Source organism: Megalops cyprinoides, chromosome 15, assembly GCF_013368585.1.
Source record: "Megalops cyprinoides isolate fMegCyp1 chromosome 15, fMegCyp1.pri, whole genome shotgun sequence".
In the NCBI taxonomy this organism is placed as follows: domain Eukaryota; kingdom Metazoa; phylum Chordata; class Actinopteri; order Elopiformes; family Megalopidae; genus Megalops; species Megalops cyprinoides.
The window spans coordinates 5780031-5922500 of record NC_050597.1 but is presented as its reverse complement, the minus strand read 5'-3'; the positions used below and the strand labels follow the sequence as shown (position 1 = coordinate 5922500).

The 142470-nt window shown below is 44.0% G+C and overlaps 3 protein-coding genes across 3 annotated transcripts in view; 1 reads left to right on the top strand and 2 right to left on the bottom strand.

The window, feature by feature from the left end:
* Window positions 1-3971, top strand: part of LOC118790425 (VIP peptides-like) — a 4246-nt gene extending 275 nt beyond the window's left edge. The window contains exons 2-7 of the mRNA XM_036547332.1: window positions 392-496; window positions 884-997; window positions 1255-1359; window positions 2397-2528; window positions 2873-2981; window positions 3900-3971. Coding sequence (XP_036403225.1) covers window positions 402-496; window positions 884-997; window positions 1255-1359; window positions 2397-2528; window positions 2873-2981; window positions 3900-3908 — 564 coding nt within the window. The 5' untranslated portion in view covers window positions 392-401 and the 3' untranslated portion in view covers window positions 3909-3971. The remainder of the gene's footprint in view (window positions 1-391; window positions 497-883; window positions 998-1254; window positions 1360-2396; window positions 2529-2872; window positions 2982-3899) is intronic.
* Window positions 3972-24445: 20474 nt separating this feature from the next.
* Window positions 24446-89965, bottom strand: LOC118790281 (disintegrin and metalloproteinase domain-containing protein 12-like). Its single transcript, XM_036547185.1, has 23 exons — window positions 89796-89965; window positions 88911-88965; window positions 88787-88860; window positions 61710-61788; window positions 58010-58086; window positions 56664-56850; window positions 52993-53058; window positions 51792-51863; window positions 51003-51172; window positions 50552-50636; window positions 48099-48247; window positions 38956-39133; window positions 36845-36934; window positions 35863-36058; window positions 35119-35227; window positions 34089-34287; window positions 32675-32752; window positions 30518-30626; window positions 30197-30335; window positions 29472-29580; window positions 27925-28143; window positions 25277-25449; window positions 24446-24520 (listed from the first exon to the last, which is right to left on the bottom strand). The coding sequence occupies exons 1-23, from the start codon at window positions 89963-89965 to the stop codon at window positions 24460-24462; spliced, it is 2844 nt and encodes a 947-aa protein (XP_036403078.1). The 3' UTR covers window positions 24446-24459.
* Window positions 89966-112260: 22295 nt separating this feature from the next.
* LOC118790280 ((E2-independent) E3 ubiquitin-conjugating enzyme FATS-like) lies at window positions 112261-122876 on the bottom strand. Its single transcript, XM_036547184.1, has 8 exons — window positions 122859-122876; window positions 121267-122383; window positions 119770-119922; window positions 119198-119373; window positions 118335-118503; window positions 116886-116949; window positions 116341-116440; window positions 112261-112984 (listed from the first exon to the last, which is right to left on the bottom strand). The coding sequence occupies exons 1-8, from the start codon at window positions 122874-122876 to the stop codon at window positions 112946-112948; spliced, it is 1836 nt and encodes a 611-aa protein (XP_036403077.1). The 3' UTR covers window positions 112261-112945.
* Between the last annotated feature and the right edge of the window lie 19594 nt (window positions 122877-142470).

The following is a 142470-nucleotide window of genomic DNA, read 5'->3' as shown; positions in this document are numbered from 1 at the left end:
ACAGTAGATTTGTGTTCCAGTTTTGATATGATGAAAAAAGTACATCTGGAGACATTGTTTAGGGATAGACACAACTGTCCGACACGCAGCTCATTACAGTGTAAAGGTAGACTTCTTTGTGGAGCGTTTTAAAAGTCAAGTGTGTATATTATTTAGAATTAATATACGCAATTTGTCTTAATAGTGTTGCGACTATCGTTATTTCATATACGTTCTTACAAATGATTACGTTAAAGTGCGTGAATAAGAGCTTGCTTTTGCAATGCCATGCTTTGGAAGCAATGCTAAAATACTGTGTGTGTGTGATATTTCTTCAAAATTCGAAAGGGTAGTGTTTAGTATTGACAGGAATACGTACACAAACGGATGAGCACTTTCCGTCCATGTACAGATTGCGAGCGATGTTACCAAGGAACGGCTCCCAGCTCCTTCTCCTCGTGGCCATGTGTAGTGTGTTATGCTCCAGGACGCTGAGCCTACCGTATCCACCAATGAGGTAGGAGTTCACCGAAACTAACACGTACATTTAAACTTGAATACCAAGATGTCCTAAATATGTATGGAAGCTACAAACGTACAATTCTTGTACGTTAAGTGTCCACACAAGTGTGCTTTATCTTGTACAATCAGCTGTAAATCAGAAAAATACACAATATTATTTAATGTTTAATTTCTTATGAATTCTTACTGTCAATTTCATAACTGTATTTATCATAAATTAAATGATCACGCCTGTAAATTCTCAAGACAAGCTGGAGATGGTCAACCTTAAAATAATAAATCAAAAGTTTCTTCAATGTTTATTTGACTGTTACTAAAGTTTTTGTTCGCCAATGTTAACTAATCGATTGATTAATTAATTAAAATAACCGTTCATCTGCAGGTTGGGTAAACTTGAAGGCGACAGCGAGAATGACTGGACAAAGAGCCCCTCCGCACAAGATTCACTTCCAGAAAGCTATAAACTTTACTACGACCTACCAAATGCAGCTGCACGGTACGACTCTACACACTCCTGTTTTAAAATGTTTTTCTTTCGTTGCGTTTCTGCAGCTTCTATGCGTTAACGGACTGACAGTTTAAAGAAGAGAATAACACCTTCTCGCAGTAGTAGCAGTTATATTTAGCTTTTATTTTACTTCAAACTGGTTACGTTCATTATAAGCAACGCTTTACTTTATTTGTTTATTATAAACAATATTCAGATGTATTTTCAAACAATTCTTTGACTTTTATTATTAATATTTTCCTCAGACCTACGAGGCACGCAGATGGTCTTTTCACAAGCGGATACAGCAAACTTCTTGGGCAACTGTCTGCCAGACGATACCTGGAATCTTTGATTGGAAAAAGAGTGAGGTAAGCTTGCGTTTAACTTAATTTTTAAATCATTGACTTACTTTTTTTTCTTTCTTTTGAAATAATTACATACTCCACTTTATAAATTTGGACATGTGCACGTTATTCTACAAGTTCATCGGAGGTACGATAAATAGATGACGAGTTGCTGCTTCCCGGTGCATTTCTTTATTCTCTGTCATTCATTCGGTATTTAGCGAAGTTCAGCTGAAGGGAGTCACGGGTTCGTCAGCAAACTGATTTAGACGCTTTTCCCATGGCCGTGAATTTCTGCGCATTTCCACGCGGTTCCGCGCATAATTGTTGTAACGCTTTCAGAAGTTGAACGCAACGATATGTAATCCGTAAAATGTCTACGTAAAATTATGTGTTTCCGCAAATAGCAATCCTACTGCTTCAGAAATGTCCAAGGTCAACGACGCAATTATTCACAGTGGTGTGTGGATGATGCAATTTGTATGTTATTCATTATGCTTTGTGGTCTCAATATATCATTATTAGGCTATTTAAACTGAGGTTATACAGGAACAGAGAGGTCAGACTGCTTCAAATATTTTAAATTAGTTGTAGTTTTACCCTAAAAGATATAAATAGAAGGAATTAGGGACATGCTTGAATATCACAATAAATCAACGGATTCTGTCTTAGGGTACTCCACCTACTGACTGCTGCAGCTTAGTGTGTATGTAAAATGTCAGGTTCTTTGTCTAAGCCTAAGCATTCAGCACAAAGGCAGAAGTCGGTTAACTTTATTTGGTGGACATTGGTTGATGTGATCTAGTAATGCTGTTCAGCAACCTTGGGTCACACCAAGTCAGACTTACTTACATTTGTCATAAGAGTCTCATTTGCCCAACATACATCAGTGATTCCATTATACCCAAGGTACAGCGGTGTCATAAATTAAATTAGCCTTCAGCGGACTGACTTTGGGGTCTTTCCTATGTTCTCATGTATGGTAATTTGACACCATTTTCTAAAATAACTCTGCTGTGATTATGATTGATTATGACTTATTTTGACTTTATCTGTTGAAGCAATGACTTGCTGGAGGAGCCGATGCCAGTCAAGCGCCATTCAGATGCCATTTTCACAGACAACTACAGCCGTTTCCGGAAACAGATGGCGGTGAAGAAGTACCTGAACTCCGTTCTGACAGGCAAGAGGAGGTATGATATCTGGAAATGAAGGAGAACTGTGCTGTACCCAGAGGAAGCATTTATCCTGGAGAACTAGCAAATAGTGATGAGGACTCAGAGAACAACTGCCTGCATGTGAATCTTAAAGATTCAGTTATGAGCTATTGAGATTGAGTTATGATCAGTACTACTTGACATTCTGTTGTGCTGCTTCAAAAAGGTGCCAACTGGGCATCGAGGGTTATATGCTTTGATACTCAGTGAACATCATGCTTAACAATTCCATTGAATCCTGGTGCCCATTTTCTCTTTATCATTGTTTGTAACCCATTCCTCATTTGTGATGCGATATTTTCATTGGTTTTCCCTGACAGCCAAGAAGACCCCCCAAATGTGAAGGAAGAGTCTCCCAGAAATGACGCTCCCTTCTCAGAGAACTACGATGACGTCAGTGTAGATGACTTACTCAACCACCTCCCGCTGGTAGGTCCATCAAACATGGTTTTTGCTTACGGTCATCCCTACTGACATATTTCAGGGAATAGGGCAAATTACAGCTCAACAGATATGAACAGGCTGGACATGGAAACAGTTCAATGCACATGCCTATCATTGGTCAAAGGGTCCCATTGGGACAGGCCTAAACTGGCTGAGGGCTGCTTGGGTTGACTCTGAGACAGTTGCCGGGTGAAATGTCTGATTGATCACTGACAGGTGTCCCCAGATAATCGGCACAGGTACCCGCTGGTCATGACTGTCAGTGACTCCTTCAGCAACTCAGACGCTGAGTGTCAGGGCCTGTGGGCAAGCTGGGCTGGCGGTGTGAAAGGCAGCAGATGGTTTCAATAAAGACTGTGACAGGGTGAAGCAGGGGGATCAAATCAGCCTGAATAGTGAGCCTTTTTTACTCTGGGCAGGTCGGGAGAATGATGTGTGCGCTTTTCTCATTCTCTCTGCTGTCAGTGGTCAAGCAGACATTTCTCATGTTTATGACCCAACCAATCAGTGGGAGTTTGGTTGCACTGAATGTGACAATTGGACATGGCCTAAGAAAGGAGCGGTTCACCTTACCTCAGTGTTTCTCAATCCTACTCCTGGAGCCCCCCTGTCCTGCATATCTTCTATCTATCTTTGCTCCAAACACACCTGATTGAAATGACTAACATGCTCTTGATTAAATCAGGTGTGCTCAGCTAATCAAAAGTGCCACTGATGAGTTCAGTCGGGTAGGTGGAGCAGGGAAAGATGGAAAACGTGCAGAGCAGGGGGGCCCCAGGACCAGGATTGAGAATCAGTGCCTTAGCCTGATGTTGTGGACAGTATTTTGTGAATGTAGTAATAGCACTCACTGCCCTGATCAATAATCTCACATGTTCTCTTTGTCACATTTCTGTTTTGCAGACTCTCTGAGGAACACCCCTAGGAACAAACGGCCTCCATCACCCATCCTTATTGATTTGCCGTTAAAACACCATTTAGCTAACGACATCAGTATTAAAAACCAAAACAGAAACATTTCAAAGTAAAAAAAAATGTGTGAAAAAAGTTGGCTCTTATATATAAAAAGTAAATGTTTACATTGTACATAATATACTTTAGTCTGAAACTGTACATACTGTGTATTGGCCTTGGACCAGAATCACTGCTTGGAGTAGTCTGCTGTAAATGGTAGTTCAATAAATGCATTGAAACGAGCACTGTACTGGGCATAGTACAATCATATTGTATCATAAAGAGGAGGACCACATATAGATCTGCAATGTTGCACATAATTGCTTTGTATTCATATAGAATTATAACAATACATATCCTCATCTTAAGAATTTAGCGATGCAGGACTGGCCCACCATATAATAGATGTCAATTTATTTTGTAAATCAGAATAATTTTGTATGAGAATTTATCTATCTTTTTTGTTTATAGGTCATGTCAAACCAACAGAGTTTAGGGGAAAAATGATGTAATATCCATTCTAGAAATCATAAACAGTTGTAAGCCATACAAGTTGTTCTTCTTTTAAACCACTTCCTTCCAAACATCAAATATTTGATGATTGAATATTTCCAATTTGAGCTACAGTCAGATTTAGGTGGTTGGAACTTGAATATAACAAGTCTACTTCACCATCTTTTCTAGGAAAGGCTGGCAGTGGGTAAGAAGAAGAAAAAAAGGTTTCCTTTGATTCACCACCCTATAAAGTACAACAAAACTCTTCTTATGAAGCACAGAACCTGTTGACAGCAGATCCTCTAGCAAAAACTCTTAGATTAGGCCTACATTTTAAATGTGATAGCTCTTTTAACTTCACGCTTATGTTCTATCATGTTTTGACAGCACACATATCATGTAATGGGACTGATTACAAAAGAAACATATCAATAATTTCACAAAAAAAAACAGTCTTACTTGAGACTTGCTATTGGCTGTAGGTTTTCAATCAGAACATTTGGGAGAACACTCAATACTTTTGACAGGGCAAATTTGGGTCAGAGGGTCAGATTAAATGAATGGAAGAATAAACATACTTTTGGAGAATATGCCATTTACTGAGAAATGTTGTTGAGGCATTTCTACAAAGTACATTTCTTGGTTTCTTTTTTCAAATGAATGTAACTTCTAATATATGCAGTTAATAAAAGATGATTTATTAGTGCAAAGCTATATTTATGTGTGTGATTCTTTGTGCAGTTAAACAGTAATTAGTGTTTTGTCTTCAAAAGTAATAACGTTCAGCGATCGCAATAATACACACATCACTTGGCCAAATTCACACTGATGAAGACAATATTATTGGGAACACGCTGCTGATGACTTATAGGCCAGACTTTCAGTTCTAAAGTCCCATGATCACAACCAGCACATGCTGTAATTTCCGAGTATATTGCTGTTTTAAGCACAATTAAAATTATGCTGTCTTGCATGTATTTACACATGAAATGACCATCATTGGTCTCCTGCCCATCTCTGTTGCTTACTTACTTACACTCCCAATGATGTGCTTCATTGAAATATGGCAAATAACACGTAACTCGTTAAAACAGTGAGATGCATTTTTAATCTTCTCAGGTTGACTAAAGAACAGCCAATGGTGCTTTTTCTAGTTAGAAAACAGACCCTCGTCTCATATGCTCTTGCCCAAGCCAAACCTTAGCAAATCGAATTAATCCATTTAGTGACTATGACTCTTCCCAGCAGTGAATTCATAGGTGATTGAAGGTGACACCAGCGGCACTGACGTCTCCATCGCAGAACTGCAGTACTCGTGGGGAAACCAGCCGGACTCCCTTGCCATCACCCCGGCTCCAATAAAACCACCTGCAAAGAGAGTGCAACAGAAGGTGCGAATGGCTCTTTGCCTAAAATGATCTGTCCGCAGGTTTTGAAAAAAAAAAAAGCACACACACAGACACACACACACACACACACACACACATTTTTCAAAGTGATCTGAATCGTGGTTCAAAAATGTTGGAGTTTTAGCATGGGGCGTTGATAAAGCATGGATGGTTGGCCTTTATAAGCCCTACAATTGCACAAGTTGCATGACAACGTGCAATTCACATACTTATACCCTACATGCAAGGCGGCTGAAGGCAGTTCACAATGCACTGGAAAAAAAGGACCAAAATGCCAGTCCTGGCCTCTACACACCTACGTTGCAGCGCTTTCCCATAAAATATATGCAACCTTTCATGCTCGTCTGTTTAAGAGACATTTGAAGAGGCATTCTCCATTCAAGCAATTACACAACTAGTCTCACCCGCTCCCATTGTGGCTGATTAGACAAACGCGTTGTTTTTGAATGGTACAAATGAGTCAGTGTGTTTACAAGTGTCAAAACCGAGCAAGATGCACAAACACAGATTAGTCACAAATGTCAAACGCAAAGTTTCTGCCTTGGACGAGACTCTAAACGAAATGATATAAATGGTGTGGGCTAAAGTGGTCTCTGAAATTAGAAACCTCAAACCAAGTCACTGTCAAGTCCCATTAACATTGATTCCTTCATTGACCGGACAATGTCTTCTGAAGTCTTGTGAGAATTATTCGTAATCAAATTACTTCTTTTATGAAAGGATTCATGAAAAAAATATATTTGTGTGGGAAGTGTTGGAACTTTCTCACGAAAATTCCTGGGAAGCATCCAACATAAATCCACCAGTGGATTTACTTTAGCTACTCGGCTGTAATACAATATGCTCCAGTGCCAAACCACATCATTCATTTGCTTCACAGACACCTTTATCCAGAATAAATCATAGAGCTTGCATTACCTGTGGCTGGACATTTCCTAAAGCAAGACCGTATTGCTCTACATTGAATTTGAACCCATGACCTTCCGGTAAGAAGCCAGGTTCCTTTAAGTTCCTTGAATTCTACACCAACCCCTCTGAAAGGGTAGACACTGGGTCAGTAATACACAGTACAAAGTCCTTAAAGTCCCAACGAGTGTTGGTGATAGGCCATGCTCTGTTTTGTGTCACTCCCTCATGATCTGGCCCATCAACTCTTCAGTGCCAATTGTATTCATTGTTTGGGGATGAAAAAAAAATAAAAAACATAATCTGAAGAGACAGGAGGCCGAGAAAAGTTTGTTTTGTGCCACTTGCATCTTAATTTGTCACATCAGATTCTCATCTCCCCACAGCTGGGAGCGAGAAGGAGCAGAGAGAAAAGCCACATGTTGGTGACTAATGGCAAAAAAAAAACAACCCCACAAAAACAGGAAACGCCGGATTTTGCCCAAGCTGGTTCATCTGAGAATCTAAACTGAATTATGCAGCTCCCACTGAACTCCATACGAAACCCAAGGACCCAGTGCTATTTTATAAAAAAGCTGAAAGCTAAATAAGAGTGCGGTGGAGGTTACAGAGCATGTAACTCGGTCTTCTTGCAGAGACACAAAATGCTACACATTGAGTGGCGTATATGCCAGGCTCTTCCTGATGATAATTTTAGAACCCCTAAGTCAGGTGTTAATAACCTCGGACGGCAGTTTCAGGCAGGTGGATAACGGTAGTGCATTTGCCAGCTCACGTTCAGAGCCTCGTCAATGCCACACTCAGATCACAGCCAAAGAAAGAGGGGTGTATAACACTGAGAGTGCAGGGGACCCGGTTTCACATTCTCACATCACTGAGGCCATCATCTCCTGCTGTCAAAATCCCCCATGTGCTAATACCCTGTGCCAATCATTATCTACCCAGAGAATAAGGGCAACACTACAGAATCTGTCAATTACCTCTAGGTGTGAAAATGCAGGATAGACCCAGCAGTTCTGAAAGGCCTGCACAGAAGGAGTCATGCAGCCAGCCACACCCTCTGATGTGTAGGCTTTAAATATTATGGCAGTGTATGTGTGTATGTTTCTGGTTGGTTTTGGTGGATTTTTGCTTTTTCCATTAGTTTGTTTTTTTTCAGGAAGAGTAATTCAGATTTATTTTTAAAATACCAATTTATATTTTTTATTTATTTCTACACATTTTATGTTCCTTTCAGCAACTGCAAAAATCGTGATGTGTCGCTGAGTGACATTTGCCGAAAGTCACTACTCAAAGTTACAAAAGTGCTTTACAGTTCTTTTATTTACCCCTGGCTCAGCACCACACACACACACACGCACACACACACACACACACACACACACACACACACAAATGTACACAGCAATATACAGGAGACTGCATAAGGAAAACTTAATGCTAAGCGGTGCATATTCGTAAGGACAGTATCCGTACCTTGAGTGGTAGGACTCGGTGAGGAGAAGCAGGCTACGAAAAGAGGCTGAAAATAAAAACTTAGTTCCGTGATCTACGAGTACAGACTGCCTACCCACTGTACAATTGTGAATATTCTACTCAGTGTGAAGAACAGGATGGTGCGATCTCTGCTTGAATGGGACTTTTTGTGTACTTGTCTGTCACAGTTGTGTCTGCTGTATCAGAGGTGTTACAGAGGAATAATGAGAGTTGATTTTCTAGTGGAAACAGGATGTGACCATATAAACAGTGTAACACCTTATTTTTTCTTTGGTGCATTTTTAAGTATTTTAAGTGGTGCATTTTAACTGCTGATCTGTTGTTAGTAAGTGTTGGAGGGAGAAGGGTGGGAGGCAGCAGGCACAAATACTACTGGTAGTACTTTTGCCTGTCTGTAATTGCTTTTGTCTTGCCTTACATGCATTTTTGATCTCAGCCTTCTTCAGTCATTGACCAGACAGGACAGACTGCTGATCCTGAACACCCAGTATGAATATTGAGGAGGATACACAATCACAATTATTGGGGTACATGTTTATGTGGCAACTAGATGTGGATCCCCAAGATTGAGAGAACATGGCCTTCGCCAAACTAATCAGCATGTCTGACTTCTGTAGGTTGCCAGAAAGGCTTTAAAATCCTCCAGCCACCATTTGTCAGCTTGTACTACAGTGCCTTGGAAACCAGACAAAGGAATACATGCCCATGCACATCTATGAAAATAGTATAATTGTATACTTAGCTGATCATGACCCTTGTGGTTTCCAGTGGGATGGATAAATAAATCTGAAGGAGTAAAATCAAACAAGGGTTAATTTAAACTGCTAGAATGGGAAGCACCACAATAAATTCTAATAAATGACAGATTTATGGCATCATACCTTCTTGCAAACAGAAAACAATGCACTAATTTCTGTAAAACCGTGATAATGCTGCCATACAGTTTAATTGATTTTCAGCTTCCCATGTGATTGTCTGATGTGGCGCTGTCCCCTCAGTGGAGATTCTAGAATAGGTGAACCATGTAGACACCTATTCATCTTAACTTTAGAACAAATTCAGAAGGCTGCTTTGACACTGTGCCACTGCATCAATGTTTGACTAAGGGGTTCATATGTAGGCAACACTGCACAGCACAAGAGATGCTTCAACAGCGGTCATGGTTTGCGCCGCATATCCTGCTCCTATTGGTCATTGTGTGCAGTAATGCATCCTCAGGCATCCTCGGCAGTTTAGTAATGCCCTTCATCATGAAAACCCATTGATGTGACGTCTGGGGTACCCAGTGTACTAAGGGGTGTCACATCTGCTCTCCGCAGGCACCGGGCTCATTAACTCCGATTACTGTTTGTCTTAATTGGTGGCCAGGACTCAATGTGTAAAAATAGAGAAAAGCTCAAGCACTGTGATGCCAGAGCATTTTAGAGGGCCCGGCTGCTCTCAGTGTCATTTCAGTAATAATTGTGCCCCACCACTTAAAGCAGCTCACCCATACAGAAATGGAATGGTCAAGGAAATTGTATGTGTGCATGTATATGTGTGTCTGTACATATACTGTATGTGTGTGCATCTGCGTGTATGTTTGAGTATGTCTGTGAGTCTCAGCATATCTGTATTTGTGTCTTTGTGTCTGTGCACATCTGTATAGGTGTCTGTATGTGTGTGTGTGTGTGTGTGTGTGTGTGTGTGTGTGCGCGTGTGCACGCCTGTGTGAGTTCTCTGCTGCAGGGAAAAAAAATAATTGTTTGCGACACATTTATGCTGAAACAAAAGCAAAGGCACTCCTCCCAGCTTGTGCTCTGCCTATCCAACTCAGACTCATCTCAGGAAGTGAGGTTATGCATCTAGCATTTAAATGCTGGTGCTCAGAACTTCAGGGTGTATGACTGAGACCAAAATACCAGCAGTGGGCTCCTGCAGGTCTGTGATTGACGTGACATCGCTTATGTGAACTCAGGGGTGCCCTGGTAGTGACAGAACTCTACAGAGGAATGAATCACTTCATTCTCAATGGCCCTCATACTTGCAATGGCCATGTGCTGCAGGTGTTGCCCTCCACACTTTACTCTGAATTAAAAGCTGTGAAAGTCCTAAGCACTTGATGGCTTAAAGCCCTGTGTGTGAAAACGCTCCAAATTGCATTTCTCACACCCTCATCAATGAGATAATCTTTAGTGTGTGAGCCACTCCATACCAGCTCAACCAAAATGGAAGCAAACTGTTTGCCATCTTTTTGGTAGATAAATTCACTCTAATATATTGAATCCAAGAGAAGCTATAGGAAGACCTCCCTAAACAGAGTTATAGGATACTCCTATTTACATTACATTCATTTAGCAGACGCTCTTATCCAGAGTGACATCCAGCACAAAAGAACAGAAGTGTATCTATTCAAGATATAAACAGAGTATTGTACTCAAAGACTATAGCAGCTTTTGATACTTGACAGTATAGGCAATGTTAGATGGGTAGGCCTAATACCTTACCTTTTAAACTTAATTTTGATAATGCACCTTTGCAAAAACTCTGTGGTTTTGTGTTTCCTTGAAAGCAATTAGAAGAGGTCAGATGAGCATCTTTGATCTCATACTTGTATACCCTCTTAAAGAGCTCCTCAAGTTACTCTTTGTTTGCTAAGAGAGGAGTAGATTTCCTGTCCTCCAAGTCATCTTTAGCATATTTGAAGAGGTTCATGAGGATTTGATTCTCAGAATCGTTTTATTTTCTGAAACTTTATATTCTCCTGAACTTTTTTCAGAAGAGTTTTGAGGTCTCCAAGAACTAGCTATAGATATAGATATTTTTAGGAGACTATGTAACATATTTCATTTTGGGAGACTATTGGTACACCATGTTGCTGATGCAACATTTACCTACTCCATGCCCCTTCCAGCCTGAAGAGGATGTGAATATGAGTTAATATAAGAGCACAGAAAGGTGTACAATATTTTTGGAAGAAACAAAGAGGCAGAGTCATGGCATTAAGAGGGCCGATACGTAATGACTCTTGTATGACAAAATATGGCTGAGTACTTTATAAAATGTATTTGAGAAAAACATGAACATATAAAACTGTACTCGACCGTACTTGTGTGCTATCGGTCTGCATCCTGCTCTTCAAATCTGCTTGACTTGTTTTTCTGGCTCTCATAGACCTATTTTGTGCTCTCTTAACTTTTTTTTATTTCTACTCTGGTACAAACAACAGCCCTAAAAAGTCTGTTTTGTGTGCTTGGCAGAGCTGTTTGTACCAGACAGCAGCACACCACCGAGTACGGGTGAGTGACACCTCAGTAGAAGTGAGTGGCTCTCTCAGAGGGGACCCCGAGTCGGGCTTCTTTTGGGAGGGGGACGCACTGCGCTGGTCGATGGGCACACTTCCTGGCCCGCTGGCGGGGCTGCCGCGTGAGAGCTGTCATTTCCTCCGCCCGGTGACAGCTCGACGAGAATGTGACCTTTGGCTCTCTCACATGTGGCTCGGGAACCGGGCGCAGTCACTCGTGGTTAGCGTCACCACGGCGGAGGCTCAGTCATTCCCCCTCCAGGTAGATTCTTGGGCGTTTGTGCTTTCCCGTATTCCACATCCTTCCCTTAGCATTCCGAACATCCTAATGAGAGGCGGTTGGTAGTAAGGTTGCCACCTGGGCAGTATTTTAGCAGCCCGGTAAAAAGTAAAGGATTTACTTCCTATATACATTCCTGTTCTTTTGTGCTGGAAGTCACTCTGGATAAGAGCATCTGCTAAATGAATGTAACTTAATGTAATGTGTCCAATGTCCCAGTATATTTGGAAGCATCTTGGCATTGTTAAAATATAAGAATTTTTATTAGTCTATATTTACATTTATTCATTTAGCAGACGCTTTTATCCAAAGCGACTTACATAGGTTACAGTTCTTTACAATGTTATCCATTTATACAGCTGGATATTTTTACTGAGGCAATTGAGGGTTAAGTACCTTGCCCAAGGGTACAGCAGCAGTGTCCCAGTGGGGATCGAACCGGCAACCTTTCGGTTACGAGTCCTGCTCCTTAACCACTATGCTACACTGCCGCCCTATATGGATTAGGTATCATTTTAAAACTGTGATGACAGGAAATTGCATGTTTTTAAGGGCGTGTTCAAATACCACAAGACTCACAGTGTTACGTCATTACCTTCCCCAGACAAACTTGGCAACCTTGGTTTCATACTAAACAACTGAATGGTTGTGGGGATATATATCTAACACAGGGTGCTGTGCTAAATTGGCTAAATATCTGTTACAGCAATAACAGCTGCTGTTCAGCCAGGGTTCAGCCACCAAGCTCACTGAATCTGCTGGCAAAAGAATAAACTGGGATTATGTTTTTGTAAAATTTCAAATTCACATTTGGGACAGACTGAACATCCCTGTAAACATTGGCCATAAAATGGTTCTGGCAGTTCTATCAAGTCCATTCAAACTAAACTTCCACATCACAAGGTACAACCAATGTAAATATAATAAGATGAGCTTCCTTACAGATTCCTTTTAGGGACCACAGCTCTTCATTGAATTTTATCCAGATGTCCATTACCTGTACAGGACAACTAATTGTTTATTGAAGACAATATACAAGTATTTTAGAAATAGTATTTTCTTTTGCCCAAACTGAATGACTCAGTAATGCAGGAGTTTGTGTTTATCTCCAGGTTTGCTGGTGGTTTACATAAACATACCAGCATGACACCTGTATGTGTGACGACAGATCTTAATGACTTTCTTCATTATGAGCTCTCATTAGGAGAGCTGGGTCCCAATGATGCTGTAATTTGATAAATTATATGAAGATGTAATAACCCCCAGGCTCTGTAATTTAATCCTGTAGCACTTACGTCTGAGAAAGGGCATCACACGGATTCATTACTCTCTATGCAGACAGCAGAAAGGACTTTGAACTTTGACTTTGGGCTTTCAGTGAATGTCTCTACTGCTGGTATGCACTTTATGTGTCTTTGAGGATTTTCCTGGAAAAAATACCTCTTTGACAGTTCATGTGTATTATTATATATTATATACACATACCTACTGTGTGTTCTTATACACAGATTTTCTCTCCATATTTCAAACTGTTTTCACGTGCAGTGTTATTATATATTTCTCAAATCATTTGGAATCAAACTACTGGTAATGTTACATTTTGTCAGACATCACCCATATTATTGTTCAAATTGCTGGTAACAATTTCTTTCAGTCAGAGAAACAAAATCAAAGAAATCAGTGACAAAAACTGATTTGATTAATTTAATTAACATGAAATTTCATTTAATACTGCTGTACGGTTGTATTCATTTCAGATAAAAGGTGTGATTAGAGGCAAGGAATGAGCAGGTAGGCCTTAAACCTTAATACCAGACACCTGATACTACTTTAACACTTTTTATGCTGCTCGTCTGAAATAAAAAAATTGTCATGGCAAAAAACTATGTGGTGTTAAATTTGTTATGGAAGGCAGCGGTCATGAAAAGTATGAAGCGCTAAATTTGTCATGGAAGGTCACATTCAAAACTGCTTCACACATCAAGACATCCCTCCCCATTGACGTCATCAAAGTGACAAGAGAGGCTATTTTTAATTTCATTTTTAATACATCCATCTCAAATGCTAAATGGTGAGTGACCTATTAGCTTTGCTAGAGGCTAACTTGTTTACAGGTCAAGCAGCAAATGCAACCACCAGATATTTTATTTGTTTCTAATTATAACTGCATAAAAATGATTTACATGGATGCAGTTGTATGATGAATGTCCAAAAGTGGCATAACAATACTTGACATAGCAGAAATGCAAAACGCCTCCAATGGACACAAAACTTGGTCAAGCCAAAGAAGAACTACAGTTTACTCCTTTACTGTTCTCTGTTTAAAAACTATTGACAGAAAACGACCTGTACACCAAACCATAATGAACTGGGGTATATGTCTAGAGAGAGCAAACATTTCCACCATTTACAGACTCATGGGACAATGAATCAATACAAAGTACTTCCACGGTGGTAATTTCTAATTGATTATTGTATCATGGTTTGCTTGTTTTGATTATGCTTGAAATAGCAGTGCCTATGCCCTGTGTTTTACATGACTGTAGCATTACTACTGACATAATGTCGTCTATGGTGATGGGTAATAAAATTTATCCATAGCAAAATTAATACAGAGAAGAGAAGGCAGCTAAGAGCCAGACACACTGGAAAATGAGCCCAAAACATAACGTCTTGCTTTGCCGCACAGTGTTATGTATAGTGGGTAATTCAGCGTTAGGGTGTAATGCGTGTCTGCTGGTGTTGGGGCGATTTCGTTCATATCTGTCAGGAATCTGCTTTGACTGAAACCATAGCGTGAGCCCTCTATTGGTACATTCACACGCGTGGTTGATGGTGGGGGGGCAGGGGCCTCTGACATGAGCTCCACAATTAGCACATGCTCGGCGGCGGTGCTGCGGGCGCTGAGTAGACCCACGGAAACGGACCGCATGTCACAGCGCAGCCACGGGACTCTTCCCCAACGCGGTGACAGAACGGTTAACTGCGCGTTGACATTTATGCTGTGACCAGCTTAACAGCCGGAGCCCCGGGTCTGAGGAGCGCAGAGGAAACTGACAAAACCGCGCAGGGCTGGACTCTGATGGAGTGGGCTGCGTGCCTCCGAATCAGAGCGACAGCAATAGAAATATGATGGCTCTATTGTTTTTGCAAGGAAAAAAAAAATGCATTTCTAGAATAAATTGCTTGGCTCCATTTACTTCATCCGTTACAGACCAGTAAAACTAGCATGGTGCTTTTTTTCTTTTTCTTTTTTATCCACTTCGTTATCAAAGTACACATGGAGATGGACATTTTTCATTATATGTGCAACACGAGAAATGTGTTAAGTAGCTGTTAGCCAGAGGGAGGCAACATTTAACAAATGTGAGCCCATTTCCTGTGTGGTGATGAAAGGGACATTATCTGCTTTGTGTAATAACTGTTGCTCACCTCACAGAGAGCCAGAGAGTGTCTACATCTTGTTTCACAAGTATCTTGACAAGTAAGCAATTGTGTAACATATTTCATTTTTTTTATTATCCTGGGTATTCCATGGATGCAGTTTTACAAGACTAAAATGGTCATGACCTTTGAGTACAGTCTACTCAAAGGGCATGACAGCAGCCAAACCAGGACGTGAACCAAGATGTAATGTCTAGTACCCTATTGCTCCCCATGACAGAGTTCTTATACATAGATGTTTGCTTTGCAATTGGTTAGTGCTGTTTATTCTGTGCTTTTAAAGACAGGTGATTCTAAAGACAGGTCGAAGTGAGGCTGGAGACCTTTATCAATTGCGTGGTTTTCACCTTCAGACCAAACTCTTGGAAATGCACAACACAGAGCTATTTGGACATCTGAGATTTCTCTCTGACATCCAAATAGCCCGCAGTATGTTTCCTGTAAAACTGAATTGCCCTTCCAATAAAATTTTGAATGGGTCAATAGCTCCCGTTGCGGCCCTGGGACTACTCAAATGTCCTGAAGGCATATGCCTCAGAAGTATATCTCAGGACAACAACTAAACAACATCTATGACATCATGTGCTGAAAATGGTACAATGACTTTACAATTTCTGTTAAATCAATTTTACATTCAAATAAAGTGAAAATGGCATTTGCGTTATAGAATGACAATTTTCAATTAAGCTAGTTATTAAAATTAGAAATAGTTTCAGCAAGTGTAAAACATAATTGTAGAAAAGTCTGAGAGGGAATAAAAAATAGGCATGACTCATTATCAGTTTTGGACGATGTATGGGGTAAATATACATGGCTTACAACTCTGAGCTGAGCCTCATGAACTCACATGAATTTACAATATGATAGCTGCTATTACAATGGAATTCATCAAAAACGAGAATTCATCTAAAAGCATCTAAAAGACAGCTGTTGTCTAAAAAATAAGTCATTGTTGTACCATAAAATAATTCTTTACTGTATACACCTAAGCTTGAAATCCACTTCAGTTTTGTCAGTAAGTATTTTAAAGTCAAATCCAAGTAAAATCATCAGCCGATCACACAACAGCCAAACACTTTCCCTTGGACTTACAGTCTTACAGGCCTACTCTTGGTGCCTTTCACATCACATATCAGAAGTAAGAAAGTGTTTCAATTGATATTTTTCAATTGTTTTGTTAAGCAGGAAACTTCAGCAGTTAGCTTCTATTCCTCCATTTACATGCGCAGACTTGTAATGGAAAGAAGAAAATTAAATGAATAAAAACAGAAAACTTCAGAAACAGTTGAGAAGCTGGACTGCTTTCACCTGAGGTGTTGAATTATGAACCCCCCTGTGTTCCAACTGCCTTAGGAGTGAAACAGCCATGATATCAAGGTGCGCAGTGCTTTATTAAGAAAGGGAATTAATAAAAATGATTTAACAGAGATATTATCAGCTCAGATGATAATGTGTTGACAGTCACCAGGGTGTATCATTACACAAACTGACTTGGGGAGAAACCTAACTACCTCCGCTGTAGATTGGAACTTGATTAACTTCTGCAGGCAGATGCAAATTGAAAATGCCATGCTATAGAAGGAGAAAATTGGATGGATATTACCATTTTCCCATCTGAATAAAAACAAAGGAGGAGCGAGTTTTGACTAAGAGAGAAGTGAGAGAGGGCAGCTTGAGAGATGATTTGACAATTATCTATGGCAGCTGTTAGGAGACAGCCATTCTATCTCTGAGACACAACATACCACTGCTTCAGGAAACTATCATTTGGCCCCTGAAACAATCGATGTAAATCTGTGAGTGGTGCTTATTTTTCGCTCTGCAGTTGCCAGTCTATTTCCTTTCAACAACACCCCAATCTTTAGAATCCTTTTCAAAACCAGATGAGGACCACAGCACAGCTAAAATGAATCTCCAAGCTTTCAGATGATAAACTAGTGAACAACAAGTCTAAAACCTGAAGGAGATCCACCAGGAACACCCCTGGAATGCAGCCACAGTAATGCAAATAAATAAATAAATTACTGAAATTTTTTCGTCAATATTTCGTCGAATTTTAGAGCTGTTGGCATGTATTTGGTCACCTGAGGTCGGCTGTCAATCAGCCATAGGGTCTCTTCATGCTGACATTTTCAAGGTCGTGGTCATAATGAGTGACCTAAAAACTGCAATGCAAACTAGACATGGGAAATATGGTGCTGGTTCAGCTGCAATTATTAACTTATGTTTCCACCTGAAAAACATGGGTGATGAAACAGCAGTACCTAACTAGATATGTTACCCTGGCAACTGTTGTGATATTGTCAAACATTTGACAGATGCACCCAGATACTAAAATATGGATCTGCCCAACTATCAAATCCTAACAACAGGTAACATATCTACAGTACTGCATGATAAGACATTTTGACTGATTTACCTTGAACAACATAGTTATCTTTAAAAATCTATGTATGAGCACCATGGAATGAGCAGGATATTGTGAAACACCCTATAAAATAAAACATCTTGCGGTTGCAATTTGTTGACTGTGAAATCTAAATAAATTATCAATCCTATTCTATCCGATTCCAATTTCAATCCAATTTTAATTCAGTCTTAGGACGTCTCTTGCTAATATATGTTCCTCTGCCCCCAATAATAAATCAGCTATATAAAACTATATTTTAAATTTTCACTTGCACACAAGGGTCCACAGTTCAATACTACTTACAGCACGGATATTCTGTAAAGCATTTATATTACCCAACTGTGCTTCATAGATCATCACCTCCTGTCATTTAATAGCACTAAATCTGTGCTTCAGACATCCTAATCCACTTTCATTTAATACATTTAACACAACACTGATAGTTTGCCTCTTTGCCACCATTTTTTCCAGTTTATTTTATTTCATGCCTTATTTTACATAATACCCCATGACATATCACGACAACCCAAACATGCAGTTGACCTGGGATTTAAGGTTCAAAGTGGATGAATCATTGATTTTATTATTATTTAAATCAAATATTGTGCCTGTTTTCATTGCTTTGCCTTTTGGTTTGATGGGTTTGATTTAAATAATTTTGGAGCACAGCTAGATATGGACTGATTCTCATAACCTTTTTTTGGGGAAATATTGGAAGTTTTTGGCTCCCTACCCACAGTGAACAAAAGAGATAAATGGTCTGACTCTTAGGGAATGGCACATAGATGAGTTTCAGATGACTTAATTGCTATATCTAATCTTTTAAAGATTGAGCTATAATGTGCTAATTGAGCAGAATAGGCTGAATTTGTATTAAAATCTAATTGAGCCGATTTATTCTCAACACGCAGCACTGTGATGGAGGAAACATCTGTAATGACCCATTAAACCGTAATTACACCACACTGAAATTTGACACAAGCAAGGTTTTTACACCCAATTCTAGGCAGAGATTATGTTCTTTATGATGTCTGATTCTCGCTGTGCCGGATTCCTTTCCAGTATTTATCTACAGAAATTCAGTTTATATTTAACTAATCAAGATTAGCTGCTTCGACTATTAACCATTTATCACTCTGTCTGTGGCTCACCTGCAAGAACGTTTTCATTATTCCAGGCTAACAGGGTTTGCGCTGTCCGTGCAGGGAGCTTTAAATTGCAGTACAGCGCCATCTAGGGAAGAAAATGAATCCTGCAGAATTCAGACCGAATTACCCGTGTGCCGTTTGGGAATTATCCTCATTAACTTCATTTCCTAATTATTTATTTTGGGTTATTTGTTGCAGCGAGCATATTTATCTTGATAATTTGTGTGAAAAATTGTCTGTCAAGGCTAAACATTAATTAGTACTGATGCTCACCCTCTGTTGTGACTAATAGAAATTTACAGAAGACAAATATCCGGCATCCAACCAATTTTTAATCTGCTAAATAAATCACAATACCCCATTAAGCAGCAGACCACCCCAGATTTGCTGAAGCCACAGCTGCTGTCAGATGTCGTAGCAACATCGTCAGAATTAAACACATGGAATTTCATGATTGTGAGGCAGACTGAAAAACAAACCAACAAGGGTTTATGACATCAGCATATCAGTATCAGAAGAAATGAAATTCATTTGGGGATCCCTCGGGGGGGGGGGGGGGGGGGGGGGGGGTTAGCTGAGCCTTGAGATACTGCATTCTGGTGAGTTCTTAACTATGAGTGTACCACAAACCAATAACATTTCTATATTAATCAGTTGATTCCTTTGTACCCAGATGCTTAGCTCTCCAGTGTCATCAGCTCTGAGGCCATGCACAGAGCTTGGTGAACACCATGCGCTTTGACCTTTTAAGTAATGTTGAAGATGAACTTCTGCCAGAATAAACTTTGCAAATGCAGTAAGTGTCTGGCTGAGGTTTCTATCAATGGGCATGTTTGGAACTGTAGATAATGACCTGACTTGGCAACCATTTTTCTTTTCTAGGCTTACAGTAAGTTTGTATGAAAACTAAAGCTAAATGTTTGGTTCTAGGAACTGGATTTCAGCATCACTTGCAAATTCAGACTACATATCACACGGCCACCAACAGACACAAATTCCAGCCTTAAGGAGTCTGTCTCCACCACATGCAAACATGCAAGTATGGCTTGGCCTACACTGAAAACTTCCAAAATCTTCACTGTAAAAACCCTTTAAAACTGCAGAACAGTAGCAAATTAATCTTTTTCTAAGTGAACACCAGTGGCAAGAGTGGAATATAGAAAAATTCTGAAGATGATGATCACAGCCCTGAATCTCAGAATAAAACCAATCCTCTCCATTTATTGTTGCCTGTGCTTTCAAACATGCACACTATCGGTTAATACAATCACCAGGCTGTCAGGTTTATCAGGAACCCACACCTGTTGAACTCACCTGCTTAAGATTAGTAATGTTACCTTAGCTCTTAATCAACTCACCAGTAATGGCTGGTGCTCCAGTGTCACTCCACTCTCTGTACTCATTCACATCGAATTGTGATGTCATAATTGTCAGACAGCTGTGAGGGATTATAGACTACCAATGAAAGATGGATACAACAGCTGTGATGATGACCACTTAAATGATTGGCTGAAGAACTCAACAAAACCAACAACAAGCTGTGTCCTCCTGGCTGTCACAATGAAATTAGACATAACTCCTCCCACCGCATAGCACTTTGCCTCTGTCATTTAATTCTCAGTAAACTAAATTACAGCTTAGGTTGAAATTCTTGCTGAATATGTTGAGTAAATGTTTCCTTTGTTGTGTTGGTCCCACTGTATCTATAAAGAATAAATTTGATTTCATTGACTGTTTTCTGAAATTGATTTAACATGCAAATACTGATGTTTTGGAGACTGTTATGTTAAGCTGTCAACAAACAGCACATGTAAACACATGAAAATGAGACAGGAGGCTTTCAAACAACAGCGTTTATTTTTCTGAGTGTTCAAGTCCTTGTACTGCTCAAGATTATCACCAACTCCAATATCCAACAGGAGCAATGCACCAATACCTAAAGATGATTTTTTTTATTATCATTTTAAAATTTTTCATTGAATATTTATTGTTGAAATAACTGTTTCCTCATTGCTGTGCTCACCTGTAACAACAGCTCATGAGGGAAGTAAAGAACAGAACGAATATATGTGTAGCAAAACGGAGTGATACTGATAATGTATTTACACAAGCAGTAATAAATGATATTTAAAATGAAATAAAGTACAGAGAAAAAAAAAGAATGAATTGAACTGGTTATGAAAAAAATCACATACATATATCAATGCACTTGTGAATGATTTTTGTTTGTTTCACCCATAAGACAATCAATAAAGTAAGAAAGACAAAAAAGAAACAGGATGTAATGTCTTGAGTATTCCACCAGAGGTCACTATATCTACATATCAGTAAACCTTGGGTGTAAAAACAGGTGAGCATTCGAGATGTACATTGTTAAAATGTAAATACACTTCAGAAGTCACAATAAATGTAAATTAACTCCCATTTCACAACAACGTGTCTGGGATATCACATAAGACAGTACAGTACAACTGTGAGGACGTACAACCTTGGAAAAGGATGAATTCTGAACGAAACAATACTCACTGCATAAATCAAGGGGAAAACATCTGGGTACAAGACGTGAGAGAATTGTTTTTGATGACACAGCAAACCAAGGACTCCCTGTGGTCAAAAGATAATTTTCAACTTCCCACACCAGTTACACAGAAGTGTTTCAGTAATGCAGCAACAATTTTAAATGTTCTAATCACGCTACATATAAAAATTGTTACTTTGAATTCACGACCAATTTGACCAACCAGGAAAAACAAGAGGACTCTTAAGTGAGACTATCAGTACATCAAGGATGTGAATGTTGCTCTAATATACAGAGGCTCACACTTACAGGGCTTGTGCCAGAGGACCAATCAGTGTGTTGGACATGTCTACACAACATCTATGAGGCTACTGTGTATAAAAATGCAGAAAAGATGAAGGGTCATATTTCAAAATGATGCATTTTTAAACTATGAATATTTTTTTTGCAGTTCACGCAGTTAGTGCTGCAGCATTTAAAATAATCACTTCAACAATAACGCTGAAATTCTTTAAAGGGTAAAAGTACATCAGTTGAAAACTGGCAAATGAAATCAGCTGAATAAGGTAATATCATTTTCTATACAAATTATGCTGCAGCATTGGCCATTTTGAAGAACCAAGGTTGTATTTCAGGTAAATGGAGCCATTCACATAAAATGGCTTGTATTTTTGTGAACAGTAATTATATAAAGATGGAGTTTAGCAGATGTCAAAATGGCAAGGGTGCTGGTGGCACTAATTTCCATCACCATATAATCTGTATGTATTATATTATTAAATATCCCTCCTCTTAACCTCCATTCAGCACCGAAAAGACCTTTCATATTGTCCCATAGCATACCATATTATGCAACTGTTTTCAAAAGGAAATGCTGCTTTTCACTTTGTGCACATAATCTGCTCCCTGCTTATTGGTTGAAACTCTGTCACATGTTTGAACCAATCATGGATGTAATCACAGGTCGAGAAAAACAATATTCCCAAACAGTTTTGTCTGTGTGATGGACAGATTCACTGATCTTTATATCAGCAGGGTATCCCATCCCATTTACTGAGTCCACCATGTTGGACTATCCACATACTATAGTTCTCATGCAACGTTTCGAAAAAAAAAAACATGACATCACTGTGTGTGTGCATGTACAGTCAGTGCAGAGAGCAGCTGTGCGATTACAGTGAGGTCAATCTAAACTCAGCCTGATCACCTCAGCAAGCACTTACACAGAAGGTACCAGCTGCTCAGATAAACTTTGTGGAAAACTCTTTAACTCCTTCAGTTACATTCTGTGGCCCTGCAATTGTCGGTAAGCCCTCTGCTACAAGAAGACAGACGGTATGAAAAATGCATATATGTATTTGATATCAATAGATGACCAAAGGATCCACACACTGCAAAGATCAGTGAATTTGTGCAGAATTTGAACAGGCTTAATCAGGATTTGTTTAATGTGGATGTTATCAGTCTATTACCAAAGCAGGGCTCGCAAGTGTAATGTAATGAGGTTTTTCATATAACACGGAGGAGGGGCTGATAGAACACGATTTTCAGCATGACCTTGTTAGTGTTTTCCTAATGGAAAAACAAATGCAGATGGGGGTTATGTTTATTACATGATGGATTTACTTCCAGCCCTCAGTTCGCTTATCAAGAGCAAGATGCATTTATTCAGGTGTTACTCAGGATTAGCAAGGATTACCTGCCCTCTGTGTAGTCCTGGAGTATTAACACCCTGAGAGGAAAGATGCTTTTCTTGCTGTCACTCACGATAGTATTCTTTCTTGGATGGTACAGTGAAAAACGAAGAGGGGTTTGTACGAAGAAACTGTTAATGTGCTACCCAAAAAGCATCCTGCAATAAAAAGATAATAATTAACAAAAGATCGTCTATGAAACTATTTTGTTGACAAGATACAGAATATTTTTCCCAAATTTTGGTAAATATTCACGTCACCAAAATTTGGGAAAAATATTCAATATCTTTTCAACAAAGTCAGCAAAATAGTTTCATAGCTGATCTTGGGTTAAACATTATCATGGCAACTGCTCTGCAAATACGATTTTAGCTGATGAAGAGTCCTGCTGATTTTGGTCTTTCTTGCCACAATCATTTAAAGCCAAACTGCTGGCCTAGACGCCAGGTCTTTGGGCAGTTCTGCAGGTTGCTGAGCTGGCAGCATGGGTCAAAGGCATGTACCCAAGGATGGCTTTTGTCTACACCCATCAAGAGCATGGTTCTTAAATGAACTGCAATCATTTTCAAAGCCCAGCACTTCTGCCGGGTCAGGAAAGGATGCACGGTGTGGTAGAGACATTATTTAACAGAGGCAGGACCATAACCAGTGTCATGTTACAGTACAAGTGTTACCAGTTCTGTGTCCACTTTAACTCTCAGCACTAGAAAACTGAGAGGGATTTTAAACTTCCTGACTAATGTGTCTTTATCACACACCAACACACTGGCAGGTGGCTATCAGTGCTCTGTTCAGTGGACATTTGGGAGTCCAGGCTGGAATCTGAAAGCATACACAGACTGTTTATAACAGACCAGATCCTCTGACCCCAGGGCTGTGTTCAAACCCTGTGAACCACAGCGGGACTCCTCTCATTGAAGTTAGGAAGAAATGCAAACGCCCACAACGTTTCCCTCAAAGTCAGTGCCTATGGTTCAGTTTTTCACAGCACCTCCTCACTGTTCACTTATGACTGCGGTTTAAGATCTTCACAGATTACAAAAAAAAGACATCATTGGTTGCTCCCTCTCCAGACGTTATAAAAACACCAAGGAAAAGAAAACATTCCCTCGGTTATGGTGCGAAAATCGCAGTGCTCTCTTTTCTGCCTTTAAAAATTAAAATTCACAAAAAAGAAACAATCACAAACGCTACCGCGAAAGGTGTTCGCCACGGCATTCCGTGGCATAATAAATACCGAACATAAATAATTCACTAGTACCTGAGTGAGGACTCATAGCACCTCTCTGAGCCTGGCCGCCAGGCCGCCAGCTCGGTCCCTTTCTCCCTCTGAAACTCAGAAACAACACACGTCCAAAGGGTACAAGTTTCATAGTGCAAATTAGCCTCTTCGTGTGTGTACAGGCAAGTGGTCCGTTCCCCCCTCTACTTTGGGTCAGCGATGGCATGAGGCTTTGGAAGGACCAGGGGTTGTCTGGGTGCAGGTCTAAGAGAAGGGGAGAGAAGAGTTGAATTGTTAGCACATTCTCGCACATGCAAAATGACAGACAGAAAAGAATCCTCAGTGAACGAAGCTACAGAAACATCTGACAGACGTGTCCACTCTTTTGCCCTCATTTTGATAATGCCCCAGATATGAAGCAGAGATCGTAAGAAGGCAAGTTGCTTTTGCTCCATCAAAAGGAGATGAGTGCAAGATACTCAGAGGCACCTTGCGATTTTCTGTGTTTTTTTATGCTTTCATAACAACAATGAGCTACCAATACACTGGTGAAGAGAATATTGAGAAACTGTGTTTTCCGACTCTGACATCTCCACCAATTAGCAGCAGCAGAAATGCAAGAAATAAACCATGTTACCGGCAGCTGCACTTCAAGCTAAAACATTACTTCAAGAGACCATGTTGTCACGCTTCAATGCTTCATTTGCGTTTGAATGTATATGTGTTTTCTTCCAAACAGCCGAACCAAAATGACAACCTCTAAGAGTCCAGTTTTGGTCTGAAACCACCCCTCTCCTGTTGTGATTATGTCAGTGTCAAAGCTCTGCATAAAGACCAGCTCCAAACAAACTAAATTGCACTGAATCAGACAGTCACACAAATGTGTGAATGTGCCATTATACACTGCACTGCTCACATTCAAACAAAGTTCCTCAGAGAACTTAACCATTCTAGATTAGCTTACACTTCTCGGCTGGTTAGCTTACAGTGTGAAGGGTCCTGTCCTGGCCTTATGCTTACCTGGATGGCTGTGGGACAGGAGGCACAGGCCTGGGGACAGTGGGGACACTGGGGATGGGTATGGGCACGGGGATTCGGGCGCCCACGGCAGAGTGACTGCGGCCCAGGCGGGACCCCCGCCCCAGGGGGTCCGCAGGCAGGGGTTTCTGGGGTGGGCTGGGCTTTTCGGGGTCCTGTGAGAAAAGCGCCCGCAGAACAGCTGTTACACACGGATCCAACACCTCCCTCCCAAAGAGCCTCACACTTTGGGCTCCCACAGTCCCAGTCATTACATTATTATATTACATTATTGTCACTTTAGCAGACGCTCTTATCCAGAGCGGCTTACACAGAGTTACACCTTTTACGTTATACATTTATACAGATGGATGTTTAGTGAGGTAATTGCGGGTTAAGTACCTTGCCCAATGGTGCAACAATGTGACTCAGTGGGGAATCAAACCAGCAACCTTTTGGTTATGCCTCTTACCACTATGCTACACTGCAGCCCACTGTGAGCATATACACACAGAAGCACAAACAGGCGGATGCAGAGCCATTCCCTGGGCTGGAAGTCTGCAGGCGTACCACCAGGGGGCGCTGACAGTCTGTCGCATCGCCCTTTACAAGCCAGGGGTTTGTTCACTGTGCTCACTGTGCCACTGCTGGCGGACGATGGCTCACTTTGGAGACACATGTGACCAAAAGTTGTCATCTGTAACTAATCCAATCCATGTGTCTGTGTGTGTGTATGTGTGTGTGTGTGTGTGTGTGTGTGTGTGTGGGGGGGGGGGGGGGGTGATGAGGTAATGACCAGGGCCCGTTGTGTTTACCCCGGCTGTTTTGCATCGAATCACTGAGAATTGAGAAAATCCTTTGGCTTTAGCCACGGAGAAGTGCCAATCTTCAGAAAGCCCCCCTGCACCGCATTTATAATGAAACAGCCAAGCATTAAATTTGATCCGTTTTCGCGTCTGTGATTCAGCTGAAGAGGCTGTCTGCCATTTTTTTCTTGCGAAATGCATAATTACTCAAGCCAGACTGCTGCACCCAAAGCCTCTTGACGCTCGGCGTTTATCACCCCCGGAGAACGAAGGAGAAGAAGGAATGATCTACACTCCGCTGCTCCGGCGAAACGATCCTCTCTCCTCCACGAGCGATGTCATCGCACTGTTGTGGAAGAAGCGTGTCACGAGTGCTGGTGCATTATGGGTGCTTTGGGCTGCACCACAGGACATGAACCTGTTTCACGGCAGACAGGGTAAAAGCTAAAGGGGCATTTCTGTGACGCTATTGGCCGGCTCTGACGGCAGACATTCTGAGGCAGTGTGCGGCACTCTCCGCGCCGGGCATTGTGACATCACCTCTGAGGCTGTGCTGGATTCCGTCCTGCTCTCCTGCCAGACGAGCAGCTGCAGCATAATGTCTGGAATCCCTTTGACTCAAACCGCTCCCATTTAGTTGAAGCGGCAGGGGAGCTGTTTATTCTGGCTTGTTAAATGACACAGTTGTGTGACACATCCTCGGCATTAACCGGTTTGTACTTAATGACTCCTGCTTGCCTTAAAGTAACGTCTTTGGAGACTTTGCTGCACAAATGCTCCCTGCTCCAAATCCAGGTAAATGAGAGAAGGCTCAACATTGTTTATATGAAGTCGTAATTAGCTGCGTATGAGATACACGACGGCTTTTCCAGCCTCGGTTCCGGCATTTTGCCCAGATCCCCGTTACCGGCAGGGTCGTTCGTAAAGCTGACCCCACAGGCAGGCCTGCGGTCCTGATCCAATTAGCGCTGAGAAAATTTTCAGGAGCATGGGTTCGGGACTGTGGGGACTGTAACATGCCCCGCGTCTACCTGCTGAACGATCCCTACCTCTCACCTCGGCTGCAGGCTTGATTAGGCCGTAATCAGAGCCGTGCTGTGGTGCATTAGAGAGAGGCCAGGGACAGCTAATGGCCTTGCTTTTTTTTTTTTTTGCAGACATGACACTTCCATCTTTAGTTCAGGGTTTGTTTACCTCTGAGCCTGAGAGATGAGAACTCTGTTTGGCTGGCCTGGTACCCTGCTGTAACAGCATTCATTTTAGCATAACACATGTTCATGAAAGGATGCCTTTCTCACATCTCCAGGAATACCTCCTGTTTCCACTGTCTGCTTCATTATTTTCCTTGCGGCCGCATTTTGGAAATGCAACTATGCATTCACACAGTACCCCCTTTGATTTAGACTTTTTCAAATGTACTTGAACACACACCCATAAAACACGTCCCATGAAATGTGGCCATTTTATGATTTTTTTTTTTACAATCATTTACACCTACAATATACAACCATGTGAATGTGAACATAGAGATGTTACTGCATGCTTCATGAACAAGCTGAGAGAGACAATGCAATGAAATACAGTGTCATAAAAACATAGTTTCAATGTCACGAAAGCCTCAATAGTTTTTCATCAGTGGGTCATTTAAACAGCACACAGAGAAAAGCATGTGTGTGTGGGTGTGTTTTTGTGTGTGTCTGTGTGTCTGCGTATGTGTGTGTGTCTGTCTGTCTGGGTGTGTCAGTGTGTGCATGTGTGTGTGTGTGTGTGTGTGTGTGTGTGTGCGTGCATGTGTGTGTGTGTGTGTATATGTGTGTGTGTGTGTGCATTCTGCACGTGCAGTACCTCTTCCCTCCTGTAGGTGTGCTGCCGAGGCAAGGTGCAGAAGGGCACTTCTCTAGACGGGGAGTGGCCGCACGGGGCCCTGTGTGGGGGCGGAGCAGGGGGTGGGGCCAGGGGGATGGGGTGGCTGATGTGGACAGGCTGGTACTGGGGGAGCCGGCGTAGGCTGTGGGAGGGGAAGCCCGGAGACGGGAGCAGAGGCTCCACACTCAGGTGAGCTGGCTGTGGAGAGAGACAACACAGAGCCATCAGCTTCCCATCAGAGACAGAGATACCCCCCCCCCTCCTCCCCTCCCCTCCCACCCCGGCCCGGCCCACCCCTCCCGGTTTCCTGCACCCGTCTCCTGAGATAAATCAGTTTGCCCTAGCGTGTGTGTTTCCTCAAAATCCCCCCTGATGTGCGCGGAGGAGCTGGCTAACCGGGCCAAGCAGATGCTGCCTCTTATGAGTGTGCCTCACTTCACCTGAGCTGGCTGGCCTGGATGGGCTCTGACACGGCCGCAGACCGGCTCAATCCGGCCGTGCGGGAGCGTGAGAGCGTGAGCCACGGGGACGGGCGCAAATCCGCTGACCCACTCCGCAGCATGGAGAGGAAAAGAGGGGGGCGCTGAAGGATCTGTGCCCGATAACGCGAAGGATCACCTGCCCTGGTGCACCCCCGCCCCCCGCCCCCATACCCCCAGCTCTGCTCTGACTGGAGCGGTGTATTCACCCTGTTGCCCTGCCTCGGCCTCTCAGCCTCATTGCACATGCTTGTCAGCTCACACAACTCTTTCCCACTCCACCACCCTCCCCTTGAATAAATCAATTTCGCGCTTCTTCAACTGATACATTTCTTCCCCCCGCACGCAAAACCATTATGCCCTGTGTATAATTATATTGAGCCATGGTTTCAATTTCATTTCAATGGCAGCTCTCAATTAAGGTTCCAGTAGGTTTTATTAAGAATGAGTCTTTAATGTTACTCGGGGTGGGGGGAGGGGGGGGGGCTCTGGTGCAGAGTCATCTTGTTTGGGCGATATTTCCTGGATAATCAGGTTTTGGGATGGAAGAAGGCCCCCCTCCCACTGCCTCTTCCAGCCACAGTAACATTACACATGATGGCTCCTGTCAGTTGTAGCTCTGGCAGTTTGGGGGGGGGGGCATGAATATCGCAAGCTGGTCATGTGTGAGGTCGCTGGCCGTAATGTGACCCTACTGGATCTCTCTGAGGTACCATTACATTATTATTGGCATTTTAGCAGACACTCTTATCCAGAACAACTTCCATCAATTATAGTTTTTTTTTTTTACAATCCATTTTTTTTTATCCATTTATACAGCTGGATACTTACTGAGGCAATTGTGGGTTAAGTACCTTGCCCAAAGGTATAGCAGCAGTACCCCCATGGGGAACTGAAACGGGAAGCTTTCGGTCACGAGTCCTGTTCCTTAACCACTATACCACACTGCCGCCCCAGTACTGTGCAGATACCATGCAGAGCTGTCTGTGGTGCAGTAAAACAGCTAGTGAGCAGAGAGTTCATGGTAGGCTGAAGAGAGCTACTCACCTTGTATATGCTGGAGCTCAGGGGCTTGGGTGGACACTGTCTTAGTGGTGATGCTCTGTAGGCTGTGTGCGGTTGGTTTGGGCTGGATGGCCTATTCGGACCCACAGACCTGGAGGAAAACAGCCAGGCAACATTAATAACTCATGCTCCAAGTGCTGCATTTATCTTGTTCCTCTACCAGCAAGTACATCCCTACACAAGCCTCCTGCCATTCCGAGAGACACGTTTTAGAGATCCCTGTGATTCTGCAAATTCTGCATTGTACCAGCAATAAAGATTTTATGTGCAAAGGGGATTTCTTCCAGACACTAAGCAACCGCAGCTTCGGTATTAAAACATTTAATAATGCAAAATATGAGTGATTAGTTTGTTTGTTCCACCAGTGAAGCCATAAATGTGTGCAGGGCAAAATAAATGTAAGAAGGTTTGGCACAGCGCTCTATGGCTAGGAAACAGAGAGCGAGACCAGGAACAGCGAACAGCGAATGGCGCCTCGTGCAAAACCGAAGCTGCGAATCACAAAACTGTGAACGGTAAGGGCCTCCTGTATGAGGATTTGATGCATATTACTAACAAGAGCACCATTCTTTACACCACACCTATTTGACAATGAAAAACGGCTGTATGGTTGTGCTTCTTTGATTGTTTCAAGCAGCTAAAACTGAACAGTAAGTCTGGACGAAGGAAGAGCGTGAGGAATGTCTTCAGGCGAAGGCAAACTGTACCGTAACTTCTCGATAGTGCTCTTCTTGTTGGTGAACAGGAGGCGGACGAGAGTCTTCCTCTTGAAGCATACAATGAGGCCGGCAGCCAAAAGCACCGTTATCGTCACCAGGATTGCCACTGTCACACTCCTGCTGTCTGCTGGTGTCACACACACACACACACACACACACACACACACACACACATACACAAAATGAGTGTCTGATGAACCATTCCAGTATTTTGATAGCGGATTTCTAGCAGTTTAGCTGCCCTCTCAGCTCTGGCTGTCTCTCATCTCTCCGGAACCTTCTACAGCAGCATAAGGAGCAGGTGCGTACCTGCCAGCCTCATCGGCCCGCTGTCTACGCTGCCCCCGAAGCCGGAGGCGTCGCAGAAGGGTGGAGCCCAGTGTGCATCGCAGTGGCAGTTCTTCTTGTTGTTACAGACCTGAGGACAGACACCAGGACGCGGCTCAGCAGGGAACGGTTAACGTCTGCCACACATGTGCCGTGTGAACATGCTGTACTGTGCAGTCACACGTGGGTTTGAGTCTGCTCCCACTTCCCGCACTGTGCTGCATATGAACCACCTCTTTGTCAAAGACCACAAGTTTCCATATGGCAAGGCTATGCAGTGTAAAACTGCAAACACACACACACACACACACACACACACACACACGCGCACACACACAGACATACACACACACACACACAAACACACACGCACACACACGCACACATGCACGCACACACACAGACATACACACACGCACACACGCACACACACATACACACACGCGCACACACACACACAGACACACACGCACACACACACACGCACACACACAGACATACGCGCACACACACACACACACACACACACGCAGGCATGCACACACGCACACACACACACGCACACACACACACGCACGCACGCACGCACGCACGCACGCGCGCGCGCACACACACACACACACACACACACACGCACGCACACACACAGACATACACACGCACACGCACACGCACACACACACACACGCACGCACGCACGCACGCACGCACACACACACACACACGCACGCACACACACACACGCACGCACACACACACACACGCACGCACACACACACACACGCACGCACACACACACAGACATACACACACGCGCACACACACACACACAGACATACACACGCACACGCACACACACACACACACGCACGCACGCACACACACACAAATCCATGTTTGGAACAGACAATCCCAGCATGTTGTGTTTTGGATCAGAGGTGGGATCCAGCAGGATTCGCTGAGAGCTAATGAAGCCCATGTGCGGCTTTCCACTGCGTCTCCGAGAGGAAAAACACGTTCTCATCTGGAGCAGTGCACTTTGTGTGAGAGCAGCATCAGAGCTGTGTCACAGGGGGCTACGAGTTTGAACCCCCTGGGACCCGCCCACACAGCGCTGCATAGAGTTAGGGGCGGGTCACATATCTGACTCCATCTGGGCCTGGAAGTTGCCAACTGTCACTGTAACTATCACAAAATGAATAAAATGCACTAATCTTCCAAAATGGGACATGGGACACCTATTTACTGAGTGCAGGAAAATGGGTGTGACTTTGGGTGTGACTATGTGTGGTTTGAAGAGACTAACATTGGAACATTGCAGTGGCCAGCACAGAGCCCCCACCTCATCCCAGCAGAACATCTTGGGGATAAACTGGAATGCAGAATTAGGGCTAGGCCAAGACGGACCTCTTTAGTAGTGGAGTTTACAAATGTCTAAAAGGACTACAGCACAATACTGCTGCCTTTCGATCAGAAATGATTACACACTGCTTTAAAGCAGTCATTAAGGCCAAAGGTGGGCCAACATGCAATTAATTTCTTGGAACAGAATAATGAATAGAGTTTAATTCAGACCTACCCCTGTCCCAAGACTTTCGGTAGGGTAGTGTAATACACAGTGATGAGTTGACAAGTATTATTTACAATCTTATTTACATACCCGGCATGAAATGCAAATTCATAAGGAGGGCAAATCATTTTCAATGGTTTTTGCCTCTCTAATTTTTTATTCATGGCTCAAAACAACTGAAATAAATAAAACATTAAAAGCGCCGTGCTATGAAATTTCAAAGTAAGAGAGCGCAAGGCTTGATGTGGATCTTGGCAAAGTCAGCTCTGCTTTTGGATCGTGGCACGGTACTAACAGGGTAGGCCTGTCCCGTGCCAGGAGATTATGACTGGCAATTTAAGTGTAAGCACATTACGCTTGATTGATTTGACCTTTCATTTGGATTGAAGATTTTCTGCAAAGGCCTCGCAGCAGTTCCCGTAATGCAAGGGCGGTATCTTCTCATGAGTTTCAGGAGCTGTTGAGCGATGAGCGTGCAGTGACTGTACTGGGATCAGTTTCAGATGAACCCTGTACCCCTGATGGGACTGAGGTTCGGGGTGCAGTGTGTGAGGGAGAGGGGGACTTACCCCTCGTCCGCTGCACTTCCCCGAACACTCGTGCACCCCGAACACGCTGATATTCTGGCACTGCCGGTTCAAGCACATCTGGAACAAAAGAATCGACATGTACCAATGTATATGCAGACATTCTATTATTAATCAATCAATCAATCAATCTTTTCTTGATGTGCCACACCTTATGACAGACTTGCAAAGAAAATGTAAGAAAACAAAGCAAAACAGGAAAATGATTAATGGAGAACAAAACCTGCAAAGATGACAGCAAAAACAGCAGGAAAGAAGCAGGGTGAATGTTTAAGCACAGAACTGCCATATCAACTTGAGCAATAAAACAGTTCTGAAGATGTTTTGACAAGGCATTAAACTTATGGAGAATTAATTACAGAGGAAAGTCTTTAACAAAGATGAGCTGTGACAGTAAAGTGCTCTGGAGGCAACATTTATGACATTACATTACATTATTGGCATTTAGCAGACACTCTTATCCAGAGCAACTTATATTGGTTGCAGTTTTTTTTACAACATTATCCATTTATACAGCTGGATATTTTACTGAGGCAAATCTGGGTTAAGTACCTTGTTCAAGGGTGCAGCAGTGCCCCAGCGGGAGAACAAAACTGGCAACCTTTCGGTTACGAGTCTTGCTTCTTAACCACTATGCTACGCTGCCACTGTCTGTGCTGTTTTGAGGGTTGTGCACACAATCTATAATAACTCTTTGGCAAAACTCAATCAAGGCTCAGTTTATGCAGCACATGGTTGCTGTCTTTATTTTATCCCATCCTTCTACAGGATTTGTGCAATGTTTTCATTTTGGGTTTTCAAAGCAGAGCTTTTTATGCTCAAAGCAAACAGTGGATTAAAGGGGACAGTCAATGTTTGCAAGCGCAGTGGAGAGGGGTCCGGTTTCCAAATATGTCAGCTTTATATAAGAAACACATACTGACAGCAACCTGGGGACTGTAAGCAACTCCGCAGGTCACGTGTCCTATGCTGTGAGTGCAGCCAATTACCCATAGATCTCTGCTCAAGCCATGAGGTATCCAGCTTTCAAACACAAGCTTATTTAACAGAAATGGATACTTCATGGTATGGATGCTTTTGGAGCTCAAGCAGAGATCTCTGGTTAATTTGGTGCATTCACAGTGCAGATGTTTCTTTGAGCTCTTAAACCATCCATACCATGAAAGACCCAGTTTTTAAACAAACTTTGATCCAAGAGAAATACATTCTTGTGTGTTGTACTCACATTTTTTCCTATAAGTTTCTATATGATGCAGAATGATTACATTGAGTGGTGCATTTCCAAACAAGTTGAACTGGCAATTCAGGGGCATAGGGGTACCATTCCAAGAGACTCTGGGCTCAGTTAATATGAGGTTGTGGAAGCAGTCTGTGTGATTATGAGGGAAATTCTCACCATGTTCTGTCCACACTTGGTCCCGGTCAGAACCAGGCCCGGGTCAGGCATGTCGTCCCCCAGGTAGACGTGGGTCCCCCGACAAAGAATCCGACCGCCTTCCTGCAGTGGGATGTTCGTTTCTATGGAGACGGCATTTGTTCCGATGACCGGCCTGTTGGCCCCTCCTTGACACTGAATTTTACCGCACTTCGCATCTCTGCCAAAGGAAAACAACAACAGCCCTCAGCCAGTCAGCTGATGGTGCCTTCACTGAAGGGAAGCCACTTAATAAATCCATCACAGATCGCTGTTGTTCAGTCATTGCCGCACCCTGCAATTTCCAAGTTCCACAGTTTCAAGGTCAGTTTTAAACAATTTGTTAATTCAGAATGTGCGATTCATTAACAAAGAAAGATAACGAGACTGTCCTGTCACAGACTAATTATAACGTTCAGGAGGGAGTTTCTTGCAATGTTGCTTGTATGGATTCTTTCCAAAGATGGATAATTATTGTGAAGGCCTAAATCAGGAGGTTTTAGCTGTTTCAAATTTAAATTTATGAGCACTAATTAAAATGCCACAGTGTCTTTAGTCATTAAAACAATTAAATCACTTAGGAGACGTTTGGGACATTTGAGGCATGAGAGATGTGTCTCTCTCACTCAATGTGGTCACTGTTGCTTCCAGTGTCCATTATTGCTGTTGTTTTCTCTTGATTGAACTTATCTTGTGCCCATTGGTGAGGGAGCTGACTGTTTGTGTTGGACAATAAACTCACAGTCCTTCACAGTGTGATTGACCTCACCATCTTTCACACTGTGATTGACCTCACCATCTTTCACACTGTGAATGACCTCACCATCTGTCACACTGTGATTGACCTCACCATCTTTCACACTGTGAATGACTTCACCATCTTTCACACTGTGATTGACCTCACCATCTTTCACACTGTGAATGACCTCACCGTGCCTCACACTGTGATTGACCTCACAATCTTTCACACTGTGAATGACCTCACCGTGCTTCACACTGTGAATGACCTCACCGTGCTTCACACTTGGCGAAGGATCCTCTGGTGTCCTTCCCACAGTTCCCGTATGGATCCCCGGCAGAATTTACCCTCTCAAAGCAAATCCCAGGGGCTGGTTTTGCTCCTGCAGGAGAAAGCAAAACCCAGGTGAGACCTGTCCCATCCAGGTGGGACCTGCCCATCAATTAAGAGTGCAAACACCATCCAGCCTGATTTGCCTGTCAGAACATCTGTTTCTCCTGGACAATATAATTTTTCAGCATTACCTGACCACTTACCAAGGTGGTCAGAAACATATGTGCTCAGTAAGACATGATTTTGTATCTTTAGGTTCCCATTTTCATTAAGTGGCCTAAGTGTATTTAAAATGTACCAAAATAGATACTACTGCATACTAACACAGTAAACAGTGAGTGTGGGTTTCATTATACTGTAAGTAAACATTGAGTATGGGTTTCATTATACTGTACATTTCGATTGTTATAAATGTGTAATTACATAAGCCATGAACAGATTTAACAACCATATGCACTACAGCATGTAACTATGTGTGTACATAATAGTTACATGATACCAAAGTGGACACAGTGTAAATGTACAGGTAAAATGTCCATGCAACATTAAGTGGGGCAATTTATTTATTTCGCAGTGGTTTCAGGTTTCAAATTTTTAATTAACATGCTGTGAGAGTCCAGAAGTCAAGACACAAAAACTGGACTTACAGTACATATCCCGTCCAAAAGAGGGCGCTGTACTCACCCTGGCCCCACAGTGTAATACACTGTTGCTCGTGGGTCTGGCAGATGCCGTTGTAGCAGTAGCCATCCACATTGTGGCAGGCGTGCCCATCGTGCAGGTAGACGTTGGCGGGGCAGTGAGGGTTGGAGCCAGTGCAGAATTCGGGCAGGTCACAGGAGTTACTGGACTCTCTGCAGGGTGTGCCCGCAGGCTTTAGCTGGAGGCGCAAAGACAGTACGATTCACAAAGGTGCTCACTGGAGATCGCTCATGGATAACTAACCAAAAACACTAATGACTGAATACCACTTCCCTTCAGTACCACTGAACAATGTTATTCAATGTGTTTGCCTGTTGAACTGACCCCTGGGCTGACATGAGGCCTTGATTTATTATTTATTTTTTATGCCTTTTCCCCTTCATGCAGCCCTGTTTTGGAACTACTAATTGGATATGTTACGCTCGTCTCACTGTGACATCCACTGTACCCCGCAGGAGTGCAGTTCTCTGGACTCACTGTAATCCTCCATTACAGTAACACCCCAACCGTGACCACTTTTCACATTACAGTGAGCTAAGTGCCAACTGGAGGATGGGCACAGTTTCACTGACATCATCTTGTAGGCGTCTGATAAGTCACAGGTTGTCTGAAAGCTGCAAGACGAGCCACTGCTGTTGACATACTCATTCTTATTTCCAGCAGAACAAAGAGGTTCCCCTGCTCGGGGGTACCTGTCAACTACAGCCGTTTATTTACCATTAGCATTTCCCAAGTTCCCACATTTCCAGGGCGAGTAAATGCCAGACCACTCACATTGAAGAAGAGCAGCACTCTCCTCAGTAGATTTAAATAAATGCTTGATTTACTGTTCAGTAAGTCAGAGGAAACTCTCTTTCTCCTACAGCTGTGAGTGTGAGAATGTATCAGGAAACCCTTTTCTATGAGGGAGTGGAGGTGCCATCTCTCTGCTTTTCTGTGCAGGGCAGCGTCTGCGGCAGGTTACCTTGCAGTCTTCGCAGCACTGTCCATGTGCGCAGACGGCATCGCCCTTCAGAGTGCAGGTGGTGGCGTTGCAGCAGGGGTTCATGCACTCCTGAAGGACACAGAACACATGGAGATCACCACAGCTGAGACCACAGGCCTTCAGCAGTAATGGTGGCAGCTGGATTGCACAGGATCTCCCATCCAGCAATACTGGGTCATGGGCAATAGGCAATGTTTCCTGTAGGGAATTCCCCTTGTCAACTACACCATACCCCCTTCACCTTTCTGCTCAACCTTGGAAACAACAGCCAGTGTTTGACAAGCGTCTACTCTCTGCCCTGTCATGCATCCTCAGGAACACTGCGGGCTCATGTGCTTTGTGTTAGAGAATACTAGCCCTCTGTGTAGTTCCCATCAGTGATCTGCTTCCTGAGTGACTCTGTTGTTGTTTGAGGGTTGGGCAGGGTCAGGCCCGGCTCTTCTGCGGTGGGGGGGGGTGGCTGTGATGTCATAAAGGAACTGGCAGGAAACAGCGGGTTCCTACAGCTGCATCACAATGGGAGGAAAAAAGAACAGCGTTGGAAAGAGGGCAGCAGCACTGAGGGCTTTCGGAAGTCATTACACCTTTCCCAAAGCCATGAGGGGCAAGTAGGGGGGGAGCCACACCACAGAGAGGACCGTAAATGAGAGAGAGGACCCTCTTTTTTTAAAGAGGCCCCTCTGCCCAGGCCCTCAGGGACGGTGAGGTGTTGATCGGCCGGAGGGGGCCCCGTTGGCCACCTCTGTTGTTTTGTGGACAGTTTATGGGGTTGGCTCCGGTCTCCTGGGCTGACGTAAGCTTATTGTTTGCGAGGAGAGGGCTGCTTTCATCCCCTCTCAAGCTGGGCGCCTGTCCTTCCCCTCACCCTCAGTGAAATCACTGGGGCGCAGAGGGATAGAGAGCCATACCGACCACACTACAGATGTGCCTTGCATTAACACCTATTTCATAACTCTCTGGACACTACCCAGCATGCCTCTGTCATAGCCTGCTTTAAGGGCACATGAGTTTGCTTTTATGGGCTTAAGCGCACTGTTAGAGGTGCCAAACATATAATAAATAAGAAATCTTGTAACAGCCATCTACTTTATGCATGCCAGATATATCCAACCAATTTCCCCTGGTTTAATTAAAATATTTAACTTTGTTCAGCTCCGATTATATACATACGCTTAAAGGCACCACTAAAGAAAACAAGAAGCCCCCCATCTGTGAAAAACACTCATTTGTGTTGCCAAGAAAATGCCCTCCAGTCATTGGTGTAATCCCTCTCCTCTGAACATCTGTTTGCATTCTTGAGAATCGATGGTCCGATACTATCTGATCAAATTAATTTTTAATCATTTGCCTCTTGGCATCTGCACGCTCATGCCACATAAGCATTTTTCATAAAGGAAACAAACAATACTATGGCTTTCTTTGATTTTTTTCTTGGCCATCTCCAAGGCACCAAGGTTCTTCAGCCTGCCCATAAACAGTTGCTGAAATAAATGCAAGCAGACTTTTCAGGCACTGACCCTGGAACAAGGTCGATGTGTGAATATCTTAATCCAATTCATGCAATGCAATGTACCTCTGTGCATTTATTTCGCTGCGTAACTGCTGGAGAGAAAGCTTAACAAGACAAGGGCCAATCAAAGCGCCAAAGTGGCCACCTGTAGCAGCTGTATGTACAGTGTCCGCTTACATAAACTGTCTCATTTCAGTGCATCTTGCCCCCAACCTGTTTTTCTGTAACAGAGAAAACCCCTTTTGTAATACACCAGATGTTTTGTGAAGTGTCTCATTGTATTGGCCACTCAGCTGTGGAGCCCGGAGTTGCCTGCTGCCCAGATGTTTGAGCATGTTTTTGCTCTGTTAGAGGCCTGTCAATTTGTGTTTTGTTTTTGAGGCAAGAGCCAAGGAAATGCTCAGCACCAGTGCTGCCCTCATAAAGTACTTGTATCGTTTGTCACAGATCGTGGATGTTGAAGTCAGCCATGCTTGACGTAATTCCAGGCCCTCGGTGCAGTGCCGAGCATGTGGGGAGGTCGAGGTGAAGTGGATTGTGGGTAAGGGGAATTCGCATGTGTGTGTGTGTGTTTTTTTACCTCCAGCTCGCCGCAGTCACATTCCTCGCCCTCCTCCACGTAGCCGTTGCCGCACTTCTGCCCCCCGTAGAGCACCTTGATTTCGGGAACGTTGAAGAGGCACATGCCCACGCCCTTCTCCAGACTGGCGGCCAGGTCCTTCTTGCTGCAGCTGCTGAACACTGTGGGGAAGGGGTACCTGTGGAGGGACGGGGCGAGATGAGCCTCCGGACCAACAGGGGGCAGCAGCGAGGGCTAACTTCCTGCCTTAGGTAATCGGTTCCTCATTATCATCAGCTTCTGACCACCTCAAATGTGCAGATAAATGAACGGACTGAACTTAGCTCATTTGGTATGTGCACGCAATCACACTACCATGACACTGCAGCTGAAGCAGGGGATATTTACAGTGTGAGAGCTCACTGCCATCCTCCCCTCTCTGTGGCTGCAAAAGCAATAAATTACATTACATGGAAATTGTGGAAAATATGTTTTGAATATTCATTTTGGAAAGGCTCGAGCGGGTCTGTGTCTCTGTGGGGGGAAAAGAATCAGACCTGAGCACCATCTGCCAGCTCTGTGTCACGGACTTTTCTCAAGACTGTGTGTGTGTGTGTGTGTGTGTGTGTGTGTGTGTGTGTGTGTGTTTGTGTGTGCGCGCGCGCGTGTGTGTGTGTGTACCAACATGTGTGCATGTGTGTGTGTGTGTGTGTGTGCCAACATGTGGGTATGCGTGTGTGCATATGTGTGTGTGTGGGTGTGAGTGTTTGCATGTGTGTGTAAAAACATTATGAAATTCCTTTGACCAGAACAGAGAACAGATGACACTGCCCTGTAAGAAGGGGTCCCAGCCAACCATGTCCTCCTGCATTGCAAAAGCTCTTTGGTCACGGTTCTCTGTGGGGAATGCCCTGGCAGCCTGCTTAGCTGAGACAGGAGAGGGCCGCCTTCCACGAGTCCCTGTGTGTGTCTTAATAATGCCAATACGCTGAATGACAGCAGCACGGTCCAGTGGAGGACCAGAGGACCACCGCATCCATCGGAATTCTGCCCGCTTCAGCGGCGCAATGGTGAATTCAGGCGTGCGACGGGCCGACAACAGAACGGCTTAGAATCAGGGATGAATCCTGTGGAAAAAGCTGGCCTGAGCCTGTGATGAGTTTTTACGGTCTGCTGACACCCCATTGCGCTTCAGCGCAATTTCCAATCCACTGAAACAAACAAACAAGCAAACCCGAGCGGTTGTTTAGTCTGTGCACATAAAGCCTAAGAGTATTTTCTCACCCCCGCAGAAAGCAAACTCTCCGCTCCTCGGAGGAAACCAGTGAATCTGCGCTGTTGGATTTCGGGGCTGGTGATGAGAGATGGCCTGGATCGCTGCGTGTGTGAGTGGGGGTGCTCTCAACGGGAAGTTCCCTTCGTCTACTGGGACAAAACTGACAGATTGCCTCCCCTATCCCGATGATGGGGAACCACTCCGAGCTCCAAAAAATCTTCATCTGTGGTTCCACGGGGAGCGCCAAATTTCTCCTGTACAGCTGTCACCTTGCCTGTCAGCTTCTCTGTGTCAGAGGTCATTGAGGAACGCATGTTTAGGAGTGAGAGAGACAACAACCAACAGAGCAGAGGATTACACCACTCATCTGTGTGTGTGGGGCTCATTATTCTTGCTCTCATCTTTCACCCCGTTGTGTAAGCCTGGCTCTCGGACAGACAGTTATTTTTTTTTCATTCCTCACGAGTGTCACGTCCACTATCACCCATCCCCCCTGTGAAACGCCTGTTTCGCCCAGCGTTTTTTACGACGTGATACAGCGATAAACATGCTAAATCGGCTTTATCGGGTTATGAAATGATCTCACCCTCGGCCAGCCTTTGATTTCCCTCACCCCCCGACGCTCTTTAAGACGAAACCCATGCGGCTCACGCAGCTGAGGCGTGACTCTGTAGAGTAAAACCTAAATATTATTCAGTGAGGAGCTTGGTTTGCTATGAAAGGGGCTCGCTGGGCAGCTGCTCCATATGTTTTGAGTTGCTGTGAGAGTCTGAGCTGCTCTTCATATGCAGAGACAGGCCCACTGCAGCTCGCACTCGACACTCTCTCACAGAGTACCCAGGCACCTTGAGATGCCATGTCACATCAGGACAAAAAAAGCTGCAGGGGCTGCTGGGAAAATGGCGAGACTGCCTCCGCCAGAAATCTCTGTCACTCGCTCCCATTGGCTCCCTTCCCCCTTTGGATGTAACAGATTAGAAAGGCATGCTTCACAGCCATACCACAGAGGACTGCAATGACACTGATTCTTTTGCGGTAACACGGTGAGAAAAATGCTTAGGTAATGTTGATAAAGGAGAGGAAGGAAAAACGTGATAACCTGTGATATTTGTGCACCCTGGGAGGATACTCACTGTTCTAGGGTCAGTAACCATCATGTGGAGAAGGGTGTTTAGACAACAGATAGGCTTCATGGCCTGATCTCAGTCCTCTGCTTGACCCTGTCTCCTGCCCTCTACTCACCCATCACAGTCTGCAATATTACACAAATAGACACTGGAGCTAAGGGCAGGCTGGAATGCTGACAGCCCCCAGGACAGCCTGGGAGGAGTGGAGAGGAGGCAGGCCTTTGCTTTCAGAGCCTGCAGGAGGCCTGAGGATAAGAACTGCCTCAGCCCTGTTCAGACGCTTCTCCATAACACACACCCGAGGGGTCTCTGCTCCCGGCCCTCACAGTAACATCCACCACGGCGGAGCCCTGCGCCGGTTGACCCTCTCGCAGAAGACAAGGCAGCCACCCCGGGGGTGATCTCTCGTTCCAGGCACAAGGACGAGTGTGGAGAAGCTGGCCGACACTTCTCACATAAATAAGCAGAAGATTTAAGAAGAGCGGTGGTTAAAAAAAATTAACAACTTATTTTAAAACCCGACAAAGACAAGAAACCAGCCTACACAAACCAACAGCAGGGATAAAATGAGCCTCCCTCCTGCCACAACTGTATTTAATCAGCCAACCAACATGTGAACGATTAATAAATGATTAACACACAACTGATATTTAGTTTCTGGGGGGAGGCGAAGGGTCTCCTTCACAGTGAGAAAGCGGTCACAGAGACGTCCATTTCCAGTGCACCACCGCACTTAGGTTAATGACACGGAAAGCAGAACAACATGGAGGTGACAGGAACAGCCCTCTCTGACACAGCTTTAATCCCCACCACCCGTCGAAAACCAGCATACCCAGGTGAGCACAAAAACAGCTTTCTCCTGTTTTCCCCAGCTGTCAAACGCAGCATCTTTCTCCTGTTGCCAAACACGGCCAGTTCCGTCAAAGATACTGTATCAACAAAACCCAAGATGGTGGACATTAAAGACCCTTTATACTGAGTATCCTTTACATTGAATACACTTCACATTGAATATCTGTCACACTGAGTATTATTTACACCAAAGATCCATTACACCAAAAATCTTTCACAGTGAATATTCTTTACATTGAATACCCTTTACAATGAATATCCTTCACACTGAAACACCTGTCCCTCCACTATTCGACCAAAAAGTCCATCCATGGACTTTGGTAGATTCGGCAAATGTTTAACTAGTGGCCGCTACCCCTCAACTGAAGGAAGAAGAGCAGAGTCAGAGTTTGTTTCCCTGGCGACAGAGCATCTCTGCTTCCATTAAGCACTTGAGTGGGTTTCCGATGCAATTCCTTTCTTCTGGAGTGGAATGTGAATACTCTTGCCCCCCATGCCTATTATTACAAATGTCCTCTGTGCCACTTCAGTTCCAGGAAATTTCACTGAGGAACACACGTTTCTGTGATAATGCAGGTTTAAACAGCCCCGCACACTCAGTACACAGTCCAGTCAAGCTTATTTAATTAGTCTTGAGAGAAATGTACTTATCATCGTTAATACATTTATTCAACAGTCATCCTTATGCATAAGCGGGACAAGAGCAGAACAAAAAGGACAAATAAGCAAGCGCAAGGCAGCCCATTGCATGCAACTACCTGAAAGGAAGAGGAGAGACAACTTTAAACACTAATCCCTAAGTGTAACAACTCCAGTATAAAACCTGTAATTGTTTTATGCTGGAGTTGCGAGTTACTGGCTACAGGTTCCAGGTAATTTTTTTTTTTGATTACAGATTACAGAAGCTTTAGGCCAGATCTGGTGCAATCTGCAGGGGTGAAACTTCAGATGCTATGGAGGGTGCTGAGAGAATCAGCTGGCCTGATTGGTAGCCCCTGAGGTTTTGAAATAATGGCCACTTTTTAGAATTTAGAATGCATAACTGTTATTCAAACAGATATCTCCAGTGACACCAGAATGAGTATCTGAAGAAACACACCATTAAAAGCTATAGCGAGATTCTGGGGCCTGTATGTAGCTTGTGGCTTCCTGGATAGTACTTAAATCTTGGGTTTTTATGTAATACTCTAGGGTACTATCATTAGTGCACTTTGATACTAGTTGCCATAGAAATTATGATTATTGTAGCACTTAGTATGTATCCAGTAGAGGACTGGATATTACAGCATGGTGTGGCATACAGATACCTGTACTGACACTGATAGGGACTGATGGATATATGGACACTTCTGTATGTGCTCTCATTGCAATATGCACTTATGTACCTTTGCCTTGCAAGTCCCTCTGGATAAGAGCATTTGTTAAATGAACTGTAAATGTTTATATTATGAGTCAGCTGTCACATCTGAGCCAAACAACTTCATTTAGGTTGTCAGATTTGTCACTTATAATAAATCATTTGAAGTATAATTATAGATATGTATTAAAGGAGTGGCGCTTTATCTCTAACAAAAGAGATTGCTCGCGCCAAGAAAATTATGTTCATGTTCTATGTAATGGTAACGTTAGGTCTATCACCAGCTTTTGTATTCATAACCCGTGCTTGCAGGGTAAGGGAGTCATTCTGGCTTATCAGCCATTAGAGAATAGGGAGACAGCGTTACCTTGATCTTCTTCACTCAGCTCCATGTTTGACTGATTCCCTCTGTATAATCTCCAAGAAACAGTTTAAGGAGTATCGAATAGGTCAACACTGATAGCAAGCAGAGCTCAGTGCAGCAGAGGCAAAGTGCTCAGCGATTCCATTAAGCGATATGACCTGATATGCGTTTCCAGCACGCAGGAGCCTGGCGCAAACACAGGGAGGGATTCTTTGCTATTGATTTCACTGCGGAGGCGACTGAATGAAGCGGGCTGGGACGCGGCCAGCGCTCATTCACGATTCCAAGAACCCAGGTCATGTTTTAATGCATGTTGTGCTCTGTCCGTGCCTGGCTGGTATCTGGTGACTGGTGACAATGTGGGGGCCCCTGGCCCAATGTGACCCATGTACAGACAGAAGACAGTAATACTCGCTCTGCTGTAACCTCCACTGTCCGTCATCCTGGTAAGGCCTCAGACCTTTGTCTACATGCAAATCGAGGGCAGGAATCTTACGAGATGCAGGCCTTTGCTCAAAGTCATTTTGATTAACTTCAACGCTGTGTGACAGAGCTTGGCCGCTGTGAAAACGCCAGCTCTAATACAGGGCAGCAGTGAAGTCTGCCACCTGGGCTGAACTGGGTTTGTTCTGCGTGAACGAATGACATCGGCCCGCTTTCGTCCCCTTGGTGGGAGTTCCAGCCATCTGCGGTGCATGCTGAGAGACAAACGCAAGCTTACAGAGAGCGCCAAGCTTTTATGGACATGTACAGTGCACCCGTACAGGGGCAGCAGTGTAGCATAATGGAAAGGGGCCGGGCTTGTAACCGAAAAGTTGCTGGTTCGATTCCCCACAAGGGAACTGCTGCTGTACCCCTGGGCAAGGTACTTAACCCAGAGCTGCCTCAGTAAATATCCAGCTGTATAAAATGGATAAGATGTAAAAACCTACGTAAGTCATTCTGGATAAGAGCATCTCCTAAATGACGATAATGTAATGTAATGTACAGCTTGCTCGTAAGCAGTGAAGTAGTCAGGTCCCTTTATCCCAGCCCAATCTCCAACCCCCCCAGCCTGCAACACTCCCACCCTGTAGGTCCCCGGCACAGCCATGCCACCTCTTGAAGAATGTGTGAGACTCCCGGTGCTGCTGACAGTCTTAGCCGCTGCACCTTGTTGCAAATTACCACTGGCACCGCGCCTCTCCCTGCTGCTCCAAATCTGTAGACTGTATCTCGTTACAAATGACTGCTGGCACCGTCAGCGATAATCACGTCACTCTGATGCGAGCTGGACCCGGAGTGTCCCGTCCGTGCCGCATTCCAACAACCGGCTGCGAGCATGTGCCAGCCGGGAGCTGCACAGAACACTCACATTGACATAGGCAGACAGGGGTTTTTTGAAGGCTTTAGTTAGAGACATAAATATTTGCCTTTGAAAATGTACAGTACCAGTCAAAGGTTTTGATACACCTACTCATATAAGGGTTTTTCTTTATTTTTACAATTTTCCACATTTTGAACAATAGTAAAGACATCAAAACTATGAAATAACACAAATGGATTCATGCAATGACCAAAAAGTGTTAAACAAATCAAAAGTATCTTAGCTTCCAGATTGTTCAAAGCAGCCAAAAGATATATTTTTTTGGAAACAAAATCATTCAGAGGCATCAAGTTCACTATTTATATTTGTCTAAGAAACATTTTAACAAGAAATTTTAAGCATTTAACCATAAGTCTTTAGATCAAAATGTCTTTGAATGCATGTTTCCCATTATCTTAATCAGGTGTCTCCAAAGTTTTGAGTGGTACTGTATCTTGCTGTGTCCACCATTTATCAAAGGAACCTAGGATCCTACAGGGGGACAACGATGTGAGGAAACAGAGAAACACAGGCATGGTGTTTACAGCGGGCTGGTAAAATGTCAACAGCCACAGTGCACCCCTGAGTGTGGCCACGGTGCTCTGCTGCACCTCCGAGCATAGCCACAGTGCTTTAATGCATCCCTGACTGTAGCCGCGGTGCTCTGCTTCACCCCTGAGCATAGCCACAGTGCTTTAATGCACTCCTGAGTGGTGCTCCATGGTTTTTCTGTTGTATTAAACTGAGGAAGTCAGCTGCTCCCAGGGGAGACCACATGCTGTGGAAAAACAACCCATGGTCCAGCCTGACATGGAATCAGCACAGAAAATCACAATGACCTGCAGGCTGCTTCCAACAACTAATCTAATAACACTGCAATGCAGCACGTTGTGCTTTTGTTTAAAAACATAACAATGGCACTGGCAACAGTACCAACAGTTTGTGTTCGTTGACTGAAGGGCTGGAAAAGTCTCCAGGGACTTGCAACAATCTTTATTTTGTATTTTGAAATTAAGTTGCTTTAATAACTTGCACTTTATGTCCTACACAAAGCCCAATGCTGTGCAATTATTATTATTTTTTTTTTATCATAGACACCATGCTTCACAATCCCATTGTCTTCATTTAAAATGGTATTTACTAAAATGACTATAGTACCGTTTGATGTTTGGTATACATTCATATATCTGCAAGTTCCTCCCAAAGTAATGACTTGTTCTGGTTGAATTTACAGTTATGTGAACTGACTTTGTCCAGAATGTGTTGAAAGGCCGTTAAGCATTAATTTAAGACTGCCGAGAGAACACAAGTAATACATATTGGATGAAGTTAACAAAATGACATCATTCTAACCACAAAGTCCCCATTGGCTCTACTTTCAGCTAATGCTGTACTTGCAGTACAATGATGTCTGATTTTCTTCCTGTCCATTAAATGATTCCCCTAATACCTTTCCGAAAACCTGAGTGTGCTCAGCAAAATACCTGTGCAAAGCCCCCTGCACTTTGCTTATTGCTTGTTGTTGTGCCGATTTTTTTTATCAGTGCACAACTGAGAACTTCATGTTTCATATGCCTGCTCCACACCCTCATTTCAAAAAAAAAAAAACAAGGCCTGCTCCCACAGCAGTGAATGTGCCAGAGTGGACAATGGACTCAACAGCGTGAGACACTAATATCCCTTTTCATTCAGAGTATACAGGGTGGTGGCAAAACAACAACCAACAAAAAAATACAGGCAAAGTGAAAAACAGGCAACTGAAGAAAATAAAAAAATGCTATGAAGAAAGATAGAAAGGAGCAATCTTTCAACTGGAAAAGAGGGCATCTCCTGACTTTAAATTTGGTGCAACGCTATTGATTGTTCATGCAGTGCTCCATAGTTGCACAGTCTGCATACAGAACATGGAGACCCGGCTTGTGCCTGTCCTCTGCATCTCAAACTCAGTCTTCTTCACTGCACTGAGAGATTCTGGGAGAGCATCTGACTCAAAGTCAGATCAGGTGAAGTGTCAACCAACGGAGTGAAAGATCAGTAAAATAACAGGTATCACTCTTTGCAGCCCTTTGGTATCTCCTTTCTTTATATGCATGCTGAAGCCTGGGGCTATTCGAGCTGGAGCTGCATTCACTGGATACACCACATATGTTCTCCTTTGGTGAACCCATCCAGGATGCATTTATAACAGCAAGATGCATCACCAGCTAAAACACTAAAACATGGGCCACGCAGGCAATGGGTGGAACTCAACATTATGGTGTGGTGCACACTTTAGGCTGAGTCACATGATTCCCTGGTGATCATGTGGTCGTATGACCCCAGGCAGCAGGCACCTCTGGGAGCTGTTGTATTCACAGTAAAATTTCCGTCCAGGGGTTTGACATGGTCTTTTGCAAATGCATGACGAACAACACATTAATAACGAATTAGGTGTATACAAATATTCACATATGAAAGCAATCAGCCTTTTGTGAATAATGTGCAATTAATCTTTACCAAGGGTCAGTTAGCAAAAGGTTAATGACACTTTGGTATTTCATAAATGTATTGTGGGTAATTGTGAATTAAGACATCATTTGTGAGTCATTATGTAATGGGGCTCATTTGGGAGTAATGAACCAGCCACAAATGACATGTCTCCTGGACTGAGTGTAAAACCTCAGCCGGCTCAACATTACAACTGTAACACGAGAGAAGTGCTGTTCTCTCAAAGCAATACAACGCCTCAGATCTCTGGGTTCAGTCAGAATGCTTCCACTTCTCTTCAGAGTTACTAACTCTTCTGTCTTGATCGGCGGTCCCTATGAGAACTGGGAGTGGATCGAACCATTTGAAGCACTCACCCGGTGGAAGGGGTCATGATGCAGCCTCCCCGGTCTACTGTCATCCGGCAGCCGCACCCCCTCTCCGGCGTGTCGTGGTTCATTCCGAAGTTGTGTCCCAGCTCGTGAGCCAGGGTCACCGCTGCCCCCAGTGGGTTATCAGAATGGTCCTACAGAGGGAGGGGAGATATCGTTTCACAACTTTTCTGTAAAAGATTACAGTACTAAGAGGAAAGAAAAGCCACGACAACCTTCAAACCTGTGGGGACAGTTTAATTTGTTGTGTTCCTTGTATTATTTTGATTCTATGTATAGTGCTGTAAGTTTACTTACCACTATTTGAATGTGGATTAGTGTGACCTTTGTGTATGGTCTTTACAGCTATCTATTATTCTCCTTTCATAAAATGACCTCAGATTTCAGACAGGAAAGGAGGCGAAACAGAAAATGTATCCCATCATTGTTGAAGTACCTGAATAACAAAGCCGGCAAACACACTATGTGAGCACGCAATCACTCATCTCAGACACAATCTCAGCTAAATCATTGCATCTGGTTACATTTCAATAGCTTTTACGAGGCTAAAGATTTAATACATGTTCTTGATAGAGTCCTACTGATCCACGGTTCTTTTGTTGCAAAATCACGTGTAAAATCGCAGCAGGTATCAGAAGCTCTCTGGCCCGTATGAGGCTCTGTCTCTCCCCGGACGCAGACAGACGCTGTGTAACTGTAACCGCTTTGCGAGCAGACAAGCAGCCCGCTGACCTTCAAAGCCGCGGAGCGAAAGGTAGAGCAGCTGTTTTGTCCATAAGTCTCGGAGACCGTGCGTACAGAGCGCGCATAAATTCTGCACAAGCCTCTGCCTCGAGGACAGTTCATTACGCTACAGAGCCGCCCCGGTGCGCCAGGTGAGCGGAGCCAACGGGAGTCATGAATTATTCAGCCGGTCCCATTTTCGCGAGACGCGCCGACTCCCGGACAAGCTCCGGGGGTCTTTAAGCCGCCATCAGCAGCTCTGAGCATGCTTGGGGACGTGCGGACAGCTGCGGAGTCTGCACTCCTGTAAAAATCACTCCCATGTTCCCTCTGCACGCAGACTCCCCCAGCTCATCCATTACCGTATGATGGATATAAAGGACAAGCTATTTTCTTTCCCAGTGCATCATGGGACCAATTTTCTGGGTTTTTAAGTCATAACGCAACGCAAAGTAGCATACTTCTCCTACACTATAAAATCTATGAAGGATATGAAATGCATCGCTGAATATGTATTAGACATAATCAAGTACTTCTTTCCTAGATGGTAACTGCAGAAGGACAGTCAATGGTATAAAAAAAAATACGGGAAGCTAATGCATGCAGTTCTTTGTAACTTTGGTCCGGCTGAAAATTTAATAACGTGACAGGCCTTTTTTCAGCTTGTGCAAATGTTCTTTTTCTACACACAGTGGATTACTGGAATACTATTTATTTATTTTTTTATGACTCAGCTCCACCAGTTGATTCACGAAAGTCTCCTCAAACCTTCCCAAATCCTGCAGCCTTGACCCCCTCACAAAATTAGTTTTCAAATCCAGGTATGTGTACTCTTTTTTTTTTTTTTTTTTAGGTATGTGTACTCTGGTGAAATTCAAACTACATGGTAGAAAAACACAGTGTTCTAAGGGAACACACAGTATCGGGATAGGTTAACCTGATTTCTCTGGTTTGTAAGGATGGATGGATTTATTCATACAGAGAAAATGTCTCTGTTTGAGCCATGATCCACTGCAACATTCTGTAAAGCCATTAGACAGTTTAACACAGTTTAACAAAATCACAGGGTCATGATGTGTACCTGGCCCAAAGCCTAAGAGTTAATGCCTTTGGCTTTCAGAAAAAAAAGTGCTTTACTTCCCTATGTTACAGGTAACATGTATTCTTGTACTTTTTTTTCTCATACAACGTACACGGAAAAATGTAAATGTTCTGTCTCATGTAATATTAGTGTGCTGTGCAGTTGTTTATTGCTAAGGAGACGTGACTTGCTGGATGACAGGTTGCCACGAGACGACATTTCTGTACTTGAATGAGCTCCCTGTTTTGTGTATCCCAATGGTAATAAACGTTATTTCCTTAACAAAACGTACATTCACCCTCCAGCCACACACAACAGAAGCCTTGTTTCATATAACGCTGGAATGAACGTTGAATCTGTTTTAGTAGGAAACTGATGAACGCATGTGACATGCTATGCTGGGATGTTGACAGGAGTGAGTATGTTACAGACTCAACTCCATTGTCTGAAACTTTCCCACATTTGCCTTCTTTATTAATTCATTTTTCCATTCTGTCTGATTGCATTTTACTTGTTTTCCCTGTCGTTAATACTGGAGTAACATGACCCTTATTGACAGAGGCTGTGAGGAAAGTCATGTGAGCTTTAGCTGCCGTGACCAGGATGAGGGAGTGTTCTCTGTGAGGTCGCTCACCATGACGATGCCCCCGGACTGTTCCGCTGTGCACATGCTCATAATGGGCGCCATGCCGATGGTAGTGCCCTGGAAGTAGACTCCGCTGTGAAGACATGAGGTCAAGAGGTCAGGCAGATGCCAACAGATAACACAACTATGCTGTTTGTACCCAATACATGCAGACCCCCAATTCACAAAAGGAAACCTCGAATGTGTGTGTGTGTGTGTGTGTGTGTGTGTGTGTCTGTGTGTGTGTGTGTGTGTGTGTCTGTGTGCGTGTGTGTGTGTGTGTGTGTGTGTGTGTGTGTGTGTGTCTGTGTGCGTGTGTGTGTGTGTGTGTGCATGTGTCTGTGTGCGTGTGTGTGTGTGCGTGTGTGTGTGTGTGTGTGTGTGTTTGTGCATGTGTCTGTGTGCGTGTGTGTCTGTGTGTGTGCATGTGCTGGTGTAATGAGACAGAGAGCATCCCCACCTGACCAGCTGGGCATTGTCATGGGGCCTCTGGGGCAGTAGCTTGAGTTTCCTCCAGTCCAGGAACTCATGCAGGGTGGTGAAGGGGTCCTGAGTGATGGAGCACTTGTCCACATCGCTCCACACCTCCAGGCCCACCAGGGCCACGCGGATGTTCAGAGCTCTGTAGAACTGAGGGGGAGTCCAATTAACACAGGAGCGTCTGTGGCGTTTTGCTAGGGAGTCATCCTAGGGCCTCCTACATTACACATTATTACATTACATTACTGTCATTAAGCAGACGCTCTTATCCAGAGCAACTTACATAGGTTATAACTTCACGTTACCCATTTATATAGCTGGATATTTACTGAGGCAATTCTGGGTTAATTGCCGTGGCCCAGGGTACAGCCACAGCAGGGAATCAAACCTGCAACCTTTCGGTTACAAGCCCTGCTCTTTACCACACTGCCACCCTACACACATTACTTCCCCCTTTATTCATCCAGCCAGATTCTAGCGCTGCATGTCCTGATCTGTTTTGTAAAAGAGCAGGCGAAGCAGATGGCACTGGCACCATGAGGGTCTGAGCGGGCCAGTAATTATGCACGTTCAGATCCCTCACTGGATGATGCCTTTGCAGCCAGAAAGGTAAACACCCAGGAGTACAAATGGCAACATAAGGTTTCAACTGCCCTGGATACAGCATCTGTACCTGTCATAAATATTCTAACCGACAAAAGGTGATGAAATCTTTAGGGGAAGTACGAGGGGCCCGTTTCCCTTCAGACAGAAGCTGCCCTTACAGTACCTTGTCCACATAGTTGGCGATTTCTGCCAGCCGCTGCTTCACCCTCTCCACGTCTTTCCCTTGCTTCTGAAACTGGGAGTTGACACGAGAATAACACCAGGTGAGAGGCTCTCCAGAATAACACAAGCTCATGGTTTGAAAGATGGGCACATCCCTCATTTTTAAAGAAAACATTCCCATTGTAACGAGCAGAAACAGCCTGGTGCATTGATATTACACAGACTGCAGTTGGTTGAGCAGGTTGTCATACTGTTCAGACAGGATAAACACATTCGCTGAACAATTGACAGGAAACTGATGCCTTATTTTAACTGATGTCTTCTTTTTAGGGAGTAGGCAGGCTGAAGTCCAAGGTCTTGGCTTTTATAAGACAAATTTATGTTCCTGGAAAGACAAGACCTCACACTGCCCTACCTTTTGCAATGGCATTCCGTTTGGCAATACACTGTGAACAAATCTATTATTGAACACTTAAAACTGCACTTGAAACAAACAACAACAGAAAAGAAACAAGAGAATGGGATTGCTGCAAGTACTTGGCAAGCCCACATCACATAGGCTGTACAATGGTGCATCTAGGCAAAGCCAGCTGCTTTCCCTAGTTTTAATTTTCAAAATGCTTCTTCTCTGTTTAGAGAACTAAAGTGAACATTTAAGATGTAATTGGGGATACGTTAAATGATCACAGTTACAAGTTACTATTGACAAAGAAACAACCCTTTGTCGTTACACATCTCTGGTGCTGTGAAGAAGTGCAAAATAACCCACCTGCTGTCAGCAGTCTGTATTTTGACTGGTTTCCACATCCCTGGTAGTGATGACATAATGAGAGCAGGTGGCTTTCGTGGCACAGTGTCCCCCTTAGGCTTCACCTGTCTCTCAGCTAATGGCACGAAACATGCATTCTTTTGTTTTGCTTCGGTGCTTGTTTTTTGGTTTTGGTTTGTACATATGGGATATCTTCTGAGTATACTGTTGTTCAACTGACCTTATTCTAAGCATGTATATTTCAGTGCTTTTAAGACCCTCTGGACAAAATGTTTGTAAAATTGACATAAGCTAAGAAACAACTCGACTCCTGCTGGGCTTTTCATTTGCTGACCTCTGTCAGGCCCTCATTGGTTAAGTGCTTGAGGCCCACAGATGTGATGTGATGTGATGTGATGATGTGGGGGGGGGCAGGGTTTGGGTAGGCACGTACCTCTCTGTTGTCTGCTACGATGATCAGTTCCACGTACTTCGTGCTCTTCTGGGCGTGTCTTTTGTGCTGTGGAGTTAGGGCAGAGAGGGAAAAAGAAAGGGGAGGGTGACTTTTATCCTTCTTTAGGCAATAAAACAAGGAGCTCTCTCAACAGACATTTCAATTCATCAATTTAAAAAAGAAGAAAGTGAGAGAGAGAGAAAGAGAAAGAAAGAGAGGGAAATTGAGCAAGGGACAGGAAGAAGAGATGTCTCTTTTCAACCGTTTCCTTCTGAAAAGGCCAACTTAAATAAAACAGCAGAACAGCCATGTCCTCTTGAGGGCTCCCCTGACATCTCTTCTGTGTGTGTCTGAAAGCGCACCACGGCCCCGAAATCAATCACCATCATCTCTGACTTTCACCGATGCCCACATCCCTCACCATTCGGTCTTCTCGAGCTACATATTCAAAACAGCCAGCGTCTCCCCTGAAGGCAGTTAAACTGAGCGTAAACACGGAAAGCAGTGTGTGCGGGAGAGCGTTCGTCTGGGAGGCTTCCAGCATCAGACGGACAGGAACACCTGCTACATGATGGATGGCGTTGTGTCCGCTGCTCCTGCACAGACCTCCGTGCTTTGCCTGGACGGTGCGGTGAGCCAGGCCTGGATGCAATGCCACGCTGTGCTGTCTGATCCTGGCTGGCTCGCCATGCGTGCTGAACCACCGGGCTCCTCCGAGACACGCTCTGCCCGGCTTAATGGATGCTCTGATTACTCCAACAGCCCGTTTCACGGTGTCCAGAGATCATGTGATTACAGGCTGGGAGGGGCCTGTGCGGCGTTCCAAAGCACTTAGGCACAGATTCCTTCCAATGAAGAACCTCTGATTATTCAGAGTACTTAACACTGTAACCCAGTGTCCGCCATGTCTAAGCCATTTTTCAGCTTATGAATTCACTGGCACCGATTACCTGACATACCATGAATTATGCAACTCTTGGGAGTGCTCACACGAATACAGCTGCTCATGGTAACTCCATTGTCAAAGGTTTTGAATGCTTTTATTCTGAACACCTGCTTTGGACTTACCAACTGTTGTCATCTTCCTATTCATAATGGTATCAGAAGAACTGTCAATACATATTCTATACCCATCATTTGGAAAAGCAGCGAAACAAGCACATAAGCAAAATGCTTTACTCCTATACTATTGCGTGAGTCATGCAGAAAACATAAGATTTCTCAATGAATTCCCTTGCACGCTCTCTGTGCTTCTTTATCTTTGTGAGCACATGATCCATTTTATGTAAGAGTTAAAAGAGTGGGGACTGTCAGGGTGGAGAAAGGCAACCGCATTCATGTGACAGCGACTGTCACTTGTCCTTTAAATACTCACCTCCCCACATCATCCTATGTTAAGGCTACACTTTTCCATGTTTCCTGGGATTTTACCACTAAAGAACAAAGCACTGAGCCCTTTATGTGCTTAAGGCTTTAAATTTATGAATGAATAGAACTTTCACTTAAGATGACACAGCGGCTTTGGCTGATTCCAGAGGCTGGTGTCGTTAAACTTTGCATGGCTGAGTAAAAGGTCAAGCTGTCATCACACATGACAGCCCGGTGCCTTTTGTTTAATGCCCTTTTTCAAAATCACATTCACGTTTATGCTGATAGAGCCTCCGGTTATTTGTGTGGTAGAAAATCTCATGTGTTTTTTTTCATAATTGGGATATTTTGTCTTATCTAGGTTCAGACTGCTCAGGCAATTTTCAAGAACCAGGCCAACAGGGCCGTGTCAAACATAAGGCCTGCTCATTCCCACCAGTCTCCACAATGACGTCTTTCTTATAAAGGTAAAAATAGTCACCTTCTTAATTGAATGAGTCACAAAGTCTCTTGATAAAAAACGAGAGTAAGAGAAAGATAAATCCCGTAAAGACAAATTCCCAAGATAAGTCATGTGAATCGCTGGCTTGCCAATGTGCCAATGGCACGGAGCATTCTTCAGGGTGTATTAGTGAAAGCTGCATCACCGTCTCCACAGCAATCCACTTTGCACATCCCGCAGAAAAAGGATATACAATGACATAAATTATACCATATCAGCTTAACTGCCTAATACAAACATTTTCATACTGAGGATCAATACCTAAAAACTACACTTAAATGAAAAACTACAGCCATTAAACGTTGCTGTCTTGAAAGCTTTTAGCTGAAGCAAAATGAATTTTCATCATTGTCACTGAACTTCTACATTAATTCTAGAACTGCCCAACCATTCATTCTGACTGGTTTAAGCTCCATGCCATCACCACACCGTCCTTTTAAGGGTTGGCTGTTAAAAACTTGTCTTTAAAAGAATGTCCTGAACTTTTTTGATTGCTTTGCCTGATTAGCAAGTCTGACATTGTAAATAAGTATTGCACATCTGTGGTCGGCTTGCTTTCCATTACACTGCATCTAATGTGATTGCACTACCTTTGTGCACTTCACATTTAATACTCCTAATTATAATAAAGAGCCTGTTGCATTCAATCATTTTGATTAAAGTATAAATTGCAGATTGGTCTTAACTTCTCACTGTATCAGCCTTATTGTCAGCATTAAAATGCCGATATGCAGGGCACACTGGTTTTATACACCAATGCTCATTAGACACAGTTAAGTTAAAATGAATCAGCTGTTGATGGGTGACCCTTATTTCAAATGCCATATTTCTTATTAATGCAAAACAATTAGAGACACACTCCTGCTAACTTTTTAGCCATGACTAAATGTCCAACCTTTTGTCTTTTGCAAAATAAACATGCATTTCATTCTGCAAATTTGCCTTCCTTCACCATCCTCCTCTTGTCTCCACTCTCTCTCTCCCCCTGTCCTGGACCCATTTCCACACCCACCCTCCCATTACGTTACATTATCGGCATTTAGCAGACGCTCTTATCCAGATCAACTTACATCAATTACCGGCTTTTATAATGTTATCCATTTATACAGCTGGATATTTACTGAGGCAGCTCTGGGTTAAGTACCTTGCCCAAGGGTGCAGCAGCGGTGCCCCTGTGGGGAATCGAACCCGCAACCTTTCGGTTACGATTCCTGCTCCTTTAGCACTATGTTACACTGCTGCCCACGCTTCCCTGTGTCCACTTCCATCCTCCTCCTATTTTGACCCCAAATCCTCCCTCTTTCTCTACCCTGATTCTGCGGGACAGGAATCTCACTGACTCAGGCCCAGCGCTTTCAAAAACTTGTGTATTATCGCATGCTTGTCTTGTTATATTCACTTTTCCTGTAAAAATATATACGTAAATGAAATCATATGACTGTAACGAGTGAAAGCTCTCAAGCCTCGACTGGTTTTGACGACACCATACAGGGCTATGTGCACAGTTGTTCCCAAACAGAGCTCTCAGTTGCGTGTTCATCAGCTGATTTCTCGTGTGAAACCATCACTGAGACCTGGAGCAGGAAATTTCCTTCATTTGTGCTATATTTAGAACAGACAGATGCCCTTTGTAAATGGCAGAGAGCGCTGTTCTCTTGGCTGTTTCCCCACGCCTACCATCTCTTCTTTAATATTGATGCAGTGGGATTTGTGTAACGCGTCTATTTGCAGAGGTCTGCTGCTGTTGGCCTTCGCTAAATAGATCCATTGATGGTTTTCAAGAGCTCTGCCAGTATCTTACCCTGGTGCTGAAGGATGGGAATGCACTTCCTGTGCTGTCTGGGAAGGCCGCTGATATGTTGTGTCCATGGCCACAAGTGCCTGAGGAGAGGTGGAGGCTTTCCCCTCTGTAAATCAAGTGAGTCCCGTTGTCTGGATCGAAGGCCGGCTCCAGGACAAAGGCTTTGCTTTCAAGTGCGATGAATCCCCTGTGAATAGAAGGATTTGCTGAGTTGATTCAGAATCTGGGAACTCAGCACAGCGGTACTGAGTAGCGAAACCGTGCGATTGTGATGTCATGGTGCTCTGGAACTCATCGTTGGCAATAATTTCTTATCAATATGAGATGCCGTCTTAGGGCATATTGAAGCTGCCTTTTCTTGTGTTGACATTGCCACGTCTTTAACTGTAGATCAGCCAAGTCAAAATGAAATCAATTACATGATTAGTTTGCTTTCTTCTTTCAAAAGGTGGGTGTGTTTTGTTAACCTGACTCCAGATTTCTGTTTTTTGCGGAGTGCTGAACTTTATAATTATTGAATTAAATGACTTGAATCTCTTGTTCCCTTTGTGAATTCCCCTACTCCAAAATATTGTTTTGTGACGTCTGCCCTGCACAATGAATCTCAGTGTTCGCACTGTATAAACTCAGTTGAATGAAAAGTGCAATCCAACATACCAACATCTCCATCTATGCTCTGAAACACCGCACTACAGACCACATAAAACCGACAAAAGGCAATGCAATTTGTCTTGGGTTGCAAGCTAGGCAATGCTTTTCATGTCAAATAATTTCTCTGCGTCTGCCTTTGAAGGCTATGAATATGGGTTTCAGAAGGCGAAGACAACAGAAAAGCTTGATAATTGCCAGTGGAACTCCTTGGAGGTTCAGACGTTTGTTGGCTGATGTGCTAAGGAGTTCCTGATGCTGACAGGCAATATTTACTGAGAAATTATTACTGCCCAACTTTTTTTCCAAATGGTCTTCATCATTGCATTTAATTATATGGTTACAGCATGCATGGCATATTTAAGGTTTCTCATCACATAGTGTATTTGCAGTTGAGGGTAATTAAGCCGGTGATGTGTGTACATCAGTGAGCTCTGCTGATGGTTAAACGCAGCATGGCAGAGTTTTACTGCCTCCGAATGCCCGTTGAGAACAGCGGGGTGCTGCCGTGAGAGAATGAGGACACACAACGGTGTTCTGGTGAAAATATGCTCTTTCGCCCCCTGCGTGAGCGATCTGTGTGTTTCACTGGACTGTGCGGACCTCACGTCTGAACCTTTGAGAAGGTCACTGCCTCTCACGTCCTCAGGGAGTGAGTTCAGGATTCACGGGTTTACAAAGGCTGTGATCAAACTTACCTGAGACCAGCGCAGGTGCTGAGGCTAACGTCGGAATGCGGGTGCCCTTGCACCTCGCCGTGGTAGTAGCAGTTTACCTGTAGAGAAAAGGCCATTGATCAGTTAGACTCCATTTACAACAATCACCTCTATTTGTTCTTGGGCTGGAGAGCATTACGCCTTGAGACCACTTATGTCAGTCATATCTGTTGAATGGATTTCATCCATTCATTTACAGAGTGGTATCCAAATCAAAAAATGTGATGAGTATACACAAATCCATCATTTGCTGCAAAGTTTGATTCTTCATATCAAAGCCAAAAGCCACATTGCTGGAGCATTAGGTGGCAATGGCCTCTGGTCTATTAGATCTTCAACTTCAGGTTCCATTTGAGTTAGTAAGACTGCTCCATCTCCCCATTCCTGCCTCTTTGTGCCCAGAGAGCCAGAGAAATGTTCTGAAAAAAAGCCCACCTTTTGGAGAGGAAGGTGTCTGGGGTGAAACTGAAAACACAACTCCCATGTTATGGCTGGCAGTAAATAAAAGAGTGCCTTTCAAGTGCAATCCAACTGCCTGCGCAAACCTGCGCTCCAGTGTGAAAATTCCTGAAAAGTCAAGATTAAACTTTTTGGAGGAAATAACTCGGTCTGGTATTTCCAGAAATGGGCCACTGTTTCGCTGGCATTCAGACGATTTGGCGCGTCCAAAACATTTGAGCTCGGGATGGGGTAATAGCGAGGACACAGACTGTACAGGGAAATCGCCAGCGTGTGGAATCAAGGCCTCTGCTCTACTGAAAGTACTGATTGAGTCATTTGCTAATGGCCTCAGAAGAATGACAACAGTCTGTCGCTGCATTAAATGTGAAAAAAGGCTGCCGCACAGTTTGTGCTAAGTTTAGCATTTACATTAACAGCAGGACCTCATCCTTCTTTAATAGTGCGCTGATTTTTTTGTTGTTGTGGGCAGTGAGCACAGACTGAGAGTAGACATCATTCTATGCATCAACAGACTTCTATTTCTGTTATACCGTCAAAACTGGGACACGGCGTTCGCAAGAGGATCTTTGATACTACATTCATCTACCTATCCTTAGATTGAACTAAAATTTACCCAATCATCATTGATCCTCCTTTCTCTCTGGGGGGCTAGGATGCTACACATCAGGACTGCCTGTTGTTTAGTGGGTGGTACATAAGAAGCAATCCTATTGGCTCTGCTTGTTTTAATCGAAATTAATATTTAAAAATGCATTAATTAGTCCAATAATGCACGCATCGGTTTATGATGAGGAACACTGAACGTACAAATTAAATGGGAGGAGCTGTAAGCCAGTGACACCTGTTTCAATAAAATGTTAACGCTGGCACAAACATGAGACTGAGCTTGCTCTCCAGCCTGAATGAGGGCTAACCTTCAACAGAGGCCTTCTAGATGCACTCACGTTGGTGTGTGCCCAGTCTGTAGTATGTAAGCTGTGCTTAGCTCTGTTCTACAGCTCTCTCTCACTGTCTGGGCTGTGTGGAGTGGCAAACAGATAGACACAAACAAATGTGTCTAATGTGACCTGGGGTGGCATGTCTTCCGTACCAAGAGGTGACTTGCACTGTGTGTACGTGTTTGTGTGTTTTAATTACGCTGTATTCCATTTAAGTCAATGGTGTCTTCCACAAACTTCCACTCCTGCTGCCACATAACCACGGTGTCACTTATCTTCTCCTACAGGATCACCCAGCTCCATTCGATTTAAGCTGTGTTCTCATGCGATTTCAATGTCGTTAGGATAGAAGTACCTGTCAACCAACCTGTGAAACCCACCCCAATTCTGGCATGGCACAATGCAATGTGACAATCACAGCTGCAGTAGCTGAACTGTGGCATAGTTTGGGGAGCTGTGTGAGTCTACGGCACTGCTTTCATTTCCTTTCTGTTGTTCAAACTACTGCTAAATATGAACACATTTTGAGTAAAAAAGCAGACAAATGTAAAAGTTAATTTCCCACTGATCAAAAGAAGACATTTTATAAAATCATTGTGTAGTTTTTTTTGGTGGTTGGTATTTGTTTGCTCTGCTTATAAATACTTGAAACGATTCTACAGCTCAACCAGCACGTGATTTTATATCCTTCTGTGGGCTGAACTGTAGCCAAGGTCACAAATTAATAATTGCCTTTTTTTGCTTGTCAACAATTTAACACACTGCCTCCAGCTCTGTTTAATTAAGCAACCTTATCAATCATTTCTTCACTAAAAGGAAAAAACAAAAACAAAACGTAGTTTCTGTCTGCATTATGAGAGGCAACTGAAATCATGTAGTGTGCACAATCTGGCTGTTTCATTCCAGCAGCCAGACCCAAGGCACAGCAGAGCTAGAGTCAGCAGGGAGGAGTGACAGCCTACATGTTGCGCTGTCCCTGCTGGCTAAAATGTGCAACTACAGTGAAACGTAGTGAAACCCCAATCATGTTGCATTGGCCAGTTTTCAATTCAGGTACACATCAAAGTGCAATTTCACATAAACGAGCAGCCTTATCAAGCATCTGACACGCTGTTCGGATGACGTCCTGACGTTTCCAGGAAAAGGCTGATGTTTTCTGCAGAGTGCAATGGAGAGCCATGCTGTAAGATTCTCCTCCCCTCCACGACTTCAGCTCTCTGCTTTGATGTCAGATCTGAGCTTGGAGGTGGGCTGGTGACAGAACCGATCGATAAAGACCGGCTTTTCATCAGTGCCAAACATCTAAAAAAACAAGCTCTCCTTGTGTTTGCCTGAGCAGCTGGAGTCATAATCAAAAAGCATTGTTTGTGTAGAAGATCATGGAGAGCCATTTTAGACGTGTATGTGCTGTGGTTATTCTCACCAGGTAGGTGGTGCAGTGGTCAGTGCTGCTGGCTTATAGTGCCTGGGTTTGCTTGTTCTCCGTGTTAGCCTGGCTCCTCCCTGGGGTCCCTCCCACAGACCAAACAGCTCTACTCAGCTTCTCTGTTACTTACCTTCTCTAAATGTGTGTGTGTGTGTGTGCTCATGTGTGTGTGTGTGTGTATGTAGGTGTGCATGTATGTGTGTATGTGTGTGTGTGTGTGTTTGTGTGTGCGCGCGCGCGTGTGTGTGTATGTGTGTGTGTGTGTGTGTATGTAGGTGTGTATGTGTGTGCATGTGTGTGTGTGTGTGTGTGTGCTGCGATGCCTGGTGCACTGTGCCTGCTAGGTTTGTTTCCCTCTTCAATGTGTCCATCTATCCAACAATATGGCCACTAAAAATGGACTAATGATATGATAGAGCAATTTAATTGAACATGTAAAAATGTATACGTAACACTTTGCAGTTTTAGTTTTAGCTTCTATTAATAACTGGATACAGTTTTGACTGTTGATTATATTACATGATGCACTTTCTCATACATGATGTATTTTATGTGATTACAGGATACAAACCAAGATAGAGGCTGATTCCCAGGGTTTCATCACCCTTCATGGGTCCCTGTTGTATCTGGGCTTCATTAAACAAAACTCTGTTTAAAAAACTTACTTCCTGAACAGGAATGCTTTCTGTAACACTAAAGTCAGTCAGGTAGCATAATACCATACACCATAGTATTACAATCCAAATCTGTTTTCCAGTGCCATACAGACATGGCACCTTGTCTGTATACTTAGTGACCACAAAAGGACTCAGTTCACTCAACCAACGCCGGCAGGACCGCTTACGCTCAACCCTACCGTAAAATTCTGAGTGGCGGTGACTGCGCTTCCATCCTCCAGATAGTGCGTTTCGGTGTAATGACTTGCAAACAGCCCCCTAAAGACAAAACCGGGAAAAAGAGAGACGAAAGAAAGAGTGTAAGAACACACGGTTAAGGTGAAGAAACATCTGAAAGAGGAAAACCTCAGTGCCACTTTCAGAGTACCTCAGTGTCGCCTTCACCGCCCCGTCGGCGACCCTGAGAGTAGAGACGAGGATTTTTCCCTCCAAAAAGGGGCCGGCCGCCGAGGCTGAACTAATCCGAGCGCTTTGGCTGATGACAGGCAGCGTGTGTGTGTGGAGATAGACTGCAGCCCCCCACCCTGCCCCTTTAAACTGCGAGGAGTCAAAGAGGAAGCGCCGTTTCCTGAATGGGAATTAAGTGGTGTGAGAGAAGTGGGGCAGTAAAAGCCTCAAAGCGGAGGGGAAATGAGCTGAGGCCGGCTCAGGCTCCGTAAGCTCTTCAAATCCCCGGCGTGGCGCGTGTGGGGGACAGCGGCCTGGGGCGCGCTGCCACTGCTTTTGGAGAGAAGCGTTAGCAACGCCACCACACGCGTCCGGTCGCACCGCCACGAACACGACTTCACTAGGACCTCTCTAATGAAATCCAACAAAAACGCTTTCAACGGACAAAATGGCCTGGTTACTCACATGTAGAAAAGGTTAAGTCAATAGATATTCAACTGCAGTGGTTTTCATACCAATAAACGTGCTGTCAGTGTAAAAACATTAAGCATTTAGTGTAACAAAATATTACCCACATACAAATCATATACTCTCCTTATGACATCCAACAAATTGCAAATGTGCATTAATGACATATCTGGTATCCTAATACTCTCACAGTGAGCTCTACATAACGTCATATCCTACAACTATAAGCTCTATTTTAATACAAGTTCATACTGGGGCCTATAGGGCAAACTGCCATCACACTTTCTGTGAGCTCTGAAGCTAATCACACCATCTGACTGTTTCTGTGTGCTCTGTAACCCATCATTCCCCACCGCGATCTCTAGAACATGGTGCTGCATTGTCAAATGACCTCTTACTGGCTGCCAAGACATGATAACCAAGACAGCCTGCCCCTAGCGATGGACACACTCACCAAAACCCAGGAGGCATGATAAGGAGCAGAGTGAATAAAAGTACAGAGATGACTCAGGACACAAAAGACTTGGGTTAAAGAAAATAAAATTTCCTTCACTGAAGTCTCAAGAAAAACAAAACAGGCTTGGTACAAGAGTTCATGTACACTAAGCACGGCAATTGCTTGCCTGAGCAAATGTGGACAAGGGGCAGGGTATAAATAACAGAAAACACAGGTGAAACCAATAGCTAATTAACGCTGGTGAAAGACATTAACTAAATGAGACATGGATCACAGGATGTTATGAGGTCATCAGGTGGCCATCTTAGGACAGGAGGAAGAAGGAAAACCTGGTGTCTGCCGGCACTACACTCTGACATCAGGGCGTGGCCTCCAGGATTCTCTCAGCAGACAGCAAGGGCTTCCTTCCACTCAATCCTCACTGCGGCTGTCAAAGACAACCACACACTCCTGCATCCTCAGACCCGGGAGAGAGGAGGTGGACAGCATCAGGGGTGCATCCCCCCTGAATAACACACACACACACACACACACACACACCAGCCCACGGCGGGACCCTTAATGAGTTCATCATTGCGGTGTGTGTGTCTGCAGGACGGCAGCAGCTGGCTGCCTGGTAACAATCCAGCGTGAAGCAAAGCCAAATATCTGCGGGAGCTCCCCCATCTGCAGCCGGATCATCTTACCGATGTCTCTGCTAAAGGGCTCTGGGGCAGAGGGGCAGGGGGGCGGGGGGTAGGGGGCAGGGGGGGACTGGGGCCAGGCCCTCACTGTTTGTTAGTTTGCTGCTTTGCTTGTTCCCTGTCTCACCGTCGCGGGGTATCACGTTCCTGCCCTCCCCGGCCCTCTTAACTCCGTTTTATTTTATACGGTATTGTATTACTTGCTTAGCAGACGTCCTTATCCAGAGCTGCTTACACGGCTAAGCTATTATCCACGTTTACAGCCTTGGTATTTGCTGAAGCTGTTCGGGATAAGTACCTCGCCTGAGGGTAGAGCAGCAGTGCTCCACTACGGAATCCAGCCGGCAGCCTTTAGGTTACAAGGACTGCTCCTTAAAATCTGTGAAAATAAAAAGCAGGGTTGATAGGTCCGCTATCTTCGCTGCACAGGTTGTAGAACCCTGACCAATGCCGGATCTCCTGCCTGGACAGGCTACCTCTCACTATACCTATTCCCTCACAACTCCTATCTACCCCTCACAATCCCTACCTACCCCTCACAACACCTACCAATCCCTCACAACATCCATCTACCCCCAACATCACCTACCTGCCCCCCATAACATCCACCTACCCTTCACAGTGACCACTTAATGGCCCCTCATGTAGCTGCACTCCATAAAGGATTTTGGGGAGGATCAGCCTCAAGATGTGCGTCTGGAGGACAGCCCAACGTTACTTGGCTGGAGGTAAAGGATCTTGCAAGTGTCTTTTCTGTCCTACTGCCCTACACGCATTGTGTGACAGGCAGTATTGTGTCATTCAGCCCCGCACAATGTTGTACATGAAGGAAGGGATTTAGAAACAAGCAGGGTGCAGATCAGATGTGACTGGTAACTGTCAGTGTGGCAAAGAGGGACCTCAGTGATCTATAGGGAGTTCACTGTTTAAGCCAGTGTCAGACGTCCGGCCACCCACTTAAAAAAGCCTGCGCTTCTAATCTCGATATTGACGAAGAGCTTGGCAGTGTGTGTATCAATCAGTAGGGAATTTAACAAGGCACGTGGGGCAGTGGCATCTTGTTTAAAAAGGGTTACTCTCGGGAAACAGCATCCCGGCACAGCGTGGCATGACAGACAGCGACTTCAATTCCCGCAGGAGAGCCCAGCTTTGAGTCAACACCGCACTCCTGTCATCAGAGACGGCAACACGTTCTGTTTTAACATGCTGGAAACAAGCGGAGGCAGCGCTGCCTTCACAAAGAGCCGCACTGACAAAGAAGACACGAGACAAATAAGAAACCAAACGCCGCACCGTCTTCTACCTGATGAAATCCACATGTAACCCTCCTTGTCAAGCGCTCACAGATGGCATGTGTTAGTCGTGAGCGCTGGGTGTACCCCCGAGCTTCGGTGAAACTCCTGCAGTTCTGCCAAACGGGTTTGTTGAGTAACACTAGAGGACATTCCTGACGGTCTGGGGGAGGCAGTGGAACAAAGAACATAGAGGAAAATGTATCGTTTTATTGGCTGTTATGAAAAAAATTAGGCTTTCAAGAGACTGCGGAAGGAACATAACCTCTTTCTCGGTAGCTGTTACAAATTAACCGTGTGCTTTTATGTTATTGGAACCATATTTTGAAGCCATCCTGGTTCGGGAGAAACTTTGGTGAGACCCTGGAACTCTGTGTGCTCTCGGCAAAGTGTCTGAGGAGGACTTGCACAACATCAGCCAACTGCCAAAGTGTTGAGTATTTGGGGTGTTAACCACTCCGTTTCACCAAAAGTTCCATAAAACTCATTTTGTAATTAGCAAAATACACCACAAGGGATAACTTAGAAATTACGCATTGGGTCTCATTTCCTTTTTGTGATAATCGTTATGAAGGAACACACACATGGAACAGGCTTGTGTGTTTTTGTGTGTGTGTGCGTGTGTGTGTGTGCGCGTTGTGTGTGTGTTCCGAGAGACTGAAACTGATTTTCCCATACAAGGCTGGCACATTTGACTGCAGCATAACGTACATGCATTTGGAAAGGGAACACAGCTTCAGAGAGATTCAAGGTCAGTGCATTCTGTACCAGCATCAGAAATACATTCATTGATTTTTGTTCTGAAGTGTCTCTGAACCAGTCATTTGCACAACTGTAGTGTCGCTCTTGATTATGAAACTTGAATACATCAATAGATGGGTGAAATGTCTCAGATCAGAGGGGTTAATGCCGACAGGATGTGCCTCTTTAACAGACTCGAACAGTAATGCCCTGTTTGTCCTCTGTGGTGTTAGTGACGGAGGCAAATTGCACTTCCCGGCCCCAGGAGTCTTCAGCTAAAAAATAATCAAGGGTGTGCTGCAAATAAATAAATAAATAAAAATCGACAAGATCAATAAATGCAGATTCTCCCTTCATTTCCATTTTGAAGTCCGCCCTGTCAAACTGACAAAAATCACAGTAGTTTTGAACATTGGCCAATTAAACTGGCTCTATCTACAGAATGCATGTATAAAAGGTTATTTTAATTAATCTTTTTTTTTCTGCAGGCGGTTTATAATACTCAAATTACAATTTTACATTCTGTTGGTATATTAGTCCTCAAACACAGAGTTCTACAGAATGAGCGGTGGTTAGGCCCTCTGAAATAGAAATGTTTTCAAGTTAGACTCTCTAGTGAACAAACAGCTCTTATGTGGTCAACTACCAAGCCGAATCATTGGATTACGCCCTTTTTGTTAATTATGACACAGCGCCGAAATTCTTTTTGTCGAGTAGGATGCACAGTAATGAAATATCATTTAGATGCTGAGTGACTTCAAAGCCTCGTCTGAGCCTTTGATCTGGTCTTGTAGGAATTGGTGTGGCATTCGGAGGAATCAAAAGCCTTTTCCCAGCGTGAATACGACATGTACAACTGTAGTTTTATCAGCAGTAATGGGAGAGTCCTTAAGAAATCGAGTAATGCAGCGATGAAATAATAATGGAAATTGGATAGAGACAAGGAGATGGGAGCTTTGATATCGTTCACTGAAAGAAACTCTAAGGAGTCATAAAACCCTTGTGGTACATTGGACATGCTGCGAGATGAGAACTGAACTTGTGTGCAGTGTGTGTGTGTGTGTGTGTGTGAGAAAGTGGGTGTGCATGTGTGAGTGTGTGTGTGTGTGTGTGTGTGTGTGTGTGTGTGTGAGAGTGGGTGTGCATGTGTAAGTGTGTGTGCGTGTGTGAGTGTGTGTGCGCATGTGTGAGTGTGTGTGTGTGTGTGGGGGATGGTAATTACAGTCTGTTTACTGTTTGCCTCCTGAAGTAGGTCAAGTATGAATTATGAATTTATGAATTTTGGTCACAACCCTGGGCAGGACTGTCAAAACTCGCCGATTTGCCCTTATGGCTGAAACAACAGAACACACGTGATGCTTTGCTACCGCTGCAGCTGAAGACGTATTTAACATAAGGTAGAGGCTGCTGAATGAATGAACAGGGGCAGACAAGAGTGTAAGCCAGTTTCAGCCTCTCCATCGCAGTCTCGGAGGTCGGAGCTGGTACCAGTATAAATCAGCTTCAGCCTCCTGGTGGAATGAAGCCCGTGAAAAGCACTGCTTACTCATTTTTTTCATCACTGAAGCACAAGCCCGACTGTCTTTAAAATGATAACTTTCCTAATGGCCTGAATCAATAATCATTGATTCCGCAGCCCACAGAGCCTGTTGTGTTTCATTAAATCCAGACAACAATCTAATTAGTGCATTCTCAATAGATCTACAGGTTAATTGTGATAAATGAGTGCCTTCTAGTAACATCCAGGAAGGCCAAAGCAATTCTCCGCTGTTTTCCATACTTTTGCAAGTTAACTTTTGCACTGCACTTTCTTGAGCTTTAATTTTTTACTTCATCATAGCCTAATCATGGATTTGATTCTCAAAATCCAATGTTTAATAAAACAGGGAATGTTTCTAGTGATTCCCTAATGCAGTGCAGCTCCCAGCATATAGCACTGTCTGCACGGCTTCAAGGGGCTGGAGTATGGGCTTCAGTGTTCAGTGTTAATCAACTAATCAATCTTTCTTCCCTAAGTAACCGAAGAGCTATTTTCCATATGATGAGGTAAGCTCTGTTGTGTGGCGCTTTCATGTTACTCTGATCTCCAGGGTCCCGGGTTCATCCCATTGTAGCTCCTGCGCCCCACTTCAGAGGTATCTGTTCATTATCCCCACTCACTCTCAGCCAGAAATTCTCAAGGGAATTTTGTGGTAAACACACACAGCCCCCTTCACCGGAGGGGTGCAGCGGGGTTCTGAAAGTGCTATCACAGAAAACAAAACTGAACACAAAAAAATAGGTCACGACCAACCTCATAATTTGAGACCAAGGGAAGATTGCAGAACCAGCAAATGCATCTACCACCATTCAGGCTTTTAAATACCATTTTAATTCACGGATTTAAACTAAACACGACCACTGCCTCTGTAGTTTCTGATGTCTCCAAGGCATGCCTTCTCTACAAATACAAAGCAAATGTCTACAATATGGAGATGGTAATGAAAACTGGAGCATTCCTGCTCTGAAGCGTTTCTGCTTTATATATATTGCAGCTAAAGGAATACTATTTCCCTGTTAATCGAATTGTAAAAGCCCCCAACAGCATGTTAGTTGTTGCTTGCTTAGTGGGTGCCCTTCTCCAGAGCAACTTGTCTATCATCTGTAATAGCTGGACATTTACCAAAACAATTCTAGTTAAGTACCTTACTCATGGGGTGCAACAGCACTGAACCAACTGTGAACAGAACCATCAACTTTTGGGTTACGAGCCCCACTGCTACCAATGCTATTCCTGAGCCGAAGAGAGGGTTTGTTTTCATGTGTGTTTGTGAGGAGACAAATTTTCTTCAATCCACTCAAATTCATAAAATTGGCTGGCACAGACACTGTCACACAGGGCAGGGCAGTGGTTTTTCTGCTGTTTCAAAAGTGCTGCTCTGAAAGCCTTCTGAGACGCTAATCTTAAGCAAATTCGCCAAGATCAACCTTGGCCCAGCAACTGTGCCACGTTCCCTCACCTGAACTGTACGAGCAAGCTCTCTCCTCACGGAGAGAGTGTCATAAATGCAGACGCTGTTTCACGTACAGCCAGCCAAAGAGGGGAGAGGCAAAGACAAAAGAGCCCAGCTGAGGAGTCTAATTTTATTTGCGCAGACGGCAGCGTCCCAAATTGATTTCCATACAGGCTCTGTGTCCCGTTACCTTGGGACCGCATTTCATTCGAGACTCGCAGCGCACAAAGCCAAGGGAAGGAAGGCAGAAGACAGAGAAGAGGAGGAAAAAAAAAAATCCTCAAAGCTGAAAAAAAAAATCCACTTTCTGGCTTGGTGACAGCGTAGTGAGCAGCACTGAAAAGCTACCAATCTCGTTAAAGACAATACAAAGGGTCGTCAGATTAGGAAAGAAAAGGATTTGGGTTGTGTCTGATTCATAAGCTGTTTGTACACCAACAGCATGTTGTTTGCTCTTGTTGTCTCTCCTGCCAGGCAGAGAGTCGAGCAGCAATAAAATTAGCATTAGCCATTGTGCAAGCCAGCAGTGTCTATTGCATGCACCGGAGAGGTAGAAAGTTGAACCACCTTGACGGTGTGACATAAACCCTTAAAAGGCCAAAACCTTTCCAATCCATGTATTTTCATAAATCAATATCCCGTTTATGGTAATATTTAGGAAACACATCCATGTCTAGTAATTATTAAGAGCTCACTAGAGCGTCAGTGTAATGTTACAGCTAAAGCACTTTAGCAGAAACTTACAGGTTTGAATCCGGGGTGGGACGCTGCTCTTGCACCATTGATGCAGACACTTAACCTGAATTGCTTCATGTAATACAGCACCAAGCTATACAAAGGGTTGATGTGTATAATGTAAGGTACTCAAGTCACCCTCCTGAGCTAATGGAAAAATCATAGCCTGAATTAGGGAATGACCATACTGTCCAAAACCCAAACGGGGGGGTGGTAATGTTGTGGAGGAATGTGGCTCTGGCCGAGAGGAGTCCCTCGTGTCCCGCGCGCACAGAAGAGGACGACGTGGTCCCCAGCTGCCTCTCAGTCCCTGTCACATGCTCTCCTTCCGATCGCTAAAAATACCCCGCAGCACACGCATGCCAAACCGCAACAGATCGGAGCTGCAGCCAGCGCCCGGGGAGGATATCGGCCTCTCTCTGAAGATACAGTCTCCACGTCCAGCTCATCTGGGACTGCCACATCTACTGCACCGCGGGTCAATGCGAACGCCTCACAAGACATCCATCGAACAAGGAAGTGGTGACGCGCGATTACCGCGGTAACGCGATAACTGCCCCTAAAGGAGGGTGGACTTGCTGTCAAGCAGAGACCAAAATGGGCTGCCTGCACAGCGGGGCGTTGGAAGAGGGGGGATATCTGTGATGAGCTCACTGCTTAATGGGCAATCACTCGTCCAAATTTAAATTTAGGGAACCTCTTTCCAAATCATGTGAATCATCTCACTTCCACCTCTCCGAGTCTGCAAAAGGGTGTGTGTGGCCAGCATTCCAGTGTAAAATGGCTGCTGTTGATTGCCCAGGTGGGTATCACACATTGGCGGAAGTGAGTCCCCCCCCCCACCCCCCCACCACCTTACTGTGAAGAGCTTTGAGAACACTGACAGGGAAAAAAAAGGAGAATTTACACCAATGTGATCCAGCATTTTATATGTAATAACCACATACCCTGTTGTAATGTACGTTAGCAATTTATTACAGACCTAGTCATTGTTTGTCAAGTGTGAAAATATGTGGACGAATGAATTAATTACCAATAAGTAATTGGTTTAGTGATTGGTTTCGTTTATATTCACTGAGTTTCCATATACCGTGAATATAAGCGTAAATAGTGAATCCCCTTTACTGTTTAGAGATAGTTTCAACATGACACTTTTTCGAGCAGTTTCACAAAAATGATGTAATGCATGTGACTGGCAAAAGAAACGCTGCCAAAGACAATGACTTAAAAATGAAACGCAGAAACTCAACGATGCCAAAAATTATTGTATTAACGGGGAGCGATTTCTGTCCTTGCTTTAAAAGCCAGACAACAACACAAGTGCTTATATTAGCAGCAGCTAGTATTGTAATGAAAGCCACAGCTCTACGCCGTGTTGTTCAGATCATTATTGTGACAGAGTACTGGATCACCCACTGAGTTCTGAAGACAACATGCTGAAAAAGAGAGCCAAAAACATAACATGCATTTGTTGTGCTTTCCTTTTCTGTCTTCAAATCTAACCCTGATGTTTTATGAGCACCTCCAAAACAACATGTGCTTTATTGCTAAGGTAACCAATCAGGAGCAGAACAGCACCCTGAAGCTCAGGAAAAAAAGGGAACAGTTAATAAAATAAAATAGATGAGGGTGAAAGTCAGAGGAGAGCTGAGAGTTTAAAGCAGGGAGAGTGAAGTTAAGTGAAGATGCTGAGGTCAGAGGAAAACAGCCTGACCAGGTGTCGAGGGGCTGGCGGCTTTGAAAAGTCACAGGGCCAGGAAAGGCAATTTCAGATCCAGGCCCCCCCCCGCTGGTGTGGACGAATACCCTTCCCATTCTTGCTCCATAAAGTCAGTGGTTCAGAGGTTCCAGACAGCCAGCTCTGAAGAGACTGCCATCTGGGTCACTCGGCTGGTGGAAAGTATTCAAGACCAATGGAAAAGAAAGTCCAGACATGATTCGCCCTCCACTGGGTTTGTTTAGTTTCCGCTTTGGAGTATTTGGGTTGGAGAGCCATCCCACTGAGGGCAGGAAACATGCTCTTAAGCCTGCTGGGCAGCTGGCCTATGCTTGTCTGCGATGCTTTCTCTCTCTCTTTCTCTCTCTCTCACCCTCTCTGTCCATGAATGTCAGAAACACATCCAGCACATGTGCGTTCCAGTACATGTATGTTACAAGCTCATGAAATGCTTTCACCTTACAATTTCAATGAGGTGAAGCAGAGATGCAGAGGTTACAGTCAGCAATATCTGCCACCAGGTATAAATGCCATATCGGGAGAACACCCCCATATACTAATGTTCCAGCAACTGGAACCAATCAAAACTGCAGAACGAGCTGAGGAGACCAATGACAAGAGGCCAAGATCATGGCTTGTGAAAGACACTTCCAAAGCGCTGCTGTCATGCCCTTGGCAGAAACACAAAGGCCTCAGCATGGGGTAATTTAAGGACAGGCTGTTGGAGCCAAAATGTCGCCTGTCAGACTGTGGTTTCCATGTTGCGTCTATCACTTAATGGTCCCAGCCTCGTTTCGCTGACAGTGTCTGATACAGACTAGTCATAGATATGGTCTTAGTTATAATTTGAATAGTGGCCTGATGAAGACATACAGACAGCCCTGGCCCTGCTCTGACTCACACACTCCGTTGCACTCTGAGATGTGATAAATAAAACATGCTAATGCTTTTCCAGCTTTAAAAAGCTGTCCGTGACACAGACGTTCTGGTGTGTGCTGTGTGGGCCACAAAGTTAACTTTAGCTACACTTAACTTCACTGTCAGATTTAAACTTTACTAAATTTAAAAAACATCAGGAAAAAGAAATCTGTTCCTGGAGGGAGACTTTGACTAGGTTTTTTTGAGGTGGATAATTGTGCACCAGGCATGGTTCTCAGTGGGAATCCCTGCTGCTGTTTCTGAAGTTTCCATGGAGATGGAGCGGTTTTTTTGGTGCAGGCGCATCATCATTGTTTTGGCAGATCACTGCAATATCCAACCAATCAGACGACTTCCCCTGTGAGCCGTCTGACAGTCTCTGACTCTACCGCGACTTTTACTGGATCACAAAACTTTAACAAGGCGAAGAGCTACATTTTACTGGCCCGCCGTAACAGCTTTTTTACAAACTTTCCTTTCATCGTCAGTTTTGTGTGTGTGTGTGTGTGTGTGTGTGTGGGTGTGTGTGTTGGGGTGGGGCGTGGTGAAGCTCTGAGGCTATGCGCTGAGTCATAGTTCTGGACAATTAAAGCCATATTACAGTCCCGCCTCTACTTCAGAGAGCAGCCAGGTGTAAAGGATGCCTTTACATGACAGAGGCATCACTTCCACATGGAGCTGGCAAGAAATCACCTCACTTTAAGGGTTGTCAGAGGTATCCGCTGTCTGACTTTCCTAATCATTTGAAGCTGCAGGGAAATGCTGTTGGATATATTACCAAGATGTCCGCGTGAGTGTTTGGTCAATGATGACTTAATAAAGGCTGGTGGCTAACAGAGACTGCTGAGTTAAGAGGGCTCCTTGACTCATTGCTGTTGGCCTACGGGCCTTAAGAAAATGTGTTACCATAAAACAAGTCCCAGACCAGAAGTGTTTTACCACTGCCAGGCTGAGATCATGATGTCATGCTCTTAAGACTCTATAAAGGTCATTTTTTAGCAATTTTATAAGAAACTGCTTTACCCATTTTTTGATCTTTTTAATATATGTCTCCCCAAAGCTATATTCCATATGTCTCTGCTATAAGAAATATAATTGCTGTCTACCTGTTGTATGTGGTGTGGAACACAGCAGTCTCCAAATGATTCATCTGGGATGAGCAAATGTGACCTTTCCCCTTTGGAGGCTGAAGACACTGCTTGCTTCAAGGCAACAGAAACCATCAGCAATCACAAGATGCACATCAAAGGCCTTTCCCATCACGCTTGAAAATTACTCTTGAGAATCTACTTAATCAACATGGTTTGCCTGCTTGAGAGTACAGATGTTAACACTTATTAAGCCAAGTTAATAAAGTTGTCTTGTGTTTTATAGCTTTGCAACTTTAATAGAAGCAGATGGAATTAACCGAATAAAAGAAGTAAAATCTTTACTGCTTTTCTTTAAGTTCTTTTTGTAGTAAAAGCCAGCAAGGGTGCACCAAATGGTCATCATGGGCCCCATATTACATTACAAACCAAGGACAGGTTTCCCATAATGCACTACGTCATACAAATTACCTATCATTTTATTGCATTATACTATCTGCTTTATACTGGTGGAAGACATCAGCCTTAGTCAATACATACACACACACACACGCGCGCGCGTGCGCACGCATGCACACATGCATGCATGCACACACACATATCCACCACAGTTACATGAGCATCAGTAAGAGAAGTAGTAGAAGTAGCAGCTGCTAGGGGGTGGAGATGGGAGGGTAACCGACATGCGGTCTGATGAGGTGGGTCTTCAGTCTGTATCGGAAGATGGCCGGTGATGCTGCTGTCCTGACCACTATGGGAAGATGCCCCACAGTATCTTGATGTACCTTGAGTGTACATTGTTGGAAAGGAAGCAACTGGAGCATTTCACCTGACATTCAAATCTACAGCCTCCTGGTTTCAATTGCATCTTCTTAAACACTATAAAACACTGCCATGAGTTCCACTGTGCTCCACCTTTCTAATTCACAAATGGAGCTCTAAGGCCTGTTTGTGCCATGAGACATCCCATGTCTGAACACTGATGACATCACAAAGACATCACCTCCTGCTCTACCAATCAGTAATATCCACGTCTGAAAGGAACTGGTTTTCTTTACGCATAGAATAGATTATCATGTGACAGACAATAGTGCAATCCTTATGACTTCCTGTGGCCAGAAAAGATGTAAAAAATATGCAGAGCTTATTTCAGATGTAAATCATATTTTAATCTAAAGTAATTTCACCACATGAACACAATAACGTAAGAGGTTTAATATCTAGAACAGTTTATTTGGCCCAGCCACAAGGTTAATCTCATGTTAGTTTTTACTGAATGACCTACTTGTCAATGTACACTCTCTGTGTTCATTAAATGCCTTGCTTTCAAATCAGCATTTAAAATGTAGTCGGGAAAAGGACATGCTTGTCATTTTGAGAAGGGTCAGATCAACAGAAACACTCTTCATAACAATCTTTGCAGTTCCCTATTAATGCAGATCCTAGATTTATTCTCATATTTATACAAACTGGCCCAGAGGCAACTGCCAGACTCGTCCACATTTATATTCATAACAGCTTGATAGTGTAACTAATGAGTGACTTGGGAACTTCAAACAATAAAGCCCATTATTATTCTTTTAACACAATCAACACATGCATAAAGATGATGTCAGCGCCTTAGCATCCTTCCAATTAATCTAACCTCAGTCGGCCATGCGGCATCCTTCTCTCATTGTTCTGCTAGGCTTCTACGTCTCTCTGTGTCTTCGGGGGAAAGCAAAGATGAATAAAAATGTTTTTTTTACCCCCCCCCAAAGAGTTTTCTCTGTGAGATTGTTTCCATGCTAGCGATTTTTAACTCTCTTTCGATTTCCTGCCCTGAGTTCCCCCTTCCCCATCAGCTTTTGCTCAGGAACCCGAAACCCACATCAAGCTCTCGGTGGTGCACCTTCCCGCGGTGGAGGTGTCGTGCAGAGTCCTGCAGGGTGACAAATGACCACGGTGAATGCAGAGCGGGCACCGAAGCGGGGGTACCAAATTCAGATGGTACGTAACAGAGGAGGGGGATATCAAACCGAGGCTGTTTCCTAACGCGTGTATACTCCCTTTCCCGAACAGTCACGAATCATTAAACCAGATGTGCCACCGATTCCCGAGTAAGATAGCAGGGGCCGATCTATCATTTCTCCCCTCATTAGACAGGAGACGTCGGGAAGGCTGCAGTACGATCAGGCCATGAAGCGTGGCTGAGAGTGAATCTGAGAAAGGGAGACGGACATCACCACCTCTCTCAGTGATTTATGACAGCAAAGATAGGTGGCTCTGAGCGCAAGGCTGTTTCACTCCAGGCAGTGGCAGATGCCTTAGGTGGAAAGTGCTGGGGTACAAGTTAATTTGAGAAATTCTCGCGAGTTCATTTGTACCTGTCCTTTTAGTACCACCCCATAGCTGCGCTCTGAAATGATCCGATGACAGAGAACACTGATAATTATTCACAGTAAAAACCTATTCGGTACATTTTATTTTTAAGCCTTTGGAACATTACATTTCAGAGTAGAGAACACCAGCATCAGAGGCTCATAATATCCACCACGCAGCACACTGTGCCAAGTAGGCATTGCCCTACAGCAAAGAAGCGTGGCAGAGCCAGTCCATCCGATCTACTGTCCATTACAAAGGTTTGTGTGGTATTAAACCAAATAATTTCAATAAGCAGCTTGTATTTCTCTCTTTATCTTTTTTTTTCGTTTAACAGCAGATGACCCATGGTGCATTGCACCACAGATCGCTATTACTGGTGTTACCACTCCCTGGTCAACAGAAAACATACCACTTATATACACCGCTACAAAGCAGCATATATTTAAATTTGTGCATTGTTGAACTTCTGGTGTATGATTTTAACTGCTTAAAAATAAAAACAAATACAATATCGATCAGTAAATGAATCAGTTTACTTAGCTATTTACAACTTCAACATACACACAATGAAATCTCTTATTGCATTGTCTCTTTTAATAAAGTGACCTCTCACAAGCTGTGTAACAGGACCCATAAGTATCAACAGTCCCTCATACTTTAGCATCAGTAAAAGACCTCAAATCAATTTCAATCTCAGTTTCGATGGGTTTAGCTCTCAAAGTAGTTAATAGGGATCCTCTAGCCTGGGCAGATACTATTCCCATTAGGCAGGGTTTATTGGTACTGAATGAGCTGTCCCTGCTCCAGCCACTGAGAGAGAGAGTGAGAGAGGGCTATAACAGGGACCTACAATGAGATTAAAAACAGCAGGAATCCTGACTCTAAACAGGAAGTTTGAGTGCGGCTGCCAGATCACAGGGTCACATTTCATCAGTTATGTGTGTGTTCCTCCATGCCTCTGAAAGTTTAACAGAGGAAGAGAGACACCCCCCACCCTGACTCCAAGGCTGACACCAATGTAACCTCCTTCCCTTTAAGCCCACTAGCGATTGCTCTTCTCCTCTCTCGGCATGTATCTGACAGCTCTAATAATCCATCTTTCCTATCGTAGTGGCAGCTGGTCCACCCCTGTGTTGATTCTTCCAGACCTTCTCCGCAGAGAACTACTCAAGTCCGAAGTCTTGGAGGATTATGATGAGGCAAAAACCATCTGTTTTCAGCACAAATCTACACTACAGACTGCATTTCATACCCCTCTGTATCACTTAGATGTATGTATCCTGAAGCACACAATCTTTACTGGGTTCTCTGAGGAATGCTGTCAATCATTCTAACTGCAAAAGAAAACACACGTGTTCTTCCTTCCTATCATTTAAACCAGTTAATTATGACATCTAGATAATGAAGATTTATATAACACCCGTTATAGTTCATCATTTGCGTCATTTAATTTGCATTAATAATACGTATCTATATACATATTGTTATTGCGATATGCGTATATAAATACATAAACGCATGTATTGGAATCTGCTCTGCTTGATACATTAAGCTATATTCTTCAAAAGTGTGTCGAGCAAAACTTTTCATTCACAACCCGAAACAACAGCTCAACATAAAAAGCGATGCAGTCCCTGGAGCAGGCCATGATTTCCTTTCTTTCTTTTTTTTCTTCTTTCCGGCAGCTGCATGTGCTTGCAGTGTGTGTCAGCTTGCTGTTTGTTGTTTTCCTCTCTCTCTTGCGATCATTTTTTTTTTTTTTTGCAGGCCTGTGCATAAAAAAAGTGCAGTGTGTGAAATCGCCACAGGCCTGCACAGAAAGGTACACTTCCTCTCCTGCCTCCTTTTCTTCCCTGCATCTGGCTGATAAAGGAGACTCACATCCTCGCTTTGCTGCGGACCTTCCACAGGGGCGGGGGGTGTCTGTGTATGTGTGTGTGGGGGGGTGGTGTTGGATCACAGGGGTCAGGTGCTGTGGAGTTGTGGGAAAAGGAAGTAGGACAAGAAGACTGAGAATTCTGACCCTGATAGGAGGAAGCTGACTCACACACCACCCAATTGGACCCGTCTGTCACACCCTCGAGGATGTGACGGCATCTCTGAGCCCTGAAGCTCCTCCCAATCTGAGCTCTGCGGCTCTGGTCTGACATGTGCAGCCCTCCATGCACTACCAGGGGTGTAAGACCCTTGCTATCCCTGCAGCTGCCGCTTTGAAATCTGACATCTACTTCAGCCGCGGAGGGGGTGAACGAGATGAGCTTAAGATGTCCTGGGGCAATGTCCAAAAAGCAGTGGAAGAACCTGTCCCCTTGGGGGGCAAACTCTCCTTCAAAAGTGCACTTCTGCCCTGGGTTATTAAGTGCAAAGCCTTGCTCCATACCAAAACCTAAACTGCAGACCTTCCTAAATGCCAAGCCTTCCAATGCTCATGTATGCCCATTCACATAATGAATAATGAAATGTTCTGTATTCATAAAAACATAGAAAAAAAACAATGCATACTTATGCTATATATTATGGTGTACATTATTTCTAGTTAGGATTAATGTTCTTGTAAAGACAGGAATACTACATATTATGAACATTTGCATTTCTACACAAAAACATACACACACATCGTGAATCAGGGTTACTGAGTTAGCCGGCTTACTTCAGTGAGATGTTCCCAAAAATCAGGCTTAACCTATTTCACACAGAAAGCGCAAACCATAGCCGACTGAGTTACCATAGCAACATAGCGCTTAGCCCAACCCTGCTACCGAGCAAGCTTAGTTGACCTTAGGCTGACTTTCTCTGCTAAAACTGGCACATCTAACCAATCAATTCCCATGATGCACCTTCCATTCATGGCATCACCATTTCTGAAGGAACCAATTGATATAGGTGTGCAAATTGTAACAGGAGCTTTGCGAAAAGGGAGATTTTTTATAGATTGACAGGATCCATTACATTTCTCAGATGCTTACCTTCCTGACTGATATCGCTTCACCCGTGAGGGTATAATATATCTTTGCAATTTGCTAAATCTATGCATTGCCAAGGTCACTTGTCACAACTCGGCACGGATAGTGACAAACTCTATCTGCACTTTTTCGCAAGTGGCACCTTCTTCTGCTCACTTGAGGATGCCAAGCACCTCAGCAAAGGTGCTGGGCCATACACACCCCATACCTGGCATCAAAGGTATTGCTGCGTTTAATTATAAAATTCCCTGGCAATGCAAATGTACATTTCATCAAAGAAGGTTTTTATGATAACTCAGGTAATCCATACATTCTAATCTGTGTTACTCATTCATACTTTCTGGCACATACTATTACTCAAAAATTAGCTTATAGTAAAAGAGGCATGCAACTCTTCAAGCATTTAAGTATAACTCAGGTCATTGGCTTCTTAGCCTGTAAGTGATTTTTTCTTGAGTTAGCTAAATAGTATTATCCTAAATTTGCTTTCATGGAACGGAAAATAACCTGAATTCAGTTAGTGGGCTAACTTAAGCTGGCTTCCTCGAGAAAGGGTTTTACTTAGTTCAGCTTATTTCATGAAACAGGCCCCTGAGCCACTGACTTTATCTTACTTTGTCAATTTATAAAGACTACTTCTAAAGAGGAGACCTGGGCATATTTTCCAAGCTTTTCAGAGTAGGAAATGAATCCTGTGTTCAGAAATTCTGAGAGTCAGAAAATCTAGCCATACTTTTATACTTGAGGATAAAGTGATTTATCAAGATTGTTTAGACTTAAAAGTAGTAGTCCTATCTCAACAGGTATTTAAGAGTCCTCATGAACTGTCCTAACCTGTTAGGAGGTGCTGACAGATGGATGCATTAAGGAAGTGGGATACATGCATTTTTGAGGAGAGTAAAGATGTTTTCTGAAACACAGAGCTGTTAAGAAATCCGTTGGATAAGGCAGGCGTTTTACCTGTCACCGACCTTGTCAGAGATGTTGTCACTCCATTTACAGGAAAAAAAAACGTCAGCACTTCACTTCACTCTCATTGAAATGAAAGCAATTTTAACTTTGCATTCCTTGGGGGTAAAAAAAAAAATAAAACAATGCAATGGTGACAATTTGGACCCATCACAGCCAACCATCAGCATAGCAGTAACTATAACAAGTATGCCCTGTATGGCCCACAAATCATCCAAAGACTTACTGATTTCCCCACCACCCAGCATCAAGTTAATGAAAAACAAGCTGCGTACATGCATATTGCAGGCTCCCTATTGCTGTGATAGTCATTGAAGGCACCTATGTTTTAGCATTCAGTCATTTAGCAGACGCTCTTATCCAGAACGACTTACAAAAGCGCGCACAAGAGGGTTATACTGAGAGCGGAGACGATGCTGCGTAAGTGTCACAAATGATAACAGGAGTCATTACATAATGGGATGTTTTATTCAGTGCCATAGTAGGTGCAAGAGGAAGCTTAATGATATAGCAAATGTGTTTGAGGATATAGCATAAATATTTATACTTCAGCGTCAGTTGAACCAACATGCAGTTTGAGTAGATGAGTTTTCGGTCTGCAGTGATCAGTGATTCAGCAGTTGTGGGGAGTTTGTTCCACCACTGGCGTCCCGAGTAGAACATTGGTCATTTTGTAGCGGGATAACAAGGTCACCAGAGGTTGTAGAGCAGAGGACCTACATTCACATTGCCCCAGATGAGGATGACATCATGTATGCAAAGAGGAGATGCTATCACAGCTTCCCAAGTGGTAATTTATCCTGAATACATGATCATTGACATTGTGCCAAAATGGCATTGGTCAACACATGACTCATGGATCTTTGACAAGAGTGGCCTCAAGCTTTAATTTGAACATTATCTCATCCCACCAGGATTTGACCTGCTCAGTGATAAGGGATACCTCCAAAAACCGTAGCCGATGACTCCATGCCCATGACAACTTGCAGCTCAATTATGGCACGTACAATAGATACATGCCCACCATTCATATTGCCTGTCAGTATTTACAGCATCCCTAGCAGTGTATAAAATCCAGAAATGACCTACTGTAAACAATATTTTATTTATCAATGTCATCTATAAGGCACATATAAAAACATGTAGTGCTGTGGAGTCCATGTTCTCCGCGAGGAAATCGGCAACAGCCCTGAAAAAGCCAGCTGCATTCTACACAATATCTGCAAGCCTACAGACAGCAATGGCATATGTGGGACTTTCTAGCCTATTATACTTTGGGGAAGTTGGGAATTAAGACAATATTAATGGTACAGAAGGAAAAAAAATAGACAAGGGCATTTATAGACATTTATGAAATTATTGATCATGTTCACAGATTGTAGTGGTATGACAACACTACATCTGAGCTTAATTGCCTTTATTGACCATTTTCTCAATATTAGGAACAAACATGAAAATGTTGCCACAACTGTTTTTTTACAGCACTTTGTAAAAATAGCTGTAAAAATAAACTAAGATCTACTGAAATCTCCGAGGTAGGACTTTTTTTAGTCCTAAAAGGGCTTTTAGCACCATTCTTGGGAGTAATAATGAAATGCTTGACAAATAGTCAAACAGAGAGATTTGGCCATTCAGTCTCATTTTAAGCCATCATTTCTCAAGTGGTTCCTGGAGAAACACCAGGAATCAAGGACACATAAAAAGGTTTGTCATTCTGCTACAAAACAGCCCTGATAGCCCTCACATGTAAGATGCAAAAATGTCTCTCATCCATGTTTTTACCAGACAGAAGGCTTCATCCTGATTGTAATGCCCCCGCCAACCGGTCCCAGTGTGTGATCTCCCAGGACTGAGGGAGAGGGAGGCCGTCTCTGACCAAGGGGCAGGAGGATGAGGTGTTTGGCCTACAGTCAGGGCTCCAGTCACACATAGTCTGAACGCTGGATGATTCTCACGGGGTTCTCTTTCTGCTACCAAATACTTGATGTATGACACTTTCTCTCCAAGGGCATTCTGTATTAACCCAGTCCCTCTGATGAAGAAAGAATTCCGAGAACCGAGGCTGAGTCTGTTTAATCGATGCTCTAAGCTGGGAAATAATTAGAGTTTCTGTGCAAACCTAATTCCAAAAATATTAAAAGCTCATTCATTCCATACTGGGGAAAACAGGCACTTTTGAGTGTTGAGGAGGTTTGTTATTAGGCATGGAACTTCATGGAGCTCCTCTTTTACATGGTGAACACTGATGGTCATGCTCGAATGTCCACTGCAATAGGAACATAAACCTGATTGAAAGAAATCCTGAAAAAGTACTCATTGAACTTGCAGACACCATTCACACTTGCACAAAACAGCATTCAATGGTCTTATAAAGCTCATTAACCCCAATCAGAGCCAAACACTGGCAAAATGGGATAGACATACAGTAGGTGGTCTTTTAATGACGTCTATAGTAAGCGATGGCCATAACAACGTTTCCTGGAAAAAAGTTAAAGATTCTTCCTAGCTAAGTGTTCAGGTCTGATTCTACTCGCTCCACATCCACCTGATCCATCTTAACCACCCCCCCAAGTCCCATCTAGAATGTCAGCCCACGGCAACACTTTCAGATTGAATATGTCTTGTAATGGCACTAAGATGCTCCAAATATGAAAGCTGCCTCCTTTAATTAGGGCAGCTGGAGCCAGTCCTGTAAGAGGTTATACTTTAGCTGATAGAGTATCTCAACACAGATCAGAAATAAATGCTTCAAGCCGTTAACAACCAAAGAGCTGACATTCCTCCAAGAATAGCCACAATATTTACAGTTCTCCTCTTTGTGCTGGTACTGTAACTGTCCTGTCTGGCTGGGCGGTCCAGGGGGTGAGTTGAGAAGTGAAAGGAAATGTAGTGGATGCTGAAGGAACCAGAACGCTGTGCTAACCTTCTTATTCGAGGGTCATGGTACTATTAGCGCCTGGCTCAGGCAGACAATAGAACATTTGATACCGTTACTCTTCATTGCGTTTGATAGGGCTGGTTGTACTCTTTGAGGTATTTCTGCTGGAAGCCCACGAAGGCTTAAACTTTTCCTGACTCCTCCTTGTAGCTGTGCAGACCTCAGAGAGGAAAATATTCACTGCTGACCTCCACACCTTAAAGTTTCCCTCCATTACATACTGATGAACGGCTGCAACAGGGTGGGGCCAAGGCGAGGAATGCCCTCTGTCCTACATGCACAAAATCCGAGACTCCTTCCTGGCCCAGGCGTGCCCCTGGAGCATAAGGGGGAGGACTGAAACTAGGGGGCATACGCTGCAGTACATATGTAGACATGCCCTCTTCACCTCCCCTGGACAGAGGGGGTAGTGCTGTTTGTTTAGTCTGCATAGAAACCCATGCTTACATTGTGTTTACGTGCAGGCTGTTTGACAGCTTCTTATCTGCCTGTTCCTATTTATCTCTGGTAAAGCTGACTAGACAAGAGTAATAATTTGCTATGACAAGCGAAATGCCACAGAACAGAGAGCCCCTGGCTGTCTGAGTCTCATATCTCTGACTTGACAGATAATAATGGAAGTCTGGGGAATAAAGGCAGCCGCTCTCTGTCCACCGTCTCTCTGAATACAAGCAGCAATCAGTCGTCTTCGTTTCAGCCCCGATAAGACACTGGGAGTAGATGTGGGGGTCGCGACCTTGGTAGGCCATCTTCGAGATTCCCTTCGATACTCCGGTGAACCCCCCACGCCTCGCCAATTCCACCCGCATGGCTAGCGCAACGTTGCCATGACGATGTTTGGCTCTGTTATAGTAACGTGTCCTTGGTTTTTAGAGTGCTTCATGCTTCTCCCCTGTTCCCTCCTGATAAAGTTAATGAATGGGAACTGGACAACGGCAGACGTCTGTGTTTTTCTGGGTTTAACAGAGTGTGAGGTTTTCTGGGGGGCGTGTTGAAGGGGAGCAGACCGAAAACCAGCGGACCCTCCAGGAAAGATATGTTTGTCTCTCTCTCTGTGTCTGCTCACAGCACCCTTTCAAGGCATGTTCTGCACCACTGAGATCTCTTTGCTCAGATGCTACAGACGTTCTTTGAGCATTAGGACCTATATTCACGTGCCCCTATATTGGCCCTTTGTAACACTGAGGGACCAACTATGCATCTCTGGTCCATGTTAAAAACAGCTGGTCATTTTTTTAGCATCAGAGATACATAAACACAAATAATTACAGGTGATTAGGCCATTTATTGCATTGATGTGTTGCCCAAGGCCTAACACATGACATGTATTTAATAGAAGATTGCACTACAGAGGTGTTAGAAACACAGTAGAGGTTTTTCTAACAAAGGGGAGACAGGAACTGCAGTCATTCTGTTGGCCTGCGAGTTTTAACACCACTCCCAATGCTCCTGAGAACAGAACTGGGAATGGCAGACAGCAGGGTTGACTCCTTCCTTCTGACAGCACTGCATTGGCCCTGGCCATGGGGGGGGAGGTGGTTTGGCCTTTGTTCTGACACCCGCACCCCTGGTACCGATGAAGTCTTTGATCTGCATGTGGACCCCCAGCCCCCTACCCCCCACTCCCCACCCCCCACCCACGAGTTTGTCCTCAATCGTTAGGTACCACAGAGCGAGCTGTAGATCACTGCCTCACATCAAAGGGCATGCGTCGCCTGGGGTGCGTACCTGTGTTACCGGCACCATACCTCACATACTAAGTAATACATGCAAAATGTCACTCTGCAAACCCATTACAATAAAACATGTCTGACTAAAACAGCACTTAAATGGCCTCCGAAAGCCATACATTTTTGTTTTAACAGAGGACCCGATACGGCCTTACACCTGACTGGCAGGTGGAACATGAACACAACACAGCAGTCCGATAGAGGTGTATTTTTAGGTTTAATACTGCAGAGTTGCAGAACATTAAATTGATTAAACTCAGCAGTCATGTCTGCCCCGCTGCCGTACAGCCTGAGCTATGTTATGATCTGGGGCTGAGAAGTGGTCTAACTTTGATACAGTTGCTCAATTTTTGGTGGAAGAACTGGGGCTGCAGTTAAACTGCCAGGTTTCCCCTAAAACTTTGTGTCCTGTCAGAACAGACATTTTAAATGTGCTGTGATTAAAAACAGCACAGGTAACCAGTGTGTCAACAAATGAAAACACTTTGTAAATCACGAAGTCCATCTTTATGTCAGTCCTTTGTATATTTTTTGTATATTTATCTTTTCCTTCAACTGACCATCTGATGTACGTGGTTCAGCTGTTAAGCCACCATCAACCTTTGATTCCAGCACCAACAGGGTGCGAAACTCCCAAACATTTTCCCCCAAACATTACAAAACATGCACGCACGAAACAGGCAACAGGAACACCCACTCGCCTGAATCTGACAACCGTAGAGGAATCTGCTGCTCTTTCAGGGTGCTCCCCTGGGTATACACAACCCATAATCTACCTGAAGAGCAGGGGCCAAACAGAGATTTTAAAGACCCAGCATGCTCTGGGAATCTGGGTCCCCAAAGCATCTGGCCCTGGAGGTGCGCAGGCCGTTCAGGCATGAAGCCAGCCGATGCCCCTGGAGCGTACTGAAGCGCATTTGCATGTGAAATGTTTGAGGATCACGCAGCGTGCATGCAATCACGCTAAACTTCTCGGTGCAGGCGACGCTCCACATCTTGTGGATTTGTGATTCACGGCGTCGAATACCTGCCCCAGACGGCACTATTTGTTCCCAATTTCTGTCTCTCCTCCACAGAGCTCTGAGGTCGCAGAGGGGCAGGTCAAACCACACTTTGTTTATCGATTTACTAAGCTGCTTTTATGCTGAAAGCGCGGTTGTTTTGAGCTGGTAACAGAAGCACACCTTATAATTTCATTTCAGTAACACAAACTGGCTGCTCATAAAGAAAACTATCAACATCATCAAGAAAAATCATCAAAGGCTCAACCTCCATTGAAGATTGTCACAGAAACATTTAGTCTACTGTGGAGGCATAAAAATATGAAGGAACAGTGTAATGGTGTTCATTTGTCTTTAATTCTTCATCACTGTCTCTTTTCTATAAACTCAAAAGAACATTTATGGTCTTGCCAATCGCAGGATGTCCAAAGACCTGTCTGTAGATGTTTAACTTTGAAGAGCGCTCAGCTTATACATCTGCCATGTTTCTTAAACAATTACAAACGAAGTGAAACCACCTTATGCCTGTATGCGGAAATGTTTCCTTGCCGAGCCGAAAAACCTCCAAGCCTACAGTTTCAGTTCTAATAATTTCATTTGATGATGATTTTCTTCTCCTGCGTTTTGTCTTGTTTTCACAACTGGTGTTCATCAAGGGTGCAGGCCCCTGTGCCAAGCCCCGCCCCCACACTCCCAGCAGCTAATCCTATTGGGTGGGAGACAAGCACCTCTGAGGTGAACTGCATGAGCTCTTTAGCCTTTTTCTTACAACTCATTTTTACTACTTTTTTGTCATGGTCTAGAGCCTAAACAGCCTTTATTGTCTTTAAGCCGCGGACTCAGTAAATCGCCTTTTTGCACTATATGGAGAAAGCAGCGGGGAAGCTGTTTTCAAAAGTCAGATATTTACACTGTGTTTGGTCAGATGTGCTATAACTCCGGGGTAATCATGACTCAACGGTCTCCAGACAATGTTCTGAGGTCACTCTCAGACTGCAGCTGCCTTTGAATGGTAAATAATTGCTCAAATAAAAACAGTAATACAATTCAGGAGTCTTAATGGTTCCATTTGTATATAATATGCATGGTTCAGAGGGCACACTTATGAACTCAGTCCCTCACAGTTCTGTACGTTGCTAGGGAACATTATCCACAGGAGATGCGCATATCCATGAGAACCTGCGCCTCCAGTCTGACCATTTGGAAATAGTTTAAGATCACCTCGCAGGATGCAAACATCAGTAATGCATGGCAGACATAAAATCATATACATATCAAGATATTCAATAAAAGTGTACAGAATATGGGCCAAAAGTTATGGGACATGAACACTTGCTGATATGACTTTCAGAGTGTCTTAACAGATTTCCACAGCCAGTAGAGCTTTAAAATTACAATGGAACAGCTCCCACATTGTGTCCAAAGAACCATGGAGTATCTGTATATCACACACACACACACACACACATATATATATATCTACAGACAGAGAAATAGAAGGAGAGAGAGAGAAGGGTCACATCAGAGTCACAGTTACTTAGCACAGAATGATCCAGAGTGTTACCGGGGGTGTTTCACAGATGCTGATTAGTGCTACTCAAATCTCTTTTGTGCTGTCGGCACACCGACAAGTGCCATAATCCTGTTATCCTATCCCTGGACAAATTTCTGCCTGAATTAATAACAGGATCGGCTTTGAATCAATCATGTAGTTCAGGTTGATGAGTGTGGCTCAGCGCAGGTCTGCAATTCTGTGCTGAGCGGATCTGTGCGCACAACCAACTTCATGGTGTTGAAGCTTTCAGACCTGGGAGCTGCATACGTAACAACTGTGCGTATGTCTGAAGCCCTTATTTGTGCTTCAATAGCGTGATATTAAAACTGTCACCCTCATAGCGGGAATACTTCATCCATTAAAATGTTTGCTGGTAAAACATACAAATCTGGCCTTTTCCTGCCCAAGACATTAGTCTCTGCTGCCTCTGCAGTTCCATTCCCTGTGTCTAATAACATTGAGAAACACTGACTTCAGCTTTGTTTTCTGACTGACATCCCAGCCCTTTGCCAAAACTCAGATTGGTGGAAAGACCTTGAAATCAGCAACAGCAGTGTAAAACTCTCCCTCTCTGACAGAAGCACTCCTGCAGGACAAATAAATATAAAATAAAGTCAGACTCCTCCCGGCGGTGCTCCGAACTGGAAATCAAGTGAGAAACGGAGTCCAAGAAAGAAGGCAAATGCCTCACCTCATTTCTCTGTCTGCTTTTCAGGTACGAAATAACATGACAGGTGAAAGAAAAAAAATTAAGCCGCTTCAAAAGCCCTGTGTGTTTCTTTGGGGATCAAATGAGGGCAGGGAAAAACTCAGGAGTTGGGGTCCAAATCACTGCCGTTATTTTTAAAGTCTTGTCCAAATGATTGTGAGAGGAATGATTTTCAGACCGCGAGTATGAAGCTGAGACAGATCGACCTCTGGCATGGGTACACAGAGCTTTCCCGCTCCAGCCAGGCCCTACCCAAGCAGTCCTGTATGTACTCTCAGACCCTGAAACACATCCAGGCCTGTTCCACTGTACACAAGTGTACGGCTTTATTAACAGAATCTGGTAGCTTGTTTCTTTTGGCCAGTTTTTAAAACAATTTTAGAAGGCAGGATCAGCCAAATAAAGAAACTGAGTAAATGCATTACAGTTCTGCAAGGGGAGAGACTCAAAACCCACACGTCGCTCTAGAGCAGAGCAACCCCTCCATGTGAGAACGCACATTAACTGCTGCACAGGCAGATACTAAGGCAATCGCAACTGCACTGTGATATTTCATCAACAAACATACAATACGCTGCACAATTTCAACACTCATTTCTGATCTGTTTATAGCGCTTGGTACTTGACGGTGATTGGTTCACTGCTCTCAGAGAGAAAATATATGGAAATTCACCTCCCATGGGCCAAGCCCAGACCAATCATGGTGATCGGGTAACTGTGGTCTTAGACTAAATCCCGTAGTGACAGAGTGACTGGGGTCTTAGGGTAGATCCCATAGTGAAAGAGTGGGTATGACCTTGCAGTAAGTCCCACTGTGAAAGGGTGACTATGACCTTGCAGTAGGCCCCACTGTGAAAGTGTGACTATAGTCTTACAGTGGATTCTACAGCGAAAGGATGACTGTGGTCTTACAGTAGATCCCGCGGTGCTGCCCTTGGTGGCCATCCCCTGGGACTGGCTCTAGCTGGGGGGGGTCACAGAGTTGCTTGGTCCGTCATAGACTGTCTCCCGTTTAGGAAAGAATGTGGAGTCTTGCAGTGTTCACTTAAAGAGGGTCAGGAACCCTTCCCCATACAAACATGTGAGTCAGCCGTTATAAAGCACCCGTGAGCAGTGTAGATTACAGGGTATTTTATATAAATGTGGGAAACCTCTGATAGGCCGCCCTGTGGGGCTCCAGGCTACCATTGATCACTCCGTTTTCCACAGCACTGTGAGAAACGATAGCCAGCGAGGAGGAAAAAGGGAGCGAGATGGAAGAAATCCCCCACCACGCTTGCCAGCAACTCCTGCCTCGCTTGGCTCTCATCTTCCACGTCATTGTTTTCCCCGAGACAAAGCAAACACGGCTGCCAAATGCCGTCCCCGTTTGCGGAGCGGGGGAAAGTCGCCAGGCACTCCGGGAGCCCCCTGTGTGGTGCGTTCGGGCAAGACCCCCACTCGCAGCCCTCGGGGGCGGCCGTATGTCACGGGTTTGGGGTCCAGAAATGGCCGTTTCAAAGGCAGGAGTTGATTGTGCGGTGTGTGAGAGGAACGGAAGGCGCTTACTCATTTTTCTCTACAGCCAGGACCAGCTGCTCTCCCTCCACTTCGATCAGTAACTGCAGCTCCGCGGGATGGCCCTGAAATCAAAACAGGGAGAGACAGTGATGTCACACCCCTCTGATGTCACTGTGCTCTCGGACAGGAAGTGCTGGAGGATGCTGGGGTTGTCAGGGGTTGGGGGTCTAAAAACAAATCCATGAGTTTCACACATCATATACACTAAATTACATTACATTACTGTCATTTAGCTCATACTCTTAACCAGAGCAACTTCTATAGGCTACAATTTTTACACGTTATTCATTTATGCAGCCAGATATTTACTAAGGCCATTCTGGGTTAAGTACCTTGCCCAAAGGTACAGCATCAGTGCCCTCTTGGGGAATCGATCCAGCAACCTTTCGGTTACAAGCCCTGCTCCTTACCATTATGCTACACCGCCACCCACATTGAGAATTGGATATACACCCACACAACCCCCCCATCCCTGCCTCCCCATAAAAGAGACAAATGATGCAATGTTGTCCTTGATCATTTCTGTTATTTTGTACAATATTCAAGTGTAACCAAAGACTCCTCCACTATACTGACTTGGGAACCACACTGTGAGCCACTACAGAGCTCTCGAGAAGGTGCTCCTATTTCTGCTGAAACTCCTTCAGCACAGATGGTAATATAATTTATACTGAATCATGATGCCGGCCGCTGTGGTGTTTTTAGAGAGAGAGACGCGTTTCGGAGGATTATCTTTATATTTCAGCCCTAAGTGACATTAATCTAGAGCTCCAGCCAGCCTTTCAGCACTCTGGAGTTATGTATCTGTGTGAGACTGCGGGGGGGGGGGGGGGGGGGGGGGCAGTGATAGAGAGGCGACTGGCTGAGAATCCCAGTTCATCAAAGTTTATGACATGCCGAGGGAAACACACACACACAGACACACACACAGACAGACACACAGACACACAAACACACATACAGACTCCAGGGAGTGCTGGCAGTGATTCAGCCCCACGAACGCCAGGACCCCCCCAGCGTGTCCCGGAGAGAGCCGTGGCTGAGGCGGGGGGGGGGGTCAGGCTGAGGGCCGAGCGGAGCGCTTGTCGAGCGACGCCCGTGCGAATTTATCTCCTCGTCCGTGTTTTCATTACGGCCGCGCTGCACAAACAGAGACGGGCGCGCCATCCGCTCCCCTCCAATAACGCAGCGGGGGAGAGGGACGTGGGCGCGGGGGCCTTTGAGACGTTTCAGCGTTGTGTCACCGCCGGATTTATACCCCCTGTCTGGGGCACGTCAGGTCACACCGAGTCACAGGCGAAGTCCCTGCCCGTGCTATGCTGGCTACAATGTGTCGGAAAGGTCATCCGACAGGCAAGGGGGGAAAACACTCAAATTAAAAAGGGGCTGCAGTGCAGCATAGCAGAGCAAAGCTCATAACCAAAAGGTTGCTGGTTTGATTCCCCCACTGAGGCACTGCTGCTGTACCCTTGGGCAAGGTATGTAACCCATAAGGTACTTGCCTCAGTAAATATCCAGCTTTATAAATGGATAACAAGGATAATAAGGTAATGTAAAAACAAACACTACTTTACCTTTAAAAAAATCCTGATTAGGTGTACAACTACAAAAAAACAAATAACTAACTAAAAAAAAACCCTATAATTATTAGCTTAGTTACAATGTGTAGTAAAAATACACAGGCTTGCTTTAGCACATTCTGAATGCTGTAACGGCTGTGTGCCTGTCATTAAAGCTGTTTTCAGCAGCTGCTTGATGTATGGCTATCCCCACAACGCGCCATGAGACACAGACCACCATCAAAACAAATGAACTATTTAACTATTTTTTTCCAACTGAATCACTGCAATCTCCCATATTTTTCCAAGGGGATATTTACAGCTGGTAAACATTCTGTTGGGTGCATTAGAAATTCATTTTGCAGAGTGTATTTTTTTTTGAGTGCAGTCGGTGGCTAACCGATAGTGGCTCCTCTCATCCAAGCAAAGCCCTGTATCCACGGGAAAGCCTGCAACAGTGCAGCTTGCAAAGTGAATTCCACCCTCCCATTGCAGAGCCAGGAAAAACTCATTCACCTATGAAAAGACTGAGTAATAAATCTTGGAAAACTCCAGTCTGGGTTTTTGGGTCTTGCTGGGAGCGTCGCGCGGACGCTTCCCCCCCCTCCCGCTTTCTCTCTACGTCTGGCCCCGTTTCTCTCCTTGCCGAGGAGGATCCCAATTACACAAATTTAATTTTCGTTTCTAGCTGAGCCGCATTGTGTTTCCCTGGGCCCGGCCCAGAGCAATCCCCTCGCCACAGATCCAGTTGCAGGACATGTACTCACTTTGTCAAGAAGTTCCCATAAAAAAAAAAAAAAAAAAAATGTGACATGAGCAATCTGCTGATTCGGACGCTTTGATTAACCCGCTGCAGCCACAGATCTCTGCTGTGTTAACCCACAGAACCCAGGGGACGAGCTCTGTGGCATGGAATACTGATCTGAACATGCACAGAGTTCCTGATCTGCAAACTGACATGAGTGACGAAGGGTAATGACAAATGAGTAATGACAAATGACAGGAGTTCAGAGAGTACGTGGGAGGCTGAACGCTCGGCCAGTGTTGACCTCTTTCAGCCCTCCGAGTCGGGCGGGTCTGTCTTTTATTTACTGTTCCAATATTCATTTCTTAAGATGTGTGAGTGCTGTAATGTCATGAGCAATACGAGGTCTCAGAGTGCAGGCGCTGCTTTCAGCATGTGGAGCACGTATCCTGCACTCAGCAACAGAGCGGTTTAAAAGAGGAGACCGCAGTGTGCCGAGACCACACTGACTGCCATACAGAACGCGAGCAAATATAACACTTTACATCCGTTTATATTACATTACTGTCATTTAGCAGACGCTCTTACCCAGAATGAGTTCAAATGTTATCCATTTACACAGCTGGATATTTACTGAGGCAATTGTGGGTTAAGGTCTTCACCTAAGGGGTACGACAGCAGTGTCCCAGCAGGAAATTGAACCAGTGACCTTTGGTTTGGTTACAAGCCCTGCTCCTTACCACTATAACACACTGCTGCTCATTTATTACATATCGCTAATTTCAATCGTTTATGCTTACGATTTCTCCGGTTTGGGAAGTTTTTAGTTGTTTTTACAGACCAGAACTCTGTCCTTTGGTATTATGCTTGCCATACACATTCATCACGGGGACAACAAAGATTGATTGATTGTTTAGGGAATTGGCTCGATGGACTACACTAGGGTTTCCACCTGATTCGCTGGTACTTTGTGTTTGTGTTTATGTGTGTGCTGTATGTTTGTAGGTTTATGCTGGACGTGTCTGCGAAGTGGACGCTACGCTAGCACTGAATGTAGAGGTCATGGGTGTTTACCGTGGACTGGAGGTGGCTGACAGGCCTGCGTTCTCCCTTGTGCAGCAGGTAAGGTACGGTGGTCTCGTAGCGTTCCAGTTTAGCGCCAGCCCCTTCCAACATGCTGAGCTGCAGATGCTTCCCTGTGGAACAGAAGGGTAAGAGTCATTAAGACTGACAGGGCATAGCCCCAATGCTGTGGCTGTTTACACAGCACATTAACTCATTACATTACATGACATTATTTGCATTTAGCAGACGCTTTTATCCAGAGTGACTCACATCAACTCACAGTGCAACTCAGAGCACAACGTTACACGTTACACATACTTAAGAAAACAGGTAGGTCGCATGGTGAGTTATATCCTGTACTTCACTAACTAGCAGTCAAAAACTGAATCTGCAGCAATTGAAAAGCTTCTACTGATCAATGGGTCAGAATTTCCCACATAATGAATTTCCTTCAATAGTGAATCCTACCCAGCTGCTATAGTATCATCCAAAGTGGACCTTATGAGCAGTACCATCATTGTTGATAAGAACCCAATATGAGATGCCTTTAGCTGAATTCTTATTCCTGTACGTTTCTGGTTAGGTCCAGCACTGAAGAGCATTTAGGAATGGCTTTCAGACATGTGGAACATGTAGCGTTTCTCTAGACGCTCTGTGACTGTTCTTTTTGTTTCACCAAAGCGCATGCTGTCTGTTGCCTGCTGTAAAACAGCGAATATGACACCAGCAGCTAATGGCTTCAGCAAGAGCGCTGTGTGATCTCAGCAGAGGCCGCGCGGTGCTGTGACGTGGTCCTGTTTGTTGTGGTGTGGTGCTCCTGCCCTCACTGATCCCATGCATGCATGGTTTCTCAGCTGCTTGTGCGGAAGCCATGTTTAAAACGCCCTCCCGGCCCAAACGCGACACACGAGCGAATGCTGAGATAGCCCTGAGGCCCTGCCACCAGCAGGGTCCTTCATGCCACAGACCGGGATTTTGTGTGTGTGTCTTTGAATTTGTGTCTGTGTGTTTGAATGTGTGCGTATATATGTATTTGAGTATACGTGTGCGTGTGTGTGTGTGTTTGCATATGAATCTGCGTGTGTGTGTATATTTGTGTGTGCATGAGAGTGTGTGTATGCGCATGTGTGTATAAGTGTGTGTGTTTGTATATGAATGTGTGTGTGTGCGTATATGTGTGTGAGTGTGTGTGTGTGTGTGTTTGCGTGCCTGCGTGTGTTTGTGTATATTTGTGTGTGTGTGTGTGTTTGTGTGTGTGTTTGCGTGCCTGCGTATGTTTGTGTATATTTGTGTGTGTGTGTGTTTGCGTGCCTGCGTGTGTTTGTGTATATTTGTGTGTGTGTGTGTGTTTGTGGAGCTCTCTGACAGTTTCCTCTGACCCAGTTCTTTCCTTCCTTCCTTCCTTCCTGTGACAGCAGAAACAGGCTCCCTCACATGGCCGCTCAGACTCTAGCTCAAAGTGGACACATTGCCAATACTGTCAGCACAGCGCTATTTTCTGCGCTCGCTTTCCCAGGTGAAGGCCGAGAGGGAAGCTGGACTTCATGACGGAAAAGGAAGTGGACTACAGGTCCTTTCAGAATGCCTCTTCCCCGATTAAATGACAAAAGTTTACGGGCTCTTTGCTCGACTCTGCTGGCTATCTTTATGTGATGTTTATTTTCCTCACAGCGATCGAGGGATAAATATTTATCTGTGTTTGTTGTTTCTGACCTGGAAGACGACTCTTAATTTCCGAGCTGTGTGTGAGGATGTTTGTGTCTGTGCCTGTGTGAGTGTGTATGTGCTGTCTGTCTGTGTGCTTGTGTGTGTGTGTGTGTGTGTGTATTTGTGAGTGGGATAGGAGCAGATAATGTAAAAAATACATTACTCTCCTGTATCATACCAGACTGTTTCTGTGTCATACCATGGCTAAGTGGGGTTTAAGGTACATTTATTGTAATGGAATATGACTGCAATGAATCCTACCCTATGGGACAGCACAAACAGGCCTCTGAGTACATTCCGATCCTATGATCTAAAGTAGGAGTGAGAACCTGCGTGGCTGAGAACCTTCATGCTCCGATTCACAGACTTCCAGTCCATCCATTCACTCTAACCACATCACGCAGCTCAGCTCTGTCCAGCCTAACCTAGCAAAGCCCAGCACAGCATACTCCAACCCCACACAGCTCAGCACAGCCCAGCACAGCACACCCCAACCCCACACAGCTCAGCACAGCCCAACACAGCATACCCCAACCCCACACAGCTCAGCACAGCCCAACACAGCATACCCCAACCCCACACAGCTCAGCACAACCCAACACAGCACCCCAACCCCACACAGCTCAGCACAGCCCAACACAGTCTAGCTCACCCTAGCACAGCTCAGCACAGTGTAGCTCACCCTAGCATAGCTCAGCACAGCTCAGCAGAGTTTAGCCCAACCCCAGACAGCTCAGCACAGTCTAACCCAGTCCAGCACAGCTCAGCACAGCACCCCGCAGTGGCCTAGACCAGCTCTGAACAGCTCAGCACAGGTCCTAACCCCTGCGCTTGGTTCCAGGGCCTGCTGCGGTGGTGGTAAAACAGCACACTGAGTGCTGGGGACTGGGACGTGAGGGGACTCATGTGAAGAGTGCTGGGGACTGGGACGTGAGGGGACTCATGTGAAGAACAGCACTCGGGCCTGCTGGGGCTGTGATAAGCACTGCTGTCACACCGAAAACAGCCCCCCTTTTCTCCTCCTTTGCCCCCAAACAGCAGATTACACTCTGGAGCCCAGCACAGAAGAATAACACTGATACTGCGACCGAACAGGGCCTCCTACGCACTTACTCTTCAAGTGGAACAGCCTGTTAACCCCTGTGTGCTCTGTAATGCGTCCTTGTCCACTCTCATATCAGACATAGGTCATTTTCTTCCTGCCGTGGTACAGTGCTTTAATACGTGTGACCTGGGAGTCACACATTGAATGACACAGAAGGGTATTACATGCTCTAAATCAAACTCAATGAGGAAGTGTGTGTGTCTTTGTGTGTGTGTGTGTGTGTGTGTGTGTGTGTGTGTGTGTGTGAGCGCGTGTGTGTCTGGGGTATAACACTGATTCTCTTTCAAGAGGAGACTGACATTGCTGACAGGATTCATTACTCTGGCATCAAAGAGCTGTTTTAAAGTGAGTGGGTGTTAACATCACACACAAAAGTGGAATCACTCTCTATTGTGAACCTTGTAAAAAGGGAAATTGTTTTTCAGGGAGCTGATGCTAGTTAGTTTGTTGATTTCAGCCACGAGTTAAAAGTGTGGTGGAGAAAATAGTATAACCTCAAAGTGGCTAGCTAGGCCTATTTGTTCCACAGGCTGACATGGGTGTCATAAAACTGTAACATTAAGCGTGTGGATGATGGCTGATTTTTTTTTTTTTTTTTTTTTCATTTGAGCATTCAGTGCAAGTAATCAGCTCATCTCATTTTCCCCTTCTTACAACAACTTGTGTTGATTACATTACAAACCGACTGATGCAGAAAATCAAGCAACACCTAATTAATAAGTGAGACAGGGCTATAAAAACTGCACAAACATACAGAATGGCCCCATCTCTCTTCGCTCCTCATAAAGATACAGTTCCAGTCTCCGCTGTCGCCAATTAGAAGATTGTTTTCATGAGCCCAGGCATGTTTCCCATCAAATTTTCGCCTGCAACGATTCATTTATGAGCTGATTGTTGCATTACACTTCCACACCCATCGTGCAGCTTTGGGACGCCTCTTGGCAGAACAGAAACGTCAAGGTGACAGGACGGAAATCAAGGCTGGGAGGTTGTGTAAAACGTGGTGTAGCAACACCAGACTCCGTGTGGAAAACACTATTGACTATAATGGATTGTGACCGTTTTTTTTTTTTTTTTCAAACCACTGAAAAATCGTCCATCGGTGTGGAAGGTGTGCAGTGTCTCGGAGGAAGCAGGGCAAACGGCCAACGCGCACTCCCACTCCAGAGTCCCTGAGAATAAGGTGATGAGTGAAGGATTGTATTTCCACAACGCATGGAGTGAAACCTGCGCACTTACTGTCCGCCACACTGATCTGATTTATTCAACGTCAGGTGCGGCTGTTATCACCTCGACCCTGCGTGGGTCTTCATCAGAACACAGAAAAAGAATGGCCGGTCTTTCGCTATTGGCCGTTGGCTAGCCCTGGCAGCCCTGAACTCTCTCCTGCAGCCCACGACTTGAGGAGGAAACTCAATATGTTCCATTTTACACAAAAAAAAAACAAAACAAAAACCAGATTCTGTTACGCAGCCAGCCACATTTCTCTCTCTTTGACAGGAATCAGACAACAGCAAAGGGATATGTGAATTGGCTAAACACATTTTGGGGGTAGTCTTGGCTTTGTGCTGGACGGGAAACACACGGCCTTCCATCCACACTGCGGGGACCGCAGACTGTGCTCCGAATAGAGGGACTCTCCATAGCGTGACACCGGCCGCAGTCCATAAGAGTCACCCATACGTTGCCACCCACACATCACCTGATGGCATCATGCTCTGATGGCACCATTTCATCCATGCATGAATGTGTGTAGGTTAGTGGGAGGTTTGGCTTTCGACCAAGACAGCATCATTGACTGAAACGCCTCTATCCCTCATGTACACACAAATACAGCAATCCATATAAGACTAATACATCGGTATTGTTGTTCAACCTGATGCCTGGCCATATCTGGTCTTAACCAGCTGGTGAGTATTGTGCTATGAGAGCACAATGGACTGCTTAAGAACTGCCTATGAACCGTGCTTCTTATAAATATGCCATACTGTTGCCCTACTACTTAACATAATGCCACAGTGCTGCCCTGCTCCTTACCGCTACACCACACTGCTGCCCTGCTCCTTACCGCTACACCACACTGCTGCCCAGCTCCTTACCAATATGCCACATTAGCCAAGACCTGCATTACTGATTGAAATTTTGGGGAAAAAGTTCAAGAAAATCATAAAACAAAAAAAAAGATAATGGAACTCTTCAAGTTCCCGATTGTATTGCTCTAAATGGACATTCCAATGTTGCAAATGACAAAATCCAATCATGGTAATATGGCGTAAGTTATGCTTCCAAATGGAAGACTTCAATAAGGGAGAACACATAATTCTCTTGGATGGAACCCTGCAGATGCACACTGAGAGAGACTGCTTCACCCCTGATGGGCGATGCTCGTCATTACCTCTGCAGTCTCAATTAGCCGGCGGAGGAGACGCAGTCCTTTAATGGACTCTGACATTTGACACTTCTCCACCGTACCCACCCTCCGCACTCGGGCAGAACAAATCCACTCCCTGATATGTGACCATTTTATGGCAAGCACTGCTTATGGTATCACAGCAATGAAATGACATGCATTTAAAATTCATTATCAATCAGTGGAAATTAAGGCAAGCACTATTTAAAGAGTCCCCTCCACTTTGGGGCTTGGCCCAGATGATTTAAGGGGCCGCACTTCCAACTGTGATCAAAAGAGACATTTTACAGCTCCCTTTGCAAAGGCCAACATCCAATTTACACATTTCCAGACAAAAAGGCCAGACAGGGACATAATTTCAATTAACAATGACATTTTTAACTGCCAATTAAAAAGCTCTCGCAGACAGGCAATTTCGTGCTAAAAAAGAAGTGCTTGGATTATGTTTGCCTCACCGTCTTAAGAGCTTAGGGTCACTGTGGTTTACAGTTTCTGCAGCTGCCGAAGAGAATAAATGCATTTTTTAAAGCGTGTCCGAGGGAATCTCAGACTCTGCGTGCTTCACAGCACAAGCTAACGTCTGAATAAATCATAGGCGAATCCTTGAGAAGGGCCTGACCAGCTGGTGCCACTGTGAATAAACAGGGAGAGAGATGCATTGCATTTGAAACTTTTCAAGACTTCACACCCTGTCTGGCCCAACCTGTCAGAGTCCTCTCACTCGCTCTGCCTTAGGATTGGGGCTGAGAGTTAGGGCGAGGCACTACCAGAGCAAGGCGACATCCCACTAGCATACTGTGTGCCTTCTTTCAAATGAGGTGAAAAACCAAGCTCCTGGCTCAGTGTAGTCACCACACTTCCCATGGTATTTACTGCAGAGTAGGGGGTGCCCTTGTGTCACGGCTAAATTCCCAATCAAGGTATTTCAACCTGTTCACTTGAGGCAGTCTACCCGGCTAAATAATCCCCTCTCTCTGCAGGTCAGCTGATGTGTGGTAAGTGGTCTGGCCCAATGCCTACCATATATTCCCCAGGTGAGTCACATGACTTCCTGAAATAGGAGGGGTCAGAGTTCCTGCCTCCAGAATGCTTTCCTCTGCTTTCCTGTCCTTAACTAATGAAGAAATGAAGGGGATTTCCTGTTTCCCCAGGCGACAGTATTATTACTGTGCACATGCAGTATTTTTGTTTTTTTTTTGGGGGGGGGCAAGGTGCGAATGCAAGGCAACACTTCCATGCGCTCCACCTTCAGTCCACAGTATGCTGCTGGTTTTCTTCAGGCGTATTTTGTGTCATTTCAGTAAATTGTAACTCCTCAAAGGCCCCCCATCCTCAGTCCTATGGTAGAGATACATAACGTGTTTTTTGGGGGTTCCTGCTCTTGGTGAGCTTGTCTGGGTACCTCACGCACACGCTAGCAGGGAAGGGGTTTCAGGCAGAGGCCCTGCTGCTCCTGCTTATGAGTTTCCAGTCTCCCTGCCTGGCCTTCCCTGACCTCTCTTTTTTCGTAAGGAGGGGGGTTTGTTTTTGGTGGGGTAAGTGAGAACAGTTGTCTGCAGGAGCATTAGTCATGTAGTCCAAGGCCCATGTGAGGTAACGGTCATTACTGTCCAGACCTCACAAAGCCGTACCCCCTCCCCCTCCCCTTGTTGTAGTGATAACGCTCAGCAGGCAGGCAGTAACTCCAGCTAACTCGAAAAGCGGGTGTTAATCTTGGACCCCCTCCATTCCAAACATCCCTGCCAGTAAAGGGGGGGGGGTGAGTAAACAGAGGCTGGACAGGACAGCTCCCTGGACAGCAGATCTGGTGAGATAATGGTAACATGAGACAGCGCTTGGGACAGTTCCCCGGGGGGGTTTGTGTGTGTGCGCGTGTGTGCGTGTGTGTGTGTGTGTGTGTGTGTGGGGGGGGGGGGGGGGGGGGTCACAGCGCCCCACTCCCCCGTCCCCCAGGAGCAGATGCAGATACAGGCGCTTAGGGGGTGCTCTCCACCCGGCCCGGGACAGGACTGCAACCCGGTCCGTTCTGTCACTCCGCCGTCACGCACACCACCCCACATCCTCACCTGCAGCCGGGGCCAGCTGGCTTCTGCTCCCCAGTTTCCAGACTGGAAGGCTTAGCAAAGACATTCACTCCTTACAAATGCACTATGACACGTTCCCTGGCAAAGCCCCTTCGCACATACATCACGGCCCATGGCTTGAGAGTCGCAGGCACCTCTTCCACTGATTTTTTTTTTTTAGAACTGGCAGTACTGATGGTATATGACTTCAGAAGAGCTAGCAGTAGCTGGTTTACAATACAGTGTTATTAAACATGATATATCAAAATGCCTGGACAAAGAAAAATAGCAGAAGGCATTTGAAATTCACACAAATATCCTTGGCTGTCGCAGAGCAGCTCCCTCTAGTGGATGATGAGTGGGGTTACACTGTCTCCTCGCAGAAAATGCTGATGGTAGTGAGGGTTTGACACCTCCACGCTCCTGTCATCCCCACCAAGGGACCCTCTGTGCCCTTGTGTGCTTGTGGAAAGAGTACCATCCAGAAAATGGGCTTGCAACCAAAAACCTATGAAATCTAAGTTGCTACTGTACTCTAAAGCAAACAACTTGACCTGAATGTCCAGCGGCCCATAAGGAATAAAAGGTGTGTAGGCTGTACTGGATGACGGCGTCTGCTAAGAAACTAAAAAAATGAAATGTAAAATCAAAAGTTATAATGCGGGGCAGTGACTTTTGTGTCATTACTCATACGAGCTGCATGAGTAATATGATTTCATCTATGCATACCTACAGCAAGACATTGCTCACTTGCACTTTGTATTATCTATCACTGTAGTAGCTTTTGGATATAATAGATAATTCATTTAATAGTGGACACATTATTTTTTCCCCCCACATAGTCTTGTTTATTACCCTGAAACAGCGGGCAGGAGGGCAAGTCTGAGACTAAATAAAAGGTACGGGAAAGGCCATCAACACCTGGTTCGATCAGCACAGAGCTGAGTGATCCAAACAGGGATGGTGTTGAGGGAAGGTGAAGATTGGGTAAATCACAGCCACTTTGGAGCCAAAAGAAAGACAGAGAGGAAGGCAGGAAGGCAGGGGGGGAGACAGAGACAGTGAGAGGAGAGAAAAAGGCAGAGTGAGAGACAGTGGGAGAGAAAGACAGAGAGAGAGTGAGAGAGAGGGTGGGAAGAAGAGAGGGAGTGAGAGACCACGAGAGATAGTGAGACAAAGAGAGCGAGAGAGGAAGTGGGAGAGAGAGAGAGAGAGACAGAAACAGACAGACAGTGAGAGAGGGAGAGGTCAGCAGAGGGACCATGTTTGCCTTTCACCTACATCTGGTGCCCACTGTACCCTCATTTACCTCTCAAAAAGCCGCCTGCCTGTGAACACCAGTAAGGAGACATTAACTCCCCGAGACATTAACTCCAGAGTGATGCAGTGTCTCCTGACTCAGACACAGCTGCACTCCTCAGCGAGCAATGCAGTTTGTGCGCTATTCTTCAGGAAACAGTGATGAGACCTCCTCTCCCACAGGGAGGGACCGACAGGGCTGCGCAAGGAATTATCAGGATGTGCATGTGTGTGTGTGTGTGTGTGCGTGTTTGTGTGTGTGTGCGTGTTTGTGTGTTTACTGCCTGCCTGCCTGATTATAAACTTCCAAATGAATCCAGTCAACCAAAGTTGCAGTCTAGATTAAAGTACCATGCACCTTGAGGAGCTTTAAAAAAAAAACAGCTTTTTTTTTCTCTCAAAGTAGTTAATGAACCATGCTTCCCTAACACCTTCTGAAATCTCAATTAACACATCCTTACGGACAGCTGGCAGACAAGGCGAGAAAGCACTGAAAAGCAGACACCCATTGCAGACAGTCCTAGTACGTGGTCCCTTCCAGACAGCCTCCATACAGACCAAATACAAAAACAGAGGTATAATCAGAGACATCATTTCACTGGCAACATATTTCTCAACATCTTCCAAGCACCCTCTAGGGCACCGCAGTGGTTACATGCAAGCGATGATGGACACAGCGCTGCCATTTCAGTATGTAATTAGCGCTTAGCGCACTCTAAATGCATCCTGCTCCTCTGATTGGTTGAACAGATGGAATGTGGAGGGTCCTGACCGCTCCAGTGTTGACAGGAGCTAAGGAGCACACACACCCCGGTAGCATCTGGAGAGGGGTCAGATGAGGTCACGGGCTATCTGCGGCTTCAAAGCCCAGACACAGCACATGTGGGTAGACTGTGTTAAACATGTGTGCCGATGTCTACGCTGTTAGCGACGGCCACGTAGTCGCTGCTACGGCATTCAGTTCCCTACTCGTACATAAATGTAAATATACACAGCAATAGTGTAATTTGTATGAAAAAAAACAACATTGTAATAATGGTGCTGTCATCCAGTTTGAAGCTCTTCATTGTGGGAGCCTCTGTAGTGTGGCTGTGATGTTGAAATTGCTGTCCTTTGTCACAGAGGTAGCATTAGCCACTGAAACAGCTCAGTATACATTACATTACATTCATTTAGCAGATGCTCTTAGCGAGAGCGACTTCCAACACAAGAGAACAGAAGTGTATCCATTCAAGTTGAATGAGCAACAGTGTCAGACCAGGCTAACAAGACTCCCAGACCAGTGAGTGTGAGCACAACACCATTCTGTGCACATTTTCATGTATTTTCACTCCTCCGACCCCAGGTTTGTCCTGCTTTACATTCAACAGCTCAGGTTTTCTCCTTTTTCTACAAGCTCATCAAAACTCTGGGCCAAACGCTGCTCTCAGGTCTGGAGCACACGGTGAGCGCTCTGCCAGCGTGCCTGTCACTGTGCACAAGTGGGCATCTGTGGAATCGTTCGAGTCCGGGGCCCGGCACACCACACAGGTTTTTTAGTGCGAGCCTGGGACTAGTTATGTCACGGCTTTCGGCCACCCGCTGTAAAGTACCTAGCTCTACCCTGAGCGGTCATCTGAGGTCATTCGGTGCTGGTACTAACTCCCAAAAAGGAAGAGATGTTCGAACCTGACTTAGCAATTCAGGAGAAACTGACAATATGCTAAACAGGCATCAGAACCCAGAGAAGCCTTGCATCTTGCAGACGCATGTCGGAGGCTTTCTGTTGTCAACGGAAACACGTTGTCTCGATGCAATTTCAATTGAAAGCATGCCCTGCAAACTACCAATTTCCTCTCTTTATTGGTGGAAGTCTTTGGGTTATATTAAGTATGGCTCAGCAGACATCATGCTGACATCAAAGCTCTGTTTTACCCTACTTCAATGCATGCTCCTCTAACTATTTTAACACATTACATTCATGGGATAATCTAATGTGCATTTTTTTCCCTCCGTCAATTTTAATGACTTGGCACAGTTTGAGTTCATCCAGGTGCTAAGCTCTTTCTCACAGCGTAACTGACAACAGCACGCTGAGCCCGACCCGCATACATAAAACAAATCAGCATCTCTCTCTCGCTCTCTCTCTCTCTCTTTTGTGGGATGTCCAGATGCCAAGGAGCACCGTACGTATCTCCATCTCCAACTCCTCCTTTAATGCTCTTCATGCATCCTGCAGGCTTTGAGGCTTTCCCTGCGGTCTCGATGAGGGGCACAGGCGAGAAGCAGAAATACTTGCCAGCATGTGCCTACAGACTTAGCCCGACTGACAAACTGATTGTTCAACAGGAGACAGGAGCCCTCTTGCTGGCTTCAGATTATTAACAGAGGGATCTTGGGAGTGCCAGCAGAGAGGACCTCACTGTCACTCTCACAGTCCCCATAGAGGGACCGCATTGTGGTCAGACACCAGGTCCACTTTCCCCAAACGGGGGTGAAACGTGGCTGTTTCATTTTGTTTTAAAAGGATTATTTCGCCTCTGGCGCAGACTGGCTGACAGGGAATCTCACCGAGTGCTGTGTGGCCCAGTGCAAAGGGCAAGGCCTCTTCTCTGTATCACTATTGCTAGACCTGATACAACAATTCCAGGGCTCCTCTACAAAGCGCCTGGGGCATGTGAGTGATTCAGAGCCCAGGATGTGAACCCACTGAGACAGCAAACCAGGGCAAACCGGTGTTTAAACTGGGCCTGAGGGTCATGGAATCCAATCCTAGGCAGAACACTCACTGTACTGTTGAGCAATGTGTTTTATCTGAGCTGTTCCAAATGCAATACCAGCTGAGGACTTCAGCAACATAGCTGGCCTCCCCAAGTAAGTGTGCCAGCTAAGAATCAAACTGCATGATTTTCAGTTATAATGAATTCTTCTGTTTTGAGAAAAAAAAATATAAAAGAAAAGAAAACCCATAAATATTCTGTTTGGCTTGACTTCAGTTAATTTTTTTTTTTTTTTTTTACACTGGGCTGTTGCAAGGCATTTTTTTTTGCATGATGAATTTGTCCTGCATGCAATTTTAATTTCAATTTCAAACAAAGTTCTGGAAACCGCTAATAAGGGGAAAATCATTATTGATAACATAATGAATTCCGAAATGGATTTAATGACCGATGACATTTAAATGACTGTGAAAAACCTTGCAGAAGGAGAGCTGCAGGGAACACTCCGTCATGGCCAAATCTCCGTCCGTTAAGGCCGTAATTGCAAATTAACACTCCAAGAAAAAAAAAAAAAAAAAGTAAATGTTTCTCTTTTTAACTGCCTGGTCAGGGCTTTCAGCTCTTAGTCATGGGAATGCCTCGGTTTTAATTAAATCAGCCCTATAGTGTTCATTTCTCCTTCCTGTGGGTTATTATTGTGGCTTGATTACATTTAGATGCTGACACATCCCCTTACCACTGTAATCTCAGAGCCCAGAATGGTATCTCTTAATGGGTCCATGCTGAGTGGTTGTCAAGATAAGCGGCAAATGTCATTACTCTGACCCATTCCTGTTTCCACGCAGTCACTGTGCCCCAAACAAATGAATGTTGAACTAGAGTGTGTAGCTGTGGGAACTCTGCGGTGTGTGGATCCACTGAGAGCCTCAACAGCTAAGCATTACGCAGTCTACACACTGATCTGAGAGCAGCCAAGAATCATGTGTCACTTGGAGATTACCACAGGTATTCTACATACTGGCCCAATAGTCAGCTTGGTGCTGCTCACGATAAAAATTCTGTCTCTGCCACTGCTGAAGCTGTGAGTGCTGTGATTTGTTGGTCCATTACGAATGTTCTTGAAGGGGTGTGGTCTTTAACAAAACACCCGTGGCTATCACAGGAAAGCATACAGCACTAGAACCTCCCAGACAGAGGACTGAAGGAACACAGGAGCTGAATATCTGGTTATAGTAGAGTATCTGTGAGCTTATTAAGGTTAGGTCTACATTGTTTGCGCTTGCCACAAACACTTACATGATGCCAGGCTATTTATCAAAAAGCTGAAATGAGATCCATGGGACAATATCATGGAAGATCATCAAAGGTACTCTTACTTGGTATTATATGGCTGACTCACTCCTGGACACTTAGGTTCAAGCAAGTGCCTTTGATGTCACTGAATATCAGCACTTACCATCCTGTGCTGCAGTCTATAATGATTTGGTCTGTAACAAAGACCAAAGGAAACAGCACACAGAACAACACAACTCTCTCTAACCCCCCCCCTCCCCCCCCCTCCCCCCGTTCAGTTCAATTCAGGTTCAGTTTTATTGGCATGACACGCCCACCCACTTCTGCTGTCAGTTGGAACAAACACAATGATCACAATAAATATGGGAAAACATCTCTATGAAATAGATCTTTACTGCCCTCACCTCTCTCTCTCCCTCTCTCTCTCTCACACACATTTCCCTCATCTTCTTACATCTGATAAACAAAGATGACTCTCTTCCTCTCTTTCTCTCACTCTCATCCTGCGCATGTAGATAACCTGACCAGGCATAACTAAAACAATGGCATTAATGTGCAAAGCAGCATTTCAGTGATCTGTCTGCTCATTGCATTGTTTAAAATAATGCTAATATTAAGAATAATAATCAACAACATCATGCAAACGAGGAAAATAGGATGAAGAAATCAGGACATATTAACCACAACTTGGCCATTAGTTTGCTGTTTGAAGGTGTATCATATTAGTTGTCCTATAGGCTGTAATTGTACAAATCTGATAGTACTGTGTCCTCAAACAGACCTCGCTCTCAGCTGAGAACTGTCTCATTGTGGAACTGTACACATCCTGTGCCCGTACTGTCGCTATACTTACTGTATGCACTTGTGTAAGTCGCTTTTGATAAAAGCGTCTGCTAAATAAATAAATGTAAATGTAAATGTAAATGTAGTTCCAAATTTTAAACACACCTGAAAGGAGCCGTGTTGCATTCTTGCAAGTGTATTGAACACTGAGTGGGATGCACATTCTGTAGCACTAAGCCCCTTCACTGAATCACTGATTTGCACCCCAGTCTTGCCACACTATTACCTGTTTGGATCAATGGCAATTAACTGGAGCTGTTACTATTCTACAAACAGACATGCAATTCCTAGCTAAACCTGCATTCATGCACATGTACCCGATCCTATTAGATCCTACACTTTTGCTTGCATTAACTTAGTGTATGTGGACACTGACGCACTCAACACACACACTCAGATCATTTCATAGGCTAAATAAAATCTGATACACACCCCTGGTAAAAACATGATAGCATTAGTCACTTTGAAACGGCAACTATTCAAAATTCTGGTTCCAGTACTAACGTAATGTGGCAAATCTTACCTTCTGTTGGACCGGGTAACACATTGTCACTCAAGCACCTCAGCGCTACTAGTGAAAAGACATGAAGTACAGTCAGAAAAGCCAACTTGCCACTCCGACACCGGTCTGACATGATTCCCGGCTAGGGAGGAACGGGCGACCAAGTTGTGTCACGGCAGCACGACCATAATACACAGTCAAGCAGCTGATGTGCAGGATGTGAGAGACTTCCTGCAATATGATCAAGTCCCAAAAAAAAGAACGACAAAAAAAATCCAGTTTAGTCTTCTGGCTACTAAAATTAAACCGGGATTGTCATTTAAGTTTTCGCCCAGCGATGCTCCAGTTTACTTGCTGACCGACAAAAAGTTGCAATTTCTGAAGATTTTAAGGAGTAGTGTGGGAATAACGGGGGACACGCAAAAGGAGAAAGAATACATACAGAGGATGCAGGAGTTTGGTTCGCATAACTGACATCGGTAAACCCACTCTTTACAATGGAACAGCCTTGCCTTCCCGTACTACCACCATGTGCTTGGCTCACAGGATTCCGCTGGGTCTTAAAGCCGGAAAGTATTTAGAAGACGTTACAATTCGTTACAATTGCGAGAAACGCGCGGGTGTCTTTCAAAATTCCCCTATTTTTTTCTCTCTCTCCTAGAAAAGGAGTAACTAAATTGATGAGTCCAGAGTTTAAATGACGAAATGGTTGTGTGTGTGTGTGTGTGTGTGTGTGTGTGTGAGTGAGTGAGTGAGTGAGTGAGAGAGAGAGAGAGTCAGTTGCATTTATTTGTTTACCTGGGTTGAAAATCGGCCGCGCCGATTTGCCTTGTTGCAGTAGCCGTGTAATTCAAAAGCTATTAATGTTTTCTGAACTGGTCAATGCCACGGCAAAATAATTCCATATTACTGCGTATTCAGAGAGTTACGGATTCTGTTAGCTGGGCTGTTTACATTTTTAATATTATATTACTGTCATCGCTTATAAATTCATTCAATGCATGAATATTTTCTTTTCATTTTAAAAATTCTTTTTAATATATTTATATATTATAAAAAATATAATATTTTATATAATTTATATATCGGCAGAAAAAATATATCTGAATTATGTGTCAATGGGTCAGCGACACTGTGTGAAAGTATATTAGTATGAGACTTTATAAAATAGTGCAGTTATACAGTTCAATAACCAGAATGTGGGACTTTTCGCTCTCTCTCTCTCTTGCTGGTTTTGTCTTTACGGGGCTGTTTGCAAGTCATTACACCGAAACGCCCTACCTGGAGGATGGAAGCGCAGTCACCGCCACTCAGAATTTTACCGAGGGGTCGCAGATGGTCCTGCCGGCGTTGGTTGAGTGAACCGGGTCCTGTCGCAGTCGTTAAGTATATAGACAAGACGCCTTGTCTCTATGGTGGTGGAAAACATACAAAACACTGTGGATCCCAATAATATGGTTTACTGTGTTATACAACCTGACTGACTTTAGCCTTACAGAAAGCATTCCTGTTCACCGAGTAAGTTTTATTTTTCCAGGGAGTTGTGTTTAATGAAGCCCAGATACACGGGACACATGAAGGTTGATTAAACCCTCGGAATTAGTAATCACGGATACACCATATAAGATACAGTACATCATCCAGTTCTTTATTAATAGAAGCTAAAACTAAATTGCCAAGTGTTACATATTTATTTTCATAATGTTCAATTGAAATGTTCTAGTCATCCATCCATCCATTTTAGTGGCCATATTGTTGCACAGAGGAACACAGGAGGGAGACAAGCCTAACAGACACAGTGCAGAAGGTATCACAACACACACACACACACGCACGCATGCACGCATGCACACACGCGCACACTCGCTCACACACACACACACACACACACACACACACACACACACACACATACACACACAAGCACGCACGCATGCACGCACACACACGCGCGCACACGCACACACATACACACACGCACACACCAGCTATTTCATTGGTTTGGAATAGTAAATAATAAATGACTGGAGTCTAACTTGATAGGCAGGCTGGCAGCATCTTCGCTTTGGCTGACATTAGTGATTGACAGGCAGGAAGTTGAAAATAACATACATTTGCTCCCCTTCCACTAAAACTGAAATAGGAATGGGGCAGAGGAGGACAGCGCTGGGCCTTGCTTCACACCACCCACAGTCAAAGTGTTCAGGCACGTACATCTATAATAGATATCTTCCTTGAGATCCTGACTTCATATACACATTTATGATATAGTCAATATTCCTTCCTTTGTGCCCAATTTATTGGGAGCTTTTCTTTGCACCCACAGTCAATTCAGATGAAACAGTTTTTCCTGTTCAAGGCTGTAGAGAAGTGACTCAAGCTGACCTTTGGTTCAGCCTTTCAGAAAACCTCCAACAAAATACCTTTACCATTTGAAATAATTACATCAAAGGACCAGGTGCTGGAAACTGGTTGGACTGATAAAGCTACCTCTGATCACCTCTTTGTGACACATCAAGCTAAATTAAATGCTAATGTAGCTGCTTTAAAATGAATTATAGCTCTACTTTCTGGGAAAAAAAATCTATTATAATTATGTTTACAATGTTTTACATGAAGTTGGCAATGGAGGTTATAACCTTGCTAGACCTGTATAACCTGCGAATGAAGAGATGTCAATCTAAAAGAAGCTTTCTGGTTTAAACTTAAGAGAGTAGTAAACTAAAAAGTCTATAAATATAAGGGATCTGGAAAAAATCTCTGGTGGAACAGTGAGGAGTGCCAGAGAAGCCATGTACCACAGCCTTACACACTACAGGATTCATCCTCTCAGAGTCATCCAAGCCGAAACTGGATGAACAACTGAATGATGGGATGTAAAAAGATATTTTTAAATAATGTGGTAATATTTGTGGAAACACAAACACCACATTGCTCAGTTTAACATGGATAGAAATAAATGTTACAAGCACTTTGTTGATATATGATATATCAACCGCATTTTTGATACAGTGCTCACAATGAAATACTTGTCAGATCACAATCCAGGAAACCTATGGAAACACCTTACATATGGTAAAAATTATTAACATTATTATATCAACAACTTGCTCTTGATGGGAGCAAAAACCCTCAAAAACTGCTGAGAAAAAGCGTGAAAAAGGAAATGCGTGTGTGTGTGTGTGTGTGTGTGTGAATGAATATACCCCTGACAGATTATGTCGCATTAAAGGGCCGGAAAGGTACCCAAAGGGATGAGCCGACCAGTGAGAGCTCACAGTCCGGGCAAGTGCTGCAGCACGCAGCTGGAGAGAGAAGCATTAGCAGGTCCACCAGCTACCGGCCACCAGCCTCCCCATGCAGATAGGAGTGTTTCTGCTCCCTCCTCAGCAGGGACAGAAAAGCCTGACCACGGTGGCATGGGGGTTTCAGTCACACTGCACTCCGCCCGCCGTTAAATCAGGAATGTCGAATCTGACATGGTAGCGGGGGATGGAGAGGCTGTTGGTGGCAGGAAAAACAGCCCGTAAACCCACCTCATGCTGGCTGGCCGTAATCCGCCCCCCTGACACAGGCTTCTGGAGAAACATATCTTCCCGGGATGTCAATCCCGCTGAAGTGGCAGCACGCATAGTGTCACAACATGGGGTACGACAGTACAAGGGGTCTCAGACGTGACATGGTGTTCTGTCTGATCCTCTTCCTGTTAGATAACATACTTAAGCCCCTAACAACTCAGCCATGTCTTATGCTGTAGACAGGCAGCCTAACAACAGGAAAACACATTTATTTGTTGTACACACGCGCGCACGCGCACACACACACAAACACACACAACACAGTACCTTTATGTTTGCTCATTCCCCTCTATATTGTTCCATTAAAACTTCCAAAAACCAGAAAGTCAGTGCAGTTTTTTTGTGGTTTTTGTTGGATATTTAAAACTTATATTAAAGAGAAGAATAAATATAACCATGTTTTCTGGAATAAAATTCATTATTTGTATAAACATACCATGCTCAGAAGTGCATTGCTATTATGATTAAACCATTTTAAACAGGAAATGTATCACAAACATGTATCTTTTGTTATAATATTTTTTGGTTCTTATTTAATCAGACGCTATTTTTAGGAGAAATGACTCTTGAAAGTTTCGTACTATACATACAGCAGGTCCCTCCTGTTTTCCACAACCTTGATAACTCTTGCAGAATTGCCACGCTCCAGTCGGCTTATCTGCTCCCTGCCCCTCCATGACTGCGCTTCTGCTCAAAGCCTTTGCTGTTGCTTACTGCTTGAGTAATTGTTCTGACTCTGTTTGTGCCTGGCCTGTACTGTTTTCTCTTCCTGAGGTACCTCTCATCTGCTGAGGCCATTGTTTATTTGTGGACAATCACTTCCATCTATTCCTCATTCCCTTTGTAAACATTTACTCTTCTCTGGCCTGCCATTGGTGGATTGACCACCCTGGGGACATTTGAACAGTTACTGTCTCCTATTAGATTTGCCACTGGATTCAGCCAACATTGTCCTCAACTTTAACTTACAGGAGAAACGAAAAACATCTATTGAAAAACGTGATATTTTCTAAGTTATAGTGATCAATGAATTTGCCAGCCTGTCTCTGTGTGAAGAAGCTGGCCGACGCCTCTCATAAATGAGCAGAAAAGAACCAAAGGTTAAAAGGAACAATAATTTACATTTAAAACCAAACAACAAAGACACAAGCCTACACCAACCAAAAGCAGGGACAAAACGAGCCTTCCCCCTGCTCGCCGGCCTCACCTGTATTTAATCCACCTTCAATTAGTCAGGTGTGGCTTGTTAGCCAATAGACTGGTTTCCTGACAAATTATCAGGTGCATGCAATTAACAAATGATTGACAACAATTAACAATTAGGTTCAAGGGAGAGGTGAAGGCTCCCCTTCACACTCTGTGCTTACAAAAACCATGTGTTTAATCTGGAGACAAAGTTAAGGACAAATGGCTGAATCCAGCCTTTGACATCTCTACTGTTGCCTCATACCCTGCCTAATTTTGTCTCATATAAAGCCTTCTATTTACTGTATGTAGATCCTTATGTTTCTGATCATCCATATAATTTTAACTCTGCCCTAGAGTCTATTATTGCTCCCTAGCTTGTTGTTAATCAGAACTATTTTAAATTGCATACATATTAACTGTGATTTCATTTAAACACATTTTACATAGGCCTTTCTCCCAAATGTGTTTTTTAAAGATTGTATTTGTATCTCTAATGTCTCTTACATAATAAGTCATTAGAACTGCATCGGTGAAATTTATTGACATTAAAAATAATTAACATTATAAATATGTACATAATGCAAATCTGTTTATGAAAATGGAACCCCACAGTATAAAACAAAGACAATTACATTGGTTAAATAACTCTCCTTCCATTAACAAGCTTTCATGTTCCACAGCACAGGATGTAGAATACTGCATGCATTCAGACGTCTGCATAGCACCCTGGCATCCTATGAAACGGGCACTTTTCTATCGCAGTTCTGTGTTTTCATTGGGTCACAGTGCCAAACATGTTTACGGGCTGTATTCGTCCTAAGTAATAAGCACATCTAAACTATGACCTCTCAGGCTAGCCTGTAGCTTGACATGCTGACAAAGGGTCCTTTCATCGTGTCCCACTGTCTCTGAGTTCCATTAGCTTGGAATGCTTCCTCTGAAACCTCAGGGCAAACGCACAGACAGTGGTGCATGGTCGTTGTTTGCTCATCATTTTTACACTGAATCACTTAGCAATGTAAAATATTTCCAAGTGAATATTTCTAAGTGAAAAAAGAAATCCTGTCAGTCTGACACTTCAGAGGGAAGTCAATTTCCGGTGGAGGCCAAGTGTGAGTGAAAGCAATAGATGCCGTAAGCCAGAAAGCTCTTTGCCACACAAACATGGATTTGGAACATATTTATTTTGTAGGTGGTGCCTTTCATAAATAACAACTGTGAAAATGTAATTGAGAGATAGTCTTATAACACAGCAATAAATGATAATCATGGAAAAAGGGAAAAAGGCACGATTGCTTAGCACGACAGAGGATTTTGCATAGTTGTTTGTAGAAACATTCATTTCTAATACAGTAAAATGCTTCATCTTCACAAGGCACACCTTTGCTCACTGCTGCTTTTTAGGTGCAAGTGACTAGTTTTCAAAACAAGGCTTTGAGACCCAGGAGGTTAATTTCTCATAGAACGTGGTGTCAGTGTTTGTCCAAAGTGTCCGTTCACAGAAAACAGCCAGCACCTGGGTGAGCCCATAAGCTTTGGAGAGAAACCAACTAAGTACTGTCATTATCAGAGAGGAGAGCTGGTTAATAAAATAATAAAACACATCTGATCTGGTTGCATTCTAAACCCTCCTTGATCCGCTGGCTGTCCCATTCAATGCCCTGTGGCAAAAGCCACTGCAAGCTCAAGGTTAACACATGCTGACGTTATTACATACAGGGACCTAATAGGTTCCATTGAAGTATTGTCTATTATGCATGAGGCCTCTTCAAAGATCTCCACTCAATGCCTAATACATTACCCTCTATAAATATCAAATAATATGTCAGGAATATGGATACACACTTCATTCATTGAATCCTAATAATAACAATAATACAACCCTACAGAAAGCGTGTTCTGCACTGCTTATAATACTGTCTGATTAAATAATGGATATTCCAGCCGAACTCTCCAAAGAAATCTTCAATGGCTTTGCTTCTACAGCACCTTCTGTTTGCACAACGACGGCGAGGGCCAGAAATACTGAAACAGCAAAGCTGTGCGCGTGTTATTTTTTCCTCCACGTGGCATGACGTAACTCTGCCTCCCTCAGTCGCTGTTCCTGTGAAGAATCTGATCCAGAAGTTTCTGCAAGACATAAAGAAGATGTATGGGTGATCGCAGCCCGAGCCTACAGGCACATCAATCTAGTGCTGCACGGTACAAAAAAAAAGCTTCATTCGAACATATTTAAGTACAAAATGTAAACCCAACACAGCAGTCCCCCTGTAATCGCCCCATCAGCATTCACTGTGCATGAATGCCTTTCCCTCCACATCTTTCCCTGTGGGTGAGAGAAAACCTTTTATACAGTCCACCAGGCAGTCTCCCCACCTGTCTCCCTGTTAGATTCTCAGTGACGAATCAGGATAACTTTCCTGTGCTTAGCTCTTTAGTCAGTGGCTGTTTCAGGTGCAGCACTGCCTGGTACTGACAATAGTCCAGCCTGGATTGAACTTCAGTAGGCCCCAAGTTACTGTCTCCTATCTTAGTAGGGAGCCATTGTGTCCTGATTGTTGAGCGTCTACTGTCACCCCTTGAATAACTGCCTGTGGCATTTGTCACAGATGAAAAAGATTCACAGATTCGTCCCCTTTTGCCAAGACAGCGTGAAGCAAACAGTCTACTTCACAGTGACAGGTGGCAAACATGAAATAATCACGTAAAACAAACCAAGTAAAAGAAACATCAAATGAAAAGAGACACACCTACGCAGGAACGCACACACTGGCAGGCATGCACACACTCGCATGCACACACCCACCCACACACACACACACATACACACTGGCAGGTACACGCGCACACACATACTCACACGCATGCACGCATCAAAACTGAACTTAATCTAATAGTAAAGAGACACTTCGAACGGCCTCTGCGCTCTGGGCCACATTCATCACTGCTGTTGAGTGCGGAGGTACTGAGAGGAGGCACTATTCTGCTGTCAGCCTCTAGCACGGACGATTATGTGCATCATTTAGAACATCTGAGCACTCTTTCAAATGCCGCACTCAGACCCGCAGCCCATAAACCTCCCAGCAGGGAGTGTTGGGCCGCAGGGAGCTGCTGGAAGTCTGATCCCCTGGCTTACTGCAACCCGCACAGCTACGCCTGGGCCGAGCCGAAGAACCCAATGACCTGGAAACCACCTTCAGAATTCGGTGGGCACACGCACCAAAGCCTCCCATGGAGTTCTGATCAGGTGACTGAGAGATCTTCCGCTCATCACCACAGTCAACAGAGAAGGGTGTGAGGTATGGTGGGAGTTTCCCTTTTCAGCCTCTGCTTTAACAGCCTCCCCCAGGGCATGGCAGCTTGCTGATGATGAGCCAGCATGGGGCCAAAAGCCTCTATGGGCATCAGGATCTCTCTCAGCTGTTTGTTCAGCCATGAGATCACTGTACTCTTTCTTCATGCTAGGCTTAAACAGACAATGCCAGCTTAAAACAAATTAAAACACCTTCAGAATTCGGGGGCACATGCAACCAAGCCCCTGATGGAAATCTGATCACTTTGTCCCTGACCCAAGTTCATTCCTCTTGTCTATCATGAGTGAGAGATCGCCTACTCCCACCAGAGTCTGCAGAGATGGGTGTAGGGTATAGGGAAGTTTCTCTGTTTAGCCCTCTGTTTAACAGCCTCTCTCAGGGGATGGCTGCTTGCTGATGAGGAGACAGCACAGGGCCCAAAGCAGTGCTAGTCGAGGACCCCATATCTCCATGGGCGTCTAGACCACTGCCTGTCAGGAAACTCCTCACATAGAAGCATGATAATGCCCTGCCTAGCCTGTTTTTTCAGGTCACCGTCCTCTCCCTTCATGCTAGGCTTAAACAGGTAGTGCCAGCTGAAAACAAAAATTGTACTTAACAAGAAACTGGATGTATAAAAGTTTCATAAAAAATGTCCAGCATTTGCAATCAGCAAGAAAAATGCCCCTATACCCGATCATTAAGGTGATGCATAAAGAGATATCAGAATGCTACCATTGTTAAATCTAACACCTGGCCATGTATGGTCCTTAACATTTAGAGAGTGGGACTCAGACAGATAAGAAAGTTTGTACAAAAACTTTAGCTCTGAAATTTTGAAGCACAAGGGTGAGACCAAAAGAAGTCAGACTTTGCCCCCTGCTGGTAACAAAGTGAACACACACACATACACACATTTAGACATTATTTGAAAACCATTTAGTTTTTTTTTCTTTTACAAATGAAAACCTTAGATTGCTCAGTTGAAACAGTGTTGATCTCTTTTAACACCTGGTGCACAGTCAGCTGTGTGTCTATATTGGGCATGAGGCAGGTACATTTCATACCCAGGAATTTCACACATCAGCTAAGAATGGTAAATACCAAGTCTGGAGTGATTTATGTGAAATCTTGCATAGAACCTGACACCTCCAATACATAACTCCTGGACACATTTAGATTTGAGCAGATGTCGGAGTGAACATACCAGTGGATAGCTGTGCATAAGAATGAGTGCTGTCAGACACCTGGGAACATCACTTCCTAACCTGTCTGAACTGCTAACACCCCAGTTCAATTTACACTCTGGGAATCCACCCCTAATTTCAGGGTTTTTTTAAGCCATTTGAGTGTGAACCCAATCAGTGTTTGATATCACCCAAGAGTTCTTGTTTTTCCAAACTGAAACGATTTCAATTAAGCTGTGAATGCCCTACGGCAACATATACCACATTAGCTCAGCTGCAGAGATCTGAAATATCGCTTTTGCCATTGTGTACAGCAGCTGTGCCCTTTCCAGAGTTAATTGAGCTTATAGGACCTGTGTAACTATTACAAGCACAGTGTTCTCTGGTCACATGAAGGACACTGTAGCCAAATGCAGTTTAAAATAACATATTTGGATAACATATGTGTTTTTCCCTGATGGGCCTTAAATATACAAAGGTGTGTTCTTTTCATTCCTAAGCCTCTAACACTCTGGTCCACCTCTGCTCTGAGGTACAGAAACTGGGAGGAAGCTAATCCAGTCCCCATGTGGCTTGTTGCTGAAGTGGCCAATCGTGTAGCATTTTTGACCAACGCATGCATCTCTTTTAGTTAAACATCCCTAGCCCAAGCCACCTGTAACCTGGCTGGCAACATATTTCACTTCCTCTTTTCTGCAAAAAAAAGTGCAGGGTGGATCAGCAGAAATGGATTGCTGAAGTGGTGAGTAGCCCGCTTCACTTATGGCTTTCCTGATACACACACCACCAGTACGGCAGAGAGAGGCTGCAAAGAGAGTGACAGCACAAATTCTTAATAAGCCTGGATACTTATCTAAGTACCTGGACATCAGTGGGCTCACTGACTGCCACACTGAATGGGCTCTGTTCATGACGCCATTCCATACCAGAGATCCAGTTCTGGAATCTGCCCCGAAACACCAGGTTATAGGTTGCTTTACTGTGATGGACTCTGAGGAGGCCTTACTTTTTTAAAGAGCTCTGCCCGCAGTCTGTTGGTCTGCGATATAACTTTCTTCTTCTCTTCCTCCTTTTTCCTTGTGACTTCAGGCAGCTTGTTGTAAATCCTGTCAGTACATGCAATGGAGAGAGAAGGAGAGAGAGAGAGAGGGGGAACTCAGACGCTGGGGGGATCTGGGCCAAGTGTCAGGGGAGACGAGAAAGAATCTTTTATCAGTGCGAAACACATCAGCCGCCCTGGATTCACTGATAAAACCGCCCACCAAGTCCATTCACTCTCTCAAATAGAGTTCTTTCACTCCTGGATCAACGCATTAAGATGCATTATCACGGCATTTAGAGACCAACAATGGAAACGCAAAAAATGTCACCTAAATCAGGTCTGTCCTTTCCAGAGAAACAAGCGCGTTTTGCATAAAGACATTATGTTCTTCTGCATGTTACAGCAACTACAATTTTCAATTTTTGGGATAAGGAGCACTAACGATGTCATGAAAAGTGGAAAAACATGACAACCGCATCACTGAAACATCAAACCGTGATCAGGCTTACCGTTTTGATCTTAGCTGCATCTCCTTTCCAGAAATGGCTCTTTCCTTCGGTCTGAAAAGGTTATCTGCAAACACACACACACACACAGAATGGAGCAGAGGAGATTCACAGTTATAACACCTAATTACTCCTGTTTCTCTCTGAGCTAAAAGGCCTGACTGATCCCGATCAACACATCACATTGAGCATGCTCAGTACATTACGGATCCCGCTGCATAATTAAATGGCTGCCCTGAGTTTCTCTATATTTAGATGTAATTCACCACCTTCACAAATAAGAATAGCAGATGGTTAGTCCATTCCTGCTACATCCTGTGTAACCATTTCTTCTGGCTAATGTGTTAGTCTGCAAGGCCTCAACTGTGAAAACTGATACAAAGATCTGCCATAAAATTTGGTTCTCTGTTTGATTTTTTCCATTATATTACCAAATTATGTCCACAAAGGGCAGGCTTCATTATTTCAAACTCCATTATAAAAATAGCAATTGGAACATGCTGGTAGAATTTCATTTGGTCAGTCTAGCATATGCACTGTGGGTACTTTTTTGCTGTGTGCAATTCTGAATATATTATGCACTGCAGTTAGCAATAATCCATTGAAATTAAGTCATGAACATCCTGGGTATCTTGTCAATTCCAGGTAAACCAGTATTAACATGGTGAATTTGACTATTTTAGAGTAAACCATGCTTTCATGGTTCATGCTTTCAATTTCAACAACCGAGTAATAAAACTGAGGTGCACAAGTGAGCAAATTAAATAGCTCAGGCTTTTATTTTCTACCAGTAAAGCATTTGAAATTCCTACAGTAAAAGTCTGTTTGATGGAAGTACCAATCATTCCAAATCATTCTGGTGTTTGTTTTCACTTTTTATCTTTAAAAAAGTGTAATTATATACTTTCCACATGCCAGCCTTTTTCTATTTAACAGAGACATATGTCAAGGAGAATACTACTGACATCCTTCACCTTGAAATAATTCCGCCCAACTGAAAAAGGCTGCAATACTACAGTTTGACCAGCAGAGAGCACAAACGAACATCTAACTAAATGTCATAGCAAAATAATGTGATCGTGCATTTCAAACAACTAACTATTCTGTATGACATATGATATATGCCTGATATGACAGATACATTAATAAAGAGAAACAAAACCACATATGTGATGTTGAGCTGTTCTAAAAAAAAAAAAAAAAAAAAATATATATATATATATATATATATATATATATATATATATATATATATATATATGTGACTGCTACTACACTTGCCCTTTCAATGCAAACGATCCATTTAGTTCGAAAATGGAATGTTCTGACATCAATCGGGTATGAAATGTTTCCAGCTGATTCTTCATTTACATGTAATTGACACACTGCATCCATCCCACTCGCTGCGCACAGCGTGATCTCAGAGAGGGGCCATGCTGGGCAGATAGTTACCACTCAGCGGGTGAGGCCTGGTGCAGTTCCTCCTCCTGCGAGCCAGGGCAGACTGCGGGGTCAGGCTCGCGCCCTCGATGGCCCTCCTCTTCTGGGCACGCTGCTCCAGCTTCTTCACCCGTCCCTGCGAGCGGCTGATGAAGTCCGGGCGGAAAAGCTCCAGGGCCTCCTGTGGAACCGAACGTGTCACCAAACGCATAACTCTCTAACTCTGGCTAATCCTACTCACCGAAGAAGATTCCTACTATCTGAGGAACCGTTTCTGACCAGTACAGATAGAATCCTACTCACTGAGCAACCATTCCTGATCAGCACTGAGAAAATCCTACATACTGAGGAAGTGCTTCCAGTCAGCGCCAAGAGATTCCTACTCTTTGAAGAACTGTATCTGATCTATGCAGATAGAGAACAGTTCCTCAATGAGTACTACTCACTAGGAACTGTTCCCGATCTGCAGAGAAAGAAACCTACTCACCCGGGAACTGTTTCTGATCATGGCAGAGAGAAACCTTCTCACTAAGGAACTGTTCTTTATCAGCGTAGAAAGAAACATACTCAATAAGGAACTGTTCTTTATCAGTGTAGAGAGAATTGTACTGTTTCTGTTCATGCCAGAGAGGAACCTACTCAATGAGGAACTGTTTCTGATCAGGGTCACGAGCCTATGCACTTCCTCATGAAGGCATATAGAGCACTACTTTCTTAAGAACTGAACAGGGTAGACAAGATCCCTGCTCACCAGAACACTGTTCTTCACACAAAAAATTATGTTCTCTTGTTTGACACCAAATATGAACAAATGTTTTTTAAGAGGTTTCTTTGTATACGAATCAGTGATGAATCGGGGCCTGCCCCACACGTACTCTTAGAGTGAGGGATTTTGCTGAGCCATCAGGGGAGTCCGTGCACAGCTCCTGCCAGCTGGACCTTAAATGAGGAGGCCTGGGGGATCCATGTTCCACACTCTGAGGGCTGTAAGGACCGTGCTGGACTGCTCTCTCATCATGCAGGGTCCGACAGGAACTCCCAGAATTCTGCGCTACAGGAAGAAAGGGCACAGGAAGTTCAGATGAACCTATTTAATGCACTGATGTACAGACGGCCTATGTAGACAGATGTAATCAGAATGCTGTCTGGTGACCTGCCCTCTGCTATTTTTCAGAAACGAACAAACAATTTCTCACAGGGACTTGCACTGCATTTCTCCACCTCTCAGCTCATTGATACAAGTATATTGTTTCATTCCATGTTGACTATTTGAGTGAACTGTTTAGAGATCAGCCAAATAAGGTCATCCTGCGAATCACATGGGATGACTAAGGCAAAAAAGCTAATAGGATATGAATGCATCATCGAGGTTGAAAAAAATGCCTGCTGGGGGCTCAGACGCTTCCATTCAAAAAGGCTAATGGTGGAAATAAAGAGATGTTCATACCCCATGTCTTCCCTGAGGTGTGGGGCCTCTTTGAATCCTTTGCAGAAAGGCTGCTTGGTATAGTGTGTTGCTGTCGTTGGAGTTTCAGATTGGCTATAACAGAAGCAGCACTCTGGGAGAGGACTGCATCAAGGCCACCATGGGCTGCGTGTCCTGGAATGGAAAAATTGACGATCATCTCTCATTAGATTCCCAGGAAAAGAGACAACGAACAAATGAACAAACTGAATCAAACACTCAAAAAGCCGTGCCGCCGGGAAGTTACGGACGGGCTGTGGATTTCTCCTGTGCTCCACAAATCACTCGAAGCCAGACACGCAGCTATCGCTCAGAGCTGAGTGAGTGAGATGTTACAACATCCTTCAGCTGGTACATGCAAAAGATCAATATACAGTGGGAGGCGGATAATCTCAGCATCAACAGGACCATTTGTTTTTTGAGAAATGCGCACGCTGACAAGGCCCCATAAACGTTTGTTGAGTGAGACGATCTTAGCGAAGTGGCCTGTGACTAAGAACCAGCCCGATTTTGTCTAGGGTGCCCTTATACATAAAATCTGAATCAGTCTTCGGTTTCTGAATGTAATCCCAGGGTCTACCTCATTATTTATGAGCACCGTACAAACACATCCACCATCAGGTTTGAAGGTGATTAGTGTGATGGCATGAGGCAGTTCCTTAAATCACGTGTCACCACTCCCAACTGGAGGAAAAGGAGAGGACTATCAGCCCAACACACACAGCGCTGTATCCTAAATGTAGACATCCTCTTGAAGGGAAGCAGCTTCCTCCATTTATTCTCTGCCTTAATTTGATGTTTACAAAGAAGGGAGCGTAGTCACACCTCATGAATTCCTGGTTCACGCCCATAATGAATGCTGGTCTGGCCCTGCCCACACACCCACATCGTGCCCTGCCCCACCCACATGATGTCCCAGAATTCCCCAGTCTCTGTTGACAGGAGGATCATGCAGAACTACACCAGGCAGGTTTTTTTTCCCCTCAACAAGGCCTGCTGCACATATCTCACTGTTTGTCTATATGCTGTGGCTGCCAGTCATTCCCTCAACGCCTGCTCTGACTCCACCTCCACCCTGCAAACTACAGTCCTCTCAGATACTGGAATGGTTTTATTTTCCTCCTGTTTTGCAGCTATCATTTCCCTAAAACCAAAGACTCTCCGCTATCATGGGTGTCAGGTGATCATGCACCCAAAAGATGAGTGGGAAATGAGTTGGGTTGAAAATTAAAGCCTCTGGGAGTTTTCACAGCGGTATGATTCCACTATCCAGTCCTGTATACACTTATATAGATGCGCTTTTCAATACATACTAGGGAAGAGGGCATGCAGGGGTTAACAGTACGGAGAGAATATGTCAAAGGTGCAACACAGCAGTAAAAATGAGGGTTTACATGAAAGAAGAGGATGACTGGGGGACACGGCAATAACAGCATCTGTGCGGGTACTTCAGAAAGCTCAGTGTGAGCTCACTCGCACCTTGGGGGTTACCGCAGGCAGGACGCTCCTTGCTGAGATCAGTCAGGCTAGGGCAGACCCTGTCATTTGCGGTTCCATGGCGCCCCGCAGCCTCTGTCGATGGGCTCCATGTCCCTGCGGGGGGTAATCCAGGGGAGCAGGAGAGCAGGTTCAAACTGGAGGTGCTGTTGCTCGTGTGGACCTGGTTTGATTTCACCGGCAGACTCAGGCACCATTGCTTTAACGCAGGCCCTGTGGTTGCACCTCGTCCTGGGTCTGGATCACCGAACACGCCGGCACAGCTCCGAGGTCTCCTGGGTCTCTCTGACTCGCCTCTCTTCCGGGACTCTGCCGGACCCTCTGTAGGGGAGGAGCCCCCCAGGTAAAGGGACAGGGTAGACCTGTGGACCTCCCTGCTGCTCTCTGGCTCCAGCAGCGAGACAGACAGCGACTTGTCCAGGTACAGGACGGAGTTCATGGACCCGGACGGTACCTCCAGGTGGGCGCAGGAGCGGACCGAGCGACGAGGCGATGACCCCACCTGGTCCAGCCCACCCTGTATCCAGAACTGAGAGAGGGCGTCGCCCTTGCCCTCCCCCTCGCTGTAGCTGTGTCTGAACTCCGGCGGCCTCACCATGGCAACCTTGTCGCCAGAGCAGCGGGTCTGCTGGTATTCTGTCACTTTAATTATTGTGGCCTTTCTCCGGCGCACCACTGGAGCGTGGTCCTGGGGGGAGGAAGTGGGTGTGGCATCCTGAGCTGGGGAAGGCTGTGTTCCTGCAGGCTGGGTCACGTGGCCATCGACCTGAGCTGCAGGGTCAGGGACTGGGCCCTCCCTGGGTGCCTGGGGGACCCTCCGTGCTGTGATTGTGATGGAGGAGAAACCTGCTTTCATTGTGGGCGGGGTTTTGATGTCAGCAGTGGGCGTGTCCAAGGCCCCAGCATTGATTGGTTCAGGGAAGCTCACTGTTCTGAACAGCAGGCGACTCCTGTTCTGCCCTGAAGCCCCCACCCTTTGGGAACCATTTGTCTGAATCTCGCCGGAGAGCTGCCCACTTCCCTCCCATTCTTTCCACTCTCTGTCGCCACCTGGTGGCAGATGACCACCTGGACACGCAGAGTTTGACCTGCCGGATTCCTGAAAGGAGGGAAAACAGGCGACACCTTTATGACGTCATGTTAACAAAGGCCGGTTCTGTGACACAGGCCTGAACATTCCAGCCAGCTTCCATTTCACCAACATAACATTTGCTGTTGTTTCCATGGTGATGTGCAACCTGTTAGGCAACACTCAGCTATGATGAACTCTTAACACAGAGGTCTGTGTGGACAAATTCTGAGAGTCAGAGCCAAGTTTCAAAGGTTGACCAAACTAACGGCCACAAGCTACAACAAGTTACTGCACAAGTGAGCCCTGTCTGTCTGTAACCAACAGACATACAGCTCAGGAAAGAATGATATCCAGGTAAATCCCTGCATATTATGCACTCTGAAATCAAGTCAATAAATTCACAAATTTCACCCTGTTTGCTCATGTACACAGTAATCACAGACAAATCACACAGTGTGTGAGCATTCTGTATAAAGCAGCTCAATCAGCAGGTACCAGCCACCTCCTTCCTTAGCCCCATTCTGTCACAGTATGCAGTTTATGAGTAAATAACACACTTTAAATATTATGCTGAAAGAAATACCCGCTATTTTTGGTTTTAAGCATCTGCAAAGAAAGAGTTTTGAACAGGCTTAATTAACTACACCCAGTTTCCTTCCCCCGTAGGCTCTGCCAACACCTTAAGGCTGGGAAAGGCACTTAAGAAAAAAAATATATATATTATTACTATTATTATTATCGCTATTAACAATCACTGTAGATGCAGACTGACTTCAGATGGCCCAATGGAAATCAAAAGAGGATAAACACACAATTTTATGAATATTCAAAATGGATTGCTTTTGTGCAGTGGGTGCTTGTTGCATCTCTGTACTGTAATTTGAGTCTGCAGCAGCCTGCAGTAGTTACTGCTGTGATCCCGTATCACCCCTCTGTTTCCACAGAAAACACCCAACCAGCCCGCAGTCTTGTTTAGGGATAACAAAGAGCCACAGTCAGCTGTGAGCGTTACCAGTGGACTCAATCTCCAAAGGTTGTGAGCAATGTCAATGGTGTTTTTGACCAAGTTTATTGGGTAATTTTTGTGGAGAGATGACAGCATTGGTCTCGAGGCCACTGAAACAGAACTGCAAAATGTCAGCAATGGACAGCAGCCTTCTGTTCTCAGGCCATACATTTCTTAAGTGCGCTTGTGGAAAAATACACGGCAAGAGCCATCTTTCAATATGTAAAGAAAATATATTCTTCTGAATTTTTTGTTGCAAGGCAATATAACTATATATAGTTATAATTATATTGCCCTGCAATATATATTGCATAAGATATATATATATATATATATATATATCTTAAGGAGCCAGGAAACAGTCCCAAAGTAGATGATCGATAAGGTCGAAAGGTCCATAGAATAGAAATATTTACCTGATTGATACTTGGTTGGCTTTGAGTCCTCCACGCTCTGAAGCCCATGGGGTTTGAACACGTTTCTACCGGCTTTTCATCTGTGTATACAGCACGAAAAAACTTCATATTTCATATTCCATTTCTCTACGTGAAACATTATATAATGCTTTAAGTGTCTGAAAAATAATACACAGCCAGTAACAATTGTTTGGAGTCAGCCATATATGTGTCCTTGTGCAACTAGTTGTGTACACCTACCCTGACTTTTTCCAGTCTTTTTTAAATTAGCCGTTAAACGTCACGTTACGGTCAATAAAACGGCGACTTACCACAGGAAACTGTCGCGAATTGTATTACAAGTTAAAACAGCCATACAGTAACAATCCTTAAGTGAATCCTGTACTCTGACGGCTGTCGAAGACAAGTATTTCCCCTCTAACTCGCGAGTGCCGGTGAATTCTGTCATTTCACGGAGCGTTTCGGGCGCAAACCATCCCATCTGTGAAAAGAGGTGGGCCACTGTAAACCGAGCTGCCCCGTTTTTTACCTTCTCAGGCATCTGTTCCGCCTCGTAAAATATTTATCCCTTTTCGTCACCTTGTCTAGAAACAACCGTTCAACTTTTGACAAAAATAAGAGGCGAACGATTAACAATAAGCATCGATTTATTTTAGATCACCATAACCGTGCGTTTCCTTGTCAAATCGGACAGTCCGTCGTCTCCAAAATTGTTATTGATAGGCCATATACTGTAGATGTATCAAGTAACAAAACGTAACCATGAGTTTTGTGAAGAGGAACAACTGAAACTACATCGCTAACGCTATATTTCTGTATCCTTGCTCGGAATATGGCACGTGAGTGTACCTTCTGCGTCGTTTCATACGCGCCCCGTTCAACGGTAAGTTAATATTTTACCTAGGACAGGACAGGTGGAGTGAAGGCTATGCAAATCATCCCATTTCGCTTCCAGTGCAACCTGAAAGATATACTATTGCATATTAGAATCGAATGTTAATTGTAATATTAATTATTTCCAACGTAAAAGGGAGGCTGTCATACACCTGTATTAAGGTCATCATGTGTAACACAAAACATTTATTTGAAAACTACCATCAATCAATCAAATGCAGTCATGCAGTGTTAGTTATATTAAGTAATCCATTCACCCAGAATGCACCAATATTTCTTTGCATGCAGTCGATTTATTCTATTTAAAATGTCATTTAATAACTTAAACTTGGTTGACTTTGGGCCTGATAAAATCGACCAGCAAAGTGGCTTCATTAAATTTGATTGACATTTTACTTCTCTTCTATCCACATGTACACCATACATGTTCATACAGTACATACTGTAAGTAATAAACCACTGAAGGAGTTAAATTACTCTAAAGACAGCTCATACAGATTGTCAGTTATCACAGAAGCAGGTAAATTGCAGGCATTAATAGACATGTGAATGGTAAAAACTGAGAGCGTAAGGGAATAGAGTTGTCAGCATTAGCACACCTCCATAGGTAATAAGGCACTACACAGTTCTGATGTTCACATGTTCTGATGATTGTATTTGCAGTGAATCAAAACTGCAAATACGTTCACTCCCTCTGAACAAACAGCTGTCCAGCGACAAAGTTTTCCTGCTTAGTAGGCTCCCACTAATTATTTGCTCTGTGCATGTTTTGAGGTAAAGTGTCTCCTTGGCAGCAAACAGCAACTGGATCAGCACCCTCTCAGCTGGTGGTGCCAAAAGCCTTCTGATGCAAAGCATTATGGTACAGATGAGGTGGCAATGTGGTTAAGGAGCAGGACTAACCGAAAGGTTGCCAGTACGATTCCCCACTGGGGCGCTGCTGTAGTACCCTTCGGCAAGGTAGTTAGCCCACAATTGCCTCAGTAAATATCCAGCTGTATAAATGATAAATGCCTGTAAATATATTTCTCTGGTCTCCCTTCCTTCCAGTTCACTCTGTCTGTCATTGGGTGGATGAATTAAGTAGTATATCTCAAGAAATGTTTGGTAAGACCTCCGTAACCAGAATTTTGCAAACCATGTAAAAGTGTTAATATGTTTTTAAAAATATTTTTTTGTGTGAAGAATGGATCTGGATGTTGTGATATAACTCATTCATTTTCACTCTTACATCGCAAAGGCATTCCACAGTGCGAATGAAGTGCATTTGCATTTACAATGCCTTATGAAACTGTTTAATTTACATTATAGTACTTTCCTACTCTGGGACTTCAGCATGAGGTATTATATGCTATCCTACTTATCAGATAGCACCACAGTGATTATAGAACAGGAAACACTTTGAATATTGACGCAACCATGTTTGTTGCCTGTGCATTACTGAATGGTGACACTGCTCTGTCTGATATTAAGACCTCACAAGGATGTGATGAAATTCAGTGTGCAGGGAACCTTTTGGCTTGGTCTGTCTGTTTCAAAATTTACTTTTCTTTTGTGTGGGTAATCAGTACCATTCTGGACTTAAAGTGGAGCTTCTGTAGCAACAGCAATACATGTTCAATTGTCAGCTGTGATAGTGGCTATGAAGACATCAGCTTCACATCATTAAAGATATTATAAATATAACATGGTTAAGTGGCTCATTGACTATCATCATCATCATCATCAGGACAGACAGTCCTAAAACCATTCACTCAAGGGAAATGCCAAAAAAGATCTTTTTCAGTTAGATGAAATAAAGATGTATGTTCATCTGCTATCAAGCACAGCAACTCATCTTTCTAAAATTCCCGTCATAATTCAGATACTGAAATGCATAGACAAGAACTAGTCAGTTTATCCCCATTTGAGAGTTCCTTTTTACCCCATCTGCATGACATTTCACAGGCATAAACATTTTTCAGAACCAGCGCATCTGTTATTACCCTGACTGTTGAAGCTTTGACTAAAACTGTCATTCCAATAAATGCATGCATGTCTTTTTGGACAGATTACATGAAATAGATGCACTTCCTGCATTCCAGGATGTCATTTCAGTGCTCCAAAAGCATTATATCCTTAATTTGATGTCTCTGGCAGAAAAGTAGTTTTAGATTATGCTATGAGATAACAGCGTATGAAAAGGAATTAGGGTAATAACATGGCAGCAACGCATCCAAACAATTTCTTACAGGAGCTGTGTGACAGCAGTAATGTATTTTTGTTTGCTAGAAGCTTTCCAATTTAATCCAAACGCCTCCTGTTGAAAATGATTTGAAACCAGAGATGATTTATCTACAGTGGAAAATTAAACATTTATCGTTCCTTGCGCTTCCGATTTATCTTCGGGACGAAAGCGATGGGGATTTTTACAAACAGCTCTGGGGTCCAGTGAGAACAGCACGGAATTTGTTTTTAGAACCCCTCCCTCCAGTGGAGCTCCCGATTGCTATCCTTTTGTTTGGATTATTAATATTAAGGGAGATCAGTCAGGGAGAGAGAGAGAGAGAGAAAGAGAGAGACAGACAGAGAGAGAGAGGGGGAGAGAGAGAGAGAGGAAGAGAGAGAGAGAGAGAGAGAGAGAGAGAGAGAGAGAGAGAGAGAGAGAGAGATGAGGCCTAGCACGTTGCTAACGCTGTGCTCCACTCACCCACCCCTGGGCATTGTCCTCTCCCTGCCCTAACACAGACACAGCGTGGCCTATCTGGAAAACACTTTGCGTTTCTGTTCATTGTGATGTGTGAATGCGGCGATTCAGCTGTCCGATTGGCGCCTGACTCAGGAACGGGCGCAGGGTGCAGAGCCATGGGGCTTTTGGGCCCAAGAGGGAACAGAGGAACTGTAGAGCGGGAACAACACATCATCCACGAGCAGCCGCAGCGGAGCGCAGCGTGACCACACGACAACGGGAACGGCCTTCGAAATGCCTCCGCCAGCACAATCTCCCAGTCAGGACGGTGTTTCTCATCATATGATACTTCCATAAAGGTCACTAAGGCTTGTTCTCTAAAAAAGAAAATAGCCCCGGGGGAAAGGTTTATTTGTAAAAAAAAACCTTATATAAGAAGACATCACCCTGAGCGTGAATGTCCAACTGAACACTTTCACATGGGTTGCATGGACTCCGTCTTTATGCTGAAACACTTGATTAGCTCATTTCAAGCTCCAATTTGGTCAGTGTCAAACAAAATCCCTTGCCCTTTGTGAAAGCTGGTTTTGTGTTCTAACCAATTATCCTTGCTTAACCTAACATTTCCTGAAATAAACTAGAGTAGAAATTCTCGAGAAAGTTTCAGAAGCCATTTAAAGTAACAGTTCTTCAACAGCTATCAACAGTGACTACATTCTTCCTGTGTGCGTGTCTTCCCCTGCCCTTCGCCAGAGGTGGGTGAGACTGGCAGGGAGCTGGCCAATCAGATGCCTTGTGCTGACCAGAAACAGAGTGCAAGGTAATAAATGATTCAGTGCTACTCTCTCCAGCCAGAGGAGGTCCCAAGTCACTGCATCAGCTGGGCAAGGAATTAAACACACACCTGTATGATTAATCCCCCTCTCTCTCCAGTCATCGTTCGGGGGAGTAGTGGTGACGTAAACATTCGATTTTCCCTGGAAGATCAAAAAATAAATAAATCAATGAATAAATAAATAAATAACATAAATCATATTGACAATATTACTGGATAATATTAATGAATGAACATGCCGCCTCATAAATTACATTATTATCCACCCCCCACTGTGGATCAAATTTGATTTTTGCTTGTGAAGAGGATCCATCAAAACAAGATCTGCAGTTCAATGGCAACACATTATTAGTTACTGAAGGTCAAAATAAAATTAGTTTTCTTCTTTGTACTAGTGTTCCGCAGCCCTGGAGGCTGCCCTCTGAAAGGGACAGAGTATGGCTGTATATACAAAGCTATTTTCATTCAGCCGTGAGGGAACTATTTACCCGCTGTGTTTACCTCAGCATGTCAAGGCAAACACTTTCCCGGGGAGGGGGGTCACTTTGAAATGCCTATTGACCTTGCGGAGGCAATGCATGAATGTAGAGATCGCATTAGCAGCAATGTAAACACAAGCACTCCTGGTGAAAAGAAATCTGCGAGTTTAGCGAACTGTCAATGACAGACACCATGTTCAACAACCGGTAAAGAAAGACACCAGGTTGTCCTTTGTTGAGAATATCAGACAGACATACATGGACTCTTCACTGAAAGCAGATAGAGCATGCAGCTTTCAAGGGGGAGCTTTAACACTTTAGCTTTAACAGACTCTTGACTGTATAGAGTATTCCTGACCCGGGTGATCTCCAGACAGGTTTCGTGGTTATGGATTTGATCTTCATGATGCCAAAGTGACGTAATATGGGCTCAACCAAGAATATACATCGCACAGAAACAGTTCCTGCACCCCGCCTATTTTCTCATAAGCTCAAATACTGTAATTAAGCCAAAATACTGTAATTAAGCCAAACATATCCAAACAAATGCACATAGTTAACAGCATACTTGGCAACAGGGGATTCATTCAATTCATTCAATCATTATCTTCATTAGGGCTCACTTAAGATCAGGTAAATTGAAAACACGGTGCTGCTGTACTGCAATGTACATACAGCAGAAAAATAATATATTTGCATCATTTGTATTGCCTGAGTAAGAATGAAGTAATCACTGGAGAAATAACAAAACCATTATTATTATAATAACTGAACAATATGCTCAAGGGTAATAATCAGATAATTAACAGCTGTATCGTATCCATCTTGCATGCTACACTGAGAAGTCCTTCAATTATAAAAGCACACTCAAGCATGCACTAATTGTGTTGACCAGATGACAAAAATGTGGTCACATGCACTGTAATCCCTGAGGAATTCTGACATTTAAACCCTGCATTCACAACCAAGGCCTGCTTGGGGAAAACTGCAGGGTACCTTTCACCAACCAAGGAGCAGTTAATCTGCACAATTTCTAAGGGCAAACAGAATTTCAGAGCTCCTAAGCAAAATGATTCAGAGTATGAACTTCCCTTACCTGAGAGTTTTGAAGGCTCAAATGAGACAGATTGCACCCTGAAAATGCTATTTTAAAGATGGAAATGGAATTAAAATTTTAAAAATCACTTTGAAAGTGAATCCCAGGAACTTAGTTGAATGTAACAACCACACACCAAGTGAATGACTCTTGCATGTAGAAGGTATGGCCAATAAGACACTTTCATTGCCTTTCATTTCCTCATAGGGCTCTCCCGCATGTTGTTTAAGAGTTTCTCTTAAATGTTAGTGTTGTAATGCACACAGCCCCAGGTATCTTACCTGGCAATGTGGGTCCTCTGTATTGCGGGGATGCTGGGGTACGCCACACACTAGCGCCCTCTTCTGGATGGGAAGCCACCCATTTTTGACAGAACCCACTTCACAGAGTCTGACCTGCTCCCTCCCAGGCGTGCACCTGAGCCGGGCGGTTTCCCAGTGACCCGACGGGCCCTCGCCCTCCAGCGGAGCAAAGCGCGGGGCGAGGGAGGGCGAGAAGCTGCAGCCGAACATCTCCATGGGGGGTGCATTAACGGCCTCGCCCTTTGCGGGCAGCGTCCTGTTGGAGAGCGGCACGGGGCCGTGTGAGGGGAGACGCCGCGGCCATCCCTCCAGCCCCCCGCTCTCCTCGCAGCCTGGGGGTCTGCGCTTCTGGGGCGAAGCCTCCAGCCGAGCCATCAGCAGACCCCAGTGCCGCTCGTCACCTGACCCCCCGAAGCCCCGCTCTTCGCCGAGTCCTCCGCAGGGATCGGGTGACGCTCGCCAGGGCTCTGGTTTCAGCGCCTCCATAATGGGGCCCGGCGCAGGTTATTAATGAGGTCGGCTGGATCAGTGCCTGCGGTTGCCAGGAGAAACGACAGGAGGAAAAAAGACTCCGCTCTGGCTGTAGCCTCTACTCTTTGGCCAACACACACTGACTTTTCAAGGCAAGCTCTTACATCAGAAACAAAAGAAACACAGAGTGATAAGCCTCTTGGCCTCTCTGTGACACATATGCAGAATGAAATGCCTCTCTTTTTATATGCACAAACAAAATATATATTTTCTACCAAAAAATCTAATATTCAGTATCCCAAATATTTATTTAAACTGACATACTTCAGGTATTGTACACTAAGATAAAACATTTATATATACAGAGCAACCTTCCACTGAAGGGTGGAAAACGTTAAAGAACATCCTTCAGATTATTCTAGAAGAAATCCATGCTGAAATATTGGCCTTCCCACAAATTATACATATAAAACTGTTTTCTTGTTTCAGTAAAAGGAAAAAAATCAATGAATCCCAGCTCACTTGTTGACGGTAAAATGAAAGAGTTGTGTGAACTTCTCCAGTCAAACATGAGAACAACTAACTTACAGCCCCTTAAGAGCAAAAAAAAAAAAAAGTACAGTGCAGCCAAAGCAAAACACAAACCACTTTGCAAAAACAGCTCAAAGCCTGGATACATTTTTTTTAGATTCAGAAAACTCACGATATTCAGAAGTAGATCTCTGTTGCTTGGTAGTAGCAGTATGTCTTGTCTGTTTGTCTACTGCTATGTATGTATTAAAATATTGCCAAACAACACGTGCAATACTGTACATACAGCGATCGAGAGCTGCGCAGAGGTCGATAAGCAGACATCTCATATCGGGTCAAACTGACCAACTTGATATCATCAAAAAAATTACACAACAGTACACAGGCTTTAATTTTTAGTACACATTCTCATTATTCTGCTCCAATATTCTGTAATATCACATATTCTGTGATGTGTACAGCAACACTTGAACAGGCGTGTGGTGTCCTATTGTCATTCAATATTCTGTCTAAATTATAGGATACTGTATAATCGCCTTGGCAAAATAGATCAGAAGCACACACTAGGAAAATAGCTCTTAATTATAGTTCTCAGTACAAAAATACTATTACAGTCCCATGTAGTAGTTACGTCGCCCGAAAACCACCTCCACGCCCCTCACCTTGGCCCCATGAACCTATACTTTTCTGTTTTCTCACTCTGACAGTTTTTTCCCGCTGTTGGTGTTATCTGTGATTGCCACTACAGTACTTTCGTTTGCCGCTTGTTTTATGATGTCCCTATTACCGTGGCTCTTGCGTGTTACAGTATGTGAATCGAGCCGCAGCACTACACAACGGAACATCGGTTCAGTTGTGTTATTGACAATATTTGCATCCATGCGACTTTTCATAACATATACTCTCATTTGTAGGTCATCCGATACGAGCATCTACTACATAACTTAATGGAGGATGTAAAAATGCGATAGTTGAACTTACTTTAGTTTCTTGCTGCAGTATGTGATGGCGTAATCCACGTATGGAATCCCGATACTTTAAGGGCATGAGCGTCCTCCATTTGAGTTTTCGTAATGTTATTATACTCAAGAGCCGCTATACGGGAGATTGATCAACTTCTGTTGTATTTAAGGATGAACTCCGGGCATGTGACTCCCGCACGAACCGGGGTAACCAGCTGCCCTGCGGATGTTTGGTCCTATGACAACTTATTTTCGGTAATAAAATCGACACGACCTGCATGATATCCCGACACTACATGGCAAAATAGCGCCTTGATTTGACGCAGACCACTGTAGCGACATTAACCATCAATGCGCGCACAAAAGGAGCAGTGTCGTTATGTCAGGAAAGACAAATCAATCAATTCTCTTGAAGTTAAATTGGGTAGGATTTCAAGCTGCGACGAGCCCTGCAAAGCCAACTCTCCCACCAAAGAAAAATATGCTAAGCTCAGGAAATCTCATGAGAATCCGTCAGATCCATTCATGTATTAATAATGTTTAAGGGCTGGATAATTATTACCTCACTTTAAAGAAACATGCCCCTTCGGGCTTCTCAGCTATCTGAATCCCACTGTAAAACTGGAAAGCACTTATCAATTAGCGTTACATTGGGCATTGAGGCCGCAATGCTAATTTCTAGATTATACATAACTACGTATTTAACCAAAAGTACATGGAATTTTAATTAAAATGCTCAGAAGGCCATAGCGGTTAAATCCCTGTAACACACCTCAACGTCTGCGCGCACCACCTAGTCAAGATTGGTCAAGATTAAAAACAAAGAAATGAATGGAGGGATTAATACACACATTTACCCCTTCTGAACAGTGGTAACAACATCACTTTCCCTATCGTTTTTGCAGAACTTCCATGCCCTATAAGAGTGACTTTTATGTAATTTCTGTCTCACATGTGTCTGCCACTCAACACTCCTTGCATAGGCTAACGCTACTGTAACGGTCACTTTTAAGCGGCTTTTCTGATTAAGCAGAACGCAGCCGAAAGGCTTTAAGTGCCGTGACGACGTGGGACGTTTTCATCGTGGCCTTGGGAATAGTTTTAAGGACATTCAGCAGTATGTAAGTAAGTTTTAGGTTAACCAACCACCCAAAACTAAATCAAAAACAATCTGGTTTGCCTCATACAAAATAAATTTGCGTTTCATGTATCGAACCATTTATGTACCGAAAAATTCCCTAAAACAAGCTGAGACAAACTGAGAGAGAAAAAAAAAAAACATTTGTACTAAGGGAAAAGTGCATATATACACCTTTTGTCCAATAACTGTTTTTTGATTTGTTATTCCATCACACAACAGATTCTTCGCTATGGCTGGCCACCATGAAAACCTGCTGCGAAAATTTTAAGTACCAAGTGCAGGTCCAGATTTAGGCCAAACATGTAGCAGCCACCGTAAATGAACTGTTCCATTGCTTACATGTACAAATGATTACTAAATCTTTCGCAACAGTTTGAAACTTTCACGTTCATACAGTGAGGGAGTATTTGGTAAATCTTTTTAAAATTTGAGAACTTGGCAAGCATAGAGGATACATCAGAATCTCAATGGCACTTTTCACTATAGGTTATACCTTAATTTAAAATTCCGTTTTTTTTTTTCTTTTTGGATTTGTGTGGATTTCTCATTCTGCTTGTTCACGGTTTTCATTTGTGAAAATGAAGCATCCTTTGCTGTGCTTGGTAAATGCTCTCCAAAGGAAACAGAGCAGCGTGTTGTTTATGACATCTGAAAGCTCTGTCTGGCATGCCGGTTGACATAAAAGTGACTGCTGCTCAGAAATCATAATGCATTCCCAGGAGGAAGGGTGTTTTTTTTCCCCTCTATCAAGATCTTAACAGTAATGAAATATTGTAGAATATATCCTGTCTGTATTTGCACATGGGCTAAACTTACCTCACAAAAAAGTTGCTGAAGTTGCAATATCAACTTTTTTTTTTATTTTAAAATGTTTGCAAAGGTGATATCAAGTTTGCAGCCTTAAGTTCCTGTTGCGAACTGCACAAAGTTCCTGTTACAGGCTGTATAAAATGTCATGATTGCATTCTGTGCTGAGAGGAGCATGTATCATTGCTTGGTGAGTTTCTGGGTCATATCTCATTCAAAATTAGAGATGAAACATTTGACCTCACAGATACTGTAACTAATACTGACCCTGGAACTGATTATGGTGGACTTTTAACTGCATCTCCTTCAAGAGTCTTTAGAGGTCTTTCATATTTTTAGCAAAATGATTTGACCATGCTAAAGGAAATGGACTGAATTTTGTTGTGGTAGCCTTGAGAAAAGATGAGACATCCCACAATATATCATTTTATTAGAAAACATGCAGCGCAAGGTCAAGAAAGCCTCTCTCAATATTTTGGTAGAGACAGCATTTACGTGTAGTGATGCATCAAATTAGAAAATGCTAACCAAGATTACTTAACAAGGCAGCTGTCTCTTTGGTATGCATTCTGATTTTCTCTCTCTCTCTCTCTCTGTGTGTGTGTGCACGTGTTCATGTGAATGTGAATTTGTGCGTTATGGACCTATTTGTCCTTTAGAGCCTCCAGGAGATTTTGTGCTTGTTTAAACTTACCTTGTTTGCACAGTTTGAATGTCATTTAGTCAGAGCAGGCAGCTTCTCTATACACACCTCGCCAGCGAGTCTGTACTCTCCTATCTGCCCACTGCCGGGTGTGACACACACCTGATGAGATTTTATGCAGCCATTTCAATACTTTCTCACAGTTTTAGTGCTGTTCCCCCCACCTTGGGACTGAAGAGGTCCAAATGCACGTGGAGGTGCGTTTGACTTGAACACACTTGTTGGAGATGGTGGACCAAGTGTTGCTCTGCTCATTAACTGCAGTGAGCTCAGTGACTAACTTGCCATTGGCTAGAAGTGCTCTGTGTGGTTTCTCTATTATCTAACTTGCTGAGAAGTAAAGAAACAAGAAAAATCATTATCCTGTGACATGTTATGGCTTTGTTGAGCTGTGTTTTTCTGGCAAATTCAATTTAAGTACAATGCTCAAAAGTGCAGCAGCAAAGTCCTAATTATGATTTGAACTTACAACCCTAGGTAAACAAACCATCCACTCTGCTTTGTTGGCCATTGTACAGTATGTGAGTATTCCACTGTTATTTTAATGCAGCGCACAACAGCCTTTGTCTGGGAGTATGCCGATTGTGTGTGCCAAACCTTTGTAATGAAGCCATTAAATGTGGACAAATTAAAAAAAAAAAAAAAAAAAGATCTACAATATGAAGAAATTCAGACTCCATTTTCACTGCTGCAGTCTATTTCACCTCTGTGGGGACTTGAAGGAAATTTAAATTTACATTTTGTTACTAAGTAGATGCACTTATCCAGAGCGACGTACAAGACGATTGCATTTAATGTTACACACAATTTTGACAAGCAGCAGATGCTTTTATCCAGAGCAATGTAAGAGATGTGAGTGAATTTAAAGTTACATTTACATGTTTGCCATTCAGCAAATGCTCTTGTACAGAGCGACTCCCAAAGCCAGGTACAAAATGTATCCAACAAAACAAGATAAAATGTTATGCAAACAAGGACACCGCCATCCACACATGTACCTTATGTGTTAAATAGAAACCTTCTGTGATTTTTTTTTCAGCAAAGCATGTCTTCCTTTAAGTGCAGTTATACTAATGAGAGGGTATCAGAGCCAGAAATGTGGTGAGCTGAAGACAAAGGAATATCAATTTTCTATCATAAATGGGATGATTTTTCTTTTTTTTCAGGATGAAGTCACCATTAAGGCAAAGATCTGTTTATTAGGTGCTGTTGGTTTCTCACCCCAACTGCTGAACTGTACCACTACAAATGACTTTTGAATGAATTTTAAGACGACAGAAACAACGCCCACTGTGATCACCTTATGCCTCTTATTAATTAAGAAATTGAAAATCTGTTCAGTCTTCAAACATCTAGAATGCTGTTTTGAATAGGCTCAGTCTGTGTTGCTCTGTTAGAGGCCTTTTATTAACCAGTTTGCCAGACGCATGATATCAAAAGTGAATTTTGCTTCTTGTTAGTCTCCCACGGTGACAGGCAGAGCCCATTCTGCCGTTGAGCTCGCTGTGAATACCGGTCTCTCTTTGTAGTTTATGTTGCCTTTGGAGAAGACTTGAAAAAACTGAGGCGCGCAGCTGAGTTGAGGAGGCAAAAACAGACTAATTGACAGAATAAACTGTACAGGGAAATGGCTACATCTAGTGGTCATGTGAGGACACTACAGTGTCAAAGACAATGGCAATGGCATGTTTTTTTTTTCACATTAAGGGTGGACTCTGTCCACTGCAAGCCCATAGCATACAGTACCAAGTACTTGGTAGGCAAATAACTATTGCTCTGCAATAAACCAAAGCAGACCAGAGCAGGAGATGCAGGGATGAAGTAAGGATAGTAGCAGAGGACAAAAAGTAGGAAGGAGAGTGGCGGGGGATGATAACTGAAACGATGCAGTTTATAGTCAAATAGTGGATTTTAGTTGAGATGTTGTTGTCATCATCTGTTTTTGTTAGTTAGGAGACTGCCGTCTGCCGTCTGAAAGGAATAAGTCTATGTTTGTTCCCACAATCCCGGGTGTTTGTTTGCATCTGTGGTACAAATTCCGCTCTTGATCTGAGCAACAGTGCCTACCATCTGCTGGGAAATCCCAGCTGGTGTTGATTCCTGTCTGAATATTTAAATTTTCTGAAGTTTTCCATCATCATGTTTCTCTACCTCACACAATGGTCTCTTCATCATAAACTTGAAGTCTGAACTGCCTGTTGTCACAATCTGGGGGTTTAATTGAAATGGATATGCATAATTAAATATAGATTATTCATGCAGTGGAAGCTAGCAAGCTGAAAATTCTGTAATATGGCTCATACAATACTTCATTTGGTTCATACTGTAGCTGCTATAACTGATCTGGGCAAATCTGCTACTCACCAAATTCAGCTTTCCAGCTTTTTTAGATTTCTTAGATCTTTATTTTGCCTGAGTCCATAACAATGCAGCACTTGGAAAAACCTTTCATCAGAGAAGTCTCGACTGTGTTGCCATCCCTATTACAGATCTAACGTGCAGTGTTGCTAATGATTTAACTGTACTACCTTGTTGAATATATCGCTTTGCCTTCTCAAAAGCTCATTAAGAACCATCATGCACATTTGGCTGCACACAGTTACACCTTCAGTGAAGCATCGGTTTTTGCCATGTGTCCGTCCCCTTCATCTGTGTTGGTGCGGCAGTGTAGCATAGTGGAAAGGAGCAGGGCTTGGGCAAGGAACCTAACCCAGAATGGCCTCAGTAAACATCCTTAGCCTTATCCAGAGCATCTAACATAGGTTGCAGTTTTACCCATTTAGCTGGATATTTGCTTTGGCAATTGAAGGTTAAGTGCCTTGCCCAAGGGTACAACAGCAGTGCCCCAGCGGTGAATTGAACTGGCAACCTTTCGGGTACGAGTCCTGCTCTTTACCACTACACGACACTGACACCCTACATACAGAATGAAGGGAGGTAGATCTATTTACTGTGACTGTTGAGGGGCTTGTCTTGCCAGAAAATTCCTTTTGATTGATAACATGTAAAAACTCGCATCTTTCTAACAGTTAAAGTAGTGATTGTTTTATTTAACCACGGAATGGAATGGAGCCTCCATAATAATACATTGCCTCTGAAGGACTGTAGGCTTCTACATGGAAGACTGTAAAGGGAAGCAGGAGTGTCAGGATTTGGGATGAACGCCCCTGTGTGGGTTTTCTGCAGAGGACAAACTGAAAGAGGATTTGCACTTTTTTTTTTTTATTTGCAGTAGGCTGTGGTACAGTGAGCTATGAAGGATTAACCATCAGCAGTGTGCTGTATTAATATGGGAAGGGAAATAATTTAACATGGGGGGGATTTTGATTGCACTCAAATGGGAGAAATAGCTGCTCTCTCAACGGGCACCTTAATAACTGAAAGTGTGACTGACAGAGGGTGTCTGAGTGGAAAAAGAGCTTATGAAAACTGCCGTTAACTGTGTCTTTTCTCACTCTGGGTTTTGGGAGATTTTGACCCCAGTCTGGGACGTCACTAAGTCAGCCCTGGTGGGCAGGAGAGATCCTTTAGAATAGTTCTAATGACAAAACAGCAAGAGACAGAAATCCAAACAGTCCACTGATTTTGTGGAGGCATTTACCTGTTTTTGCTTCTTCATCTACTTCCTGCACTGTCCATGTCCAGGACTGTAGGCTAGTTTCGAGATTACATTACATGACTGGAATTTAACAGACGCCCTTATCCAGAGCAACTTACATCAATTACGGATTTTTTTAAAACAATGTTATCCATTTATACAGCTGGATATTCACTGAGGTAACTGTGGGTTAAGTAGGTACCTTGATCAAGGGTACAGCACCACTGCCATCGTGGGGAATGGAAGCAGGAACCTTTCAGCTATGAGTCCTGCTCCTTAACCACTGTGCTACACTGACATCAGAACGTTTTGTGGCTTGCACTGAAAATGACAGCAGTGCTGAATCTCATGTTTACACAGTCCTTTGGTGATCGTACCATTCAACACAATACATTAGTCAGCATTCAGTCCCTGAGGAATGCAGTCCCTGATAATGGAGTGAGATGTGTGAGGGAGGAGTGTTCCACATGTTTTACCATTAGGCTGGCAATCCAAAGTGCTTCACTGCAGGGCATTGTTAGTTACCTTAAAAAGCCACACAAAGGTGTTCCTGCCTCCTGCATTATGAGACATGGCTGTGAGTGTCTGTGAAGAGAGGAAGAAGCTTTCTGTTGTGTTGGCTTTTCATGAAGCAGCCTTTTGATCTCGAGCCTGCATCTCTAAATGAAGGCAGAATGCATACAGCCTTACTGTGCATGTAACTGTGTCTTTTCAATATTGCACTGGGAGCGCTGCTGTCTTTGGTGTTTGAAACAAATGCCAGGATTTGGAACAAAAAGTGGAAATCATTTCACTGGTACGCATTTTTGATTCTGTCCGTGACTGTCTGTGAGATTGTGGCCTGTACTTGTGCTGGATTCTCGGTTGGTGACTGTCTGACTGTCTGATTCTATCTGTGTTGTTCTGAATTCTCTGTAGGTGACTGTCTGACTGTATGATTGTAGCTCTGCTGTTTTGGATTCTTTGTAAGTGACTGATTATATCTGTGTTGTTCCTAATTCTCTGTAGGTGAATGTATCCTTGCTGCCCTGGTGGGCAGTATAGGATGGGCATAGTAACGTATATATTTGAAGGGAGGTTGCTGGTTTGATTCCAAGATGTCACACTTCTGTTATATCGCTGAGAAAGTTGCTTATCTTGAAGTACTCCAGGGCATAACCAGCTGTGTATATCGGTAATATTAAAAAAAAGACTTATGGATGGCTCTGTCTGATAAAGAGCTTATTCTGAGCACAGGTGTCCTGTATAAAACCAAAAGGATTAGTTCCCAAAAACAAAAGTCACTGTATTAGATTCTTTCTCTGATTTTCCAGCCTGCTACCAAGGAAAATAATGTTCTGTACAGCAAAAGTGTTCTCTTTAGTCTTTTATTAAATGTCCTTGAATAAACTAAATATGCTAACAAAATTAGCAAGTGTAGCCAATCTACATTTTCAGATTGAGCATCTTATAAAAAGTATATTGCCTGCTGTTCCTGATAATTTGAATTATGTGTCCGCTGCGGATTTAGCTCTAGTTTGTGACAAAAGGGCTGGTTGCTGTAGTGTTTACTCTGTGTGTGTGTGTGTGTGCACCAGAACTGTTTTTTGCAGCTTTTTCGACTCTATAAAAGGACAGAAATATATGTGGTTTTTCATTTCAAAGAGGCGTCTGCCGCTGTCTTTGGTCTGAGGTTCTCATTCACAGGCGCTCAGATCAGAAGGCATTGAGATGCAGCCTCGCGCATCCCTCTCTCTGTGGTGCTCTCCCTCCTCCACGGCTCCGTACTCCTCCAAAACCCCCAGAGACGGAGCTCCTCTCCCCTCTCACCGCTGCTGCGGCTTTCCCTTTAAACCGAGGGCTGGCTGCTATCAGCTCACTGAGTCTGCAGAAATATCCTCCGTCTGCCCGGCGCTGTGTTTTTCTGCTGTGTTATTCTGCCGGTCTGCACAGGGAGCTGAGCTGGCTGAAAAAAAAAGAATCTGCAGCCTCACGCTGCTCGAGTCTTAAAACCTCTCAAGGTTTTGTTGTTTTTATTAACGAGCTCCTGTTCCAACAGGGCGCATGTTCTTCTGCTAGTTTAATTAGCCACGCGCTGCGTGACTTCTTTGAACCAGTCGTAATAAACTGTCTCGAGTCTTTGTGGAAAAGAGAGCGATAGAGAACAGCTTTTTCTCCTCAGCCACTCACAAATTTTTTGTTGAAAATGAGCCACATTCATGTATTGCTAATTCTCTCTTTTTTGGTCTGTTGAAACTCTTTTGTTCTCTCCTGATTGACATCAGCGTCAAAATGGATTCTGAACACACCCCCAGGAGCAGTGTTATACCTTTTTAAAACCCTTAAACTAGAAGAAATGTTGCCACAACAAATGCGTCTTTCAGATAAATCTCCATGCCTACAGAAAGCATCTTTTGGTACGTGGTATTAATCCACTGCATGTCTGTTTTTAGAAGTCCAACAAAACATGAAAATACCCACAAGGATTTTCTACACCCCCCAACCCCACGCCAGTGTGATCACCCTAAACCACCGACACACACGAGAGGCTCTCCTGAGCTCTTCGAAATGAGAACTGAGCCCAGCGTGGCTTCTCTGTCTGCCGAGGTGTATTCAGAGTCCAAGGTCCCGCACCTGCTCTCCGCTACACCTGCGCCCCACTTACGCTGTCCTCTTTCCCCTCCTCTCTAAGCCTCCATTCAGCTCTGAACCCCCTTTTCCTTCTCAGTGGACTCATTTCAGCTCTTTGTGCTGGAGAGCAAAATCCTCCTGACAGCCAACACTCATGTGACACCCCCAAATCACACATGAAGCGATATCTGAGCACCGGCTTCTGACAGCAGTGAAATATCTGGAAAGTTCCTTTGATTACCTCCAAAACTGTCCTCTCATTATAATCCAATGAGTTTGCTGGCGGGATCTGGCGAGGTTCTCGGTACGCTGCCATAATCCTCTCGTCTGCTTGTTATTATTTCTCAACAAAGCTGTCTTCCGTTTAATTTCAGGTTAATTGGTGGTGAACCAGCTCTTTTATTTTAGCATAAATAATTAAGCGAGCAGAATTGCTGTTCTCTATTGATTCGAGGAGGAACTGGTGTGATTCTATTAGTCTTTCAGGATGTGGGGTTCTTTGTTTCAGCTGTGCTGTAAATTAAAGCAATCAAACCTCTGTCTGAAATCCAAAGCCTCTGATTAAACCAATTAGAGAGGGACTTGAAATTAATTATCCTTCCCTCTCCTCGGAAGCAGCAGGATCCTCTTCCATGCGCCTGCGTCACACCTCCCAGCGCAGCTGTGGGCTGCGCCGGTAGGTAAAAGGGGCAGGTGTTGACTGTGTGCGGAATTGCAATCAGGGTGACGGTGCCCTCGTTTCAGACTGTGTCACTTACCCCCTAAAACGGCTGTGATATCATTTGAAGGGGCATTCTTAGACTAAATTCTCAGCACTGTTGTCTGCATACCTGTTGAGATTTTTGCCTTCTTATATTAGGGTTCTCAGGGTGCATTTTTACTGAAGCAATGTAGGGTGCCTTACTCAGCATACAGCAGCAGGAATAAAACCTGGACCCCGCTGGTCACAAGTTAAGGCCCTTAACCTGTTCATCTCACTGCTGTCTTTTCCCCCCATAATCCTTAAATCTGGGGGTAGAACATAGTCTAATCAGCTTGCTTACAGTGCTGTCTAATGCACTGTACATGCAAGAGAGAAAGAAGAAGTAGAAGTGCAAGAAGTAGAGAAAAAGTACAAAAACAAATTATTTTAAACATCCAGCCAACCCACAACCAGCATTTTCAGAGCCACTGCAAACATTTTAGCACAGATTCAGATTCATGCTCATTTTTTTCCCCCTTCCCTTCACAACACCCACAGATCAGTTTTTAAGCCTGTTAATTAGCCAGGTGAAACTTGTTAACCAATAGCTGCTCTTCTCTCTCTCTCTCTCACACACAAAATGACACAGACAATGGCAATTACCATTAACCAGTCTGAGGATGAAATTGGTGGAATGGGCTCAATTATTGACAAAGTTGCACAATAAGCCACTCCGCTGGCATAGTTGTAAGATAAGGAAGAAGAACTGTAGATGTACCGTGGCATTGGAAGCCACACAACATCAACAATCACGGAGGCACTTATAATTAGCATGGATTATTGCAGTGTTTTTTAAAACAAAAATTTGAAAGAATGTTTGAAAAGATTTAGTCAAGGACATTGACTGCACCAC

What these genes read in the sequence shown, in the direction of transcription:
- LOC118790281 (XM_036547185.1), bottom strand. Translation starts at nt 89,965, where the DNA reads ATGGCGCGCCCGTCTCTGTTTGTGCAGCGCGGCCGTAATGAAAACACG. An exon ending in CCGCCACTCAGAATTTTACG is followed by an intron (nt 58,087 to 61,709) that starts GTAGGGTTGAGC and finishes TTTTCTCTACAG; the next exon opens with GTAAACTGCTACTACCACGG. An exon ending in TCGTAGCAGACAACAGAGAG is followed by an intron (nt 51,864 to 52,992) that starts GTACGTGCCTAC and finishes GTCAACTCCCAG; the next exon opens with TTTCAGAAGCAAGGGAAAGA.
- LOC118790280 (XM_036547184.1), bottom strand. An exon ending in CAAAATCCCTCACTCTAAGA is followed by an intron (nt 118,504 to 119,197) that starts GTACGTGTGGGG and finishes TCGGTTCCACAG; the next exon opens with GAGGCCCTGGAGCTTTTCCG. An exon ending in ATGCAGCTAAGATCAAAACG is followed by an intron (nt 116,441 to 116,885) that starts GTAAGCCTGATC and finishes ATGTACTGACAG; the next exon opens with GATTTACAACAAGCTGCCTG.